Raw genomic sequence first — 144,179 nt, forward strand, 5'->3', positions numbered from 1 at the left:
CCCATCTTGCTTATCTGTCACCATTTTGCTTTACTGCTGCCATCTATTGTACTTTGTTCTTCGTGCATTACTGTCTCTATCTTGTCCTACTGTCTCCATCTCGCCCCAATGTTTCCATCATTCCCTACTGTCTCTATCTTGTCCTGCAGCTGTCTCAATCATGCCCTACTGTTCCCTTTTAGCCATACTTTTTCCATCCTGCCCTACTGACTCCATTTTGCTCTACTTTATTCACCTGGCCCTACAGTCCCCATCTTGTTTTACTATGTCGGCTATGAGTTAGGCAAAAAATGCACCCGCACACCTGGCCTCTCAATTATCCATGTACAGTGTTTGGGGTTTAGGAGGACCGCCCCTCCACAGAATCAATGAACATAAGTAACTCCAGCGCACATAGCTGCTTTAGGGATTGCTCCCGTGTTTAATGTAAATCCAACACGTACAACGTTTCGGTGGCGTGCCCCTTCGAAGCTGACGATGGGGCACGCCCCCGAAACGTTGTACGTGTCTATATAGGAATTGATGTCAGGGCTACAATGCCTCTACTGGAGCAGGGGGTAATAATAAGCTCTGTACAGAGCTGCCACCAGAGACTGTTGGACTGTTCCATATTAGTAACAAAATATTAGTGAGAAATATCTCCTGTGTTTCCTTTTATAACCCCTATATCATATTTTCTTAACCCTCCTACTTAAAGTCCATTCTTCTTCCTCTTGCTTCACTGAAGGCAGAAGACGCTCTGGAAAGTAATGGGGAGAAAAAAGGTTTGTGTGACAGCCGAGTTCAAGGCTCCTATCTAACTGTAATGACTCCAATTTCAGCAGCACAAAGCTGTCACCAAGTCCTGTGAAGCTGTAGGGACCCCTGCTCAGGGTTTCACTCTATATATGAATTCACAGTTTACAGCCAAGGTGATGGCTTTTTGGCTTCAGGTACTCCTTTGTCATCAAGCTTTTGTTTAGTCCCCTTAGTGCAAAACCAATTCACTGATATATGAAATCACTCACCCCAAATCTCATCCTAACTGGCCTTCACGCTGGGTCCCCTTAGCTCATCTCAAGGTTACACATACGTAGAAACTTTGGGGTAACAGTCAACAATATGCTTTGGCCATGTGGCAAGATGAGGTGGTATGGTACCCAAAGTCAGGCATTATATAGGGTTACTGGGGCTTAGAGAGGCATCTGACTGAGAAAGAATCTGCTGAAGGCAAAATGGGTTCAGGCTTGAAGGGTTTCTATTTCATGGGGAGCGACAGCGCAGCCAGAGTTATTTCATGGAAGGCTCTGTCATTTGTGAGCAGAAACAAACAATATTCAATCTTCGGCTCTCGCACGCCTGCAGGGAACACAGTCGAGTAGGAGTTTTGTGCTTCACCAACCGTACTGGAAGCTCTTTATCCCGCTGTGTATCGCTGTATTTACTCCCGAGATGTCATTGGAAAAAAATGTATCTGACATGGAAGGAGAAGGCTCTGCAGCTCTGCATGTTATTCTTTGCTTAACCACTGTTTTGGATGATTTGTAGGGTACAAAGGGTTCTGTTCAGGATTCTATGCTGGGTGCCTATTAATTCCCAAAAGACAGAGCTGCTTAAAAAGCATGTTTGGAATCTACCACCCCATGTACTTTGCATGCCCAAGATGTTGTATATGGCGCAACAATACAAGGATATGTTCCAGTCTAGTGGGGGGAGGAGCCACAATATTGTGTTTAATATTCATTGTGGTGAAGTTGCTAATCAAGATTCACATTGTCACTGAACCCAGTCATTGGCTCAACTTTGCTCATTAAAACCCACTATTCAGTTCTTTAGAAAACATAAGACTCCAATAAATATTTTGGGACCCTCAAAGTTAGTTCTGAAAAGCCCTCTATAATAAATGGCACCTATATGTTACTGGGGAGGTGGTGAGATCATTGCCTTTTGTTGTTAGTAGGGGCACCATATCCTAAATGTCCTTGTAGCAGAAATTGCCAGTAGAAATTGGGAACATACTGGTTATATAAAGTGCAGTGCTTGTGAGGACGGGAAGAGTTTGAGTGGCCGGGTGAAAGATTCCTGACATGGTGAATCTTGATATATAGGTTTATTTAATATTAATTGGGAAGATAGAGGGTCATGTTATCTATGTTGTATGTAGCCCTATGATTTCTGATTGTGGCCCTGACAACAACAAATGATTGAGGCACTTTCTTGGGGATCAGAACTAATTCTTTAATGGTCAGGAAGTAATCCCTCATATGTGGGTTCAGTATTAACATGGCCTTTTATATTTGTACAGAGGGTCCCCCTGCAGTCAGTAGAAAATGGTTTGATTGAAAAATATAACAGTGGTGAATACCAACACCATATCAATATTAAAAAAGTTTGAAGTTCGTTTATTGTGCCTCTTTAATTGGCAATATTCAAAACAGCATAATAAAATGTACAATATATAAATATAATAATAATAGCAATATTAACAAATTTAAAATACAAGGGGCGTCATCACTGTTACTGGCATGTTAGATTACCCCATATAACAACATTTCTTAACACAATTTTTAACTGCAAACTGTGTGCAATATAATACCAACAAACACGCTGTCAACACTTCACAGTAGTTCAAACAGCTCTATGACTATATAAAGATGGGGAGGACTAATTTGAACATCTGAGGAGAGTTGAGAATGACTTATTGGTATTATTGTGAAATAGAAAAAAAATTCTATTTCTGTTTTGTGAGGCAACTTCGTGCGACTACAGAAAACGCATCGCCGTGTGTGCTTTAGCGCAGGCGACTTTTCATAATATAGCCTATGGGAAAACACGCTGTTTCCTAATAAGGAAAAAGATATATAGGAAGGCAGGTATTTTTTTCCAGAAAAGGTGGCAACCCTATCTACAGGTTAAGCCACTTACTGCAGTTTTGGGATCAATACAAGGGTCATGGGAGGGTCTAACCAGTAATAATAAAAGAAGTGCTTCACAAAAGTAGTAGGATAGTAGACAGTGTTAGTAAGAGAAAAGATGCTATCACTTGTTGTACTTTCCTGCACTAACATGGCTGCTCAATACCTCAATCAACAAAGTTGCCTGTTGCTACTCGGAAAAAAACCCCAAAACAAACCAATATGGGGCCAGGCGATGCAGCGATTATCCAATCAGTTCTCCTTTCACTCACCGCAACAAATATGTTTCAGTGAGTGAAAAAGTAGTAAAATTGGTGCCAGAACGAGGCTTGAAACGCACTGGGATTCAGGGAAAGTTCCGGTGCCAAATAGCTGCAAAGGTGAGATGCCGATTGAAAGAGCTGCGTTCGGTTTTAATATATTTCGCCCTGTACCGCTGTCTTCTGTCTGACAGGCCTTCCTCCATTTTAATGTCCGAAACCCTTATAATGAAATCCAGGTGCCATAAATCTAACATGAGGGCTTTTGCTCCCAAATGTAACAACTGCCCCTCAAATTTCATATCTCACAGCCAGCCCCTAGATCTTTCTGTAACACTGCCCCCATCTTCAGTTTGTTCTCCGTTCCTGCTCTCCATACATGAACCGACCAATAATATCGTACAATAACCTGTATGTAACAGGGTGCTGCTAAGTGTGTCTTTCAATATTTACTGGAGGTCAGTATCTAGTGAGTTGCTGTGTTTTTGTGTCAATATGAAATGTGGAGCTGCTGTGTTATGTTATTCTATTACTGGTTGCTGTGTGTGTAAGTGTATATTATGGGCTGCTGTGTTGTTTGATGCAAGGACATTAATTCTATTCTCCCAGGTCACATGACAGATTTCTGTGCTCCTAATTTCAGTGAGAGCTGGCATCACAAGTATAGCTCATGGGTGACCGAGAGAATGCATCATATGGATCCCGGGCCCAGGCAATCATCCCCCAGAAGATGAACCTTCTACTCCGAGGGCTCCTTCTTTTCCTCATTGGTGTCTTCCTGGCTCTAGTGTTGAACTTGCTGCAGGTGCAGAGGAATGTCACCCTCTTTCCCCCAGATGTGCTCTCCAGTCTCTTCTCTTCAGCTTGGTGGGTGCCACTGTGTTGTGGCACAGCTGCAGGTACATGATCCCTTCCTTATGTGCTGTCACTGTGTAAGTCTGTCATCTGCAGAAAGTCTTGTGCTTCTCCCCCCACAGGGGCCATTGGACTCTTCTACCCCTGTATTGACAGGCACCTTTGTGAGCCACACAAGTTTAAGAGGGAATGGTCAAGCGTTGTGCGGTGTGTGGCAGTGTTTGTGGGCATAAATCATGCCAGCGCAGTATCATTATAATGTTCCATAGCTTGCCACTAAAACTACTGTTTGGTTACTGGAAACACTGTTTCTATTGTGTAGGTTCCAAGCAACTGGAGACACTGTTTCTATTGTGTAGGTTCCAAGCAACCACCATTATCCATGAAAGCACAGGAAGCGCAGACTTGGAAGCAGCAGTGTATTTGATGCCTGTAATTTCTGATGCTTATGCCAGTACTTCTATGCTTCCTGGTTCTGTTCAAAGCCACCCACCCCAGTAGGGGTTGGATTTAAATGACCTCTAGCAATGGGACACTTTTCAATCATTCTGATCAGTAATGGGAGGAGTCACATAAAGCTGCAGCTAAAAGTAGTTGGCAGCATGGCAGCAGAATCATTCCCAGTTAACGTAGTGTTTAGTCATTCATGGCCAAAACATTTGGTCGGTTCTTCTTGACTTTGAGACAGAAAGTGGACTTTGCCAACAACATGCAGCTCTCTCTTACCCTGGCACTCTTTCTGTTGGCCTCTGGTGGACATTTGATCGGTCTCGGAGTGGTCTAGGACTTGGAATATCTTTCTTTGCTACGCTTGTCTCTCAGCTTCTGGTGTATAATGGAGTGTATGAGTAAGTACTGCACACCCTCCTGTTGGTACACAATGGCCTTTTGCCCCAGTCCACCCCCATCCCCATCCCATGGCATGTATGAATGAGGACTGTATCTCTGCAGTGCACATGGGTACATTTTCCCTACTGCTGTAATTTCTCTGTGTAATGGAGAGTATATCGACTCCCCACTTGTTGCTTGAGGTTTGACTGTTTTTTCTTGTGAACAGATACACAGCCCCAGATTTCCTTTATGTCCGTTCTTGGCTTCCGTGCATATTCTTTGCTGGGGGAATCACTATGGGAAATATTGGCCGACAGCTAGAAATGGTACGTACCAGTTTCATTCTGGGGTGCTTAATCCTGGGTCACCAGATCTTGGTGTTACAGAACATTCTGCTCTATGCTGTGGTGGTGGGGTGGAGGGTTGCTAAATGTAGTTTAGATGCTAATGGTTATTGTATTATTTGTCAGGTTGTGGAGATTTTACATTCTTTGTTGTATGCCGGATATGAAGGTCTACACTGTGCTGCATTGAAGTGCTTGTTGAGCGCTTGCATGTTGCTTGTTATGTTAACATGTGATTTGGCAAGCTTATTGAGTCGATGCTGAATTGAGGTTGCAACTTGCATGCATTGTGAAGGTTTTCTTTGTGTCACACTCATTCTGTCCCTAATCTTTCTACTCTTCTCTATTTTAGTATGAGCGAAAAGCCCTTGTAGAGAAATCTCCCCGGGACTGATGCCAGGTGTCAAAAGCAAGACTCTGGGACACTTAAGTGTTTGTGGGCAGAAGTTTACTATTGCTGCTCCTTTGGTTAACTGAGAGAAGCACTCACTTGGATTAGTTTGAGCTCTGTGGCTCTGAATTCCTTTGGATGAAATGTGACTTCAGTTCAAGTGATAATGTGCATTTAATTGCAATTGCCCCATGGGTGGATGTGCTGTTGGACATGAATACATCAACCTTTCCAGGGCTTGAATTTGTACAGCCAAGCAGGCTGCTGGGAGTGTGAATGTCCAGCACATAAGCAGAATGTGTACAGGGGCCTATTCTCAAGAGGTGTCATATCCAGGCTAGGGAGGATTACTGGACATCGATTATTTAGGGACAGATGGGCACACCATGCTGAGGGGGTATTTGTGAATACAGGGAGCATTCAAAGCAACAGGATATAGACACAATACAAGTTGCCTTTAGAAATAGATATCATTTAAACATTGGGCACCCTGAGTGGGTATAGCTGCCAGTCAGGCAGGACATTCTGTGTGAGTGTAGAAGCCGTTGAGCAGAGCATACACTGTTTGGGGTATAAGGAGAGTGAGGCAGGGCCCGCTGTGTCGCTACAGGTGACGGGCAGGGTATAGGTGTGGGTACAGGTGCCAATCAGCAGGGCACACTGTGGCTACAGATGCCAGATAAGACCTGTCATATGTAAATGAAACGTGTGAGTGTTTCCTTGGCTTCTCAAGTGAAAGACAAGAAGCCCCCCCCCCCCCCCGGTTCTACATAGAGCAATAAATCTGCTTCATTTTGGGAACAAGTTAAGGTTTTTATTCATCCTTTTGGCAAATTCCTAACTGCATTTGGCCTCTCTGTATCACTTGCAATATATGCGCTTTACATAATTCCCTGTGTGTGGGAGCAAAATAATCAAACATTTGTTCTTTAAATAATAATATAAAGAGGGTTGGTTCCTAGATCTGTGTCACTGTGACAGAATGCTCTGTTATAAATATAGCTAGAATCTCAGCCATAAAGCAGGACAGTGTTGCTTTTTATAATGGATATCAGATAGGATCTGTGTCACTGTGAGAGAATTCTCAGTTATAAAGATATCTAGAATCTCAGCCGCAAAGCAGAACCAGACTGCTGTTAACAATGGGTATCAGATTCTGTGCCACTGTAATGCTCTGTTATAAAGATAGCTAAAATCTGTATCATAAAGCAGGGCAGAACTACTGCTTACAATGGGTATCAGAGAGGACCACACTCCTTAAAGGGAGTCTGTCAGGATTTTTATGGTGTAGTTTTCATTTCTAAATTACACTGTTTACACTTCAAATAATTCACTCTGCAATATAAAATGTAATTCCTGAATCAGCAAGTGTATTTTTTAAAGTTGTAATATTGGTGTGTAGGCAGCCATCTCAGGTCATTTTGCCTGGTGCTGTGCTTTCAGAAAGAGCCATCACCTTAGGATGGAACTGCTTTCTGGCAGGCTGTTGTTTCTCCTACTCAATGTAACTGCATGTGTCGCAGTGGGACATGGATTTTACTATTGAGTGCTGTTCTTAGATCCAACAGGGAGCTGTTATCGTTTGTTAGGGAACTGCTATATGGTTACCTTCCCATTGTTCTGTTGTAAGGCGGTTGGGGGGAGGGAGGGGTGAATTCACTCCAACTTGCAGTAAAGAGTAACTGAAGTTTATCAGAGCAGAAGTCACATGACTGGGGCAGCTGGAAAACTGACAATATGTCTGCCGCCATGTCAGAATTCAAAATTAAATGAAAAAAAAAATCTGTTTGCTTTCTTGAGAAATTGATTTCAGTGTAAACTTCTACTATTAACTGATGCATTTTGGAAAAAAAATATTTTGCATGACAGTATCCCTTTAAGTAACTAAGTTGGACCCTTGTTAGGCAGTAGATGCGATTGGTCTACGGCACACCTATGTTCCAATTACACTGCAATGGTGGTGTTGGTTATTCGTTGACCAGGCTTGGTCCCTTAGTAACTGTAGAATACATATATGCAACCGCACACACTCCATATTTTGCAGCTTACTGCAAAATATTGAGTGTGTACCTTGTTAGGGAGACCATTTTGCTGAATCTGTCATGCTGTAAACAAAGCAATGTATCTTATGGAGCTCATAGCCAGCATTTGCACCTCCCCATGCCGTGACCGTGAGGTATCAAGACGTGCAGGCAGACGGCAGTGAATCGTTATCATTCTGGGCAGCGGTGCAGTTGGATGCCAATGGAAATCCATGTGCGCAGTCTGATTCTCTTGCTGTGGGACTGGTGTGTAATCATCTCCCCCCATCCAGCTCCCTGGCAACCCCCCCGGGCCTTGCTTGGAGCCTGAGCAGAACTGTCCACTCTAATTTTTGGAGATGGAGATTTCCTGCTGTATCCAATTTCGCCCTGGTTATGTGATTGGTGGGGATATTGCACCATTGAGTATGAATACGAAAGATGTTTCCCTGAATGCGGCCAGACGCTTCCCATGGTGGGGAGAGTTAGGTGTGACACATGAACATGCATGTGCAGCTTCCCCATATCAGTAATCATCCCCAACATCTTGTTTAACCAGCCAGTTGCACCTCATTGATCCTTTTAAACTTGTCTCTTACTGGGCAGTAGACCTCCAAATATTAGAATGGCTTTAACCTGGTCTCATAAGGGGCAGCTTCAATAGCACCCCTAATATCAGAATGGCCTTAACTTATGCCCATATGGAGAGACGTTTGTAGCACCCCAAATATCAAAATAGCCTTTAAAGATAAGTAAACCTTTAAAAATAAGTGAATGTAAAATTAACGAGGGTGCTATTATAAGCACTTTCGCAATGTACATTAATTTTTTTTTTTTTTTTTTAATTCCAAGATATAAAAGGATTCATGTACTGTTCTTCTGGTTAGGAAAACAAAAATTAGAATCCTTTCTCAAAAGGTCTGCTGCGTCTGCACCCAACAGTCGGATCGCGTCGGATCAACGCTGCGACACCATGCGACAATTCTATCTCTTGCCTTATTTTTGTCGCATGCGACAATTGGCATGCGTTTTGTCGCAGCGTGTCGGATCACGACAAAATCGATGGTGGTGTCCTACCCTTAGACTAAGAATGGATCACTGTGCACAAGTGGCCACTGAGCCCAGACATACAGGTAAAGGGCCACTAACTGGTTGCACTGTGCTGCGCCCAAGTTCTGGGAATTGCTTCATGATCTCCTACATGCATAGAATTGCCATGTTATGCACATTTAGGGGGCTGCTAGGGTGTTTCACATACACCCACAGGTGAGGAAGGCATAGTAGATTTGAAATATTTACTGTTTTGCGATCAACAAGCAATTGGGATTAATCACGTACTGATATGTGACCACTAATTTTTTTCTAATGTTGGTTCTGTACATTACCACAATGAATTTTAAATGAAACAACTCAGATGAGGTTGAACTGCAGACTTTCAGCTTTAATTCAGTGGGTTGAACAGAAAGACTGCATAAAAATGTGAGGAACTAACGCCTTTTTTTAACACAATAACTTAATTTGGCTCAAAAGTAATTAGATACAGTAAATTGAAAAATTGAAGATAAAATGTTAATGTCTAATACTTGGTTGAAAACCCTTTGCTGGCAATGACAGCCTGAAGTCTTGAACTCATGGACATCACCAGATTCTGGGTTTCCTCCTTTTTAATGCTCTGCCAGACCTTTACTGCAGTGGCTTTCAGTTGCTGTTTGTTTGTGGGCCTTTCTGTCTGAAGTTTAGTCTTCAACAAGTGAAATGCTGCTCAGTTGGGTTCGGATCAGGTGACTGACTTGGCCATTCAAGAATATTTCACTTCATTGCTTTAATAAACTCCTGGGTTGCTTTGGCTGTATTTTTTGGGTCATTATGAAACATCTCCCAATCAATTTGACTGTATTTAGCTGGATTTGAGCAGACAGTGTCTCTGAACACCTCAGAATTCATTTGGCTGCTTCTGTCCTGTGTCACATCATGGATAAACACTAGTGTCCCAGTGCCACTGGCAGCCATGCACGCCCAAGCCATCACACTGCCTCCGCCATGTTTTATAGAGATGTGGTATGCTTTGGATCATGAGCTGTTCCACGCCTTCTCCATACTTTTTTCTTTCCATCATTCTGGTAGAGGTTGATCTTGGTTTCATCTGTCCAAAGAATGTTTTCCCAGAACTGTGCTGGCTTTTTTTTTTTTTTTTTGTTTAAAGCAAGTCCAATCTAGCCTTTCTATTCTTGATGCTTATGAGTGGCTTGCACCTTGCAGTGCACCCTCTGTATTTGCTTTCATACAGTCTTCTCTTTATGGTAGACTTCAATATCGATACACCTACCTTGCACTTTGGCAAAAATAATATAAATGCAAGTTGTACACTAAATGGCAGTGTTTTGGGAATTTCCTTAAATGAGAAGGATCTAGGGGTCTTTGTAGATAACACGTTGTCTAATTCTGAGCAGTGTCATTCTGTGGCTACTAAAGCAAATAAAGTTCTGTCTTGCATAAAAAAGGGCATTAACTCAAGGGATGAAAACATAATTATGCCTCTTTCCTGGCCATCCCCTGGCAGCATAACAATTTGGGTTTTATCCCTGTACTGGTCGGACACAGAAGGGTTAACAAGCAACCTTACAAATACCCACCCCCTTCCCGCCCTCACCAGTCTTTTTTCCTTCTGTCCTGGCCGGACCAGGGATTTGTATGCTCTACCCACTTGGTTCTTCGGGACCAGATTCCAGGCGCAGTTTTTCATGCACTTTCTCCGCCTGAAGCCCCTCCGTTGTGATCGCCATAGCGCCTTGTCAGGAGTGGGTCCCTATACAGCCGGGGGAGGTTGCGTCCGTAATGGCGCAAGGAAGCATATACGTCATCAAATGGCGCCTTATTTTGCCTCCGAACGGGTGCAGTTTTGCCTTTGCACCCGCATTGACGCATCTGTGATGGATCCAGCTGCCGAGAAAGCTGCTACTTCGAAGGCTTCACGGTGGGTTTAGAGCTTCTGAGTGTTTTTGCGTCGAAAAAAGTGCATTACTAATTGGGTGTTTGTCACTCTAGGCTTACTTCACCTGTTGAAGATACTGCCAGGAAAAGTCAAAGATCTCAGGATAAGGACATTAGAGCCTGTAAAGCCTGCAAAAAGCCTACATTACCGGGCAAGAGATTATGTGGTGACTGTATTGCAGAGATTTTAGAAGGTGACGCTGATATTCCACCTGCTCAGAAGCGTATACCTGCTCAAGAGATTCCTTCAACTTCTAAGGATGCTTCTCAGTCAGATTTATTAGCCTGGATTAAACAGGTAGTAGCCTTAGGAATTCAAGAGGCAAAGGGTGCTGAAAGTCAGATACCTGCTGACCCGCATTCTAATCAGATTGAGGTGATTAACTCAGACTCTTCTTCTTCAGATGAGGAGGAAGAGAATTCATTTTTTGATATGAAATTTGTTCCAGACCTTATTAAGGCAGTGAGACACACATTAGTCCTTGAGGAGCAGGACCAGACAGACACAGGTGTGTTTTTTGCCAGGAAGAGAAAACATGTCTTCCCAGTGTATAAGGAGGTGCAAGATGTCATTTCTGCAGAATGGCAAAGGATGTCTAGAAAAGTTCCGGTAGAGGCGAAGATGGAGAAGCTATATCCCTTTCCCCCAGAATCTCAGGAAATTTGGAGCAATCCTCCAACAGTTGATGCTCCAGTAGCTAGATTGTCCAGAAAGACTGCACTACCAATAGACGATGTTTCCGCCCTGAAACAGCCAATGGAGAGAAGGATGGAAACAGAATTAAAAAAGTTATACATGATGACTGGAGCCATGTTGAGACCGGCAGTATCATTAGTTTCAGTGGTCAAGGCCCTATCAATGTGGATAGAGGATTTAGTGCAGAGGACCAGAGAAGGGGAGCCTCGTGAGAAGATTTTGGCAGCTCTGGAGGATCTGAGACTTGCAACATCTTTTTGCCTGGGGGCCGCTGGCGATTTAACAAGATTGTCTGCGAGATCTATGGCCTCATCAGTAGTGGCTCGTAGAGCCCTTTGGCTTAAATACTGGTTTGCAGACACTGCCTCAAAGAATGCATTATGCAGGCTACCATTTGAGGGCAAGATGTTATTTGGCAAAGCTTTGGAGGATATAATATCCAAATCATCTGGAGGAAAGAGCACATTCCTTCTACAGACTCCAAGGAGATTTAAAGATCCCCCAAAACGTCAATCAGACAGGTATTTTTCAAGGAAGAAGGACGACTTTAAAGCTTATAGGCCTGGTAGGGAGACTTTTAGGTCATCATCTTGGAAGACAGGGCAGTCTGGTTTTTTTCAAGGTGGAAAGGCCAAGGCCCCAAGATCTCCCAAGTCCCAGCAGAAGTCACAATGACGGGAGGCCTGTCCAGCTTCCAAGAGTAGGAGCAAGGCTTCTTCAATTTCAGGAAGTCTGGGCGAGACATTTTCAGGACTCCTGGGTTCTGTCCATTGTGAGAAGGGGTTACCGGCTGGAATTCATACAAAAGCCAATCCCTCACAATTTTGTTGTTACCCCTTGGCCACGATCTGTGGCGAGCAGGGAAATTATGAAGCAATACATTTCCGACTTACTTCTCAAGGGGGCAGCAGTAGAGGTTCCGTTAGAAGAGAGGGGAAGAGGATTTTATTCCCCTCTGTTTCTGGTAGAGAAGGCTTCAGGCGAGATGAGGCCCATTTTGGATTTAAGGAAGCTGAACAAGGGACTAAAGATCCAAAGCTTCAAAATGGAGACGATTCAGACTATAAAGGCAGCCATACACAGGGGAGACTGGCTTTGTACAATCGATTTGAAGGACGCCTATTTGCATGTGCCGGTGGCCTTAGAACATCAAAGGTTTCTTCGTTTTGCAATAGGTTGTCATCATCTACAGTTCACTTGCCTGCCCTTCGGGCTGGCCACATCTCCCAGAACATTTACCAAGGTGTTGGTGCTGGTTATTGCAAAGCTTCGAGAAGAGGGTCTAGAATTATATCACTATCTAGACGACCTCTTATTAGTGGCAAGACAAAAAGACATCTTAATACAGCACAGAGACAAGGTCAAAGCAACTCTCCAAGAGTTCGGATGGATTCTCAACGAGGCCAAAAGTCAGTTGAGTCCAGTCCAAAGATTAACATACTTAGGAGCTTCTATAGACACAGTCTTAGGAATGATATCTCTTCCTCAGGCAAGAATCTCCAAGGTCAGGGAGATGACTTTGACCATGCTGGAACTAGACTATCTATCTGCCAGACAATTAATGAAATATTTGAGCTCCCTGCCATCAACAATAGGACTGGTCAAATGGGCAAGATGGCAGATGCGCCCAATCCAGCGTGTATTCTTGGACCAATGGAAGCATCAAGAGTTGAACTGGAATCAGACAATATGGTTGCCTTGGAAGCTGAAGCATCATCTGCAGTGGTGGGCAACTCTGTTCAACCTAAGGAGAGGAATGCCTCTGCAGGAGCTGGAATATGTAGAGCTGTTCACCGATGCGTCAGGTCAAGGATGGGGAGCCCACATAGCAGATCTGTCAGTCCAAGGGACTTGGGCCAGGGAGCTGTCCTATCTTCCATCAAATATCCTCGAGCTGAGGGCAGTGGCATGTGCACTTCAGGCTTTCAGGAAAGAGCTACAAGGTCACTCTGTCAGAGTCCGCTCGGACAATGTGGCAGCAGTCACATATATAAAGAGACAGGGAGGCACAGGGAGCCTCAGTATGATGACAGAATTACTTCCGATCATGGAGTTTGCTCAAAATCATTTACTACACATCACTGCTCTTCATATACCGGGAGTAATGAATGTACAGACAGATCTCCTCAGCAGGAGGCGGATCGACGGTGGAGAGTGGAGTCTTCACCCAGAAGTATTCACTATGATCATAACCAGGTGGGGATGCCCGAAGGTAGACCTGATGGCTACAGCCTTGAACAGGAAAGTGAGGAACTTCTTCTCCAGGTTCCCTTGTCCCCAGTCGACAGCGGTGGATGCGCTAGTCCAGGATTGGACAGGTCTATGTGCATATGTCTTTCCCCCCTTTCCATTGATATTCAGAGTTCTACAGAAGATCTTTTTCACCAGGATGGAAGCAGTGGTGGTACTTCCAGACTGGCCACGTCGCCCGTGGTATCCATTGTTGAGGAGGATGGCGGCAGACAATCCCTTTCGCCTACCAGAACGGGAGGATCTTCTGTCTCAGGGGTCTCTGTGGTATCCGAACCCTGCCAGGTTGAACCTGATGGCTTGGAAGCTGAGAGGGGAAGGTTAAGACAACAAGGCTGTTCTGAGGCTGTGATTAACACATTGTTGAGGTCAAGGAAGGCAAATACGTCTCACCGGTATTACATGATCTGGGAAGTGTTTCAGGCATGGACAAGTGAGAATTTTGTGGATTTGTGGAACCCATCAGTGCCAAACATTCTTGAGTTCCTACAGTCAGGCCTAGAGAAGGGTCTGAGCCTGAGTACACTCAGAGTACAATTGTCAGCATTATCGGCGATTCTGGGAAGAAGATGGATAGTGGAACCCTTGGTTTCCAGATTCTTTCAAGCAGCAATCAGGATTGTTCCACCACTTAAGCCACTCACTCCGGTTTGGGACTTGCCTTTAGTCCTGAATGCTCTTGTGGATAGCCCTTTTGAACCTCTTGAACAGGCCACACTATGGAATGCCACCCTGAAAACTGTCCTATTAGTAGCTCTGACATCAGCCAGGAGAGCATGTGAGCTACAAGCTTTATCATCTAAGCCTCCTTATACTATCTTCAAAGCGGATTCAGTGGTCCTTAGACCAATATTACAATTCCTGCCTAAGGTAGTCTCTTCTCTGCACATGAATGAGCCGATTGTTTTACCAGCCTTCATTCCGGAGGTTGGGACACAAGAGGAATCGAGATGGAGAGCTCTAGATGTGCATGCCTGTCTACGGATGTACCTCCAAAGGACTGAGGGCATCAGGAAGACTGATAGGCTGTTTATAGTCCCAGCAGGGGCTAGGAAGGGAGAGGCAGCCAAAACTGCAACATTGAGGAGATGGATAGTGATGGCAATACAGAAAGCCTATAAAGAACAGGGTAAGCCGGTGCCTGAGGGGATCAAAGCACATTCCACAAGGGCCGTTGCATCGTCATGGGCAGCAGAAGCAGGAGCACAACCTGAGTCAATTTGCAGGGCTGCAACATGGGCTACTCCAAACACATTTATTAAACATTACAAATTAGATATTAGATCTGCGTCTTTGGCGCAGTTTAGACGTTCAGTACTGCAGGCCGCAGCTGTAAACTAATTAAATTCTGTTATCAAGCATCATTCAGTTGCCCTCCCATTTAATTGCTAGGGTACTAACCCAAATTGTTATGCTGCTAGGGGATGGCCAGGAAAAGAGAAAATTAATTAATACTTACCGAGATTTTCTTTTCCTGGCCATACCCCCTGGCAGCATGCCCAACCTTTTCATTGTCCGTCCAGTACATCAGGTAAAGACTGGTGAGGGCGGGAAGGGGGTGGGTATTTGTAAGGTTGCTTGTTATCCCTTCTGTGTCCGACCAGTACAGGGATAAAACCCAAATTGTTATGCTGCCAGGGGGTATGGCCAGGAAAAGAAAATCTCGGTAAGTATTAATTAATTTTCTCTTTTATAGGTCCCTGGTGAGGCCTCATCTGGAGTATGCAGTGCAGTTTTGGACTCCAGTCCTTAAGAGGGATATAAATGAGCTGGAGAGAGTGCAGAGACATGCAACTAAATTGGTTAGAGGGACGGAAGACTTAAATTATGAGGGTAGACTGTCAAGGTTGGGGTTGTTTTCTCTGGAAAAAAAGGCGCTTGCGAGGGGATTACACTTTACAAGTACATTAGAGGACATTATAGACAAATAGCAGGGGACCTTTTTACCCAAAAAGAGGATCACCATACCAGAGGCCATCCCTTTAGACTAGAAGAAAAGAACTTTCATTTGAAGCAACGTAGGGGGTTCTTCACAGTCAGGACAGTGAGGTTGTGGAATGCACTGCCGGGTGATGTTGTGATGGCTGATTCAGTTAATGCCTTTAAAGGTAAGCTGACACCAAAAAAACTTCTTTTAAAAAAAATGATTCTTCATTTGAAGTTACCTATATGTCATGCTGACTGTTTTCTCCTTAAAGCTTTCTTTCACTTAATAAACCCAGTTCTGCATCCGACTGTGGCCGACTGTGGCAGCCAGACTCCTGCTTCCTGTCAGAATGTGAGCTCGATGATGTCACAAAGGGGGCGGAGCTTCCTCCTCCTCTCCGCTATATCTCTCTGGCGTCTGTGAACCACGTGTGCTTTAGTAACTGATTTGCTAAGTACTGTAACTTGGTCATCATTTATATAGTTTCTTTATTATTATATAATGAAGTATAAATGCATATTCATTCTCTTTCTCACAGTGTCACACTGTTTCGGTGACTTGCGGCTGCTGCTGCGGAACTGTTATGTCCTCCTCCTCCTGGGGCTTCTCCGATCCAGCCGGCAAGACTGTGGCAGTAGCTGAGGCCAAACACAGGCCCCTGTCCTGGAGTCGGAAGGGCTCTCCTCCTGACGGGCGAGTGTTGGCGCAGAGAAGATGCGCACGGAACTAGCACGTCTCTTAGCGCCGAAGACAGTCTGCTCGCGGGCCTTGATACATCACGCGGTGCACTGGGTGGAGGGCGGATAGATTTGGTGACGTCATTTGCGCGCTGATGTAACAGCTGGTATGAGAAGAGAAGTCCCACATCTGTAGTTCGCACACTATTTCCATCTCGGGCTGTTTGCTGTCCTTATCATTTGAACACAGTATTCTTAGATCCTCTACCCAGTGCACCGCGGGATGTATCAAGGCCCAGCGAGCAGACTGTCTTCGGCGCTAAGAGACGTGCTAGTTCCGTGCGCATCTTCTCTGCGCCAACACTCGCCCGTCAGGAGGAGAGCCCTTCCGACTCCAGGACAGGGGCCTGTGTTTGGCCTCAGCTGCTGCCACAGTCTTGCCGGCTGGATCGGAGAAGCCCCAGGAGGAGGAGGACATAACAGTTCCGCAGCGGCAGCCGCAAGTCACCGAAACAGTGTGACACTGTGAGAAAGAGAACGAATATGCATTTATACTTCATTATATAATAATAAAGAAACTATATAAATGATGACCAAGTTACAGTACTTAGCAAATCAGTTACTAAAGCACACGTGGTTCACAGACGCCAGAGAGATATAGCGGAGAGGAGGGGGAAGCTCCGCCCCCTTTGTGACATCATCGAGCTCACATTCTGACAGGAAGCAGGAGTCTGGCTGCCACAGTCGGCCACAGTCGGATGCAGAACTGGGTGTATTAAGTGAAAGAAAGCTTTAAGGAGAAAACAGTCAGCATGACATAGGTAACTTCAAATGAAGAATCATTTTTTTAAAAGAAGTTTTTTTGGTGTCAGCTTCCCTTTAAGAATGGCTTGGATTGTTTTTTGGACAGACATAATATCAAAGGCTATTGTGATACTAAGCTCTATAGTTAGTATAGGTATGGGTATATAGAATTTAATCAAAAGTAGAGAGGGGTGTGTGCATGGATGCTGGGTTTTCATTTGGAGGGGTCGAACTTGATGGACTTTGTCTTTTTTAAACCCAATTTGACTATGTAACTATGGAGAATGTTGTTCACTTGTTTGGCTGTTGTGAAGGGGTTTCTCTTCAACATGTAAATGATTCTGCGATTATCCACCACTGTTGTCTTCTGTGAACGTCCAGGTCTTTTTGCGTTGCTGAGTTCCCCAGTGCTTTCTTTCTTTCTCGGGATGTACCAAACTGTAGATTATGCCACGCCTAATTTTGTAGCGATTTCTCTGATGTTTTTGTAGCTTAAGGATGGCTTGTTTTACCTCAATGGAGAGCTCCTGTTCACAGCAAAATCTTCCACATACAAGCACCCCCCTCAAATCAACTCCAGGGCTTTTATCTCCTTCATTGATAATGACATAACAAAGGAATTGCCCGCAAATGCCCATGAAATAGCCTTGGAGTCAATTGTCCAATTATTTTTGAGCACCTGAAATGAGCCCCTCACATTTTTATGCAATCTTTTTGTTCAACTCAATCAGAAAAGGAACCAGAGGGGGACGGGCCCTGGCGCAGGACGCGCAGCTGGGCCCTGGTGCAGGACGCGCAGCCGGGCCCCCCCGCCCCCCTCCGTAAACCCGGAACTGGCCGGGAATATGTGGCGCGTGGACTGCCGGGGGGCCCTGAGGGGGTGCGGGCCCTGGCCCGCTCGCACCCCCTGCTCCCCCGGTAGTTCTGCCCCTGAACCCACTGAATTAAAGCTGAAAGTCTGCAGTTCAACTGCATCTGAGTTTTCATTTAAATGATCTCAAAAAAGGGAAAGTTGTGCTCACCACTAATTTTTAAAAACATGAGGCGAGGGTGCAATGAGGCTGTGACCACAAAATACATATAGACAAATACAAGAGTCCTCTGCACTCAACCCATTATCAATATATTTAAGACAGAGACATTTTGTGCATACTGCTACTGAAAAATGCCTTACCCTTTACACAAAACAGGGATTGTTTGTCCATATATTGCAATATATTTAAATATATATATATATATATATATATATATATATACCTTTCCTTAATCTTACCGCTGCCCTACCTCACTCCATAAGCACCCCCTATTTCTGCCCTTTTCTACTGTGTCCCCATTCAAGTGTTAGTAGGTAGGTGGGCATGAGAAGCTGTGGGGTATAGATTCTCAGTGTACTGCTGTTAATATAGATTAATAGCTGGTGTTGCGTCCCCCATGTATGTGCACAGGTTGCAATAATGAAGATGAATTTAGACAAGGAGCAGCGTCCTGGACTGCGCCTTCAGCCATAATTCTCTGCTAATCACTGCTAATTGAATATTCACTATTTGCCTTTATTAGCCTAGGTTAACTCTGTCACTGCTGGATATTCAGCATTGCAGCTGCAGCCCACACTGAGGCTGATGAGGATCTCTGGGGACTGGATACGGCTGTGAAAGTGGGTTGGGTTGAGTCACTTAGCAGGGGGCCTCCCTGTTGTTATCACTTATGAACCTCTCTAACCATGTGGTATTATTCTTACATTTTAGTCCTATAACACCATCATATCATGCATAGGGTTGCCACCTTTTTTAAAATGCTTTACCGGCTGGTGGGGGACGGGGACACAAAGGGGCGGGCCGTGACATCAAAATGGGCGGGCTGTGATGTCAAAAGGGGCGGGCCGCGCCACAGATGCCAGAAGAAGCAAAAGAAAAGGTAAGTTCCAGGGGATTGGGGGCAGGCCGAGGGCTCCTTATAATCGTATTACAAATTTACCCACAGCTACATTGCCGGTAAATTTGTAATACCGGCCCCGGCCTTGGAAGGTATTTTACCGGCTAGGCCGGTAAAATACCAGCCGGGTGGCAACCCTAATCATGCAGCACTCTTAACAGTTTACATACTCTCATTAGTCCCTCCCCAGAGGAACACATTTTGGAGAAACTCCAAATTATTCACACAATGTGATATCATTTCTACCAAATATCCCCTTGCACCTCATTCAGCCTTCTGTTCCACAGCACTACTGCCCCTTTCATCCCATAATTCCTGGACAGTCTCGGTGAGATGAAAAGAACCTTTTCAGTTTTGGTCAAATTTGTTGGGACACACATCTCCTGTCAGCAATGCTGTGTGTAAATGTTTCAGCAGGGGAAACATGGGGATATTATACAGTTACATTATGTGTATATATGATATGGGGGTTACACCCCGCCCCAGTGATGCAGCAAAGTCCAAAGCACTGCGGCACACTGACAAGATGAATGTGTTTATATTCGTGGCATTTATTGGCTCCAATTCAAGACAAGTAGACCAGTGATGCGCAGCAGTCAGTGTTGTAGATGAAAGAGAAATATCTGCACTCCATGCACTAATAAGATGTGTTGTGATGTCGGGGGGGGGGGGAGCAAATGAGACAAATGAATGGGGCAATAGCCTAGCCAAGTGAAATCAGTAGCCTTGAGCAAACGAAATGAGGCTGCCGTGTTACCCGTACCTGCTGGTAGTATTAGTGTCCTTGATAAAGATCAGAGCCTGTAGGTATGCTTCCTGTTGGGGAAATCTCTTTGATGGGGGCAAGTGATGTGTAAGGAATTGCCCTTAGAAGAGACCGGCCAGAGCTTACATTTAATGGGCTGACAAAATGAATCACACCAGCCAGGGGCATCTATCATTTCTAAAAGGGGCCACAAATGATCTGTGAAACGCTATATATTGATTACTCGTGTACTACAAGTGTCTGCTTTAATGTTCAGTCGGTGCAGAGAAGCGGCAGGGACAGATGGCACCTTAACTCTCCTTTGATAGATTTTAATGGTGAAATATTGATTTCTATCTAGCCAAGGCCTGACGCCGAGCAAAGTCATTTGTTGGCTACTACCGGACACACAGTCTGCAGCTTGTAATCAATCTTCTCTGGCAAATCAGGTGGAAGTTTAACGGAGGCACCTTGAATCCAAAAGAGACCGTGCAGTCCCCAGAAACAGGGAGAGATTGTGGAGCAGGAAGGGGAGGTACAAGACTAGATAACAGTAGAGATGTGAAGGATAGATAACAGGCTAGAGGAGGAAGCACGGAGGTAGATAACAGGAGGAGTCACAGGGGGACATTACAGGAGAGATAACAGGAGTGGAAAAAGCACAGGGGGAGATAACAGGAGAGAGGACGAGGCACAGGGGGAGATAACGGGAGAGAGGACCGAGGCACAGGCAGAGTTAACGGAAGAGAGGACGAGGCACAGGCAGAGATAACAGGTAGAGGAGGAGTAGGTGCCAAAGGATGAGATAATAGGAGAGAGGAGGAGGAGGCACAAGGGGAGATAACGGGAGAGGAGGAGGAGGCACAAGGGGAGATAACGGGAGAGGAGGAGGAGGCACAAGGGGAGATAACGGGAGAGGAGGAGGAGGCACAAGGGGAGATAACGGGAGAGGAGGAGGAGGCACAAGGGGAGATAACGGGAGAGGAGGAAGAGGCACAAGGGGAGATAACGGGAGAGGAGGAGGAGGCACAAGGGGAGATAACAGGAGAGGAGGAGGAGGCACAAGGGGAGATAACAGCAAGAGGATAGGAGGCGGCACGGGGAGATAAGGAGAAGAGGAGGCACAGGGTGAGATAACGGGAGGGAAGAAGAGGCACAGGGGGAGATAACGGGAGGGAAGAAGAGGCACAGGGGGAGATAACAGGATAGAGGAGGGCACAGTGGGAGCTAATAGGAGAGAGGAGGCGGCACATGGCGAGATAACGAGAGAAGAGGAGGCACATATGAGATAACAGGAGAGAAGAAGTGGCACAGGTAGAGATTACAGGAGAGAGGAGGAGGCGCGGGGGGAGGGTAAACAGGAAAGAGGAGCCACAGTAGATAACAGGTAGGAGGATTCATGGGGGAGATAACAGGGAAGAGGAGGAGGCACAGGGAGAGCTAGGGTAGAGGAAGAGGCACAGGGTGAGATTAAAGGAGAGAGAGGTAGCATAGGGGTAGATAACAGGAAAGAGGATGAGGCACAGGGGGAGATAACAGAAAAGAAGAGAGGCACAGGAGAGCCATTGGGGTTTAGGAAGCACAGGTGAAGGTAACAGGGCCAAGGAGGAGGTGTGGTGAACACAGAAGGAGATAACAGGAGAGAGGAGGAGCGACAGGGGCGATAACAAGAGAGAGGAGGAGGCACAAGGGAAATAACAAGAGAGGGGAGGATTTCATGGGGGAGATAACAGGGTAGAGGAGGAGGCACACACGGTGGATTTTCATGTTAAAATGCAAACTGTCAGATTTTTGCTGAAGTCTGACACGTGCCTGCACCTGGCCTGACGCAAGATAAGAGGGCTTATTGCCAAGTAGGTGCTGATTAGGTGAGAATCACACCTTAGGAAGTCTATGCAGGACTCCTCAACCTGCCTCTCCCTGTTGTAGCTGTATGCCCTGTATATGGTTGGTGCAGAAGGGGACCCAGAGTAAAATTTAGATTTCTACACTTTTGAGCTTTCATTGTTCATCTGAGCTTTGACTGAATGTGGCTAAGCATAGTTTCTTGTGTTTCTTCTTCTTACCTCTGTTACCAGTGGGAATTGGGACTACACTTGTATTAGAAACCCCAAGTACTTCAGTGGCCACACTTTTTTTTATGCATGGGTGTAGATTGTAGCATTGTACAGAAGGGGGTGCTAGAACTCCATGCATAGGCTATGTCAGCCCTGGAACATGGAAGAGACAGCTCTAGATCGGGGCCAGGCAATGCACCTTGGTTTGTACCACTGGAGAGGTTCTACTTATGCTGGATTCCTGTAGCTGTTAGTATAGCACCCTGCAATGCAAGACGAAATCACAGCACCATGCAAATCGTGTATAATCTTAAAAAGCCTTTATTGGATTTTCTGGCTTAGATCTCTTAACGAACCGTATAGCACCCTGCATCAAAGCTGGGATTGTTGCTTATATTTGCAGTTTTGGGGTTCCATATCTTCTCTTGCATTGTAGTGTTTAATGCAAGCCGATGTTTGACTGGCACACTATTTGTTCTTATGGCGCTTTGGAGTGTGCCCAGTGCCCTGTTCCTGGGGTGGGATAAGATGTTTATCCCTGGGCTGCTCCAGTATAGAATATAGGGCTGTTACAGTGCACGGGGAACAAGCATTATCTCTCTGTCAGATTCCCTTCCAAGGTTACCCCTGCACCTTTACCTGTGAGTGTTGCACTACAGCAGGCCTCGCTTCTCATAGTCAACTCCCAACTGAGACATCACTAGTGAAAAGACAAGGAAACTGGTACCTGTGCATATTAGTTCTATAAGGGGCACTGCTGCCGTGAAGTGAGTTGAGAAAGCTTCAGACGGCAGCAGCCTACAAGTTAGTAGGAGTGGCAAAAAGTTGCCCCAGGGCAATTAAAGAGCCTTAATTCACATTTTTAATTCAGAATTTCTGCACTATTGTTGTGCCGCCCCCTCCCCTTCATATATTTCAGCATAAGAAAACAAGACCCTGAGGGGCAGCAGCAACCAGTAGACACCTAACCCCAAAATGCCCCAGAGTTCTGTTAACCCTTTTATATACGTACTTTCCATAAAGGGTCCTAATAGCATGCAATGAGCTTTGTTACTAGTGAGTCATTTATTTGTAAATATGCCATGTGCAAGGGTTATAGACAAATACAAGAGGTCCTCTGCATGTAACCATTATCAATATATTTAAGACATTGAGACATTTTGTGCCTTAAGCTACTAAAAATGCCCTCCCCTTTAAATAAAACAGGGATTGTTTGTCCATATATTGTAATACAGTAGAACCCCCATTTTACATTTTTCAGGGGACCCGGAAAATATTATGTAAAATCGAGGAAAATGTAAAATCAGGGAAATGTGTTAAAGTAACTTTTTCTTCAAGTACTGAAAGGATATAAGCACACTATGAGGGGCATGGGCAAGGCCTCTCTGACAGTCACATACACAACCTTAAGCAATAAGTGATTGATGCTGGACTGTATAAGGGGCAGACTTATTGCAATTGACCATTTACAGGCAGAACCATGGCAAACAAAACATTTGGTTAGTATTTTAAACCTCTTTATTTCACAAACAATAACACTGAGAGAAGATAAAAAGCAGTTTTTGGGTACATCAGGACACAATTTTGATGTAAACATTACATTACTTAAAATCAAGGAAATGCACCCAGGGTCGGTCAGGCCGGCTCAGACTCTTGTGGGCCTTGCCAACCTAGATCCGCACCCATATTAGCTTCTTAATGCCGCAAAAACCATATACGAACGCGCCGCGCACCATTGCATGCGCGCACACACGCAGCGCACCGGCGCATGCACACATTTGTGTGCATGCGCCGGTGTGCCGCGTGTGTGCGCGCATGCACACAAATGTGGCGCACCAGCACATGCAGAGGGGGGCCCCCCAGTCTGACCCTGAATGCACCCATGAAATTCATTATAAATTGGTGGGACCAAAAATAAAAAATGTAAAATGTGGGAAAACTTAAAATCAGGGTACTTAAAATTGAGGTTTCACTATATATTTAAGCTGGCTAACTACGTCAAAGTCATCCCTGGTATGGGCAGTCCCAGTCTTACACTCAACTTGCATCTGATACAGTACATTAAGAATTCTATTGCTTCATTATACATTTTACACAGGGACTAAGTTTTACCTGCAACTTACTTGTTGCTTTCAAGGTTGAAACTCCCAAACATGGTTGCCCTTTTATTGGCCACCAGTGGAATCACCTGACTATAGCTGTAAAGGGTGGGAGCTACAATATGGAGCTGGCCACTAGTGATATGTGGGTCTGGTTTTTTCCAACCCAAACCCGGGTCCCTCAGGCAGCGCGCCTGCATCTGACTTCCGTGTTCCTTTTATAGACCCACGCCGCCCCCGGATGATGTCACAAAAGGGGCGGGGTGAGCAGGTGCGTGGCTATAAAGCCAGAAAATGGTATCCGGCATTTGAAGGTGGCGAAGAGGAGTGCGAGGTTGGCCTGAACCCGCATGACCCGCGGTACCCGAGGTATCGGGCCGGCCCACACATCACTACTGCCAATGCCTGTATAAACAAATCCCCGAAGAGGAGCAGCATCCAGCAGGCACCTACGCCCAAAACGCCCCTAAGTTCTGCTAACCCTTTGTTATCGTCCCCAAAGAGGACACTAGCAGGAGCACTACAAAGCAGTGATCCTAAAAGCAGTCACACACAAGGGTCTGAATAGCATGCAATGAGCTTTGGGTTAGTGAGTCATTTATTTGTAAAGTATGCCCTGTGCAAGGTTTCTGCTAGTGAGCGTTCTCCTAATGAGTAATAGTACATCTGTAGTATGAGTGTGGGTTTTAGTAACAAGTAAAGGTACTCCCACATAGGAGGTTTATCCTAGTAAGTAAGGATACATCCACTTGTGAGTGGGTGATACCAATGAGTGACTGTACAACCACATGCCAGGTTTATGCCCGTGTGCAATGAAAATGATGTTTGGTGAATATAGCAGTAGCTCGCTGTTACCATGGCACAGTAAATGTTCACTAATAGATTGTAAGCTCTTTGGGACAGGGACCTCATTCCAGATGTGTAGTACCTTACACATAGACTTATTGTCACTGTCTAATTTCCAATAAATACCCTCTGTTTGTGTTTGTGCCTCGGCCTGCTTGCACTTGTGGTGCTAAATAAATACATACATAATCACAAGCACTAATTACACTGATTGACCAGAATATGGAGGGGGCAAGGGGCCCCTGCACGGCTGCAGTGAATGTGCTGTGGGACTGATTCAGAGATGAAGTCGGTGCGTTCCCCATGCAGTCCCTGACACATGGCAGAAAACATCGCTTTGTTTATGTGCAGAAATTAGACGTTTAATTAGCGGGAGTTGCTGCGCCGGGGCCGCCACACGCCAATTTGCTCACTCGCAACTCCCTGATGCGATTGTGGGAAACACTAGCTGTGTTGATTTTTCTGATGTGCGTCTCGCAGTCGCCGCAGAGCGCCCATTAATGATGATTTATTGCTGTACGTTCTAGTACTTTCATTCCCATCTACCTTGCTACATTGTCTAATAGGGACATGGGGAGATACAATGCACCTCACTGATAACTGGGGTAACCCCTGGTCTTCCAGCTCTGGACCACACTGAATGCTATGCATATACAGTAGGTTCTGTTATTATTGTGTCACCCACAGACTTAATCCCAAATTGAGTATAAAGATGCTGTCACTTTATGGACAAGGCTGCTCTAGAAAGGTGAATGATTTTACAGAGTTGCACTAAGTGACTTTAAGTCCTAGGATGCAACAGTTAATACATATTGCATTATCAGGCAAAGGAAATATCGTCATGATGGCAACCTCAACCTCCAATCAATAGGCCTTCAGTTCTGTTTTGCCCCAGCTATGTTGGCAACACTGGAGGGGCTCACCATGTTGTCACATATCTGATTGCCGTCCAATGAGAAGTAGCGTAGTCTTGTTACAGGCACTAAGGCTGGCTGTTCATGGAAGGATCCTCTTGTTTGGAGAAATCACAATTGAGCAGATCTTTCCCTGATATGCCCACCTTGAGGTGGCTGATATAAGGCTTTCCCTGTTGTTTGGCCATAAGGCCAAATGATGGATTATCTGGCAATTTTTGGCCAAATATTGGTTGGACTGCCTGATACGTGGCCAGATAAGCTGCCGCGAGTCTGAATGTGTATCTTATATCTGCCTGTTGGCCATCTTTATAACAAAATGTAGCAGTGTGTATAGCCGGGCACACATGGTAGGATCTGCTTGCATGGCACGGGTGCAAAATAGCTGTCGAGGTTGGAAAAAAAGACTCATGTCCATCAATTTCAACCCATTCGAAGAACTTAATTAAGGTAGAATGCGACACTGCCAAGGTCAGAGACTTATAGTTTTATTCAGATTAATAGCTGTCCGACATCCAAAATATATGTCCAACATATAAAGTAGTACAGAAAATGATAGGCTGCTCAGCTAAAATGAACTCAGATGCTTTAAAATGGCAACCAAAACCTGAAAGATGTGAAAGAAAATTGAAAACTACCATTCGAATGGATAGAAGAATAGCCAAAATGGCAAAGACTCAGCCAATGATCAGCTCCAGGAAGATCAAAGAAGGTCTAAAGTTACCTGTGATACTGTTACAATTAGAAGACGCCTATGTGAAACCAAGCTATCGGCAAGAAGCCCCCGCAAAGTCCTATTGTTGAGCAAAAAATGTGCTGAAGAGGTTACAATTTGCCAAAGAACACATTGACTGGCCTAAAGAGCAAAGGCGCAACATTTTGTGGACTGATGAAAGCAAGATTGTTCTTTTTGGGTCTAGGGGCCACAGACAGTTTGTCAGACGACCCCCAAACACTGAATTCAAGCCACAGTACAATGTAAAGACAGTGAAGCATGTTGGCATAAGCATCATGATATGGGGATGTTTCTCATACTATGGTGTTGGGTCTATTTATCACATACCAGGGACCCTGGGTCAGTTTCAACATATCAAAATATTGAAGACGTCATGTTGCTTTATGGAGAACAGGAAATGCCCTTGAAGTGGGTGTAGCAACAAGACAACGCCAGTAAAGAGCGACATCTTGGTTCCAGACCAACAAGATTGATGTTATGGAGTGGCCTTAATCCAATAGAAAACTTGTGAGGTGACATCAAAAATGCTGTTTCTGAGGAAAAACCAAGAAAATGCAAAAGAATTTCGGAATGTAACAGGTGGCAGAAGTTGGTTGATTCCATACAACACAGATGTGCATCAGTTCTGAGAAACACTGCTTATATATAACTAAATATTAGTTCAGTGATTCAAGGGAAAGCAAAATCTGGAAAATTGTTCAGTTTATAGAGTGAATGTTTTAGTTTGTAAAGAAGAATGCAGACACTGCTATTTTCTGGAACAGCCTGATATTCCTTTTTTTCACTTTCTGTAAAGGAATAACGCAAATTAGATTTTTTTCCTATGTTTTGATTTAGAATAGAATGTCAAATGAGGAGCATCATGAACACTTAAGTAAGAAGAAGTGGCAGAGTGTGTGGGTGGAGTGCTAAGTGTAGTGGCACCGTGGCGTAATGTGGAAGAGGGAGTCCTCAGTCGGGTGGCATAGTGGGGTACAGAGAAGTGAGAGAGAGAGAGAATGCTCCCGGGCGAATCTGCATACAAAGAATTTTATTCTTTCTCAGTATCTTGGCTGACTATTAGGAAGGAATGACACAACAGATAGGTGGAATTGCTTATGTGTGAGTGGCTTACTAGGAAGTGGTGGCTGTACTAGTATAAAGGTAGCCATACACCAAACAAGCAAACGGTTCCCCCGACAGGCCCACCCTAGGGCCAAACAATCACATTACAGTGAAGGGGTTATGAAAAGTCAAAGCGAGAACCCAGGGCTACAATCAGGGGGGATTGCTGTCCCAGGCCCGAGGGAATTTGAGTTGAAAGAGGGGCCCGACCCGAAGCACCAAAAAGACCCTAAGCAGGGAAGCCATGAAAGGAGCCGAATGCCTTAGAAGAAAACCAAAGAAACTGTCATCGCAAACAAAGAAGAAGATACTAAAGTACCCAAATACCACTGGAGCCTGGCCACCAATGTTTAACTTTTGTGAGAGGCCCCTGACAACCAATTTGTAGAAGGGACCCTTTTTTTTAGCATTTATGTTTTATGGATGGGTCTGGGTCAGGATATGTGGTAGGCAGGGCCCAAAGGACCCAAACAAAATTGTCATACAGGGCCCCATGATGTCTGATGGTGGCCCTGTGAGGACAGCATCAATGAACTGATGTGGTCCTCGATCTGACCGCAAAATCAAACCTGCCCAATCAAGAGCTGGCCAATTTTTGCCTAGATATGGATCAGGGAAGCCTGTCAGAGAGCCCCATACATGTGTAAGGCACCCTAAAAAGATACTGACGCCAGAAAATAACCTTATTTGCCTGATACTTTTACATTACCTTTCTTACCCCCATGTTCCTCTATGAGGGGGCTGCCATAGTGGTGCAGCAGGAGTCCCTTAGCATTAGAAACTCCAACTGACTGGTTAAGAAGGGACAGTCAGATTGGCAAAACAGTCAGGTTCAGGTAACAATTACTTACAAAAGCAGGTCTCTCGGCAAAAAACAAAAAACATGACCTATAGGTAACTTTTAATGTAAATTAATATTTTGTAAGGAAAATTTTTAGTATTAAAATCACTAAAGGTGGCGATATACGTAATAATAACGATCTTTTTTTGGAAAAGATCAAGAAAGATTGTTCGTTTCAATACACACGTGTAGAGCAGAATTGACAGATATACAGGTAGATAATACAGGTAGAAACAATAGAATTCTACCTGTATCTGATGATTCAGCACTAACAGTGGGCGATGTTTGGGTCCCTTCAAAGGCACCTGATCAAATTTTTCCATCCAGCCCAATCGACGAGCCGACTGATATTCAAGTCTTCTGCCGATATCGGTCTGCTTTTTTCACACCATACACGCACCAAATATTGTATGAAAATTTGTTTTGTATGATATGAAGGGATGAAGGGGGAGGGCCCTGGCGCGGGATGCGCAACCGTGCCCCCCCTCCCCCTCCGCACACCCGGAACCACCCGCAATCAGCCCGGAACCGCCTGGAATTCGTGGCGCGAAGGCAGTATACTTATTCACTGGTTAATATCACTGTGCCAGTATGGGCTGGAGGACACATACACACAGCTGCGGGTACACTTTTTTTTACTGTTTCTATTGTTTTATTGGCACCTGTTGCACTCTGCACCCTTAATACCAACCAAGTTGCATCTCTTGCAGTCCATTCCCAATGTGTGACCTGGCAAATACTTTCTTGAAGCCAGAACATGTAGGTTATCACTTGTCCTTTATATGTGCAACAGCCCCACATGGAGATTCCCACCTCATATCCAGCTTCCCACGTGCCCCATGGAACAGATCCTTATATACAGCTTCCCACCCCCCCATGGGACAGACCCTTATATTCAGCTTCCCACCTGCCCCATAGGTCAGAATCTTGTATTCAGGGTGCGACACTGGGAAAAAACCCAGACCTTCTTCCTAGAGCTGCTGCTCTCTCTCATGGCTGCACCATGGGACAGACCCTTATACAGCTTTCTACTTGCTCCACAGGACAGACACTTATATCCAGATTCTCATCTGCCCCATGGACAGAAACTTATCTTTAGCTTCCCACCTGCTCCATGGGACAGACCCTTGTATCCAGCTTCCCACCTGCCCCATGGGACAGATACTTAAATGCAGCTTCCTACCTTCCCCATGGACAAAAACTTATATCCATATAAAGTGTAGCACAGTTAGCTTCTGAGAAGCCCCATTGGCAAGTTATAGTGACCCAACCATCCCCATATATGGCTCCTGTTTATATTGTAGCTGAGAAAGGACTCTGCAATGTGATTTGCTACGTGGCATGTTCCATGGTCAAGTATAAATGTTCTTGGGGTCGCATATATTATCCAATGAGCTTTGAATCTGTTCAGAGCAATCCGTGCCAGAGTCCAGAATCATGTCAGAAAGTTAAAAATGGACAGTTGATGTGATTTGAACCATCCAAAAGGACTATTGAGTAGGGTGCCAAAGGGAGATCCATGTTACCAATGGCTGCCATATTTGTACTACATGTCTTCCAGTATAAGTGCTGATATCCTCACAGGCATTGCAGATAACACTGACTTGGGGACTGAAAGCCAATCCATGTACAAATGGCACCCAACTGGCACCCTAATGAGAGGAAAACATATAATCTATGACCCCATCACATTAGCTGTGAGTAGCAGGCTACTAGGGATTACTGGTGAATTTTATTGGTTGTAAGATGGCTCACTGCAGTTTGATGTTGAGTTTTGCCAATCGGTATGACAATTCTCTTACTGCTGCCTGTTCCTTCATGCAATCTTAATTAGGCTTCAAATAAACAAAGGAACTTGCATATAGAGTTTGGTATTTTTCCATGACTTATATTGTTACATTTGTGTACATGAGCCTTTTGCTGGGACTCTGGGGGATTAGCTGTGTCATTATCTTTGCCAGGCTCTATAATGTTCCATGGCAGTTGTCTCCAGTCTGCAGCTAAGAAAAGGTGTGAAGCCTCCACTACAAAGTTTTGCTTGTGGTTTTGGAGTCACCCAGAGAGCGCATTTGGATTTGGAGATGACACTGTATTTGAGTAATGATACATTTTTAGGCTTATTTAAAAAAAGCTGCAACATGTGTGAGGCATCTGTGAAAGTGTCAGGGTGTGTGACAGTTTTGCCTGTTGCCTGTGATGACTTTGACATAGTTGGTCAGCTTAAATATATTGCAATATATGGACAAACAATCCTTGTTTTGTTTAAAGGGTAAGGCATTTTTTAGTAGCTGTATGCACAAAATAGTTGTAATGTCATAAATATATTGATAATGGGTTTAGTGCATAGGACCTCTTGTATTTGTCTATATGTATTTTGTGGTCTCAGCCTCATTGCACCCCTGCGTAATGGTTTAAAAATTAGCGGTGAGCACAACTTTCCCTTGTTTGTTATAGTTATACAGGAGCAGTGGCCAGCTCCATGTTGTAGCTCCCACCCTTTCCAGCTATAGTCAGGTGATCCCAGTGGTGGGAAGTAAGTTGCAGGTAAAACTTATTCCCTGTGTAAAATGTATAATGAAGCAATAGAATTCTTAATGAATCAGATGAAAATTAAGCGTAGGACTAGCCAGATATGGAATGACTTTGACGTAGTTGGCCAGCTTAAATATATTGCAATATATGGAAAAACAATCCCTGTTTTGTTTAAAGGGTAAGGCATTTTTTAGTAGCTGCATGCACAAAATGTCTCAATGTCTTAAATATATTGATAATGGGTTGAGTGCAGAGGTCTCCTCTATTTGTCTATGTGAATTTTGTGATCACTTCCTCATTGCACCCTCGCTTAATGGTTTAAAAATAAGCGGTGAGCACAACTTTCCCTTGTTTGTTACAGTTTGCCTCTCCCCATAATCCAGAGAACCATCATATTGCCATGACTTTCTGGTCAGACACAACCAGACCTCTTCACTTGCCAGAGGAACCCGATCTGCATTCTCAAGAGCTCTGGTTCTCAGGCTGTGGGGCAGACTCCCATAGAACTGGGGGGTTAAGTTAGTGTCCAGCATTTTTAGAAGAGTGATCATCAACTAAGGGCACCAGGACTATCCCAAAAGGGTTGCTGTAGCATCTGTCCAGTGTTTTTTTTGCAGACCTTAATCTACTGTAGCCCCTGGTAAGTCCAAGGACAGATTGTCCAGTCATGCTCTTAGGTGACTGTGAAACTCCCTTATAATACAGAGGGGATAAGAAAATAAACCCACTTTGTTCTACCCTTGGTTGGGTGCCACAAGCCCTGATCTCAATCCAGAGATTCATGAGGGTTAATAATTTTATAGGTAGCTGTATGCACTTGGTCTGTATGGACATAATGTGAGGAGGGTGCAAGGGATACTGTGAAGAAATAAAGTGCCAGTTGTCTGTGTGCAGTCTGGAAGTACAGTGCAATTCGCCATCTTGAAAAAGAGTTCATGCCCATCCATGTCATGCTGTGACTCTGTGTTTTGTTGAGTGACTGATGGGCAGAGATGGAGCCCGATTGTTTCTTTCCAGCCCCTGCTGTGATAAAGATGAGGCATTGCCACAAGGAGGATGAATATTTTTCATGGTTTAATAGGCTGTAATAGAGAATACTGAGAATCCCTAGCCCCTTTGTTTCTGGGCCAGTACACTTATTTCTGCAATAACACAGTCCAATCCTGTGTCAATTATGTTTCAGGGTAATTACATGCTGACTTCTTGTGGCACAGGAGAGTCACTGAGTGTAAATATGAGACTGGTACTGTCAACACAATATTGGGCACAATCATGCTCTCTGCTGTTTGGGCACATCGGTGTCCTTTGCTGACTGGGCAGACAGGAGTGAGAGTAACTTCAAGGGCAGAACTCATCTACTATATAATCATGGGTGCAATCTAATGGAACAATTGCCCCAGGAGACAGTAAAAGAGTATTCCTTGTGTAGCGCCAGAGGGCTCTTATTGAAGTTACACTAAGATTAATATGATGGTGGGTGGGAGGTGGCGGTGGGATATATGGGCCCTTGTTGTTCCTTGGGTAAATGATATACCGTATATACTCGAGTATAAGCCGAGTTTTTCAGCCCCCAAAATATGCTGAAAAACTCTACCTCGTCTTATACTCGGTTTAAGCACAAAAACGGTCGCCGGCGTCCAAGAGTAGTCGTCTGCATCCAAGAATGGTCTCCAAGAATATTCGCCGCCGTCCAAGAATGGTTGCCGGCATCCAAAAACAAGACAACGGCACCTCCAATGGGAGCAGAAACCCTCAATTTTTTGATTGAAACTTACCAGAAGCTGCTGCATTTCTCACCCTAGGCTTATACTCTAGTCAATAAGCATTCCCAGTTTTTGGAGATAAAATTAGGTACCTCGGCTTATACTCGGGACGGCTTATACTCAAGTATATACGGTATAGAAAAGAACTATAGCAATAACTGACAGAAGGATGGGTGCAGCTCACAAACACAAAGCAGATGAGATCAGGATACAGGTGAGTGAATGCTCAGACTAACTTTGCCCTTGAATGAATGAATGAAATGGGCCCAGTTGTGTAAGGAATTTCTATGTGACGAGAAAAGAACAAGTTTTGGACCTGGTGTGTGCAGAGTTTGGGACAGATGCTCCTTTATATATGGGCTCCTTGTACATTTCCTTGGCACAAGGTGGGAGTATGGCTGTATGGGGCATAGAATAGATAAAATAATAATAATGGGTTATTTATTGGAAATTTCATTACCAGTCATAAAATGGGTTTTCACTTATAGGAAACACTGAAATCTGAGGCTAAAATCTGGTCTTGGAAGTAAATTTACTATGAGTTTTACACCACTGTTGAACACTTAGTATACTTCCTTCCAAAGCCCCTTTTTCCTTCTGTACCTAAATTGCCCCAATTTTATACGGTGGCACCCAGTACAGCTCTCTTTGCTAGCGGGCTTCCACACCCGACTCCAAAGCCATGACTAACCCACATGTAAAGCTGAATTTAATAAAACACATTAATCCGTTCAATCTGGAACATTTACAGGAAATTAAAGGACCTGGTAAGTGAGCGCTTTGTACCTTACAACCCAAAGTGACTTTATCCTTATCCTGCTATCAGCACCCTGCAATATTCCCTAATTAGCCCCGAATACCAAATGATGGCTTGTAGGCAGCCCAATGGGAAACACGCCCGGATTAGCAGTCCCTCTTTGACAGTAACTTTCAGAATGTGTCTAACCCGGCCCAGTAAGCCTTATGCATGATTAGCAATTAGCCTGGCATTTCCACATTGCTGGCACTGCATTCGATATCAGTACATGGGCCTGGCTCTGCTTGGGACTTGCTCTGTGCTGCCAAGGTGTTGCTCCTAGCTGGTTATAGCCCTGGTTGTGACTGTGATAAGATAAAATGGCACACCCAAGACAGCATTACCCATACTCGTTCTACCCCTACATCTCTATTACAGCCAATAATAAGTTAACAGACCCCAGCAATGCAAGCGCAAGAAAAACAGGAGCAGAGAGCAATGTGGGTAGGGCACACCAATTATGTCTTTGCGTAACTGGGGTATTGGTAAAAGAGCATGACAGAATCTGTAATCATGTGGGTGCTGATAAGTCACATACTGTATAGCAAGAAGGATGGTGTTTCCCAATGGCTAATATGTCAGTCCATCATTTTAGCAGTTGGGAGTAGACTGCTGTAGACAATAATATAATGGGCTGCACCATGAAGCACTCCGTGTAGTACAGTCTTGCTATAAGAGCCTGATTGGGTCTTCGTATGGCACATTACCAGTTTTAACCATCTGTGGTTGAGCCTGATTTACATGGCACAGAACTAGACTAAATTGTGGCTTAGTATGACACAGAACCAAGCCTAACCTCAACAGCTGAGCTTGGTCGGTGCTTAGTATGGCACAGATCCAGGCTTAACCCTCCAAACCTATATATATAGATAGATAGATAGATAGATAGATAGATAGATATATGCGTTCCCCACTGTAGGTGGATGGAGTAAATACAGAACTATTGCAAGAAAGCCAGTCAGTATGGTATATAGATGTAGCACACTAGTGGGTGGGCCTGAGAAGTGTATGAGTAGTGTGACTTGCTGGCATTGTACCCCAGATATCTTTAAGCTGTGGGCAACCCCCTGCAAGTCACATGCAGGTGTAGTATGTAGTGTAGTGTGTAGTGTAGTATATGGTGAGTCAAGTGTAAGAGGTAAGGGGGTGCAGCATATAGTGATTCTGGTAACTACTCCATATACAAGCAGAAGGGAAGTGCACTATAAGAGGTGAGTACAGTATATAGTGATTGCATACATACAGTAGGTGAGTATGGTACATGGTTGGCTCGGAGAACAATATGGGAATGGACTAAACAAGCGACTCTCGTGCCTCAGGCTTCTGCCACGGTGTCATGTTTGACAAATTAGCAGCGGTATAAAAGCAATGGCTGCAAAGACACGAGTTGTAAAAATCAACTCTTGTTAATGAGGAATAGAATGTAATTTGTTTGTCTATAACACAATTCTACAAATGAGGCCAAAAGTCTCCCCAGTTCTGTGTGATTAAAATGAGATAATTTATCAAAGGGAATTTTCCTGATCATTGTGTGAGTTGCACATAAATCCTTTGCCAATAATATATCTTTCTGCTCATGTAATGCTTTTGTGCACTCTAACAGAAAATGACTTTTATCCTTCCCGCAATTAGAAAGATATTCCCTGCCTGCTGAGTAACACAAACGCGCAGCAATCCTCTTTAGATAAACAAAGTTTATGAATGCGCCATTCCTGCCAATGAAGCTCATTGAAAATCCAATTTTATTCCCTAATATTTACACTTCCTGGGTGCAGTGAAATTGGCGCATTGGCATCTTATTTGCTTCTGCAGATAAAAAGTCTCAAATTGCTTGCTGCCCTTAATGACACTTTCCTACCCCTCAAGTTCCTTTGGCCTCAGTAAAAACATAGTGGGGAGACGAGGGAGTTTTGAGGGGTAGAAGAGCTGAGTGCCTGGCGCCTTGTGCCCTGAAGTTGTGTCTCATCCTCAGCGCTACCCAGCACTCTCAGACGAGAAGACACGTTTTGTTTCCATTTGTTCCGACTCATTAATTATACAACACATATACATTGTGCTGCTAATCTAACAAAGTACATTGCACAAAGGTGTTTTATGCAGAGAACATGCATTGTGCAGAGGCAAACTCTGGAGACCCAGCGAGCAGAAGGATAGGTGCAGATAGCTGCAGTGGCACATTCTGGCACAGCTGGTGCAGTCACCGAGCTCCTTGGCACACACGTGCTGGGGAGGGAGAAACACTGGCAGAAGAAGAAATACTAGAGCATGAGACCCAGGCTAATGAGGAGCCAAGTAACGAGAAAGTAATTAACTGGCTGCCGCTGACACACAAACGCACACGTTGTCTAAGTATTTATGAGGTTGGCACCAAGGTCTGACAGTACAAATAGAGCAACTATTGTCTGTAGGTGTGTACAAAAAACTTCATTCTAAAGCACCCTATCCATATAAAGCTCACAGTTATCCCTGTCAATTTATCTTCTAGTCATGGGAACCTGTGAGCATTCCAACGGCATCCAACTAAATCAGAACCTCCTTATTGGTCCTTAATTTGGGATCCTGGGCCCTAGTGGGGTAAGTGGGTTTTGTACTGCCCATGCACACAAGTGGTTTCATTATGCTGCAAAATAAAATGCAGGTTTCTTTTAAGATGTTTTCATTATAATTTCTGTTTTTGTTTGTAGTTTTTATGTATATGGGGAAATCTACACAGGAAACTAATCCCTCATAGGGCAACACTAGTGCACTGACAATGCATCTTTCTCCCTCACACACCACAATCACGCCACCCCCATATGTGCAAGAAATGTGACTTTATGTGGCTGCACAACAGCCAGGAACACTCTGCTGTTAGGTTATGAAGTTTGCTTCCCAACCTTATCAAGTGCCTTTCTACCTACAGACACTGCTTTTTTTCCTTTGTTGATTTGGGTTTTACTCACAATATGAAGAGACTACACTTTACAAAGAAGGGAGTTTTTGTATTGTTGCACTTATGGAAAGTTACTGATATAGAGTGTTGTTCTACACTACGAGTGGTTTTATACTATGATGTGGTTCTAAGTTATGAAGAAGGTTGTTTCTACATTATAAAGAATGAGGTTCTACTTTATGAAGAAAGAGGTTCTATATAATGAAGTGTGGTTCTTAAAATGAATAATGAAGTTAGAAAGGCATGCACCTTTGCAACTATGAAAACCTGCTCCATAACTCCCTCTGGTGCTCTCCAGGCAAAGCAAGAGCGTTCTGTGCTTTGGAATTTGTGCTTTGTTCGCAGCATTATATTTCTTGTATGGGTTCCTTATAGGAGAGAAATAATTAAATGGGTTCTGGATCTTGTCCTGAGCAATTCCCTCATTCCATTGTCCAGTGGCAGCTGTCTTTGTAGAATCTGCTCCAGTTACCAGTGGTGCTTCACCCATGGTTGCTTTTGTGTACAAACCCAGGATATTGCCCCACACTGTCTCTACTCTGAATCATAGAGGTGCTGCACTCATGGCTAACTTTGTGTACAAACCTGGAATATAGAGTCATTGCTTGTTTGCTTAAAAAGCTGAAACAGAAAAAAAAAGCCTGGGCCCTGGGGCTGGACTCCCTCTCGGTTCCACTTAACCCTGCAAGGGGACGTTTCACGCCTCAGAGGGCAGAGGGGCACAGTGTATGGAAATCCTGCCTCGCTGGCACACGCCGGCAGTTTAGATTTTGTTTATGGAGGCAAATCAGTCGGCTTATTTTTTGGCCGAGGACATGTAATTGTTCATGTGAGCCGAGGAAAGCAGAGAGCAGCCTGCGAGCGGCTCAATATCCTATTTATTTTATTTGTAAGAGGAATTGAAAGGCTGAAAGGAGGGAGTAATTGACTTACTGGGATGACAGTTAAACCTACTAAATTTAATCTTATCCACTCAAGTCCAACATATCTTGCTTACAAATTATCACCCTGCAGCAGGCGCCTGCTCCCCGCTCCTAATCCAAATGGAAATGAAGATCCTGTTATTGTATTATCTGACTTTCCTATCAGCATTAATCCAGCTTTACTCGTTTAATGATGCCACTTGTGGCACGAGAGGAGTCTATGAGCGGCTTCCATTAAAATGCAAATGTGCCCCACTGAGGAAAGAAGTGACACAAAAGTGCAGGAGATTCTGCTGCTGCGGCAGCTCCAGTGTTGACTGATACCGGCATAATAACTGATCTGAGTCTGATTACTATTCCAACAGCGCCTTTCAGTTGAATCCGAGCAGCTTCACCGAAAATGCTCCGACACGGCTCCGCTCATTTCTGAAGAGATTTCTCTCTTTTTGTTGTCAGGAAATGAACAAATACTTATCAATGTACAGAGCCCGGTATCTGGCATCTCCGGGGCCCGGCTTTCTTGCATGATATTGTTCGCTGTGTGTGTGACACAGGAAATGAAACATTCTCCGATTCCATTCAAATCCCCCAGCTGCTTTCCCAAATCCGCTGTTCCCATTGTGCCACAGGAAGATCTGGTGTCAGGGTGCAAATATCCCCCCCCCCCGAGTCCCCTTGATTGATGCGTCAGCAGATCTGGGTCCCCTTACCTGCAGGGCACTGGCTTATTAATAACTCAGACTCTTCCCTTGCAAATACAATGGTGTTCTCCACTTTCCTTGCCATAACCCAAAGATTTTAGCCCATATCCACTGGAGTTCTTTACACAGTAGTGATGTGCAGATCAGGAAAAACCCAACCCACACCAGACCCTTACCCACAAAATGTTGCCTTTGTAGAGCCTCACCCAATCTGTGCCCGCTTATTCCAGCTCCATAAACTACTTCTGCATGTGCTTCTGGTTCCAAGAAATTAATCTCCAGGAGCAGATGAGGTGTACCATTCTTACCCATAACCAGCCTGAACCCACAATATTCCTTATCCATAGGTCCTATGGGTTTCGGGTTAACCCATACATCACTGTTATGCAGAATGCTGGGGCATTGGGTGTTTTAGTTTTTTTTCTTTGTGTTTAGGAATACTTTGTAAATAGTGACATTTGTATGGAATCATTGGTTGAAAGAATTGTAGCACCAGAGCAGGACAGGATTAAACCCAGAACCATTTTACCATTTATCTGCCCCAACTGAGTGCAACTGGCCATTAACAGGTGATTTATTCTGGGCAGAGTCATGTTCCATGTTGGTACCATTTAGCTAATGACAGATCGTATCTATGGACCAGTGACAAGCTGAGACTAACAGGATAAACTGATGCCCATGTGACGTCTCTGGCTGTCAGCGGATCTTCAGTATGGGGAGACACCATCAATAACCTCCCAATTCTTTCTTAGATTTATCTTCCAAGCAAAAAAAGATCAAACAATGACATGGGCAATGTGAAGCCCATTATGGGAATATAACACAGATCAACTGCAAACCCACCGTGAGGCCCAATTAACATGCCATGCCTAATGAATCTCACATGCTTTTTGTGTGACCTGAGGATTCCCTTCAACCCTCTTGTTACAGACTGGGCAGCACAGGTGGAAATGTGGCAAATGTCCTGGCAGCCAAAAATAAAAGACTTCATGTCACATTGGTCACTGTATTGGGCTCTATCCGTAAACCCTTTATAGTGGGGGCACATAAAACTACAGTTGTTTCATGTGGCTTTAAGGGGATGAGTGGCATAGACTGACAAGATGGAGTCAATAGCACAAGATACAGACGGCAAGGCAAGATTGTGACAGTAGGGCAAAGACGGAGACAGTAGCACAAGATGGAGGCAGTAGGTGAAATTGAGGTCAGTAGGATAAGATGGAAACCATAGCAGATGATGGAGACATTATAGTAAAATCAAGACAATATGGCAAGATGGAAACAGTAGGACAAGATGGAGAGAGCATGGCAGGATGGAAACAGAAGAGCAAGATGGATACAGTAGGATAAAATGAAAACCAATGCACAAGATGAAAACCATGTCGTACTTTCAGGATAGGATGGAGACAATAGGGCAGATTGAAGTCAGTAGGATAAGATGGAAACCATACCTCTAGATTGAGACATTAGGGTAGAATGTGGACAGTAGGACAAGATGGAGACAGGGTTAGAATATGACAGTAGGACAAGATGGAGACAGCAGGGCAGGATAGAGACTAAACGGATGCACAGCATCAGTACCAAGCAGAACTGCATACAATGTAGAGGAGTGAGAAAAGGAAGCAGGGGTGCCCAAAAAGTAGATCGGAATCTACCAGTAGACCTTTAGCTGGTGATCAGTAGATCTCAAGACACTGTCAACTAAATTACCCTCCTGTTTCACGCATTCAGATATTTATTACGGTTTATTTATTAAGGTTACATAACAAATAGTCCTTTGTTAAATATAGCAATATACATTTGCTCATAAATCAATAAAATATTTAAGTAATATTTTCAATGGAACAGAATGCCAACAATACTTTTATTAGGGATGCACCGAATCCACTATTATGGATTCGGCCGAACCTCCGAATCCTTTGCGAAAGATTCAGCCGAATACCAAACCGAATCCAACCCCTAATTTGCATATGCAAATTAGGGGTGGGAAGGGGAAAACATTTTTTAATTTTTTTGTTTTGTGACAAAAAGTCACATGATTTCTCTCCCCGTCCCTATGCAAATGCATATGCAAATTAGGATTCAGATTCAGTTCAGCTGAACTGATTCGGCCGAATCCTGCTGTAAAAGGCTGAATCCCAAACCGAATCCTGGATTCGGTGCATCACTAACTTTTATGGATGTAGATCATAATGGACTACATCACAAAAAGTAGACCCCTCATTAGTAAACTATGGGCGCTCCTGCAGTACAACATTGAGCAGACATACAGTCAATTGCCACCAGTGTTGGCAGCCAGAGGTTTAATTTGGCAGATGCTCATGAAATGAACGAAGAAAGAGGATGTTTGTTGGAGAGTCTGGATGGTGACACTGCGGCAATGACAAATCATCCCAGTCCGAGTCCATTTCCCTAACTGGAAACAGCTGAAATCTGGTGCAGCCCATATGTGATAGGATGAGATATCCCACAATCAGAGCCCTTTCTGGTGCCCCTGGGACAATCCATCTCTCATCACCACCTCCAATTGGCAGCCTGGGATAGAGAGCAGAGGACTCCAAGTATCCTTCCCAAATCCCTGGAATGTGCACCAAGTCAGCAAAGCCAGCAGTACCCCCAGAGGTACATTCTTCTCTTCAGGAGCATGTGGGGGCACAAAGACTGTGCCTGGCCCATCCTGTAAGAAGAAAGACAATGTTTGAACCATTCCCCCCCCCCCCCGAGCTCAGGCTGCACCTTGTCTGTAAGAATATTATAAATAAGCCAGTGTTCCCCCAGCTGTGTGAGAATTGAATGGCTGGGGAGCAAGATCCGGTGGGCAGGAGCGAGTGACAGCAGGGTTAATGGGGGAACACACAATTTCCTCCTATAATCAGATCACATTACAGCAAATTACACAGCAAAGAGCTTGAGTTTTATTGGCATTAAAAGAGTCCCAGGAGAGTGTGAGCGATTGTGTTCTGGGTCTGTTCTCACTTTTCGCTCTCACTTTCATCCTCTCCAGCCCACTCCCCCCCCTCTCCATGTGATATGATTAATGCTGCCCAGATAGAGGGCCCAGGGTACAGGCAAGATTTATTGGACATTGTGTTTGTGCATCAGAACTGGAAAGAATCAGTTTGTTGTTGCGAGGGGAATGTTTTGCATTAAAGGATTAGTAGGACCTGTAGGTGCCGGCAGGCGGGTGGAAAAGGCTGACAGGACGGAGCAACTCTACTTGTTTACAACAGCTCCATCTTTGTGGGCACCTGAGTCGTGGCACTTTATTCTAGGCCCAATGTTGTGATCAGAAGGATTTCACAATTGGCACCTGCTGGTGGAGTTTGGGCATATGGCCCACTGTGTAGTATAACAAGGGGCAACTAGTTACACTCAAGGATACAGGAAGTTTCCAGAATAAGACAAAGAAAGGTTAATATATCTCTCCAGTAACAGACTATCAACTACACTAAGGTGACGAGGGGTTGCTAATGGCCTCCTGTTGTGCCACCCTGTGCTAGCTAGTGGCCTCCAGCTGGGGGGCAGTACCAAACAATAGGTGCAATCCCACCCCCACTCATCACTGTGCTAATGATTTCCAATTGGAAAAGGAAACACTTGACTGATTTGCCCAAAAGATTGGAGAAGTCAGGACAGCTGGGGTCACCCAGATAAGGTACATGTCTCTCTGGGACTGATGTAGGGCCCAAACCCCTGCCTCATTTTCATTCACTTGGCAGCCTGAGAGCTGACAGACAATGGGCACTTTCTGCTACACTGAGCAGGCAGATGAAGGAGGTCTTGGATACAATCTGTACCACATGAGCCTTTATATCAATTACAGGCCTCATCTAATTAGTCTGCCCCTGTGAGCTTGTGAATATGGGAGGGTCTGGCCAGATTAGGCACAAATGCAAACACTGGACATCAAGCCAAATGACCGCCCCAGGGGACCCTTTAACCTGTACATCAGTGGGTCTTTTATAAGAGACCTGTCAGACAGGGTTTTGGGGCCCTAAAGTATACCTATCTCATGCTTTGTGGCCCTTGTCAAACCTGTGACCTTCAGTTCAATGCAGCCCAGCTATTTCAGTTTGCTTCTTATAGTGCCCCTTTATTTCCCAGGTAACTTGATGCAAGGATTTACACATAGTGAGAAACGAATACTCCCAGAATCCCATCCAAGGTGGTGCTTTTACTTCATGTAGCCCTTTATCGAATACAAGTTTGACCATAGAGCTTGAGAGTAAGCAGTTACAGAGTGTACCCAGTTCTGGGCGCTGCTCCCAGTCCATCTTTGCTTTGTTTTTGAATGACATTTCTGTTTCAGAATGTTACAGTTTTTGTAAATGTTAAGCAAGGTAGGCTGGGTGCTTTGTGCCAGTCAGAAAGAAAGGACATTAGGCTCCTCTTCTCTCTTTTGTTTGTAAGTCAGCTGGGATCTCTGCATGCAGCTCGGCTCATACAATCGTGCCAAAACCTTAGATCTACAAGGGGCCCAGCAAAGGTCCGTCTGACTTAGGGCTCTTATACGATTTTTGTGTTTTTCAAATGCATACTAAGAACAAAAAATGCATACAGTTGTGTTCAGAATAATAGCAGTGTATTTAAAAAAATGAATAAAGCTCATAATACACACAAATGCATTGTGAACACTGCACATTCTATTCCAAATCAAATCATGAAGAAAAATGTTTCAAATTTGTTTTATTCCTTTACAAAAAGCGAAGAAAATGGAATATTAGGCTGTTCCAAAAAAATAGCAGTGTCTGCATTCTTCTTTACAAACTCAAGCAGTGTTTCTGAGAACTTCTGCACATCTGTGTTGCATGGAGTCCACCAACTTCTGGCATCTGTTACATTTCACAATTCTTCTGCATTTCTTTGTTTTGCCTCAGAAACAGCATTTTTCTATTGGTTTAAGACAATCTTAACATCAATCTTGTTGGTCTGGAACTAAAGCTGGCTATACATGAAGAGATCCTCTCATCTGTCGACATTGCCAAACAAGCAGATTTTTCCCCGATATATCCACCAACGGCAGGGTTGACCAATCGGATTACAATGAGGAGCATTGGGCTCCGACAGGTCGTCGGCTGAAAAATCTATATTGTGGCCAGATATTGACTGGGAAGACCCGCCGGAAGCCCCTATACACTGCCGATAAATTGCCGAATTGGTCTAAATATATCTGTCGTGTATGGCCACCTTTAGATGTTGCATATTTACTGGTGTGTTTGGGGTTGTTGTCTTGTAAAAACATCCATTTCAAGGGCATTTCCTCTTCGGCATAAGGCAACATGACCTCTTCAAGTATTTTGATGTATTGAAACTGATCCATGATCCCTGGTATGTGATAAATAGGCCCAACACCATAGTATGAGAAACGCCCCTATATCATGATGCTTGTGCCTCCATGTTTCACTGTCTTCACACTGTACTGTGACTTGAATTCAGTGTTTGGGGGTCGTCTGACAAACTGTCTGAGGCCCCTAGACCCAAAAAGAACAATCTTGCTTTCATCAGTCCACAAAATGTTGCACCATTTCTCTTGGGCCAGTCAGTGTGTTCTTGTAACCTCTTCAGCACGTCTTTTTTTTAACAATGGTAGTTTGTGGAGGCTTCTTGCCAATAGCTTGGCTCTTCACATAGGTGTCTTCTGATTGTAACAGTATCACAGGTAACTTTAGACCTTCATTGATCCTCCTGGAGCTGATCATTGGCTGAGTCTTTGCCATTTTGGTTATTCTTCTATCCATACATATTGTAATTTTCAGTTTTCTTTCATTTTAGCTAAGCAACCTATCATTCTCTGTTCTTCTGAACAATGTCTGGAAAGACCCATTTTACTCAGATTTTCAGAGAGAAATCCACTATAACCAGCATGCACAACATCTGCTGCCTTCCTTCCTTAAATAAGGGCTGTCATTGACACCTGTTTTTTCACAGAATAAATGACCTCACTAAATGAACTCCACACTGCTATTATTTGGAACAAGCAATTATTATTTGGAACAAGCCTCAATTAATGATTTAATTTCACAGAATCAGCAGCATGCATGTCATGACTGTTGGGTCTGTATGTTTTCTATTACCTTACTACACCTACTAGTAAATTGTTTGCCATGTAGAAATATAATTTCTACCAAAAACGGTGATTGATAAAGTTAGCGATATCAGACTGCTGTTATTCTGAACACAACTGTATATTGCGTTTAAATGCATTGTTTTGTAAATGTAACTAAGCATTCAAAACAGAACCCTCTATTCTAGTATTAGCTGAACTTGCATCAATCATAAAAAATGCAGTATGCTGAGTCTAAACAAACGCAATGAAATGTAAATGTAGTAAAACGCAACTCAGAACGCTCATGAGTACAGCCAGGCAGAATATAATTGGAATCAGGAAGCAAATGTGTTTATTTGCACTCAAACCTGTGTTTAAACTCATGTCAAATGCAGAAGAAAATCTCCAGTATGTAAGAGCTCTAATGGGCTAATGCAGCAGCACTGAGCACTATTCACCAGTAGGATCAGTTATCTGGAAACCCGTCATCCAGAAAGTTCAAAATTTCGGGAAAGCCATCTGCCATAGGCTCCATTTTAGTGAAATTGTAATTGATCCCAGCTCAGATATAATTAATCCTTATTGGAAACAAACCCGTCATATTAGATTTATTTAATGTTTAAATGATTTTTAGCAGATCTAAGGTATGGAGATCCAAATTATGGAAAGATCCTTTATCCGTAAAAAAACCCTTGTCACAAGCATTCTGTATAACCGGTACCATACCTGTACATCTAAATAATCAATTAGCTGGCGTACACTGATTTCAGACTGATGAATAGAAATTCATTGAAATCCATTTAGCACCTTGTTAAGGGATTTGTCAAAGGATCAGGCTTCTAGTCTAAACCTATGCTGTATGGCTGTGACGTACATTTCAGCTTATGAATAACTGCATGTACACCAGTGACTTCCATGTGGATCTATGTTTTAGCCTTTCATTTTAATGGGGTGAAGTAGTGCCCACCGATATTTTGGAATGATACAGCACATACAGTATACCTGTATATGGTTACCGCCTCACCCCTTTAAGGTCTCTTAAACACGGGGCATTTTTTAATGTGTTTTTCTGCATTTAACGAATGTTTAAACACAGGTTTTAGCACAAATAAATACATTCGCTAATTGATGACATTATATTCTGCCTGTTTTTACACACACGTTCTCAGATGCATTTTACTCCATTTGCGTTTCAGTGCATTTGTTTAGATGCAGCATGTTGTATTTTCTTGTGCATGAAACTCATTCAGCTATCGGTATAACAGAAGGTTGCGTTTAGAACGGGAAAAAAACAGACTTAGTTGTGTAAAAAATACAGCGGTTAAACTAAATATATGCTTTTAAGGGTCACTCCACACAAGCAGATTTGCGGAAATTAATTGCCCTAGCGACAAATCACCTCTTCTTCAGGGTGACAGTTCTCCCCGAACTGCCTTCCCCCTGCCCTTCGCCGGCTAAAATGAAAATCACCTGCGGCAATGCACACGTGGCGCTTCGTTTTCCAAAGTCGCCCATAGTTTCCTCATGAGACAACTTCGGGTGACTTCGGAAAACAAATCGCCTCTTGTGCATTGCCGCAGGCAGATTCAGGGTGATTGTCGCCCCGCAGAAGAGGCAATTTGTCGCTAGGGCGACTAATCTCCCCGAATCTGCTCACGTGGACTGACCCTTATACTCTCAGTGTGCATTTAAAAAAGCAGAATGTCGCCCCTGTGTAAGAGCCCTAACACCATCCGCATGTTAAATCCACATCCTTCATGTCTAGTTAGCAGTTAATTTAGATACATGCTGCTTTGTTGCACATTGCTATTTACACAGCGATACTGAAATCCGCACAGGCTGCAGCAAGCATGTCCATGAAGTAGGGGCTAGGAGTGAATGCCCAATAACAAGTGTTCCAACAAGCCCCGTAGAACTTGTGTCACATGCCAGACAGATGTAGAAAAGGCAGAACCCTATGTGCAGCCCCTGAGGCCTAGGGCTGAGAAACCCTTAGCACATTCCAACTGATGGTAGGGAAGCAGTTCCATTTAGATGTGTCCGTGAGATAGGGGAGTGATTCCTGGGCTAATCTACACATAATAGTGGCAATATGCCCCCCAGGAGGAAATGAAAGGGGGAATTAGGACACAGCGAGGATCAATGTGATGGCAAAGCGATAGGCTGGGACACAGTGTATTTATCTCTTTCAGCAGTTGAATGTGCTTATGCCCAGCCACACAATTACAAGTTGTGCAGACGGCGCAATACGGAGAGAAAAGCCGGCCCCCAGGGAGCGCAAGTGCCTCACAATGCGTAATTATCTTTTTTTTTTATTAAGGACTGATTGCATTGAAATGAGAGCGGTCTTAGCCCCTGCTACTTCCTCTGCGCGCCCCGAGATAGTGCTCCTCTTATAGTCCCAGTTAATTACATTCCCTGTAATTAGAATTTGACTAAAATACTACACTTTTGCTCTTATTATGTCTTTGGAAATATGAAATTAAAGGAAGAATGGAGCCTAAAACTGCACTTTGCAGAAGAAGTGAACTGTCAGCGAATTGTAGCCAAATGAATTATTTCAGCTTGATAAACCTTTTCATGTGTGTGACTCCCGTTAGAGAAAAGCCAATTAATAATGTCAAACATGCTTTGGCTCTGGGACCTGTGCTCCCTAATGAGGCTGTTTACTGCAGAGCTGTGGCGCAGCTATAATCGCACCCACCCTGTCACATCGCCACTTATCTGCGCCCCAGCGCTAATTCCTACTTTGTCACCAACATCTTCCCACTGACTGGGCAAGCGCATGGCACTGTCGCCCAGGAGATGAATCATTTATTTAGCGGCACAGGTGGATCCCTAGTGGTCTGTGGCACCGCACTCCATATTGCATGTGTGATCTGTAGAGTGGAATAGGGCAGGCTGGGAGTTGTAGTAACACCAAAAAAGGGGGGATACAGGCATCTATAAAGTAACTTTATGCCCTTATCCTTATCAAGTAAATAGAAATTCATATTAAATTATCTGACCATGGACAGTGGTATCCTGAGACAATTTGCAGTTGGACAAATATGAAGTTTATCTCTGACTCTACTCTTTTAGGAAGGTTTCCATTGGATGATGGAACATTTTTGCTGGCAATTACTCTATTCAGCCACAACAGCATTAGTGAGGTTGGGGATCAGGCCTGGCTCACAGTAGGGGTTCCAGTTCATCCCCAGGGGTTCATTTGGGTTGGGCTCAGGGTTCTGTGCAGTCAGGTTTTTCCCATCACAGCAAACACATTATGTATACAGTAGACCTGAAACAGGAAAGGGCCTTCTTCAAACTGTTCCACTTAGCAAGAAGCACAGATTTGCCATTGCACCCTTGTGTACTAGAACCAGGGGCTTAAACTCCCAAACCATGGAAACAGCCCCATCTAATTATTCCTCCTCCAACAAACGTTACCGTTGACATTATACATTCAGGCACATAGTGTTCCCCTGGCATCTGCCCATCCCTGACTTTTCCATTAGACTGCCAGAAGGTGAGATTCCATTTATCCAAGCTATGCAAAGGGAAGAAGCACACCAATTCACACAGGCTTAAGCCTTCTTGTTAATTGCAGACATTGTGGCACTAGGTTTCGTGGGACCAACCCCTTCCTCAGGTTCAAATACAGAGAATGGGGTTGGTCCCTGAAAGCTTGTGCCACAATGTCTGCAATAAACAAGATGAAGGCTTAAGCCTGTGTGAATTTGTGTTCTTCTTCCCTTTGCTTGGATACTATTGGACTTGGAGGCAGTCTGGGAATTGAATGCGCCCTGCATGCAAGTAAGTGGTGTGCAGCAGTGAATTTTTATTCTTTGCTGGAGATGCCATTTATCCCTCCAGAGGGTGTTCCAGAGACCAGTGGTGGTGCCCTTTATACCCCTCCAGTAGAAGCATGGTATTGCACATGGTTATATTAGTTTTGTTTGCCATTGCCTCCAGCGACCCTATGAATAAGTCTCCTGGTGATATTACTTCTGGATCACAACAGTGAGTGTTTAGATACTTTTAGCCATGTAGGGTAGATAGAGGGAGAAACAGGTGAATGGATTTGTAGATAGTGATGAGCGAAATTATTCTCCAGCCTTGGATTTGCAGCGAAATTCCGAATTCTGCCATGTGCAAATTTTTTCATGAAACTGCAGCGAAAAATCGCTGCGGAAAGATTTGCAGAGAAAAAAACTCCCGTTGACTTAAATGCATTAGGATAAAAATAGTCGCCATAAAGAAAAAACACCTACTTACTGTGATACATTTTGAGTTAGAAAAATTGTAGCGCATGTAAAAAAAGGTTGGGTTTAGTTGAACATAGAAATTGGCTTTTAATGCCCAAAAGCAGGACCTCTTTTCTCCAGGACCTGTAAGAAAACTTTTAATCTCAGATACCCTAACAATTCTGGGCCTGGTAAAATGGTACTGCCTGCACTGCCTGAATAGTTCTGCCCTCACAGTTACACCCAGCGTTTAAACTGCAGTGATCAGGTCAAATCCAAGAAGGCTGCGATAGGATACAGATCAGGATAATGTAGTAACAAGTAGAACGGTTTGCTTTCCCAGAGAATAGCAAGTTATTGTTGTGCAGTAGAAATGGTGCGTGGCATGGGGATGTGAAGCTCTAAATGAGCGTGGAGGGATTGGGTGGCTTAATAGGACAATGAAGACAAATGTCAGTTTTACACTAATCTCACAAATGTGGCTTTTTTTGCGAATGTCAGAGTGGTTTCAAAACAGCCGAGCAGTGAGGAGTAGAATGTACAGAATGAATCATTAGAGCTCCCACAATGGATATTCCTTTACTGCATCTGACCTTTAGCAACAAAAATAGTTCCTTTGCCAAACCTTTTGCTTTTATTAAGATGTGATGTATTGCGGCAATGAAACGCACCCGTATGTGGGAAACATTATGAATTATAAAGCTCATGATTAATGCAAATCAATGTCCTCACTTAATATTGGCCTTAAAATGCATGGCTGGAAGTTTAATATTGAACGGCAATAAAATATGTTCTTTCCTGCTGAATAAATCATAAAAGCACAGCAAGTTTAGTGTGCTGGGATGTGCCTGAAGGGTTCAGTCTGGTGGGGTGCTCCTGTAGGATTCAGTCTGGTGGGGTGCGCCTGTTGGATTCAGTCTGGTGGGGTGCGCCTGTAGGATTCAGTCTGGTGGGGTGCGCCTGTAGGATTTAGTCTGGTGGGGTGCGCCTGTAGGATTCAGTCTGGTGGGATGCGCCTGTAGGATTCAGTCTGACTGGGTGCACCTGTAGGATTCAGTCTGGTGGGGTGCACCTGTAGGATTCAGTCTGGTGGGGTGCTCCTGTAGGATTCAGTCTGGTGGGGTGCGCCTGTAGGATTCAGTCTGGTGTGGTGCGCCTGTAGGATTCAGTCTGGTGGGGTGCGCCTGTAGGATTCAGTCTGGTGGGGTGCGCCTGTAGGATTCAGTCTGGTGGGGTGCGCCTGTAGGATTCAGTCTGGTGGGATGCGCCTGTAGGATTCAGTCTGACTGGGTGCACCTGTAGGATTCAGTCTGGTGGGGTGCGCCTGTAGGATTCAGTCTGACTTGGTGCACCTGTAGGATTCAGTCTGACTGGGTGCGTCTGTAGGATTCAGTCTGGTGGGGTGCGCCTGTAGGATTCAATCTGGTGTGGTGCACCTGTAGGATTCAGTCTGATGGGGTGAGCCTGTAGGATTCAGTCTGATGGGGTGCGCCTGTAGGATTCAGTCTGGTGGGGTGCGCCTGTAGGATTCAGTCTGATGGGGTGCGCCTGTAGGATTCAGTCTGGTGGGGTGCGCCTGTAGAATTCAGTCTGGTGGGGTGCATCTGTAGGATTCAGTCTGGTGGGGTGTGCCTGTAGGATTCAATCTGGTGTGGTGCACCTGTAGGATTCAGTCTGGTGGGGTGCGCCTGTAGGATTCAGTCTGGTGGGGTGCGCCTGTAGGATTCAGTCTGGTGGGGTGCGCCTGTAGGATTCAGTCTGGTGGGGTGCGCCTGTAGGATTCAGTCTGACAGGGTGCGTCTGTAGGATTCAGTCTGGTGGGGTGCGCCTGTAGGATTCAATCTGGTGGGGTGTGCCTGTAGACTTCAGTCTGATGGGGTGGCCCTGTAGGATTCATCATCATTAAGGGGTACACACCCCATAGTGATCTGCACTTGATCCCCTTGTTTATCATAAATGGCCCCTTCTGAAGTCACTGGGGTCAATGCCTAGGGGGGGGAAATATTCTTGTTAGGGGATGCAGGAAGTTTAAGATACCTCCCCCCATACCAGCAAATTATATGTTATTTTACCTGCTGTTCAGAGCTACTAACAGCCCCCATACTCCTGAGCCCCTAAACAGACATTTGTCCTGTGACCCCTCTGCCAAGTGATGTGCTTTACTTTCCTTAATGAAGTCTAACTCCACCCATACAGCTTATTAAAGTACATTGAGACCTAACAGGTACAGATTATAGAACAATGCTCAATTTTATGTGACAGGGAAATGAAGGCTTTGTGGCCAATGTAAATAACAAGACAATAGATCTGGTTAGATGCCAGAGGCCTGGAACAAAACATTCTGATCTCTCCAATGGGCACTGGATGAGGAGGGGAGAAAATCAACCTGCATGCATGGGTGGAAAGAGCACAAGTGTATTGGGGTGCTGATATGGTGAGAACACTGATATGAGAACATTTCTGGGACAGACACATAACAGAACTTGCATCTGACTATCCACTTTGGACATAATGGGAAGCCATGTAGGATTTGTTGGCTGTGGAGGTACTGGCACGTTTATTTGTCCTTACAAAGTTACTAGATGGGGGTCATTTCCTATCATTTCCAACATCTGGGATCTCTGACCTATAGGAAAGCTGGGATCGTTGACCTATGGGAAAGCTGGGATCGTTGACCTATAGGAAAGCTGGGATCGTTGACCTATAGGAAAGCTGGGATCGTTGACCTATAGGAAAGCTGGGATCTTGCCCCAGTAGCTCCCTATCTTTGTCATATTGTTTTGACAGTCAGCCTTGCACTGCTCCATGCTTCTGGTGCTTAATGGCTTGGCAGTGAGACAAAATATCAGGCTGAGGTCACATCTACAGCTCCAATATGAAAGCGGTAAGATTCTATAAAATCCCTGTACCAATCAGCAGTACAAGATTAAACAGGAGAAACCTCTACATGTGGTTCAGAGATTCCAGACACTCTGTTTAGAAGCAAAATACAGAAAGAGAGAGAGAGAGAGAGAGAGAGAGAGAGAGAGAGAGAGAGAGAGAGAGAGAGAGAGAGAGAGAGAGAGAGAGAGAGAGAGAGAGAGAGAGAGAGAGAGAGAGAGAGAGAGAGAGAGAGACCCAGTAGGTTATAGGTATCATCTGGGTTGCTCATTTTATTTTCTATTCATCATTTCATAAAAATTAATCTGGCCTGCATGAATGTTTCTTCAAAGAAATAAAATAGCAACAGACAGAGGGTTCAAGAGGGTTCAAGAGGGTTCATAAGCCTAGGCCCCTTCGCTCATAATAAAGTTCCAAAAGATGTGAGAAAACTCATTTTTATCATGTAACTATAGTTTTAATGATCATTCAGGGCAACAAATAATGATCCACTGCAGGTTCCTTTCAGCCTAAGCCCCTACTCCCATCCACTGCTTTGAACCCCCAAGAGGGAGGAAGCCTCTGTCTTTTAGAACCTATGGCAGGTTTCATTCAGAAATAATCTGCAGAGAAGCAAAATGCATCTCCACTATGCACTATGGTCAATCTTTTATATAATAGCAGTGTTAGTCTCCCTGCACATGGGTCAGTGTTTAACTTATAACACAAAGCTCAGCGGTTAGGCCTCCCATCATTTTAAAACAGAAAACAGGAATGTGATGCAAATGGCATAGACTCCACCTACTTTTATAGCCACACTCAATAGATATAATTTTGTACCTGCGCTGCTGTAATCAACATAAAATCATACAGTGAAGAGGCAAGATGAGAACCTTGCCGCAGTAGTACTTTTTGCACTAACAATCGTGGCCCCACTTGACCCACTCAGATGCCAAAGCTTAAGCGTGGAGTGAGGGCAACAGTCCCAGAAATGTCTCTGGTAGCATGAAATGGCACAGTGACATGTACCATAAAATTTCCCTGTAACTCACACTTATATTGCACAGCTACTCCCAGCTTCAAATTGCATAGTGACTCCCAGCATGACATTGACATAGTAAAAACCACCATCAAATTACTCCCAACATCAATTGGAACAGTGACTTCCAGCATCAAATCTGGGATGCTTTTGAGAAATCCAGGCAGGATGACAGGCAGCCCTATTTTAAATCCAGCATTGCAAAAAGCGTTTGTAGCAGGATCTTCTCACTTTCTGGGTCCTGAAAATTCACATAAATTTAAGGACATTGTCATTTTAAAAAAACAACACTGTGGCAACTCCCATTGATAAATCAGTGTCAAGCATGGTTTTTCTGTGCTGGAAGGTAGTAATCTGCTCTATCACATGTTTAGGGGCAGACTGTTTAAAAACAATGATGCCAAATCAAGAGGTCTGTGGAGATCGTAGGTTGAAAGCCATAACAAATCTCTTGGAGGGCCACTTCTGGTCCATAGGCCTCCAGTTGGATAACCACGATGTGGATGCATCTAATATGCTCCGTGCTGTGTTTCTAATCTAGACAGGGTGCTCTGAGAAATGCAGTTAATGCTCCATCTACTGGGCAAGAGGGAGCATTACATTCCCCTGGGGCCATAGACTGCAGCTTTAGTATGACAGATAAGTGATGGACGGTGCACTCTTTATTATAGTATATAATTATTACCGTTGATTTGTATAGTACTGTTCGTCATTCACATTTATCTCTACCCCTTTGAGCTCCCTATAATATTCCCATCAGGCTCTGCTCCAGTGAGCTTACATGCTAAATTCCCTATCACATTTTCATCAGCCCTTAACCCAGTGAGCTTACAATCTGAGGTCCCTGTAACATTCCCATCACTCTCTGCCCCAGTGAACATACAAGCTAAGGTCTTAATCACACTCCTATCAGTCTTTGTCCCACTGGAGCTACGGTCCCTACCTTAACAATCAGGCCATAACTTGCCTTTATAATTTTTGAGTGAGAATGTAGGAGAGATGTTTGACACATATGTAGGGGAGGCATGACATATATATAAGGGTTCATTTGATGCAAATATGTAGTAAATGAATGTGACACATATATGGCTATAAATATATATATATATATATATATAAAACAACACAAGGTAACAGCACTATCCTTCAGTTATATGAACGTTTGTGGTGCACAGTCTAAGAGGGACTTGCTGAATCTCTCCTCCTCGTTATATATAGAATAGCACGAATGAGGCAGCACTCACATTTTGCAAAAAGTGTGTATTAAGTGAAAACATTCAGATTAAAAACAGACTACGTTTCGGGCATGCAACGTGCCCTTTGTCAAACCACAAATCGTGTATCATACAGGTGTACAAAGTCACAGGAAGTGACCTCAATGTTTCATGTATGGTTATTATCTATACAAATTACCATATAGTTAGAAGCCAACTATACCTTACAGCAGATTGGTTTCTTTATGCAAATGCTGGATATAATTCTAAGATGTAATTATTTTACTTTTAGGGATGATCTCTTTTTACAGCAGCGTGGGACCGCAATGGGGTCCAACGTCGCCACGTCATACGCCAATGCCTTCATGGCTAGATTGGAGGAACTTTAAATCTATCGTTATATGGACTAGTCCAGCCACTGTGTGGCTTGGTTAAAGTACATTGACGATATCTTCATTGTGTGGCGGGTCGACGTTGAGTCTCTCTCTAGGTTCCACGTGTGGCTGAATGGAATTCATCCCTCTATTTCTTTCACACTCTCATATGATATACAGCAAATACAGTTTTTGGACGTCATGGTTTGTAAAAAGCAGGAAGGGGGAGTTGATACAACATTGTATGTGAAGCCAACAGACCGTAATCAACTCCTTCATTATAAACGCTATCACCCATGTTAAGAAATCCATCCCGGTGAGCCAACTAATTAGAGTAAATAGAATAGTTAGTAATCCGAATGAAAGACTTGCAGCAGAATCTTATGCGCCAAAAATTTTGTGAAAGGGGACAGAAACAGTTATTTGTGAAGCTAGAGGTAGGATTGACCATGCAAGAACTAGGAGGAAAGACAATAGGAGGATTCCTTTTGTCACGTGTTACAATAGACAAAGCCAACAGATCAATAATACGCTACGCTGTCACTGGCATATCCTCCAAATCGCATATCCCCATATAGAGGAGTTTGTTGCCCCACCGCTTTTGTCCTATAGGAAAAACTATTGGAGCAAAAGTGTAAAGAAAAAAACGAAAAGTGTAGATAAGTTTTTAGGTAACTCAAGGCTCTGTTCTTGGCCCCCTGCTGTTCTCGCTCTATACAACTTCACTAGGAAAACTCATTCAGTCATTTGGACTTCAGTATCACCTTTATGCTGATGACACCCAACTCTACTTGTCTACTCCTGATCTTTCTAATTCTGTCCTTTCCCAAGTCACAGACTGTCTCTCTGCTGTCTCCTCCTGGATGTCACAGCGCCACCTGAAACTGAACCTTTCTAAAACAGAACTCATTATATTTCCTCCAAGATCTTCCCCTGTCCCTCAGATATCACTCACCGTAAACAACACCACCTTTCATTCCACCACACAGGCATGCTGCCTAGGAGTCATCTTAGACTCTCATCTGTCTTTTTCACCACACATTCAAACACTTGCAAAATCTTGCCGTATTCAACTGCGCAACATTGCTCGAATACAACCCTATCTCAGTTCAGAATCAACTAAAACACTGATTCAGTCTCTCATCATCTCCCGCCTTGATTACTGCAACTTACTCCTCACAGGTATTCCAACAAGTCAACTTTCACAACTCCAATCTGTTCTAAACGCGGCCGCTAGACTCATTCATCTAGCTCGCCGCTCAACATCAGCTGCTCCCATATGTATGTCCCTTCACTGGCTCCCAATCTCTTCTAGAATCAAATTCAAATTACTTACACTCACATTCAAAGCCCTTAATAATGAAACCCCTCCCTATATTTCATCTCTAATCTCCAAATACACTCCTTCACGAAACCTACGCTCTGCTTCTGATCTTCGCCTCACTTCTCCTCTGGTCACTTCTGCCCATTCTCGTCTACAAGACTTCTCTCGGGCTTCTGCTTTTCTCTGGAACTCTCTGCCACAAGCTGTCAGACTTTCTCCTTCCTTCCAAACTTTCAAGCGCTCCTTAAAGACCCATCTGTTTAAAGAGGCTTATTCAATGTACCTTAATTAATCATTGCTGTATCACAAATGACAAAGTGTTTATACAATCCTAATGTCTCAATTTTACCCTAACCTTTAGTTTGTAAACTCTAATCTCTAGGTCCTTCTAACCCTATTGTACTCTGTAATCCTTGTCTGTTATCCACCATTTATTCCCTGTTTGCTATAACTGCAGTAAAGCACTGCATATCTTGACAGCGCTATATAAATAAATGATGATGATGATGAGGTAAGAGGGCTGTGGGAATGGGATCATGTCAAAGATGTAATAAGTGCCCCTTTGTACTTAAGGGGAAAGACTTTGTTCATCCCGGGTATGTTGCACACCTAAGGAGTTACTTCACGTGTGTTTCAAAGTATGTGGTTTATGCTTTGGTTTGTCCTTGTGGTCTCATCTATGTAGCTGAGACCACACAGATGATTAAGTCACGTATTTCCCAACATAGGTCCTCCATAAACTTAGGTAACATGATCCAGCCAGTATCAAGACATTTTTTGGAGAAGGGGCATAGTGCTGATCAACTTAGATTTATGGTGTTAGAAATGGCCCCTCCATACAAGAATGGAGGAGATCGAGAACTTCGTTTGAAACAGAGGGAAGTATGGTGGATACACAAGCTTAATTCTCTGCAACCAAAAGGGTTGAATAGGGATTATGATTTATACCTCTTTTTGTAAATACTTGATATGATGTTCCATATTGCTAGATGTAATTGTTTGTTGATATGTAATATATAATGCTAAAAAACTGAAGAGAATATGGAGGGAAATAGAAATTGTTTCCTTTAAAGCATAAGTAACATGTATAGACTACAATGTGTATGTTGATTTGTATAGATAATAACCATACATGAAACATTGATGTCACTTCCTGTGAATCCCCCTTAAAACATGTGACCTTGTATGATTTTTGGCTTGACAAAGGGCACGTTGCATGCAGAAACGTAGCCTGTTTTACACATTTTTTGCAAAATGTGAGTGCTGCCTCATTCGTGCTATTCTATAAATATATATATATATATATATATATATATATATATATATATATATATATATATATATATATATATATATATGTAGAATTTATCGGCACTCACCATTCACATAGTCATTTGCTTGGTGCTAACCAAAATCAATTGTAGCAGTCCACGAAAGCACTCGAAGCAGTTGTCATCAAGCGTGTATTAACAAATTTTTATTGGTGCATGTGTGTATGTATATATATATATATATATATATATATATATATATATATATGTGTGAGCTCTCATGCTGATCTGAAGGCTGTGGAGAGTCAGATGTACCCTGCCTACGGTTGCCACCTCTTACCAGGGAAAATACTGGCTGGCTCGAAAATGGGGCTGGGCGATGATGCAAGGGGAGGGGGCGGGATCAGTAGGGATGAGACCATGATGTAAAAAGGGATAGAACTGTGACATGGATGCTGCAGATATGGCAAAGACTGAGTGGGTATGAAGGATAAGAGTGGTGTTGGGGGTTAGAGGGGGGAGTGGGAGAAGACAGATTGGTGTGGAATTGGTGCAGGCTGTGTGTGGAACCACTGGTCCCGGCTTTGGCTGGTATTTTTTTGGCTAGACCCATGAAGTACCAGCCAGATTGCAACCCCAACCCTGCCTGCTCTGTGGTGGTGGAAATCATTCTAAGCTATGATAAATTTGTAGTTCATTCCCCAGTTTAAAAGTTGGGATATGAAAAAAACCTTGTTTATGAAATACAAGGTGATATTTCTGGGAAAATGCCAAAAGCATTTGATACAGTGTCACATTTCTAAACTAAGGTCGCTGGTTGTATGGGAATATGAAACTGGCCACAGGATCGGGTACAGAGGATGGTGGTTAATGGTACATTCTCTACTTGGAAGAAGGTTCTCAATGGGGTCCCTCAGGGCTCAGTATTGGATCCACTTTTAGTTACTTGTTAATTAATGATTTAAGGGAGGGCGTTCTAATCGAGTATGAGTTTCATCCAAGATATTGAGAAGTTGGCAGTCTGGGTGGCTAAGCGGTAGATAAGATTCAATGTAGATAAATGAAAGGTCATGAAGCGCAGGTGTAAAAATACCCTATATGGGACTGCATTAGGAAAATGATGGAGGAGGACCTTGTAGATAATAAACTTGGCTGTAATAAGCAATGCCAGTCAACAGCTGGAAGGGAAAACTTTACAGCGCACTGATCTTGCTCCATCTAGAATATGCCCATGAGCGTCCACAAATAGGGGCAAGGGGGGGCACTTGCCCCCCCCTGGACTTGTACTGCAGTGCTTGTACTCCAGTTTCCATCCCCGGCAGGGCCGCTTATTTAATTCAGGTCCGTGGTCCAGTGCAGGGCTTCACTGAATCGAGGCGAGGGTGAGTCAATGTGCTCATCTACTTGTCCCTTTTCCTGTTGTGGGTTCTGGCCTGGGCCTGGGGATATTTATACATGGAAATGCCCCTTGCCATCCTGCTGTGGGTTCTGGGGTATATATACATGGACTTGCCCCTTGCTATACTGCTGTGGGTTCTGGGGGGTATTTATACATGGAATTGCCCCATCCTGCTGTGGCTTCTGGGGGGTTGGGAGCTATGTAACAACTGTGGCAACCCCCCCCCACACACAAAAATCATTGGAGGGCAGGAGGGCACACAGCAGCCCCTACTTGACCCATCCCGCCACCTGCTTATGACTGCCACCTTCTGGCTGATTGTTCCAGTGTTGGTAAGAGCACTTTCCCCCAATATGTATCTGTAGGACACCCTTCCATTTAGACTGTAAGCTCTACAGGGCAGGGACCTTCATCCTTTAGTCTCCTTGACACTAAGCACTTTATCTGTATTGTAACTATAATATATATTTATGTGTATTGTATTTTTCTACTTATATATACTTGGTATTAACTATTGCAATGGCCCCCTATTTGTTCTACTAATCTATTGTTCTGCTGTTCAGTGCTTTGCCCTCAAGGAGCACTATAAAAATAAAAAATATACATATATACAAATATGCATACATATACAGTGTAAACAACCTCAACATGGCCAGTCTTTCATTATAACTGATATTTTCCATAACCTTTACCAGCAGTGGTGGAACTATAGCGGAAGTAGACTCTGCAGTTGTGAACAGGGAGGCCCAGACCTCCTATGTCTGTTGTGCGTGGGCAAATGGCGCACAGGGAGTGTCAAATGACTGTGGGATCAACCCCTGCATTCCAATTGGACCTAACCCATATGGAAAATTTCAAAAAAGTCACCATATCTTTTTTTGCTGCCATTTCAAAATCATTACAGACGACTGGCCCTTGTTGCTGTGTCCATGAGATGATGGTTGGCTGTAACTTTATATTTTTTGTGCAGCAGTAGATTGGCAATACTCCCACCCCAGGATTGAGGTAAGTCCTTATTTACAGTGAACTTTTTATTATAATGGTACTAAAGGGCTTAGATATCCTTGTTTTTTCTAAAATTGTCACGTACAGGAATGGAAAGTGTTCACAAACTCATCTGTAAATTGGCGAATGCGATCATCTCAGCACTTCCCATGACTAATTGGAAACCCCAGGGCCCTTTATCTTCTGGACATCCTATTCCTCACTTTTTATGCATTTTGCTTAAACCACAGATTCTGGCAAAAAAAATGATGTTCAGATCCCATTATCAAATATACGCGCCATAAACACTTCAGAATAAGAATATCAGATTCTAACGCTGAGCGCAGCAGAGAATCTTTAGTTCTTCAAGAATTATGTGTCTCCTGGGGGCCGAGATGGATGTCTTTGCTGTGTGTATGATGGAGAAATTGTTTTCTACACTTCCATTCAGTAATGGCAAGTTAGAATATTATCTGTAACTGTAAGGGAATCTCCACAGGGACCATTTATTTTGTCTGTGGCTCACAAATAGTCCATTATGTCTGGACTTGGTCTTCCAACTGACCAAATGGATCACTTACCAACATCATATCCAAGGCATCTGGCAGGGCCATGGTGCTGACCAGTCTTCGTACTACCCTTCCCCCTACACCTGAAAGATGTGTTGTCCCTCCCCTTATAACTGAGAGATCTACCAGTTCCCAATGAGTCTGTCAAGGTCTGTTCCCCATGGTACTGACCAACCAAATCACCCTGTATTGTCCCTCGCTGAGAGATCTACCTGATCCAATGGTTCTTGCAGGTTCTGCTGCCCGAATTGTGTTGTACAAAGTGACACTCAATGACTGTCCAACAGGAAGGAGTGATAATGAGATGTTACAGGCACATTAGAGCTTATAATGGAAAATATTATTAAGAGTTATCCTTTTTCTAAGAGAGGTGTGTGTCTCCAAATTAAGTTTGGAAGACCCAGATTTAGATCCAGGTTATCAGGTTCAAATCTTTGACTTACACAAATGCATGTGTATACCCCCCCACACACACACACAGACACAAGCAAACATACACCCTACATATACAGGCATATGCATTGGTACAGATACACAAATATATAAACACTAACACACACAGATACATATATGTACAATGTGCACACCCTGAGGCCCCGTGACATGTATCATTGATTTCAATGACTGGCATTTATACCACCATATAACCCAAACATACTATTTATTATGTTCATTAAATTCCCTTCTGTTAATTCCTCTGTTTGTTGGATATGAGCTATTACCCTTTTGTGCTGCAGTGTATGTTGCTGGTCTGGAAGTAACCTAGTGCCCTTGTTATCATGTCTCTTATGGTGCAGCTGTTGGACAGACATGGCCATACCAGGCCGATTACACTGTCCGCCCCACTGACCTTCTAGTCACAGCCGGTCCTAGTTCATTCTTATGCTGTGAATCCCTTTGGGTCTCCTTGGTGTAAGAGACTTTATACTTATTTCCTGAAGGGATTAGGGGGGAACTGAGGCAAGAGAAACTCCCGTCCGCTTTGTACAACCTGGAGACCTTTCCCCCCTCCGTGTTTGAGAGATTAAGGCATCTGTTCAGCCCCTCTCAATGCACTAATCCCCCTACGTTGATTCAATGCGAAATAAACATTTCCCGGTCTCTTCTTCAGTCCTACAAACACAATAAAGCAGAGTTTAAACTTTACTCAGGGTTTAGCCAGTGGCTTAGACCATGTCAGAAAAGCGCTGTCTGATTCGAAGCCTTCCCACTGGGGAATGTGGGCCACACTCCCCAGGATGTAATAGGACATTTGCAATGTTTTGTGCAGCACTCTGATATTATTGCGATTCGGTAACATCCAATGGTCTTTTAGTGGCAAGTCTCCAAAAATGACAGTTACTAATCCCTCACTAAATGAAAGATTTTTTCAGCACAGAGCTGTTTGCTGAAGTGCTGGGGGCTTTGAAGTAACCGAGACTCCTCCATTATCCAGCTAAAGCCATGAGAATCTGACATAATATCACGGCTCCTGTTCTCTAACTAGGCCTGTCATACATGGAGCTGCAAAAAAAAGACTTCCCCCCCAAATAACAGGGCATATAGAGATCCACTGGCAGATATTTATGGCAATATAGGCTTTTCAATCAGTACATACAACTGGTCATATTTTTCTATATGACAGGATATGAACGACTCATGCCAAGGATTACAGGGACAACATGAAAGATTCCGGGACCCATAAGAAAAGTAGGGCCCTAACGACCAAGTCGACTTTGTGGGGAAATTCACATGTCAATAATAATGGGACTACACCTGTTCTCTTAATGCTCCTGAGTCTCCCTGGGAGCTCATCTGTTCCTTTCTGCTCCTGGGCCTATCTGGGGAACTAAGTTGTTCCCTTACTACTCCTGGACCTTTCAGTGGGCCTTACCTGTTCCCTTACTACTCCTGGACCTTTCAGTGGGCCTTACCTGTTCCCTTACTACTCCTGGACCTTTCTGTGGGCCTTACCTGTTCCATTACTGCTCCTGGGATAACGTATTCCCTTACTGCAGTTCTCTGAGGGACTCACCTGTTTCCTTATTGCTCCTGTGGGGCACATCCGTTCCTTACTGCTCCTCAGGCCCGGATTTGTGGAAAGGCCACCAAGGCCCGGGCCTAGGGCGGCAGGATTTTAGGGGGCAGCATGCTGCCCAACCACACCCACATTGGTTCAGAAACACTGGGGATACTCTGGAGATACAATCATTTTTTAAATTTCCTGTGTGCCAATCCTCATTGCTCCGGTCCCGATGATGAAAATTTGCATGAATAAAGGGGAGGGGACAGGGTGATGAATGGCAATGGGCCTAGGTGAGTCTGCTATGGAAATCCGGCCCTGCTGCTCCTGGACCTCTCTGAATGTTTAATCTGTCCTCTTACTGTTTACTTTCTGAGGGCATAATCTTTGCGTTACTGCTCCCATTATTTCCATCCTGGGGCCCTCTGTGCAATCACTTGACTTCCAACCAAGCAAATGCTAGTTTAGAAATTCAGGTGCTATGTATCCTGGGCTCTGTCTCTGCAGACTTGTATTGGGCTTTTTCTTTCTGTTAGTTAGAACCCCCACCTACAGATTGGGTTCCTCTTTCTATAAAGCTGGTGATGCCATTAAAAGTCTATACTGTGGCTGGGAGAATGCTGGAGTGTAAATAGAAATGCGGAAAGAGGATGGGGTTAATAAGTGATAGTGGCTGAGAATTTGTTAGTGGGCGGTGGTTCATTAGCTTTCCTCATGTTTGTACAGGTATTATCTCAACATGGATTAATGAATTTATTAAAATATGGTGGCACTAACACTGAGTAGGGCAATTTATTTTATGTTAAACACACAGAATGCAATCCACCCCAAACAATATCATTATTTGGATTATTCGATAGAAGTTCTAATCAGAACATTTGCATTTTCTGGGTTTCTTTCAGTTGTTTTGTCTCTTGCACTTGGTTTGATTAGAGATGCACTGAAGGCCAGAACTTTATGCAGGACTGGAACCAGATCCAAGTCCTTAGGGCAGAGACACACCGCCAGATTCGGGGAGATTAGGGGGAATGAGGACCGTCTAGGTAGGAATGGATTTAGGCCAGGCCCCCCTTCCCCCATAATGTGCCCGTGTTTAGCATCCCCCAACCCTTCCCAGCTAGCCCCTCAGGTAGAACAAAGGAAGGGGCTAGCCACGGCGGGAAAAAAGTGGGCGGGTTGGGGGAGGAAGCAGAGGAGGAGCGTGGGGCAGGTCAGTGTTTTAAGGTGATGCTGTGGTGATTTTTGCTCATACTTACTTGTTTTTTGTTTCCCACCCTCCCTCCCTAGGTAAGGTGGATTCGGTCGAGAACAAGGTGCTCCAGGGTTGTTACAACCGATCGCCTATTTGGGGGTCAGGAAGGAATTTTTCTCTTAGCACTAAATTGGCTGAAAAGTGCTAGAGTTTTCGCCTTCCTCTGGAGTACCATTATCTGTGGTGGTCAAGGCATCAGTGCGGCTCTAGGTCTACGAAGTGGTTATAGTGCAGGCCTACCTTTGGTGAGTCACGAGTGTGCATCAGACTGGGACTGCACGGTCTTCTCTGATGCATGCAAGTGACTGGGTTAGCGCCATTATGCACAACGAGGGAGCAGGGGGATGGGCAAAAAGGCGGTCACTGAGTGCGCCCGGCCCCGTGATCCCTGCTTCAGGTTTTTTGGAAACTTTTTGGGCAGGAGCCCACGTTTGGAGAATGAGAGCCGCAGCTGGGGTCAGGGTGTACCTAAACTTTGATTTTAACTGTTAAATAAAGCTTGTGACCTCCACAGATTTTTGCCATAACATGTCTCTGTGTTTTTTATTGAATGTAAAGGTGCAGATTGGGGGGATAGGGGGTTCCTTGGCCTAGTCGCCTGGTGACAAATCTCCTCTTCTTCAGGGTGACTAATCTCCCTGAGTTGTCTTCCCTGCTTTCTCGCTGGCAAGAATGTAAATCGCCGACAGGGCAACTTTGGGCGACTTCAGAAAAGGAAGCACTCCGAGTGCCATCCCGTCTGCCATTTTCATTCTAGCCGTGGGAAGGCAGTTCAGGGAGATTAGTCGCCCCAAAGAAGAGGAGATTTGTCGTCCGTCGACTAATCTCCCTGAATCTGTCTTGTGTCTCTGCCCTTAATATAATGGGACTTTTTTTCCTTTTTGTAATATGTCACCTGAGGAAGAAACCTCCAGAAAGCTTTGTCATTTTCTATATAGATAGCCGTTAAACAGATCCGGTTTATGTTACTCCTGATTTGTTTCTGTGAGTGCAAAAATAGCTTTTATTCCTTTCATGTGACCTCAAACCTCTGAACAACTATTCATAACAATTCTTTGTTCATAAATCATGGAATTTATATTATTTTTCTAAAATTTCAAAAAACAAGTAGGGTGTAGATTCAGTTCTGTTAGGCGGAATCTAATAAAACTAGACTTGGGCCATCCCTAGTTTTTATTTTTAGTTTCAACCCATTTTCTGCTTAAAACACAGTGGTACAGCAACTGCAGGAAAAATGTTCTGCTATTCCCTAAACAGTAATCTAGATCCTGGCCCATCTTTGTTTTTATCTGTTATTGGATTCACTTAAAGTGAACCAGGCCCTTCCTTTCAGCTATCTAATGTATCTGCCAGTACAGCGAGAATCCCGCATCTTCCTTTTTCTCACTGTGAAGCTGGCCACAGATGTTGAGATTTTTTAAAGATAAGATCCTGATCGTGAGACCACGATCTTCTCAGAACTAAAAAAGACCAATTTGCCAGGAAAACAAAGGGGAGCTGCCTACTTGGCCCTGCAAACATAGATAGATTGCACTGGGACCGACAAAGATTTTTTGACCTGGCCGTTCAATTTCCTGACAGATGTCAGCCGAAAAATCGTAAGATGTACGATCGTTCGAATCCCACTAACCGCACAATAAAGGATCGGTCGGGCTTCCCTAAAATCGGTCGTTCGGCAAGAAGAATCGTCGCATCTATGGGGAGCTTAACAGTCCATTTCCTTCCTTAACATGAAACCTTCTTTTCTCTAATCTGATTGGCTCCCTCATGTCTGCTGGCAGGATTTAGAGCATCAGAGAGTTTATTTTATGTCCCATTAAATATATTTAAAGATAGATAAATAGATAGATAGATAGATAGATAGATAGATAGATCATATCTTCCTTAACTGCCTCTTCTCTCGTGTAACCAATCCCAGTTTGGCCTTCCATTCCCTTTATCAGCTTAGTTGCTTTTCTCTGTACTTCTATATCATTAATACTCCATTTAAGTACAGGAGTCCAAAACTGTACTGCGTATTCTAGACACCGCATTGCCAGTGGTTTGTAAAGTGGAAGAATGACCCTTTTCCTTTGTGAATCTATACCCCTTTAAAGCAGGTTCTAGTTATTGTCACAGTATAACCACAAATACAGTGGAGCTGAACCCCGTTGATCCAGTGTAACTAGGTGTGACTCTTGCCATTGACAGAGCCATTTGCACTAGAACTGAACCCAGTGTTCCGGTGATACAGTGTAACTAGAAGTTTATCATGCTGCTGACAGCTTTAGGTACAGTAAAACCAAAACCAACGTTCTGGAATCTACTGGACTGGAGCAGCTTATGAACTTGTCCTGCTTGGAGCTGCAGAAGAAGAGATAAGGTGGAATATTCCTATTTCCTTGTCACATGCGAGTGAATGTTATCACAGAGAATGATGGTGTGTAAAATATACGGTGTACGACAATCCCCAAACTCTGAGACGAGCACAGACGATTCTCGCTGGAGATTCCATTTATTTCTCTGCTTTTTTTGTGCTGCAAAATCGTTGGCCTGATGACATGAATTAGTAACACAGTCTCTGGCGCATGTGAATAAATCAGAACAATATAAGCGAGAGAGGAATAAAGGCCAAACCCATGAGACCAGGAGTGATTAAATTATAATAACACTGGATTAATTAATCTATAATATTTGCACTTTATATGAGAGAAAGAAATGAGCCCTCAACATAAAGGTTATAGACTCCTGAGGTCTGCGTCTTAATAAAGAGAAAAGCCCAATGCAGCCATGGAGATACCGCTCACCCGCCCCCCACCACTACAAAACTGGACTAATTATCAGCAACAACAAATAATCACACAGATAAAAGGAACAATTAACATTTTCATATTTGCTGAGTTGTGTCTCTTGTAGATAAGTGCCTGAGTCTCACTAACTGCACAAGAGACTTAATAATGTGAGTTGAACGGAACAATTAGAATACGTGTTAATACTGCTAGCTAACAACACTGCAAGTATCTCTCTTTGTATTACTCTCAGGGTATCGCATACCCACACATTCATCTGCGTTATACACAGAGCAAGGGGCATTTCTGTATTATATACAGAGCAGTGGATGTATAAAACACAGAGCAGAGGGGTCTATTATAATGTCCTGTAATGTCACAAACCTGATCCAAATCCAGATGACAGTTTGTGGGTCTGTTTGCAAACTGAGATAAACAAGGGGCATCTGGCCAACCTCAAAATACATGGAGCAAATCTACCTGGAAGAATGTCCCAACCTCCCCCAAGCAGTCACTGCTACAATAAAAATAACATGCTGGAATTAAAACCTATACAAAGGGGATTTCTTTTATATGTATATTTATTTTGTTCTGCCCCTTCACTTGACTTTTACCTTCAGTACCCTATGCTGACACCCTGCCTTATGCTGGTGCATGTGAAAACATGAAATGATCTTTGGTTCTCGTTGTCATTTTTGCAGTGAAGGGCCCAGTCATAACCAGAAAGTGATTTTGTCTGCTCCGTGGAGTCAGATTGCAGCTCAGAAATGCCATAGAATTATCAATATGGTCCCTGACTGACTCCAAAGAATGTTTATTCATGTACCAGCACATTCCATTCCCAGTCTGGAATATCAGTGGCAGTTGGTGGTGCTGGCACATACGTCCTGGGTACCATTCTGCCATCTTATTTGGCTAATACCTTGTGTCTTGCTCTTTATCTTTTTTTTATCAACCCCCTGACACACATTTTCCCATACTGTTAATTTTCATGGGTGTGGGGCACAGAGAGCAGGTCCCCCCCATGCCCTAATTCTAACAGATATCGTCTCACGTATTTACCCTGTAGGCCAATGACTTTGGTTGCTTTAAGGTTCACTATTGACTCTGGGAACAGTTCACTGGAAAACAGGTTGTGTGATAATGCTGGGACACTTTTTAGCATGAAGGATCCATATGCTCAGTTGTATCTCATTAAGGTGTCAAAGCAAATAACTCTTTGTAGTTGTTCCCTGTGACACCAAAAGAGACGATCCCATGGTCTAAGGCAGTGCTGTCCATCTGGTGGCCCATGACATCCCCTTGCGTGGCCCCTCACATGAAAGTTTGCCTGCTGTGACTGCTTCCCTTGTGTAAGCTTTAAAAGGTTACAGTACAGTACTGAGATTAACTTGCCCTGCATTGCGTAAATCTCAAATTCAGATAAAGCTTCTGCATTGTTCACACCTGTAACCCCTCTTAGAATGGTCCTGATAGGTCTCCTGCTGCATTCTGCTTTCCCTGTATCCCCTGTGTGTGCTACTCTGCCTGCCCTATGCTCCCTGTGTGTGCCATACTTTGTCTGCCCTACCCCCATGTGTTCCATGCTTTGCCCGCCCTATGCTCCCTGTGTGTGCCATACTCTGCCTAACCTATACTCCTTGTTTGACATGCTTGCCTCCCCTATGCTCCCTGTGTGTGGCAAACTCTGTCTGTATGTGAACCAAACTCTGCCTGCCCTATGCTCCCGGTGTGTTCCAGACTCTGTCTGCCCTATGCTGCCTTTGTGTACCATACTCTGCCTGCCCTATGCTTCCTGTGTGTGCCAAACTCTGCCTGTGTGTGAACCATACTCTGCCTGCCATATTCTCTCCATGTGTGCCAAACTCTGCCTGCCCTATGCTCCTGTGTGTGCCAAACTCTGCCTGCTCTACGCTGCCTGTGTGTGCCATACTCTGCCTGCCCTATGCTCCTGTGTGTGCCAAACTCTGCCTGCTCTACACTGCCTGTGTGTGCCATACTCTGCCTGCCCTATGCTCCCTGTGTGTGCCACACTCAGAGGAGAGTGCCTGTTGGATGTGAGCCTGGAAGTATTTGTTCTGGAGGGGTTATTAGCATTTGGAAATTTTTGTTAGTGTGCCCTTAAGGTATTTAATAATGTGCTTGGAGTACTGTGTTATCCACAGGGGAGGATGAGGCATATGGATTTAAGGGTATATTTTAATATGACTTACATTTTCACATATGAGTGATATCCCTGCAGTGAGCACCAACCATTTGTTTTTTTTGGTGTGCTACCACTATTAATGTGCAAATGGTCTTAAAAGTTCTTGTGGTAACATGGGTGTGGTTTAAAGTGGGAGTGGTTTAAAAACAGGGAGTTCTCATTACTGGCTTCCTTTATCGGCCCTCCACCACCTAGTTCAGAAAAATTCAGGCCTTTGGACATTGGAGAGCAGTAGTCTAAGGTTTGTGCTCCAATGCTATCAGACTGGAAGTGTTTTTTCTTAATCCATTTAAAAACACAAAATTACATTTTCTTATATAGAGACTTTCATTTGAGTGAGTTTTCTGTCAGCTCTGCTGTATTCGGTCATCTTTGATCAGCTTTCTAACAAAGCCCAGCCCAGTCTATTGTGTTTAGTAGATCGTTAGATATTACATAGTTGTCACTTGACTTTCAAATAAGAATCTCATGCTGTTTTGAATGGTTGCTGAATGGTGCAGCCTGGGTTTCGTGTGACTGTACTGGGGCTGTAGATAAAACTTGGGATATTTTGGCTGCCACTGCTGCCATCTGGCCAAAAAAAATGGTGGCTGCCTGTTATACTAATCTGACTGATGTACACTAAGAGCAGGGTTCCCCAACCTTTTTTACCCGAGAGCCACAATCAACTGTAAAAAGAGATGGGGAGCAACGCAAGCATGAAAAAAGTTCCTGGGGTACCAAATAAGGGCTGTGATTGGCTATTTGGTAGCCCCTGTGTGGACTGACAGCCTACAAGAGGCTCTACTTGAAAGTACAACTAGTTTATATGCAACCAAAACTTGCCTTCAAGCCTGGAATTCAAAAATAAGCAACTCTTTGGAGGCCACTAAGAACATCCAAGGAGTCAGTGAGCAACATGTTGCTCACGAGCTACTGGTTGGGGATCACTGACTTAGAGGGATGTTTTGTCTGTATGTGGTTTGCACTGGTTAGCAGTAGTGGGTAAAATGTGCCATAGTCTTAAATAACAAGGAGATTGCTTAGCTTCTTCTTCATGTGTGCTAGTGACTTATCCAAGTGAGTGTAGCCCCATTGTTTTAGGGCAGAACTCCACGGTGCGCCAAGGTGCGACCAGTCACCATGCGATGACACGCATGAGACGTGACGGATGTCCAGAAGAAAAAAGAAGTGAATGAGAAATCGCAGGTAAAAACTACTTATAACCGACAACGTTGCACGCTACGTCTTTATCTGACAGTCGGATAAATGTAGTACATCCCAATGTTATCAATAGGGAAAAAAGATAGAAATATATAGGAAGGCCGGTATTTTTTTCCAGAAAATATGGCAACCATAACAGAAACGCATATTTACATAATCACACATAGGTGCAAGTGTACAAACACATAAAGGCAGATGCACACACACATACAAACACACAGACACCCCCCCATAAAACCACACACATCACTCACAGGGCTTTTAGACAGGATAACGGGAGATTTCTCAGTCTGGATAAGAAATCAATGTAAACAAATGGCTGGAAAGCTCCGGGGGACCCATGTAAGGTCCCCTGACACCACTCACACCTCATTTCCCTGTGACACTTTCAGTGAATCAGACTTGTCCTCTCTGCCCTCCCAGTAACCAAATCTGCCCCCCACCCCACCACCTGAGCAGCTAATCCGTCTCTCCCTGACAGCTCTGACGGTGCCAGTTCATTTCATTAGTAATCAATTAGCTTGTTACTATTGGAGGTAATTACCTTTTTATAGAGAAGAGAGAGCAGCTGGTGAGAGCAATAAACCAGGCATTAATAAAACGTTCCTCCTCAGATCCCTAACCCTAACGCCTGACAGAATTACTGCTTCTTTCCACATCCCCAGGGGCCGTATTCTTCACTTTATTATTATCATTGCCCAGAATATTGTTTTGTGCACAGAATTGGAAGCCAGCAAATGCAGTCATGATACCCCCTCCCTCGCTTGTTGGGTCCCTGTCCGGCCACTTACAGGAGGGGAATTATGTACAGATACACTGACCTTGCCTTTAGTCCCCCATGGAGAGCTCCATGAAGTATTGTACTCCTGTTTCCCCACCGTTTGAAGGGCTTTGTAGGCAGTAGCTGCCAGAGAGAAAGTAATTACAAACATACTGCCTTCTGCTGTTGTTAGACTACAGCTCCCAGAATCCTCTGAAAGCTGAAATGTAGTTTAGTAACAGCTGGAGAACTCCAGGCTGGATTGTATGCAATGGGCCCCTATGCTGATAATTGGCCCTAAGCACAGCAACACTAGAGACTGCCCTGACATTCTTCTCTGTGCCCTACACAGTGCCCTCTGGGGCCCAAATATATTTTTAAAAAAAATATTTATGCTAAAATAACCCCAAGAGTTAGATGGAGGCAACTGTCCCAATCTCTGTGATGCTTTGTGTCAGGTGTGCCATGGGGCCCTCACATTCATTCTGCAGAGGACCCTCTGTAAGGCTGTGCCCCTCCCCCATTTATAGTTCCCATGTTTGTGTATTTAATTCCAATTGAAAGAGGCACAGTGGCAACCCCAAGCCATGCCTTTGTTTCCTCATCTGCATCTTTGTGTCTGGATTTCTTTCCTATCTATGAACCCTTTTGCATCCCCCGAATTCCAGGGTTGGAACATTGTCCAACATTATTTCTCCTTGTCTTTAAGCAAGCAGGAATTTGGGAGCCTTGGGCACCAGCACAAAGCAAATGATTTTCCAGAGGATCAATAAGGGAGCGTGTGGCGCTGGAGCGATAAGCAGCCGACCCGAGCCTTTTGTACAGAATAATTACATCTGCCTGCTAAATAAAAACAAGAATTGCACCAAAAATCAAACCTGCATCTTTAAAAGCGCAGCAAGAAACAGCGGTATACCATGTATTTATAGAAGTAAAAACGGGGTTTATCAGGAAGGATGAAACTGACATTAAAAAAAGGACAACACTGATGGAAATAAATTGTAGAATTTTATTGGTTTGAGACGTGTGTTTTACCCCCCTTCTGGCAATGGGCTTCGTGTGTGTAAATCCAGCCTGGATAGAGAGCGATTTGGTACATTAGCTCTTCAGGAAACAGCAGAGTCTGTAATGAGATGATGAGCCGCTGTCTTGTTCCCCATTTATCATCCTGTTTGCTCCAATAAGGCCTCTTTTATGTGCTCCTGCTGTCACCTGCACCGCCAATAAATCACCAGCTCCCATACTGCCCTGGGAGGGGGTCACAGGCCAGAGTCATTATTGACAAATTAGGGACTCTTGTTAGTCATTTTATTCCCCTCCTTCCTTTTCTAGGGCCAGGCTGGCTAGCTCATTTGCATATCAATGGATCTGGGAGATAATTAATAATTAGGCACTTAACCCCTAGACACAAAGGGATGGGGGGGGGGGAGTGTGCGCCTGGAAGGGGCGGCTGCAGAATGAAATAGAAAAGAAGTCATTGCATGGATTTTAAATTCTATTGTATCTGGATAATATATTTATCTGGTGGGGGCACCATTGCCTGGTGTTTGTATCAAGGCCAGAGCTGCCACATTGTTCCACTCTGCACAGCAGACAATATTTACAGTGTAACCAGTGTTAATGTGGCTGATCTGATTACGTATTGATTGGTGCACAGACCTGGGAGCTCATGAAGTGACCCTCGCGCTGATTTTACCTTCAAGTGGGATTTAGTCCGATTACAAAGAGGCTGGCTACAAAGGAAACCATGAATTAGCCAGCATTTCCAGTGTCCTGTAGAGGGCGGAGGAATCTAGGGGCCCCAGGGGTCTCGCTTAGATGGGAAATCTGCTTTGAAACGATTACTTGGAAGTGACAGATCTCTCCCCACCATATGCACTGAGATTTACGTCTTCTTGGCCAGGCCTCGATACACAAACCATTAACTTGCAGCAGGACAAATCCTCTTTATTAGCATTACATTCAATTACACGTGTGGCCCAGGGGCAGCCAATAGAGCAGCATTCGCCAAGTACAATCGCAAAAAGGGAAACAGTTATTAATGCCTGGAGCCTCTCTAAACATCACAACAGGCACCAGATGGGAGGAAAAACCCATCGTCGCTCCCATCGTCGCCCCCGCTTGGAATGAATTCACAGGGACACCAGAGAATTGTATTTTATAGAAAAGTTGGGGATAATTCTCTTCCCACTATAGCATGGGAATTCATCAAAGGTTGAGATTTATACACAAAGCAGACTATAGAAGTGACCGATAGATCGGTACCCAGACCCACCACCGACAGGCTTAGCTGTAACACCAATGGTCCAGCTTGGTTGGATTATCCTTTTATATTCGAAATCGGGTGGATTTCCAGCACAAACTGATTTCATTCTTAGGCAAATCAAACCCCATAGCAAACAAGTCCTGATATTTTTTACCCAGAATTGTTTCTTTTATGCCTTAGATGAAGGGACCAAAATTAATACAGGGGGCAAAGTACATAAAACAGCCATTTTATTCCACAAGTTCATCCTTTAGGCTAGGGCCAGACAGGCCTGAAATCTGCCTGCTGAAATCTGCAGGCCAATTCCAGACTTCAACCAATAGCCGAACACACTAGGCCGATTTCAGCGAAGAAACACAAAACTTTGTATTTTGAGCCAAAATCTGCCAAGTGCCTTTGCGCTGGAGCACACGAGGCTTATTTATCAGAGCATGGGTGTTTTCTTGCTCCCACTTTAGTTTTGCTCTAAAAAGAACTCAAAGGAAACCCAGTATGTTACACCTGTTTAGAGGCCATAGGATAAGCACTCAGGGGATGGAGGCCTGGACCACAGGATCTTCTGTATGCAAATCCCCCCTCCCTACCACTATCCTAGCAGAAAACTTACAGTGCGATCAAGCAGGTAGGATTGGAAGGGGGGATGGTAGGAGTTGGTGTGGACGCCGGGCCCCTCCGACGATTTTTTTGAGGTGGAGGGGACAACGATATGTAGTTATACAACTGTATCTTAGCAAATAGTAAATAGATGAAGGGCTAGAGACAATTCCTTACCATTATATCACTCTGTCTGGGGGGGGGGCTGTGGCCGAGGGGCCATTTGAACCAAAATGTCCAAGCGTTTTCTTCTCTGTCCTGAAAAAAACGTTATTGTGATAGAATTTGGGAACTTGGATACACAGAAGTAAATAGGAGGTAGCAAAACTCCCAGATTTTAACATTATTAATAAAATAAAATTGCAGGATTAATAGAAACTCCCCACACAGAACAGGTATTACTTATGGGCAGTTACTGGGCACAACGTGTCTGTAGCCAGGGACAGACCCAGTGTTGGTGTGTATGGGTTATTGCGTTTGTTGGGGGAATATTAAAGCAATTAGGCCAGTACACAAATACATCGCTTGCAGTCAATCTGTGCATTGGTTACTAATATGAACCAGGGTTTCAGCCGATGTGGATTTTTATCTTAATTATTAGATAAATTTGCATTCCCTATTTAATTCAATTTGCATGCAGGAGCTCAGTCTTATTAAAGTTAATAGTACACGTGTCAAGTGCAGGCGGCAGAAGATTTTATCACATGAAATGCGTGAATTTGCCTCCTATTCCATAAAGGGAAGCGTGTGACTCCAATAAGCAATGATTAGACAAACACAGATTCATCTCTCTCTCTCCCTCCCTCTCTGCATTTGTGAATAGTGAGTATCACTCGGCAGTCACAGCACAACATTACAAAACCAAAAGGAATCATATTGGGAAACACACCACATCTAGAATGGAATCATATTTTCAATTCAGACATCATGACCTGCATCTAAAGGAATTGTTTTCAGCGCCACCTTCTACACAATAACAGCCAATGAATGTATCCTACTGAGGGCATGTAATTCCTCAAACTGCTTTCAGTATCAAACCCCCCTCCCCCCACACCAAACCAAACAAGAATAAAGGCAAGGAAATAAGAAAGAAAAGAAGAACCTATGGATTGGGGGAGCTACAGCAATAAATTCATCTTCCCAAGGTCAAAAAGACATAGGACACGTCAAGGAGGTAGAATCACGTGCCAAAGGTTACATGGTTATGGGATCACCTGTTAGGGTAACAAGGAGATAGAACACCTTTCTTGAAGTTACAAGGAAAGAAAACCGCCTGTTTGAACACAAGATCACAATGACTTGGTACCACCTGCACAAAGCTACAAGGAGACAGAACAACCTGTCCAAAATCAGAATCACCTGCCCGAGGCAGCAGGGCAAAATAATTCCCTAAACAAGGTTATAAGATGATAAAATCAGCTTCCCAAGTTTGCAAGGGGATAGAATCATCTTCCTGGGGTCATATAACATATAACCACTTACTCAGGGTAATGAGGAGATAGAGTTGGGCTCACCCTACATAGGTCATATGGTTGTAGAATTCCCTGCTCAGGTCTCCTGTCTCAAGTAACATGGATTTAACTTAACACAGGGGTAGAACAGAAGTATGAACCATGAAGTCCATGCTGTCCTCATCCCGAGAGGATTTTGAAACCTTCCCAGTCAACATTGAATCTGCATTATTTTGGCCAGATATTGGTGGGGCTGGCCATCTGAGGGAGCCATTCACAGCTAATTAGCTGCCGGCTCAGTCCATTGGCAGATTTCATCTGCCTGTGTATGGATACCTTAACTGTGCTGATGTAATTTAGCACATATTATGGTAAACCAGATGCAGCAGTTCTCACCCAATGCCACAGGCAGATATAGTACCCTAACCAAGGTCACACATCCAACTCAAGGTCATAGGCAGACAGTGCACGTTCCAGACTTCTCAGTCCCAAGAAGAGCAGGTTTCAGGCTGACTGTGATAAAACCACCAATTACACCAACAAAATACATAATAGTTAACCCTGAGTCAGAGATCACATAATTTGATTCTAATGATATGCTTGAACAGAACGGCCAAGTTGAAGAATAATTTCTAGGTAGGCTACTAATGTTTTTGTGCAAGGCCAGGATGGTCCCCCAGATAATTCGTAGGGCTGTATATCTCCATATCAGTATCACAAACTGCTGAGCAGAGCAGGCGTCAGAACTGACAAGTGGATAATAGCTTCACGCGCAAACAGCAGGGGAGTCAGGAGCCCCACATCTGAGATAATGTGAATATAAGTCATTATTCAGGCTTAGCCATGATACCCAGTAAACAGCCAAGAAGAGTAACAATAGTGTCATTTTTATTACTCTTCTCCTGCAGTCCTAGTGTGAAACTTTAAGACAGGGATCTGAGAGAAGTTACGCTCAGCAGTGAAAAATGCACTGACGCCCAGGCATGAGGCTGGTGCAAGAGCTTTAAGGGTCCCCCCATTTTCCTTGTATCATAGATTCTGCCCATTGCACCCTATAAATGGTGTTTATTGATACTTTATTATTTGGGAAATTAATAAATGGATAGGGATCATTTACAAAGCAGTGCAATGTGAACTTTTTGTTTCATTTTTACCCTCAATGCAACTTTCATTCCCAGAAAAACACATTAAATATTACAGAAATGGGAGGAAAAAAACATTTATTTGTGAAACACCTGGGTACATTTTCCTCTGTTATAATATATAGCTGCCCTTCTCTGGAATCTGTCCAGTTAGTGCTATTTCCCATGAGCATCTGCTCTGTGCAGTCATCGGGGTCTGATACGTTTTATTAATGCAAGAAATCTGCAACATTCCTGAAAGCACCAGTGTCCAGCATCCTGTGATCTCCCAATATTAATTGTAGGAACCCTGGCCCCTGTGCTTTACCATGGATGAGTCTTGTTTGAATAAATGAGATTATCTGAGACATATTAGTCACAGATCGTACCAAGCATATTAATCCCCACACTGGTCCTGACCTTTCTCCTCCCCAAAATCACTTTGTTTCCAAGTCATCTCAGATCGATGAGAATTTGCAGAAAATGATGGGTTTTGTGTGAGAAGAACAGACAATTCCAGAAGTCATGTGATGGTCCAAGAGAGATTCTCTCACACAGTAGAACCATTGGCTGTTGGAGCAGATTGTGTTGATCCCAGAGTTCTGTGCATGGCTGATCATTCAGTTATGACGCTTGGGGCCACTTTTGGCTGCAGAACATTCCCAATAGAAAAATCAGGAGGAAGAATTTACTTCTTTACATGCCAAGACTTCCAGCTCAGACCCAAATTCAGTACAGAAGGAAAGATGGATCCTTACTAAAGATTTGCTAAGAAGTACATTTCCCATTCATGGCTGTGACAGAATTGTGTGTCAGACAGCAGAGCAATATCAGAATTCTCAGTGTTTGTTTAATGGATGATAAATAGTAGAGGGTCTAAGAGTCTATGAAGAAAGAAAAGCAATACAATTCATCCTCACAGGGAATCAGTATTTTGGTTGCCGGGGTCAGTGGCACGTGCAATAATACAACATTTTAAATTACAATTCAAACTTGCAGAGGGGCTGAGATGGATTTTAGAAGCACCATGTTTGCATATTTGTAGACTAATTGTTTTAAAGGGCGCTGTTCACCTTAAAACTAAAAGAATAGTAACAGCAAACGAAAGAAAGTGTTTTAAAGTAAAGAAAATATAATGTGCAGTTGCCCTGCATGGATGCAGCTCTTCAGCTCATGAATGTAATAAAAGTCAGTAACGGAAAAACTATTCGCAATGCGAAAAGTTATGCCTTTGCACAAACAAATTTTGCTTTGCGTGAATTTAACATAGCTTTTGCACACCTGGAAACTGTTTAGCGACCACTTCCGACAGACCGTTTGCGAATCTTATAGTTTGCGCCAGTGTGCCATAAATGTAATAAACCTTCTTACTGAAAAAGTCGTTATGTTTGCTCCAAAAGATTACGACACCTTCAAGCACTTCTTACGAGTGCGCAATTAAAATTAGCAATGTGCAATTAAAATTCGCAATTCAATAACAGTTTAAGGAACGATATTACTATTACATTGCGAGATGTGGATTTTTATTCTTATTGGTGCGAATTGTTTTGCCCTTTGCGACTTTTATTACATTCTCCGATTTCTTTTTTTTGGTCTTACTGTTCCTTTAACAGGAACATGATGTAGAGAGTGATATTCTCAGACAAATGCAATTATTTTTCGTTTTTTATTATTTGTGTTTTTTGAGTTATTTAGCTTTTTGTTCAGCAGCAATTTGGTGGCTAGGATGTAAATTACCATAGCAACCATGCATTAATTTGAATAAGAGACAGGAGAGGACCTGACTACAAATATGAGTCATACAAAAGTAGCAATAACAATACATTTGTAGCCTTACAGAGTATTTTATACATGACCCCCAATTGAAAGCTGCAAGAGTCAGTAGAAGAAGACAAATAATTCAAAAACTATAAAAAATAAAAAAAATAAAAGCCAATTGAAAAGGTGCTTAGAATTAGCCATTCTATAGTGAACTGCCCCTTTAAACACCTTTATATTACAAGCTATAACATATTAAAGGCAAAAAGGAAGGCAAATAAGTGTATATATATAAAAAGTAAATCATTAAACAAGTTAAAAGTTGCTTAAAGTAGGTAAGTGCGTTATTTATTCTAAAGCAGAAATCCATTCTTAAAGGGATACTGTTGCAGGAAAACATGCTTTTTTTTTCAAAAGCAATCATTTAATAGTGCCGATCCAGCAGAATTCTGTGCTGAAATCTGTTTTTCAAAAGAGCAAACAGTTTTTTTTATATTTTGATATTTGTTATGGGGCTAGTCATATTGTCTGTTTCTCAGGTGCCCACAATCATGTGGCTTGTGCTATGATAAACTTCAGTCACTCTTTACTGCTGCACTGCAAGTTGGAGTGATATCAACCCCCTCACTTTCCTCCCCAGCAACCTAACAATGGAACAATGGGAAAGTAACAATCAAACAGCTCCCTGACACAAGATTATAGCTCCTTGATAGATATGAGAATAGCACTCCATGTCCCACTGCGACTCCTTCAGTTACATTGAGTAGGGGAAACAATAGCCTGCCTTAAAGCAGTTCCATCCTGAAATGGCTGCCTACACACCAATATTACAAGTAAAAAAAATACACTCAGAAATAAAATCTTATATGGCAGAGTGAATTATTTAAAAAGTATAACAATGTAAATTAAAAATTAAAACTATACCATAAAACCATGACAGTTTCCCTTTAAGTCAGTATTTTGTATATGTATTGCGATTGAAAGCAGTGTTTGTCTGTCCCTTTCTAATCTCTGCTCTGATGGCAGGGTTATAACTACAGAAGAAGCAGACCCTGCAGCTGCAGGGGGGCCCATGATGTATAGCAGGCGCCATGAAACCCTAATTAAAGAGCAATTTAAATTGCTTTTGCTTTCATTGGTAGAACAGGTCAACCTCTGGGGCCCTAAAATAAATTTGCTGTGGGGTCCAGTAGCTTCTAGTTATGCCCCTTCCTGATGGCTTAGACTTTTGAAATACAAGGCAGCTGATTAACAGACCTGTCTTTGCTGGGGAACTTAGAATTTTGCAACTTTGTTTAAAAAGTAACTAGGCAAATGCTTTCAATAGAATTTTTTTGTTGTTGCAAATAACGTTAAAAGTACTAGAATTACATTTTCTTTTTTTAGGTAAAACTTTAATTTGGGGTTGACTTGCCCTTTATATTGATCTATGTACCCCACCTTCCGGGATCTTTCCCTGCCTCCTTGTCTGATTGATTTGTTTAGTGAGCAGCAAAGAGGGAAGCAGCAATTCTCTAGTCTTTTCATTTAGTAAATAGCACTTTCTTAGCTCCATTACCTGGATCCACTACCCTGACGTGTTTGTGTAATCCCATGGGATTCAATTCCCACTCACCCTATTCCAGTCTAAATAAGAATTTCATGCAGCCATTGCTCAGGCACAGGAGCTGTCCAGAGTACCAATATGTATCCCATTACAGGAGATTCCACGGACACAACTCATGGGATCTGTAAGACACAATACCAAAGACTCCATTGTTTTACCCAATGAGAAGGAGAATAAAGCTGGTCTAAAGCCCCTTCTGTATATATGGCCTATGATTTTACAGAAATTGCATGTCATATTAGCAGTGACCTGCAGCTAATGGCCTTGTCATCACTTAAGTACAGTTCATCAAGTGTTTGAGGGCTGTCTAAAGAAACTACTAAAGAAACTACTAAAGAACCTAAAGAAACTACTCTTCAAAATATTTATGTACATCAAAACTTACCTTGAGCGTGTGTTTTTCGCTGATAGGTCTTCTTTTGTAAGTAATTGTTTCTTAAAGTTCACAAACTTTACTGTTTTGCCAACCTCTCACCAACAGAATACTGCAGAAATATTGTAGAAATCCAAAAAGGTCTTTTAAATGAATGGTGCAGTGATCATCTACATCATAACCCCGCCCCTTACAGCAAAGGCATCATTTTAATAGTGGTTGGTAAGTTTCCAGTACAAATCGCTATTATACAACGCTATGGCAATCGTTCGATCGTAACGAGGGCGAAAATTCACCAGCGAAGGAGATAAACTCTAGCGGTACTTCGCTCCTTAACGCCTAGTGAATTTGCGTTCTGGCAAATGGACGTAACTACGCAAATTCACTAAGATGCAGATTTTACTGAACGTTACCTCTTGCGCCAAGAGTCCCAAAAAACGCTAGCGTCTTTTCCTTTTTAAGGGTGATAGGCTGAAAAATAGCGTGAAATCTTTATGGGGTAACCGGCTTCCCCCCTACATTTTCCTAACATATGGCACATAAACTATACACTGGGCTCATGTTTAGGGCAATACAACAACTTATTTTTTTAATGTTATTAAGGTTTCCCGGGCTTGTGTATTATAATGAGGTTAGTGAATTTGCCCCATAGTGTGTAATTTCCCTAAGGGCCTTGTTCAAAGCCATGACAGTTAACATGATAGTGGATCAGCCAGTGGGAAACTGATTCTTCTGATCAATGAATGGAGCAGGTTCAGTAAAGAAATTGTTAGGGGTGATGTGCTCCAGTTAAAATGCATTAATGGGATAAGGGAGTTACAGTATAACTGGGAATTCAATGGAGACAGCAACAACTTATAATCTTTACAATTGAAATTGACTAGTACTAGTCATGATGGGAGAGGATACTGACATTGCCATTGTTATTGGGACCTTTTAAATGGAAGATTGTAGTCAATGAGCATTAGCCAAGAATGAAGGCTTTGAAGCCTAGTTGGATGAAGATAGGTAATCAGCCCAAGCAGTGTGAAGTGAGAAGCAAGGAAATTTGCTGTAGATTCGTGCCTGACGAATTTATTCGCCCATCACTAATGGCTCACAACAATGCCAGGTGTCTCCCAGGTGTCATTGGGCCCTCCTGCTCCTAACCCTTTGCCTTGTTTCATGGCCATTCCCTATTTCTGTATGAAAATAGAGAGAAAAAATAGAGGGAAGTTAGGTTTACAATATGAAAGAAAAGAGACTAGGATAATAAAGAGGTTGCATGAGGAGAGTATATGGGAATATAGTTGTCAGATCCCAAATTGTAATGCAGCTCTGCTAAGGAGACAGGGCGCCGTGGACCTAATTGGCCTGTGGCACACCCTGAAGAATATCTAATGCCTAAAGTTCAGTGCTATTCACAGGTCCAATATTGGTAGCGGTCTCTGGCACTATTCATTGCAACTAGGGTTGCCACCTGGCCTGTATTTTATCGGCCTGGCTGGTAAAAATTATGGTTGGTCCCAATGTTATTAATAGGGAAAAAAGTTAAATATATAGGAAGACTGGTATTTTTTTTTTCAGAAAAGGTGGTAACCCTAATTGCAACCCTTTGGACAATGTATTGGGTCAAAAGAATGGCTTGGTGACAGATATCTCATAGAGACTCATATGATAAAAGTGACCGATATCAATAGATGAGAAGCGAATACAGGTGTGCTTGGGCATCTTTCAGTGAGGGGATGCAGAGGAGATGAAGATAAAACACTGTGGAATCTATACATCTTTGTAGAAAAATCAGTGCAAACGTTTTTTTTTCCTTTAAGTTTTTTGGCTCCTATAATTGAACCCCTCTAAGGGAGGGTGGAGGGGGCTGAACCCAATCAAAGCTTCCCTCCATACTATCCTCTGATGATGTGAGATGGCGCTGACGGATGCCGGTGTTTCTGTAGATCCTGGCGCACCGCATGGGGTCAGCCGTGTTCTGATGAATGAGCTCAAACAGGAGGTATATAGACCCCTTGTGCCAAAATATTGGGCGCACTTAGGCGCACAGAGGCGTTTTTCCATTACATGAGATGGAAATGCCATTTAATAAGATTTTCCTGTGTTCCGTTGCTTGAAAGAATTTTAGTAGACAGTAAAAAATGACATGGATTTTCATGCACATGTGTGAGAGTGGAAAGAACCCAGGGCTTTGTGTAGCTCTCTCTCTTGCTTCCTAATATGAGCCAGATGAAGGAAGATTCTCTCGCTCTGGCCAAAGCCTGCTGAGCCCAAGAGAGAGCTTTTGCTTTTCTCTGTACCTTGGGCTGAACCCCCTAGCCCCAAAATACTAACTGGTCTTTTGACTCTTGGCCCGTGAGCGCACACCGGTGAGCATGACCCCCCCCTTCCGACAAACATAGGAGTTTAATGATCTGTCCTATTGTTCCATTATTAGCCAGCCTGAAACCCAACACCTTGGAAAGCCATGTTATCCTGAGCTCAGAACTATAGAGCGACGTGCGGATCTCAGGCCCTTTAAAGTTAGTGGAGGGAAAAACAAGACGTATTGAGTGTCCTGCTAAATTGAAAGGAAAAAAAAATCTGGATTCATTTCAGAGAGTGAGAAGGTGAAGAGAAAGGATTGTGTGAGTTTAGCATGCCAGGGAGTCGGCAGCGCAACATCTGGACGCCATTATCACAGATATCATTGTGATGCACTGCGAAAAAACATTATCAACGAGACAAGGCCTTAACCCTTCCAGCACAGTGGGGCGGCGGGACGAGCCAAACATCTTCCTATGGAAGCCATAAAAACAAACAAGGAATGCAGTCCTGCTAGTGATTATCAGCTCATCCTAAATTATTTGCTCTATGAATAAAGCACGGGCCTGGGCCGGACCTTTCAACAGCCGATATGGCTTAGATTACTCCTCGTCGGATCTAAACGGGGCAAAGATTGATTTTGTTCTACCCATATGGCTCATACATGGGTGTAACTGCCTGATCTGCTCAGTAGGAGCATGAGTCTTGCCTTCAACGTGTATATATATATATATATATATATATATATATATATATATATATATATATATATATATATATATATAAATATACTGTACCGCCCCCTGGGATCCTATGATTCACAGTGCACATAAACAAACCATACATGTTAGGTCACATGAGCTAATTAATATACAAAGTTCTGTCTTTTACCTTTATACTTCTTCCTGTTACAGTTAGAGCTGCATTATTTCTGGTCAGGTGATCTTTGAGGCAGCACAGACAATATCATAAAATGGGGGTTTAAGGGAAAATATGTAAAATGGCAATATTTACTAAAATATATATTCCAGTTTGGTAAGATTCACCCAGACTCACAGACTATCCAGTCTTCATGGTTACTGATTGACTCACTCAGACCTACTAAAGTATTTTTTTATGGCAGCTTATAATGGTGGGGAAGAGACTTAGCTGGTGGGCAAGACTAGGAAACTATAATATCAGGGAGCCAGTAAAGATTTAACACTTTCTTTTCAGAAAAAGCATGAAATGTAAAATTTGTTCTTAAATTTGCGATTCCTATAGTTTCTATGTAATAGTTGACTCAAAATCCTCACAAAGTGATCAGCAGACACGAAGAGAAGTGTAAATGCATGATACATTATTTGTTAAATACATAACTATTTGTGGAAACGGGTCTATTTATCTGCCATTACATTACATTTGCGGATTCCGATCCTTTGTTTCTGTATTGGAATATGTTCACTCGATAGTCCAGGTGCTAGATCCCTCTGCTACGTTTTAGGAATCCGAGAGACAGAAGAGTTGTGTAGTCTCCATTGTGTGTTTGGCAGTATTCACACTGTACATATTTGTGGTGTGATGATTTCAATAGGACATGGCAGAATAGACAGCAAATTTTACAATGTTTTGGGACTTTGGGAAATTAAATTTGCTTTATTTTTTGATGTTTTAAATGATTTATGAAATGATCACGAATCCCTAGAATGTTCAAATATAATGCTTCATATAACTGGAAGCAAAGAGAATATTTCCTTAATCACCTAGTGGGTACATAACATTGTCTAGTTATTAATAGCAGGATAATAAACATATACTGTATATGCAGAGCCTCCTCCTGCACATTCACAGGTTAACCTTGCTACTTAGCCTCCTCCTGCACATGCATGTGTTACTCTTGCTTCTGTAAATAGCCTCTTCCTGCACATGCACATTATTCTTGCTTCTGTACATAGCCTCCTCCTGCACATGCATGTGTTACTCTTGCTACTGTACATAGCCTCCTCCTGCACATGCATGTGTTACTCTTGCTACTGTACATAGCCTCCTCCTGCACATGCATGTGTTACTCTTGCTACTGTACATAGCCTACTCCTGCACATGCACTCCTGTTACTCCTGCTACATAGCCTCCTCTTGCACATGCATGTGTAACTCTTGCTACATAGCCTCTTCTGGCACATGCACGTGTTACTCTTGCTACTGTACATAGGCTCTTCTAGCACATGCATGTTACTCTTTCCACATTGCATCCTCCTGCACATGCATGTTTTTAGCTTGCCATGTTTTATTCTTGTTACAGAGTTATTTCTGCATATCTGTGTTGTATTCTTGATACTGATTTTCCTTCTGCACATTCATATGTTACTCTTGGTACAGAATCTCATACACATGCATGTGTTACCAATGCACCCCTAGGCCATCCACAAACCATACCACTCAATTCACAAAATTCCTCCCTCCTTGGACCTCTTCCTCTGCACACTTGGGCGCATGGGCACCCTTTCACTCCGTAGCTCTTCGTCTTCTCAAAATCTCCTGCGTGTCCAAGACTTGAGATTCAAGATGTGGCTGGACAGCATGCCATCCCTTATTTTTTGTTTCCCTAGGCCGGGACCTTTGTGGATTTTTATCCTGTCCAATATATGTGTATCAAGGTGGTTCTGCAGCAACCATAACATGTAGAAATCAGAAACCAGACAGCAGATGTTTGTTATTCGGAACCCAGATTTGTTTGATGGTATATTTCTAATTTCACAAACTGTTCCGTGGAGAGCTGCTCAAAATGTATTTCATCCATTGTTGAATTCAGACATGTGGCCATTATTGGTCATGGGGTAGTAGTTGTCCCTCCAAATTTAGCGTTTTCTGCCAGTTTCTGGGTGTAGCACCACACAATAAATCCCTAAACATGTTGCATCCCACACATGATGTCACAGACAGAGTAGCACATATTTACTTGAATTAAGTATTTAGTGGTGTTACTCTGCCCAACACAGGGATGAATTTAAAGGGGTTGTTCACCTATTTTCAGTTCAGTTGGTTTCAGACAGTTCCCCAGAAATAAAGACTTTTCCCATTCACTTATTATTTGTGACTGTTTTTCTAATATTGAAGTGTAAAGTTTCATTTTTCACCTTCTAAAGCAGCTCTGGGAGGGGGGTCACCGACTCTTTGACTGTTCTAAATTGATACAGAGCTGAATCCCTGAGTTTCATTAAAGGCAGCCGCTAGAATTGATACAATAGTTACTAATATTCCAGTGCTGAGAAATGTATCGAGTAATTGTATCAATTAAATGTAGTAAATTGTAACAGTTCAGATGCTCCTGGAACACTGAGCTGCCAGACTGAAACACCAGGGACGGGAACATTAAACTTCAATTTTGGAAAAACGATAAAAAATGGAGAGCAATTGAAAAAAGTCTTTATTTCTGGTGAACAATCTCAAAATGACTGATTTGAAAAAAGTGTTTGGAAGGTGAACAACGCCTTTAACTGTAATGCCATTGTAGGACAATTTTTTATGCTAGTATCACGTGGCCCCAAATTTTGCCTCATCCTATCAGTGTAAACATCATTCAACAACAGCTACCCAAAACAAAATCTATCTTTTATTAAATGCAGTCTGCTGCCCCCCAGATGTCTGCCCTTCAGCAGGTCTGTACAGCTTTTTCACAAGCACAGGCTCCACATTCTATAGGCCAGAGACTGTGGGCCAGATTTGGGTGGAAATGGCAGGCACCGCTTACTATTGGTTATCCCCACAGACAGAGCCAGATCAGCTGACGTTTGTGAATGAAACATTGTATGAAATGTAAATCTGTTAATAAAGCATGAAATGTGCAGTGACTGCCTGTAACCCAACTCTCGGCCTGGGACTTGTGTCTGCGTTATGGGCACAATATGCAACTTATTAACGGCTAGTGCCCAAGTGACTTCTCTATTACTTAACCACTGCGCTGCCAACATGTCTACACCCGAGCTTTCCAGACATGGAATTGGATGATTGGGAAATGCTTGCTCCCTCCCCTGGGGGCACTTTGGGTTAGGAACAGCCCAGAAAGAGGCATTGCTGGAAGAAAGCACAAAATAAATCCAGAACACTTCACTGAATTGGGATTGGGATGCTCAGGAATAAAAGGCAAAGTTCAGAATATAATTATTTGCAGATCTGCATTCTATTTCTGAAGTTACCCAGCAGCCCCTCCAGGAGAGCATCTCACAGTGTAGCCTTTGTATCCAACATGTTTATTATGTATCACTTGGGGGTGCTCTGGAACCTGGCAGGGAAATATTCTGGGTAATGACCATTTACTCTTATCCTCATCTCCCATCATCCCCTGCAGGCTGACTGCTCACCTCCCATAGATATAGATATTGATCTATAATCATACCCAGAAAGCTCAATATACATCTCCCTTCATTCTTTTGCCGGCTTACTGCTCATCTTATACCATCCACTGCAGGCTCACTCCCATCATCCCTAGCAGGCTCACTGCTAATCTCCCACCATCCTCTGCTGGTTCACTGGTAATCTCCCATCAGCCTTTGACATTTTACTGCTAATATCCCACCACCCACTTTAGTGCAGAGACACACTCTCAGATTCGGGGAGATTTAGTCATAAATCGCCTCTTCTTCTGGGCGACTTATCTCCCCGAACTGCCTCCCGCCAGCTAGAATCTAAATTGCCGATGGGATGGCACTCGGAACTCTTTCTTTAACGAAGTTTCCTCATGAGGCAACTTCGGGCGACTTTGGAAAACAAAGCGCACCCCTAAATTTACATTCTAGCCAGCGGGAGTCAGTTCGGGAGATTAGCCACCCTGAAGAAGAGGAGATTTATCGCTGGGCGAATAATCTCCCTTAATCTGAGCATGTGTCTCAACCCTTAGGCTTTCCACTAGAGAGCAGAGCAAGAGTAACCCTTCCAACACTTTCCCCTTTTCTCTGCCTCTATATATTAGGCACCTATCTAGTGTTACCAATTCTTAATTCTGTAGATGAAATGAGAGCATAGCAGGCAGTAACCCTTCTAACACTTTCCCTTATTTTTCTCCCTAAACATAAGGCACCTATCTAGTGCTTCAAAAAACCAAAAAATTATCCCATAACCTGGTAATACAATGAAAAGCTAGATTGTATTCAATGATCATGTTAAAAAGGCATACGGACCACCTGGTATTCCGCCTTACGCATTTCATACCCTCTGGTACTTAATCATAGGCAATAATACCCATTCAAGCAACAGAATTTAAACCCAATGAGGGCCCTCCCTTATACATTTAAAACCAGTCAGAAATTGCTAGATATCACTCAAGTGTCAGAGTGAATTATACAATTACATTGTTAAGGTTCCTATCTAGTTCCACCAATCTTTATTTATGTAGGTAAAATGAGAAGAGTGCAGTCAAAAACCCTTCCAACACTTTTCTCTTGTCTTTGTCTATATATATTAGGCACCTATTTAGTGCTACCATTTATTTCCATAGGTAAAATAAGAGAGGAACAGGCAGTAACTCTCCTTTCTAGATAAAGAGATATAAATAGGTAGATATGAGGGAGTGCTGACTGTGAGCAGGACAGATAACTTCATTAGCTGCAGAAGCTTCCGACTCCTCCTGACATCTGATAGAGACACATTCCATAAACCCAAGCAGAGGAATTTTAATCAGGAAAATGCTTGATACTGGAGTCTGAGGAACATACAGGGGACCCTAGATTCTTGGATTCCTCATCAATGATGAAATTCATGTATGGTTTAAATTGTGTTTTGTTTACTCAAATTACCATGTTTTCTCCCATAATGCAGCACCTTTTCCCAGAATTCCATTTGGATTTCTGCTCACTATACTATCTTATGTAGAGTGGAGATTGTATTATTTCCCAGTGTTAATAATGGCATTAGGGTGCAAGTTGTTTGCCACCTATAGTGGAACTTTTGCACCCCTATGTGCACGTGCGTATAATATATGAGTGCAGGCTCAGCATAAGCAGAAGGATCATATATAACCGTTTAGTGACTGTTAATGTGTTCTGCTTATGACAACCAATGTCTGGGTCAATATGCTCTATGGAAGTGTAAATATGCCATTCTTTTGTGCAAATCCCAACTTCTTCCTATACAATCCCTACACTGTATGTGTCAGTATTTGCCCAGCCATGAGCTTCCCCAGCTTTCTGTGGTAGAATGAGTGCTGCTCTGGATCACAGTCACTGGTACCAAACCTATTGATATAGAGCCTCGAAATAACACAGTGGGAAGTGAATGCTGCTAGGACCAAGGCATTATCTCCTTTTCTTTTCTGTCCCAGTGCTGGCTCAGCATTGACTTTATTTGTATTTATCAGCTGCAAATGGCCCAGTCATCTATCTGGGAAAGAAATTGGTCAGGGGCATAAATACAGTGGAAGCATACCATGCAGCTGCAGAGGGGCTCAGGGGGTATAGGGGCTCCATGAGGCCCTAATTTATGTACAATTTAAATAAATATTGGTAAAACAAGTCAAACTTTAAACAATTTAAAGGCCTGAAAAATTATTTGCTGTGGGGCCCAGTGATATCTAGTTACACCACTGAATTTGTTGAGGTGATGGATTCATCAAGTTCATCTTGCTATTGGCCAAGTACTACTTTTGCATTTACCTTTCATTATCTATGATAAAGGAATATTTGTTGGAGCAATTGTATTTTGTAGAACAATTCTGTTTTGTTCAAGTGTCAATTGGATCACAGATATTGTTCTGTTCACCTTCTCAGCATATAATCTCTCCTGCATGATACCTGCCCTGCTCCAGCCCTTTAATTATATGTATGTGGGACACACAGCTTAGTCAGGTGCAATTTATTCTTTATAGTCCAAAGTCTCATTTTCAGCAAAGCTGCATAATAGTAATTATCCCATGTGCTGCCTCACTGTCCCAGTCTGGTATTTGTCTAAAGATTTTGCTTTGTCATTGTCTGCGTCTATTATGGATTCCTAAGAAGAACCTACTGGATCTTTTTACTGCAAATGTAACTGGAAATGTACATTCAGTTTCTTCCTTTTGACGTATTATGGGAAACCAATGCTTTTCCAATTGATCAGCCAATTTCATGAAATAGAAACATTGTGGATTAGAGAACACAAATGTCCTTCTCTCATTGAAGTTTATTTCCATGTGCTGTACTTAGTATATTGTGACACTCATTCTCCCCTGAGTAAGTGCAAGCTGTGGAACATGGATGCTCTTCTGAGTAGGTGCAGGGAATGGGAGACACTGAGGAATTGGAGATACTAAATAAGTCTCCTTTGTGACAGGCAAACTACATGGAGGTGGGATTGTCACTGAGTGCTGCTTAGTACATATGTGCTCATCGCCATGTCTTCATTCAGGTGATTGGTGATTTTAATTAACGCTGTTTCCCCAGTAATTGCTTCTGTCTGGAATATTAAATTACTTTTTTTTAATTTGCTAAAGATTTGCTCCATAGGGATAAACTATAATAATTGCAGGCGATGCACAAACATTCCATAAAATCAGATTATTCTGTAGCAACAAGATCTCTGTCTGAGGCTGTGGGTTCATTTACTCTAGATGCCCCTTACCCACCATGCCAACTCTCTCAGCTCCCAATTTCCTTGTAACGTCATCTAATAGGATAAAAATCTCTCACACGGTATAGTCCGAAATGGTAGTGCTGCAACTCCCATCATCCTTGGCCAGCCCGTGCTTATTTCTAGAGTCCAGTTAGGGTGAAATTTGGGGTGAATGCTTATTAGAGCCCTGGGTACCCCTGGAACTAGAGCAGGGTGACTGCTACTCCAATGTTTCTATATATCTGTTACCTTTTATGAGATAAGGAGGCCCAGGCTTAAAGCCAGTTAGAGTGAGATTTAGGGTGAATGCTTATTTGTGCCCTGGGTACCCCTGGAGCTATAGCAGGGTGAATGTTACCCCAATGTTTCTATATATATGTAACCTTGTTATGAGCTAAGGGGTTTATACACATGGGATGGACAAACATGTATGATTTTGAGGTCTCATATTTGGCTCCACTTCTAGTTCAACCCATCATCTACAAATATTCGCTTTTATTTTTTTAAGTGTGTGCATTGTGCAGCAATCTAAAAAGACAGTAAATCCAATGACTTCTTCTTACCCTTCAAGCTTGCACCTTTGCCTCCCATTAGATTGTCAGCTCTGTAGACTCTCTGTCTCCTGCACAGACTATAAATGTAGCAGTGGCCTCTTGCTATTGGGCAGCCTTTGCCTGGCACACAGGGCTGGTCTGGGTGGTGGTGCCGCTGGGCCCATCAGCGACAGTGAAACTGTATATAGTGTTTTACAGAGTGAGTACAATATAAAGCAGAGGACGGGGAGGAGGGAAGCACAGTGGTTACTCCCTGAACTCTAGCTGAACTGGCTCCCTTGCCAAACTGCCGGCAGAGCAGCATTAGATGAAACATTAAGGGCTGAATGGGAGACGCTGACATGGAGCAGACAGCAAGACATGATATCTTATTTTCCTGAGCCTTCCTGACACAAATTGAGCTGCACTTATTATTCGCTGCTGCTATAAACTTGCCCTTGGAATCGAGCAGTCGCTCTGCAGATGTTCCAGCATTAACCCTTCGACTGCTGACCCCTCCGCACAGCCTTCTGGAGGCAACAGTTTCATTCAGTGGCCTCTCTGGTGAGCAGGCCTGGGCTGGCAATCTGTGGATTCTGGCAAATAGTCACTATTTATTGGCTGGTGGGGACTGTTTGGGTTTCTGTGTACTTGAAATACCAGGGCCGGTTTTGAATTTCAGTCCGGACCTATTGGTAAGGGCCCTCCAGTATCACAGCTCTTCCCAGATGTCATGGCCTGTCACTGTCATGCTGTATTACACCTTATCCATTCACTATGCATCTGAAGCTGTAAACCTTGCAGCATGTGTACAACCTTAGTACTAATGGACCCTGGGGTAATTGAGGAAAAGTGGCCTAAAGCATGGTTTCCTTGTGGAACCCTGAATAAACTGTAGAACAGGCAAGATGGCTTCCCAAGGAAAAGAACAAACAACAGCTCTTGTATTTGTTGCAGACAATATGGCTTCCCTGTACCACTAGAAAGGGAAAGGTTTCCAGTCTGACTTCTCAAACACATTTCACACATATTCAGTAATTTGGGCACAAGTAGTTCTTCTGAAGAGATGCTGCTTTATTGCTGGAACTTTAGATAGATATTTTCTGACAGTAAATAGTATATTACCCAACACAGCGACTTTATAGAATCATTTCCTAAAATATTTTTCATGGTGACATGGGCACAGACTGGCTGCAAGTCCCTCATAATGGTGCCCCTTGTAGAATATTACTATCCCTGAACCTATCCATGTTTTCTAGGTAGCCTCTGGCTGCTTTGCTGACTACCCTAATCCTTTCTGTCACTCCTAGAGTGAGCTATTACATAAGCTAGCCCTCACATTAGCTAGTCCTACCTTACAGATCTTCTTCTTCTACTGAGGCCTCATTCTTAATCCTATCTGTCATTTTTAGAGTGAGCTATTACAAGAGTTATCCCTCACAATAACTAGTCTTACTTTATAGATCTTCTTCTGGAGCCTTCTGGTTAATCCTATCTGTCATTTCTAAACTGAGCTAGAACAGGAGTTTACATAAGCAAGTCATCCATGTTCTCTATTGAGGCATCCTGCTTCAGTCTCTTTAGCACAATTCTCCTTCTCACACAGGTGGAGCCTAAAGTGACCGAACATTGAGATTACCTCCCTTTTATGGACTATGGAACTCACTTGATACCCCTGACCAATAGGAAACTTTCAGCATTCCCCGGAACACTCTAACCAATGTGACTATGGGGATTTTCATTCATCATCATTATATTAGATACCCTAACCAACTGAAACCTCAATCTATATCTGAACAAAAGTTTAAGCCTCTTGGGTAGACAAAAAGCTTAATTTTCGTTGCAGAGAGCTGCACAGCTTCTTGTGACTTGTAGTAAGTGGTTAGGATGGGATTGTAAGTTGTCATACTCTGCAACTCCCTAGTGCTTTCTGTTACTCTTATCTGCACCCATAATAACTTATACCCTCATACTGCATTGTCTGAGTAGTGGAAATATCTGATAGATGATTCCTGCCCATATATATGTGTAGGTCATTATTTGGTTTAATGTTTGCACAGTGGGTGACAGTGACAAGAGGTATTTACACACACAGGTACATTGTTCACACAAATACACTGAATTTTTGTCATTTTGCATCTGGTTGATTTCTGGCCCATCAGCATATTAATGGCTCAGAGCCAAAGAGATACACTATGAACTGGAACAAATGTTAAAGCTGCGAGGATCAGCTCATTCCACTGAAAGCTCTGCATGGCACTTTATTTCAGGGCCTCCAGGGTCTCCATTGTTTCAAATACAGGGGTGGTCTAATTCTCTATGTGAAAAAAAAACACAGAGCATGGAATAAAACTACCAAGACGTTCCCCTTGTTTCTTTCTGTATATAATAGTTACCTATCAAGTGTTACCAATCCCTATTTCTGTAGGGAAAATGAAACCAGAGCAGGCAGTAACCATTCAAACACTTTCACTTGTCTGTGCCCCTATATATTAGGTACCTGTCTAGTGCTAGCAATCCACAGGCAGTAACCCTTCTAATGTTTCCATTTGTTACTTGTGCAATACCAACCATCTTGCTATAAGTGGGACATTCACAATTTTCTAGCCTCATCTCGTGGCCCTGGATTTTAGTTTTAATGTCCTGCTTCTTCATATTGGTCCTTTAGCTGCTTTTCAGCCTCCGTCTTTGTTTAGCAGTTCTGGAGTGCTCTCCAAAACATTTAATCACTGTCTCTCAGAAGGAATGAGAGCATGCCGAGAAGAGCCAAACAAAGACTTTGGCTCTTTCTGGCACAAGGGGGAAAGTTATTTTTTAAAGAAAAACCCTTGTGAAGCCCTGTGACTCCCTGTGTGATGTACCAACAGATCCACATGGTGCAAATCAAATCTACATCATTTTCATTAAAGTGGCTAAAGCACATATACAAATATTAAGTCTAAGTAAACAATATAATTGTTACCTAACCTCTACCTGGTGATACAATAAATGGGCAGTACAATGTTGCACACAGATACCCAGACCTGCCAACATTATTTATTTGGAAGCGAATGAGCTGATTATTAATTATAATTGTAATCATTGTGGAGACAATACTGATTAGTCCCATAATGCAATGGGATATTGATGTGAATAGGAAGGCAAGCCTACCACCCCCACGAGTAACATTCTGTGGCTTCTGTGCTACAGTGAGAGCAATAAACTTGCCTTTTTATTAAACAGATCTTAGCATGGGGTTTATACCATTTAGGGCACAGTAGTATAGTAACAAACAGATCCACTTGATACTGCCCAGTGCCAATTGATAACAGATTTAACCCAAACCACAAAGTGAATCCAGGAAGAAATATATACCCAATAGCCTGGGATCAAACACCCACAGCAAACAGCAGGTTGAACTCCATGTTATGCAATAGCAGAGCCACCCTATAATGAGAACTGGCACCCTCAGGTGCCCAGCAGTGCACAATCAACCCAGCACAGTGAGAATGAAAAATAAATTGCAGAGTTGGGAGGGAACCGCCATCTATAAACATTCCAGAAGGACTGAAGCAGTTGTCAATAGTAATTATTCCATATTAATTAATGCACTCCGACTATCCCTTACAGTATCTGTATATTTAGTAGGGTTGCACGAATCCAGGATTCGGTTCGGGATTCGGCCATTTTTTAGCAAGATGTGGCGAATCCTTCTGCCCGGCCAAACACAATCTGAATCCTAATTTCCATATGAAAATTATTCAGCCATATCTTTCGCGAAGGATTCGGGGGGTTCGGCCGAATCCAAAATAATGGATTCGGTGCATCCCTAATATTTATATGTAAATGTAGGGTGGGAGCTGCCAGCAGCCCCTTAAGTGGAAAATATAATGCAAGTCCTGCACAGAAATAAACCATTCCATTTCAGGCCAAGTAAAGTCAACAAAAGACCATGTAAGGTGCATATAATTAGCAATTTAGCAGATCTTACACGATAGAGGGATTTTGCTGAGCATTATGATTCCCACTAGACCAGAGACTGTTGGGGCTCAGTCTTTCCCTTTTCTGAAGGTGTCTCAGTTCGGATTCATCTGATATCGCCCAGCCGTTAGTGGACATAAGGTCGCCAAACGAGCGGATCTTATAGTGTATGGCCACCTTAAACTAATTCCCTTTCCCAGAACTCAGCATCCAGTTTGCTCTCTGACAGCAAACAAGGTGACTTCAATGCAATGGAAATGCATACCTCCCAACTGTCCCTTTTTCGGAGGGACAGTCCCTCTTTTGACAGCTCAACCCGCAGTCCCTCATTTGTACTGGAAAGTCCCTATTTTCTCTGCACTGAACAGCCAGAAAAAGAAACAAAGTTTCTCACTTAATTGGCTTTTGGCAGAGAGCAAAGAACAGCTAACAGGTGCAAATAAGATACTTTGTAACAATTTTGAGACACAAAAAAACAGTTTAGATAAGGAGAAATATTTTCAAACTTTCATAACCTGCCAAATTATGTAAAATGAACATGGTAATTAGGGGGTGTGGCCACAGAAAGAGACGTGGTCAACAACCTTCGCTGTTCTATGTGCGAAAAAAATTTTTGTCCCTCTTTTTACTTCCAAAATGTTGGGAGGTACGGGAAATGATGTGACACAAGTAAAGGGGTTAAGAGCTTACGACTTTGGGGGGAGTGTGTGTATGTGTGTGTGTGTGTGTGGGGGTAGTATTGTCTCTTTGTGTCTAGTTATTTGTCTTCTGATCCACTAAATTCAACTTTTCCTTGTCTCCCTTCTGCCCTGTCCATGGGCTGCCTCGCTCTAAATAATGGCAGTTTAATGAGAATTCTGTGCCAGGCACAGTTATATATGGGAAGAAAATAAAAGACTCATGTGCTTATGGGGAGCATAAAGCATCAGAATTACTCTGGTACCACAAATTATACCCAGAATATTTATATCCACTGTCTTTTCTTGCCAGAAACCTATAGGCTGCTGCCAGATGCATTATTAAAAATAAACATTGACATTTTTCCAGGTTCAAGAAAATATTTAATAAAAATGTACATATTTTATGGTCAGTGGGTGTGTTAGACAGATGGGTCTAGGGTTCCTGTAAAATGAGATCTTATACCTCCAACAAACAGCACACAGTCTAATAAGATCTTTGGAGTCAGAAATGGCCATTCTCAAGCCAAAACCCCAGGAATCCTCTGGGTGGGGCACAGAGGAAATCACAGACCCCACCCACATCCAATTCCAGAGACCTATGGGGTAGGAACAAGCAGGATCCCAACTCCTTGGCCAATATTCAGTGCCCCCAGCACAGCGTAAGGTTCCTCTGAGGGTGAAGAGTCACAGGGGAAGGGGGTAACGCACATGTGGCCCAGTTTGTCTCTTAGGGAGACTGACTGATGGCTCCTTGTCTGGATTTCTGCACCTGAATCCCTCTGTCAGCCCAGTGCCACATTCCTGCCATTCCAGAGGAGAGTAGCCAGTGCAGGGTGCAGGTGGCCAGAGAGTCCAGGGTGGGGGGTCTAATTTCATGGTCCAGCGCCAGATGGTAAGGAGTGGAATCTATCAGGGGAGGACCAGATGGGTCAGACTGAGTACAATATGAACTCCAAGGGCCAGTTCTTGGAGCAGGAGGGAAGCCCTTGGTACTGTGTGTAATGGCCCTAATGGCACAGTGTGATTTTCAATACTGTGCCTCCCCTTAAAGGAGAACTACAGCTTAACTAAAGAAGTAGCTAGAAATGTTGTACATTATGTTTTGGGATTCTGTACCAGCCCAAGGCAGCCACATCCCTTTAGCAGGGAAGATCTTTGATCAAAATGCCCCAGTAGCTCCCCATCTTCTATTATTATTAAGACCCAGTGCTGCTGTCACTTACTGAGCTTAGGGAACCGACTCACAATATACAGTACACATAGAATATAAATGTCACAATATAAGACTGATTAGCAATTAATACAGATAATTACTACATGGCAGCACAGAAACCAGTGCAATTAGCATCAGAATTTAATAATCAGCCCTGTAGCTTTAACTTATATTACAGACAAACATCATTTTCTGCTTGATAATTTGTAGATCCCTAAGCTTAGCTTCTCAACAGCTGCTCAGAGCCCACTGAGCATGTGAGTGTCACTGACACTTTCCAAAATGGGAAAATATTTTCTTTGCAGATTAAGTAGGATGTGGCATCTTCCTGGTATGTCAGTAAATGCAATTGAATTAATGCTGAGGGGTTATTGTGCAGTACAATCTATGGCGCTGTGTTTCCTGAATATAATATGCTGGAACACAAACCAAACTTGGGAGGTATTTACCTGTCTGCTTTAGTATATTTAACATTTTTACCAAAGATGAATTTTATGTTTTTTTCTGTCACTTAATTCAGTGGCATAACCAGATATTCCTGCCCCAAAAAACAGACCCTGACAGTCTTTTATCAATATTGTTACACCCCTAGGGGCAGAATTTTGTAACATCTTCACTTTAAATTGGGCCCCTCTATCCTGATTTGCCTCAGACCCCCTCTCTCTGTAGCCCTGGAGAGGGTGGGAGTGTGTAGTACATTTGTGTTGATGAGCTGAGAGCTTGGTTGGGATTATTCTCTTGTTCTTTGACTGGAGGCAGGCCCAGACTGGCAATCCGTGGGTTCTGGCAAATGCCAGAGGGGCTGCTATAAGATGCCATAGAAAGTCAGTATTTAGTGGGCTGGTGGGGCCTTTTTGGGCCTCTGTGTACCTGAAATGCCAGGGCCTACTTTAATTCTCAGTCCGGACCTGAGTGGAGGTCACTCAGGGATAAGGTCTCTGCATGTGAAAACATCACTGGGTGATAGAGAAGATCCTACCTGTGCCAGGTGTTTGAGTTATTACTAGGACACCAGTATATGCCAACTGGGTGGGACTAGCAGAACTGGAACAGATCAGGACACAGTGTTTCATCCTATTTACAAGGGAGAGAGAGAGCTGTGGGGTTGTGCTAATTAAGGTCTGTCCTGTTATTACTGGGCAGTCGTGCTTGGCACCCACTGATTCCATTCATTATAGAGGAGCTAGAAAATAATGCAATGGGCCTGTGACAGGCACCTAACCAGAAGGACAGAAACCTCCACCCCCCTTGTGGAACTTTGATATATGGGAAGGATTTTACTGTCCTGAGATAATTTGGTCTCACATTCCTCTCTGCTACTTGTCTTGTGCACTTCTTCTTTGTCAGACATAAACGCCAATTGTTTCTTTCTCCTTTCTCCTTTGTATGTAAAACAGGTCCACATGTTCTAGAGCAATCTTCCAGTGTTCTAGATCAATCTGTACCCACCGATCTGGTATAAGAGCATGTGTGTTTTGGAGTCATGTTCATATGTAAGTGTATGTGTCCTCAAGCCATTTGTATCTACAGTATATCTGCCTGTGGTGTAGAGACATCTATATCTGCCCCATGTTCTAGAGACATCTATACCTCTTTGTATTCTAGTGCCATCTATAACCACAGATCTGGTATGGAAATGCCTGTGTTCTAGAGTCATTGATATCTGCAGCTACTGTGCAAGTAAATTCAATGGGTCTGCCTGGTACAGGCTTCTATTATTATTATATTATCAGAGTTTATTATGCAGAACCAGCTGGATATGTTGTTGTGTCTGTGAGTCTGGAAATAACTGGACACCTAGAACCTTCCTTCTCACCAGCCCTTATCCCCCTACTCTAGCTGCATTGTCAGGCTTTGCCCTCAGCCTGGGCCCGGAATGAGAATATCAGTATGGAATAATATGCAGATCCCTGGTACAGGTGATTAATGTTCTGCAGCCAATCTCTCTGCTGTCAGACTGTGCCGAGGGAAAGTGGGTCAGCGCAGAATAACTCTATCAGTGCCAGAGTGCTGGTGCCAGTATCTTCCATACATGTTCCCTTCAAACTCAAACAAATTCTAAAATGGGAAAGTACAAATCAGCCACTCATTATAATTAGGAAGTGCTTGATTGACAGGCGCTCCCTATAAAGACATGAGCTGCAAAGGGAGATGACTCCTGGCAGCAGTTCAGCCTTTTGGGCTGAGTCACTTTGGGAGGGGCAGGGCCGCAGGCAGGTGCTGATGGGATTTTGTGCTAAAAGCATTTATAAACAAAGCAGAAGAATGGGGATTAAACAGAAGTAGGATTTTGTAGCACTAAATAGGTACCCAATATATAGGGTTTTTTATGTTATTATATTGAAAACTTTACAACAGAATATGAACATAATTTAGACTAACATCGCAATTACATTACACTCATACAGGTCCACCCCCCAGTCCATTGGCCAAATATCCCGTTAGATAGAACAACAGTGGGACAAAGACTTATGAAGAATCTATATGCCTTTGCCGTGGATTCAATGTCTCAATGAAGAGACAGAACTATTTACAGCCAGTGGGTGCTCCTGGTGGCCTGAAGTAAAATCCAATGAGTTGAGTTTGGTATATCTGGAAAACTCCCAGTCCCACGTACGAACAAAGTCTAACCACAAAGTTAAAACTCCTAGAAAGCCTGGTAGGAGCACAATGGTACCTGGGCAATGCCCCATTGGCAGTGAACCAAATTGAGGACAAAAAATACGAGCCAACTGCAAGCAACATAAGGGTGCCAAATGTGTGCTCTGCAATCATGGTACTGGAATGTAAAGCTTGGTCAGGGACAGAGACAAGAGGAAAGTGTTGAAAGGGTTACTGCCTGCTCTGCTCTAATTTCTCCAAGAGCTTTAGAAATAGGGATTGGGAGCAATGGGAAGATGCTTACTGCTATATATAGAATCTCTACCATAAAGCAAGACAGAGTTTGCTGTGTCATTGCCATAATGGACAGACATGTCATGTGAGTACCAGTAAGTACATTATACTTTGTAAGTGCACAAAGTTTCTAACAATATTAGAAGTAAAACAAATATTTATCTGACACTACTTTACACAGAACTACAGTCTATTACTGTATATGCTCTCCCTCAGAATAAGAGCCAATAAACCTTCCTCACCTGCTCTTCAAAATGTAGTTTACTATTCCTTTTTACTGTATTTCTTGTTGACTTTCAATTTCCCAGAAATGGCAGATAAAATGGGCAAGTTTAAGGGTCTGGCCACACAGGCAGATTCACAGAGATTAGTCACCAGGAGACGAATCTCCTCTTCTTTGCGGCGACTAATCCCCCCCCCCCGATCTGCCTTCCGCCGGCTAAAATGAAAATTGCCTGGGGGCAGGCACTCGGAGTGCTTCGTTTTCCAAAGTCGCCCGTAGTTGCCTCACAAGGAAACTTCGGGCGACTTTGGTAAACTAAGCGTTTTTGCCTCACAAGGAAACTTCGCGCGACTTTGGAAAACGAAACGCTCCGAGTGCCTGCCCCCAGGTGATTTTAATTTTAGACGGCAGGGGAAGGCAGATCGGGGAGATTAGTCGCCGCGAAGAAGAGGCGATTTGTCGTCTGTCGACTAATCTCCCCGAATCAGCCCGTGTCGCCCGTAATTGCCTCACAAGTAAACTTCGTGCGACTTTGGTAAACTAAGCGCTCCGAGAGCCTGCCCCAATCGTTTTTGCCTCACAAGGAACTTTGCGCGACTTCTGAAAACGAAACGCTCCGAGTGCCTGCCCCCAGGTGATTTTCATTTTAGCTGGCAGGGGAAAGGCAGGGGAAGGCAGATCGGACAGATTAGTCGCCGTGAAGAAGAAGTGATTTGTAGCCTGTCGACTAATCTCCCTGAATCTGCCCGTGTGGCCTGACCCTTAATGTTTATAAATACTTTATGTATTTCTTGTTTTAAGTAGACATATTGTATCTACTTTCATAAGTTCATTGTGTTGTAGCCTTCATTTAAAGTCAGCAAAACTGCAGCGTTCATTGAGAAATGTACGATGTAGTTTTGCTGGCTTTAAATTGAAAAAGCCTTATTGTAATAAAGGAAGGGGAAAGTCAATTCTAACTCTTGTGCATTCTTGGCAGATCAGATTCAGTCTATGGGGCTACCATGTTCCAAGAGCCAGAGATGAGTATATTGATGGGACTGGTTTTAAAATTGTTTATTGCCTTTGCAGCAGTGTCATATGACAAGAATGTGTTTTCTGCACATAGCAGTCACTGCATGTTCCACCTAGTGGCAGAACACAGAATTGGTGGATAAAAATATTTTTTCTATTTAACTTAATTTATTTATTTTTAAGTTTATTGATAAAAATAATTACAAAAAACAAAGAAAACTCAAAATGATATAATAAAAAAAGAAAAATAATCAGTTTACACAAAAGTGATAGTGTCCCTTTAAGTTCCTTCCCTTACTGTCTCCATCTTACCCTACTATCTCCATCTTACCCTACTGTCTCCATCTTACCCTACTGTCTCCATCTTACCCTACTGTCTCCATCTTACCCTACTGTCTCCATCTTACCATACGGTCTCCATCTTGCCTTACTGTCTCCGCCTTGCCTTACTGTCTCTATCTTGCTGTACTGACACCATCTTATCCTACTGTCTCCATCTTGCCTTACTGTCTCTATCTTGCCTTACTGACACTATCTTGCCCTACTGTCTCCATCTTACCCTACTTTTTCAATCTTGCCTTACTGTCTCCATCTTGCCTTCTGTCACTATCATGCCCTACTGAAATCATCTAGCCCTACTGTCTCCATCTTACCCTAATGTTACCATCTTGCCTTCTGTCACTATCATGCCCTACTGAAATCATCTAGCCCTACTGTCTCCATCTTACCCTAATGTTACCATCTTGCCTTACTGTCTTTATCTTGCCATAGTAACACCATCTTACCCTACTGTCTCCGTCTTGCCTTACTGTCTCTATCTTGCCGTACTGATACCATGTTATCCTACTGTCTCCATCTTGCCTTACTATCTCTATCTTGTCTTACTGACACCATCTTGCCCTACTGTCTCCATCTTACCCTACTATTTCCATCTTGCTTTACTGTCTCCATCTTGCCTTCTGTTTCTAACATTCCCTACTGACATCATCTTGCCCTACTGTCCCCATCTTACCCTAATGTTACCATTTTGCCTTACTGTCTCTATCTTGCCCTACTGACACCATCTTGCCCTTTTGTCTTCATTTTACCCTATTGTTCCCATATTGCCATACTGACACCATTGTGTCCTTTATTCTCCATTGTGCATGTTTGAATTGCCAAACTGTTACTGCTAAAGATGTCTGCTGGCAGGTTTTTCCCTGTATTTACATCTATGCATGATAAAGAGCTTTGATCTGTAGGATATGTATTTTGCTACTGAGGCAGAGAATCAGGACTAACCTGCTAACATAACTTGAGAGTTGGGAGACAAGTAGTTAATGTTTCTGTGGCTGACAGAGCAGTGGTGGGGTAGCTTTGTGAGATGCACAGCCATAACCAGGGCCCTATATTTGTGTGCTAGTTTGATGCCGTGTATGGGTAACTGTAGAGCAGATTCAGATGTGACAGATTGAGAAATTGCTGCCTATTAACTTATTAAATGTTTTGGCAGGCTCTGACTTGAGCGATGATTGGAGTAATTTATGATCCTGATCTCCAAATTATGTTAGAAAAGCAGAGAGATGATATTGAGGGAACAGATAATGGACAAGTTTGCAAACAATTATACCCTTAATGTACTTTCTAATTACATCTGACTGCGAGGCCATTTCTCGACAAACCAGAGGCTTTCATGGGGTCCGAGGGCCTCATTTATCAAAAAAAATAAATTTTATATTTCCCTGCTTTCATTTTCAGTTCCCTTTTTTCTCTTAAACTCTTGGTGCATTTATTGGGCTGAAATTTGGTACAGTCTAAACTTTTATGTGCTAATGCTGCTCTGCTTTTACTGCATGATACCAGCACCAGCTAGGACAGTTCTTGCAGAGAGTAAAGGTGGCCATACACAGGGAGATCCCTGGCAATGTCGCCAAACAAGCGTATCTCTCCCGATATGCCCACTTTGAAGTGGATGATATCGGGCTGATCCGATCGTGGGCCCTAGGGCCCAACGAATGGATCAGAATGGAGGCCAAATAGGCGATCGGATCGCGGGACTGCATCAACAAAAAGATGCTGCCGCGATCCGATGGTATTTTTCACCCTGCCCGATCTGCATATGGCCGACTTTCGATTGGGAAAGCCTGTCGGAGGGCTCCACACACGGGTCGATAAGCTGCAAACTTGGTCTGTCGGCAGCTGGCCACTACAAAAAAAACAATAATATGCAACATGCGTGGGTTCCGCGCATGCGTGTCACGTGCTGAGGTTCACGGTAGTTGGAACCCGGTGGGCCCCCAAACCTACAGTCCGACCCTGCGGGGTCCACAATCTTTTTTTTTTTTATCCGTGAGCCACATTCAGATAGTTGGGGAGCAACACAAGCATGAAAATGTTCCTGGGTGGTGCAAAATAAGGGCTGAAGTTGGCCATTTGCTAGCCCCTATGTGGACTGGCAGCCTACATGAGCCCCTGCTTAGCAGTACATCTGATTTTTTTGCAACGAAAACTTGCCTCCAAACCAAGAATTCAAAAATAAACAACTGCTTTGCAACATCCAAGGGGTTGGTGAGCAACATGTTGATTATGAGCTACTGGCTGGGGATCACTGATATAGATGGTCATGTGAGATTTGTCCTTGAAGGTCAATGTAGGAAGCTGAAGATCAGCGTTAAGCTGGCCATATACTTGAAGATCTACTCTTTGGTGAGGTTGCTTAACGAGTGAATCTTTCCCCAATATGGAAACCTTGAGGCAGGAGATATATAACAAAGGAGATATAGGCAGTCAGAGCAAGGGCGGCATCAACAAGCCAAAGTTGTCCTTGCTGGAAGCCCATACACTCAGGGTTGGACTGGCCCGACGGGCCCAGACCCTCATGCGCAGCGCATCTGCGCATGCGTGCCGAGTGCTACTAACTAACAAGTTAGCCTGCTCCTTTTCACCTCTACTGGCATACTTATTTCTACCCTAGCTTTTGGAACTTTGCCCTCTTCTCAGAGTCCCATTCACAAAGACCCTGTGCTTGAACCCCCCAGCTTCTCACTTGGGTCCTGTCTCTCTCTCTTAACTGAAAGTATGATATGAAAAAGTCATCCATCTCCAGTGATCTTTATTATGTTGCTCCAACACATGTGACTTACTGCCTTCTCTGTTTGCTGTAGGTGTATAAGAGCTGAAGCACCTGTGTAACACTATGACTCAGGGGAGAAGTTTTGGGCCTGTCAGCAGCTCTGGGCATGGATGAGAGTCGGAGTTCTGTAGGACAAGTTCTAGGGAGTCGATTGTCTGCCAGGAACAAGTTAGTTCAGGTAAAGATACATCAGCACTTGTTTGCCTAGAGAAACATTCTTGTCACGTAAAAATCCCACTATTAATCAAAAATCACATTACAGCCGGTGGAACGAAGCCTCCCTTTCTGCTCTGTGCTAATAATATGTCCCAGATAAGATAAAATTGGTAATTGTACGTTGCCTTGTCAGGGATGTGGCTCTAAAGAGGAGCAGCATTCTGGCTCCTGGCAGCCTATTGCCTCTGCTAATAGATTTCATTATGTACTCATTTCTGCCCCATCCCACTCATACACAAAAGGGACTCATTATGTACAACTAAGGGCAAGCACCATTTAGCTCCATCAGTGTTCATTATACCCGCAGGTTTCAGGGGTGTGAAAACTTTTTGAAAAGAATATGTAATTAATGGACTGGACCCAGGATAGCAGGGAAGTTGGAGGTCCCAATCTGAATAGAAAACATGTGCGGTATAAAAACAGTTGGAGGGTCACCGGCTGCACACCCCTGATTTAGGAATAGTTACACATTATAATACAGCCTTTGTACAGTATGTCTATCTTTTTCCACCAATAGGTCCCTGTGATAATCTGTGCCTGGGGTGAATCCCCTAGAACTGGCCCTGTAAATATGGATAGCAAGGGCAGATGCTCATATTTGCCCCATGGCCATTAAATGTGGCAAAGCAAAGGGGCAGTTTGTTGGGGGTATTGGTTCTCGAGTTTTTCGCTGAGGGACAGCAGCACAGAGAGGATTTTTCTTCCCCAGTATAATTACATCACACAGTGGCAATTAGAGTGCAAGTCATCAGCTCATTAAGTGATTAGCAGCAGTTACTAATTAGAACAGTGGGAAGCGATTTGGCCAATTAAAGAGTGACAGGATCCTGGAATTCTCATTTCTGGGAAGTTTTGGGTGCAACTTCAGAACATGAAAGATTCTTGGCTCCAATAATGATGTCTTTTTCCTATATCCCAGCGTATCCCTTTTTCAGAAGCTGCAGTTGGGTCCTAACAGAACTAGCACAAGTGGAGTCAACTCTCTGTCAGACTCACTGGGTGTCACTGGCCCAAGAAAGCTTCACAAAAAACAATCCTAGAACAAGGATACAAGCATCACGAGAAGTCGAGAACAGAACTTTGGCTCCTCTCCCGCTATGTGGTTCTATTTCAGATAAATTCCCCCCAGGCTATCAGTAATTCCAGTCCTGGACAGTGGGTGACAAATCAATGTGTTTGCCATCATGTCTGCCAAAGAATTACTGTTCCTATTGCACCCAGATATATGACTTGTCTTTATGTGCAGTGGTAACTGTCACAGGGTGCTGCACAGGTGTAATTATAAAGCATTTTGACTCCCCTTATTACTCGCATACATAACGAGGAGAGTTATATGGAGCAGTTAGAGCAGGGATCCCCAACCTTTTTCACCCATGAGCAACATTCAGATTTAAAAAGAGTTGGGGAGCAACACAAGCAGGGAAACCGTTCCTGGGCGGTGCCAAATAAGGGCTGTGATTGGCTATTGGTAGCCCCTATGTGGACTCTTCATCTACAGGAGGCTTTATTTGACAGTACACCTGGTTTTTATGCAACCAAAACTTGCCACCAAGTCTGGAATTAAAAAATAATCACCTGCTTTGAGGCCACTGAGAGCAACATCCAAGGGGTTGGAGAGCAACATGTTGCTCACGAGCTACTGGTTGGGGATCACTGAGTTAGAGGGAGACTTATATGAAGCAGTAGGAGGAGTTTTAGTAGAGAGGGTTATATAAAGAGCAGAGGAAGAGTTATAGAGATGGTTACTGTCAAGCGTGTCTCAGAGACTGCTCAGCCCTGATGCCGCTCCCCCCCTCCTGCTCCGCGGTTCTAACTTGTAGCGTTGGAGCAGGTCGAGGAGGGGCCACATCGCTAGTGCAGTGAGCACTATTGCACTCGCTGCACTAGAAGAGCCAAATTCCTGTTTTAAAAAATGGAAATTAGGCTCTTAAATTTACCAGAGGCAGCTTTTTGTAACCCCTGGTAACTGGGCGCTCCATGCCGCCTGAGGCAAGATTCTCACCTTACCTCATGGCGGGAGCGGCCCTGGTTACTGTATATGGAACAATAGGATGAGTTATAGGAAAGTTTATATGGGGCAGTAGGAATTATAGGGAGGGTTATATGGAACAGTAGGAGGAGTTATAGGGGGGGATAATATGGAGCTGTAGGAGGGGTTATAGGGAGGGGCAAAATAGAGCTGTAGGAGGAGTTAAAGTGAGGGGTAATTTGGAGCTGTAGGAGGAGTTATAGAAAGGTGTAATCTGGAGCTGTAGGGGGAGTTATAGGGAGGGATCATATGGAGCTGTAGGAGGAGTTATATTGAGGGGTAAAATGGAGCTGTAGGTTGAGTTATAGAGAGGTGTAATCTGGAGCTGTAGGAGGAGTTATAGGGAGTAGTAATCTGGATCTGTAGGAGGAGTTAAATGGAGGGGTAATCTGGAGCTGTAGGAGGAGTTAAAGGGAGGGGGTAATATGGAGCTGTAGGAGGAGTTATAGGGTTGGGTAATATGGAGCTGTAGGAGGAGTTAGGAAGAGATAATATGGAGCTGTAGGAGGAGTTATAGGGAGGGGTAATATGGAGCTTTAGAAGGAGTTTAGAGAGGGGGGAAATGAAACTGTAAGAGGAGTTATAGAGAGGGGTAATATGATGCTGTAGGAGGAGTTATAGAGAGGGGTAATATTGAGCTGTAGGAGGAGTTATAGAGAGGGGTAATATGGGCCTGTAGGAGGAGTTATAGAGAGGTTATTTGTAGTAGGAGAATTTATGTAGGATTATTTGGAAAAATAAAGCAAATATGGTAATTGAGTGGAGTTTACAATCATTGGGGTAATTAAATGTGGAAAGTTTTTGTCGATTTATGGGAATTTATTTGGAACAAACAGTGATTCTTTCTATTGTAACAAAACTTTGTTCTGTACTTTATGGAATTTGCTGGTAGAATTGTGGTGTATTTGCTGAAAGAGTTGCAGGCCCTTATTGCTGAGGATACAGTGCCTGAAATTAATGAGTTTATTGGCCCTAAGAATTGTCGATGTTGAATCGATGACGGCCTGGAGCATTTCTGGGTTCCCCAATGTGCTAATGAGACAGGGGCCATAAATCATGGAGTGACGGCTGTGGGGGCTCCCAATAGAAACCAGAAGCGGAGCCCATTGTGAGTGATTCTCAAGTTGTCTCTGTCAGCTTCTTCTTTCAACAAACATCTGCACTTTATCTGAGCTTCCCCCCAATCCACATTGGACTCTGCAGACTCTTCTGCCCGCGCCTTTGAAGCCCATCTGCTCCGGATCAAATCCTAAATATCTATGAAATGCAAACACACTGCGTCCAGACTCTGTGTGCGAGACACGGGGCCCATCTACACACTGAGCCCTCCAACTTGCCCTGTCCATTAGCTGATGGGCTGCTCTGTACCTTGACTGTTCTGCTGCTGAGTTAGGTCTGGACTGGCAGTCTCAATGTTTTGGCACATGCCACAGATGCACTTTTTGAACCCACAGAAATCTGTGTGCGTATTAGCATATTTGCAAAAGGAATCGGGTTAAAGGGGGAGATCACCTCTCACTTCCCTGTGAGTAAGTTTATAGAAGGAAGTTATTTAAGGCATGTTTCAGTTGGTCCTCATTAACTTTATAGTTTTGTTTTTTAAATGATTTGCCTTTGTGTGCAACATACAGTGCCTTGTAGGCATGGGGTGGGTAGACAACTCAGTTGGAGCCCCAGTTTGTATTTGCTATAACTACTCTTTCTGTTTAATCCCTCCTCTAACAATTACAGAACTACCTTGTTGCCAGGGTCAGTGTGCATAGCAACCAAGTTGCACAAATAGAACTTCCCCATTTTTGTTTGGATTCATTAACAATGCATGACCTTTAGGCTAATTTGTCCTATGTATGACATCATTGTGGCCCTATTACATCATAACTACAAAGTCCCTTGGAAATTATACTGTGCCCTTCAGGATCCTTGTGCAAAAGAAGCCCAGTAATTTAGATAAACTGTGCGGTGGGTCTGGCTATAGGACTGGGTCAACTACACACCTACAGTTGTAGAGATGTCTTGTGAGAGCATGTAAGGGCTCTTACCCACGGGCATTTGCTTATGCGTTTTTCAAACTCACGCTGAGTGCAAAAACGCATATATTGCATTTAAAGGAGAAGGAAAGTCGTTTCACACTTGCGGGTGCCAAATGTTAGGTACCCCCAAGTGAATGTATTTACTTACCTGAAACCCCAGGCCGGTGCTCCTATCACCAGAAAACTGCACCGGCCGAGGGTTATTCCAGCGAGCACGACGGAGCGTTCTCTCGTGGCTGTGCATGCACATTAGAGTGAAAAGCCAAACTTTAACTAAAAAGTTGGCTTTTTCATTCTACTGCACATGCGTCTGTCCCGGGGGTTATTCCAGTGAGCACCATGGAGCGATCCTCTTCTGGCTTCTTCTTTCTTCAAATTTACCGGGCAGACGCATGTGCAGTAGAATGAAAAAGCCAACTTTATAGTTAAAGTTTGGCTTTTCACTCTAATATGCACAGCCACGAGAGAACGCTCTGTCGTGCTTGCTGGAATAACCCCGGGCCGGTGCAGTTTTCTGCTGATAGAAGCACCGGCCGGGGGTTTCAGGTAAGTAAATACATTCACTTGAATTTTTTTCCACTACGCAACCCTCTATCTATTGATAGCTGAACGTGTGTCAAGCACAAGAAAATGCAGCATGCTGCATCTAAACAAATCTACACAAACGCAACTCAAAACGCTCATGAGTACAGCCTGGCAGAATATAATGGAATCAATTAGCGAATGTGGTTTTTCATGCCAAAAGTTGGCATTTTAATGAATAATGTCAAACGCATAAAAAATGCAGGAAAAAACGCCTGTGTGTGAGAGCCCAAAAGATGACATTCAGCTTATGTTTATATATTGCTATTAGGGGACAGTGCACAGGGCTACTGCTTATATCATGTTGCCTAAACTAAACTCACTTCCTGCTTTCCCCTCTATTCTTGCATTTCAAGACTCACATTTGGGAAACACTGGCAGAACCCAGTTAGAATGGAGGGAGCTGTAAAGAAGCAGGCACTGGGGTGCTGACTGTCAGAAACAAAAACAAAAAAGCAGTGTTATGTTTTGGGTAGCCAAGGATGAGTAGAGTATAACAGTGCTTTTTTTTTATCAGGCTCATGCAGGCATTACACAACAATAACTTTCACTTTCTCTTTTAAGCTGTTAGGAAGTATGCACAGTATAATTCTGGGCACAGTGACATCTACAACAACAATGCATCTTAAAGCAATAATATACATTATTCACATCATATAGTCCTGGGTCCATGCAGGTAGTTTTCTGATTCTCTCAGTACGCCTTATAGGTTCACTTTCTTCAGGCCCATTGCAGTTGGCATCAGGAGTAGGAAAATGTCCTTCATCAAATGGAGCTTCTCCAAAGTCATTCCTAACAGGAGCAAGATGACTTGCATTCCATATGCGTCCATCAGACACTTCATATGTGCATGGTCCTCGCTGGCGTCTCACTTCAAAAGGTTTAATAAATTTACATTGTCCTTGTTTCAGTATTCCTGGTTTCTTAATTCTGATTTATGATCCAGGCTGAAAGTGCACTTCTCTTGCACCACGTTTTCTGTCTGTATAAGCCTTGCATTTGGCTTGTTACAGTTTCACAATTTCACACTATTTTGTGGAAGTTTGATGTCTGCAACATGTAACTTAGTGCGCATCTGTCTGCCATGTAATAATTCAGCAGGAGATGATTGAGTTTTGCATGGCGCGTTGCTCTGTAGTTATGTATGAACTCTGTTGTAAATACTTTAAAAAGATTTCCCAGTAAGATTTGCTGTCTGTAGTGGTTCTTTCAGATTTCTGTTGAATCGCTCGATTTCTCCATTTGCTTGTGGGTAATACACTGAAGTTTTCCTATGTACAATATTCCTCTCTCTCAGAAATTATTCAAACCCATATGAGACAAACTGTGGTCCGTTGTCTGATATTAACTCCTTTGGATTACCTTCTCTGCTGAAGACTGTAGACAGAAATGTTATTACTGTAGCTGATGTTATATGGGAAACAAATGCAATTTCAGGCCATTTACTCTAATAGTCCATCAAGGTTATAGCAAATCTACAGACTATAGGAGCATCTGTAAAAGGACCGACAATATCAATAGCAAGTTTTTCCCATGCTGAATCAGGGAATGGTACTGGCTGAAGTGGTGGTGTATGTGTGATAGCTGTTTTATCATGATTCTGACAAGTAACACAAGAATGAATGGCAGTTACCACATCAGCATCCATTGCTGGCCACCAGTATAGTTCTCGTATTCTTTGTTTTGTATGTATAATTCTTTGATGACTCTCATGAACAAGTTGTATGAGCTTTTCTCGCAAGGTCTCTGGTACCAGTAAACGGTGAGCTCCATGGACAACATAGCCATCTACTAAGGACTTTGTGTCTAATCCTGTAGTAAGGTTGAAGATCAGGACTGAGTTTCTTCTCAGCATTTGGCCATTTGCTTTGTAAGATGTCTTATAATAGTTTTACTTGAATTGGACATGTGAGGCAAGCTTGCTTAAAATCAGCAGGTGTAACTGTAGATGATAGTAAATCAGTCATTGCTACAACTTCTATGTCCTCATCCAGTGTATCAGAAGCTTCAGGTAAAGGTAACCGTGACAAAAAATCAGCAGTAACATTTTTCAAACCTGGTTTGTATTGCATTTTGTAGTTGAAATTCAGAAGCCTTGCTGACCATCTAGTGTAGTAAAAGGGCTATGATCAGTGCATAAGGTAAATTCTCTACCCCATAGGTAGGTTCTCCATTTTTCTGTTGCCCAAACACATGCTAGAGCTTCTTTTTCAACAGTGGAATACTTACGCTCTGTCTCTGTAAGTGTTCTGGATACAAATGCAACAGTTTTCTCTGTATGATCAGCATGAATCTGTGTGAGAACTGTACCAACGCCATAGTCTGAAGCATCTGTAGTAACCATAGTGGGTAGTGCAGGATCAAATAAAGTTTCACTATTTCAAAGCTATGTTGAGCAGACTCTGACCACACCAAACTTAAAGTTCCACGTAGTAGTGCTCTAAGTGGCTCCACAACTGAAGCATAGTTGGGAATAAACTTAGAATACCATGAAGTAAGACCTAAGAAAGCTCATAAGGTCTGGAAATCAGATGGAGGAGGTGATTGTGTAACAGGGTTGACATGGTCAGGGTCAGGCAGTAATCTATCTTGTGAGATTATATGACCCAGAAATGACAGCTGAGTTTGTCTGAAGTGGCATTTGGAAAGGTTCAGTTTTAGTCCTGCAGAATCAATGCATTTCAGAACCTTTTCTAGATATTTGTCATGAAGATCCATAGTTGGAGCGTAGACAATTATATCATCCGAGTAGCATTCTACCCCAGGTATGCCATGGAGTATAGAGGACATCAGTCTTTGAAAACAACTCGGTGCTGAAGCCAGTCCATAAGGTACATGCTTGAACCGAAAAAAACCATCATGGGTGATAAATGCAGTGAGGTCTCTACTTTCCTCATGCAGTAATACTTGATGATAAGCACTCTGAAGATCCAGAGAAGAAAAGAATTTTGTAGATTACAATACTACGAATGGGCTCCGAGGGTCGCAGGACCACATCAACTAGCTGATGCGGTCCTGGATCGTACAAAAAAAATCAAACTTGACCTATAGATATCTGGACGATTTTTGGCCTGATATCGATCGGGAGGATCTTTTTTCATATCTAGCCTCACCAGTTAATTTTGCCCTAACAAATACCAAGCCCTATCGGTTCAATTCATTACAGGGTTTGGCACCTCCCAGTAACCCATCTACTTGTGCCCAGCTGCACAGCCCACCCCTTTAATTCGGAGACACTATGCATTCAAGTCTAAGATGTTCTGGGAAACCCAAATGAAGTGACTCTCTGGATATTAAGTGAATGACCCCATACGCTCTGGGACCATGGGGGTTTAGTCTGAGATCTGGAAATCCTACAGATCTGCATTTCACTCTGAGATCACTGTGGCCCGACCCAGCGTTTATCACATAATCATGTAAATAACTGGTTTAAATGGAAATCCCAATCACTCAGTCATGTTGGTGTCCAGCCCCAATTTATTACTTCCCTTTGTCACTTCCACAATCACACAGAAATATGCACTAAAACCTAAAATCACAAATATTCCCACGGCAAATCCCCATGCCGCCTGCAGGGTCCGACTGGGCCGGCGGGACACCAGGATTCTCCCCATGTATAAGAGATTAAAAGACAAAATTCCCTCTAACAATGTGTTTGGGACACCCGATGACTAGCGTATGCTTAGATTCCGATACAATCCCCCAACAACCCATACTGTAAATACACTCCAATCACAGATCTTTTGGTGAAAAGGCCGCAGCTTGTTTTATGAAATAACATTTACATTTACTTATTCTTATTTAAATCCGAAAATCATACCAGCATATAATAATACTGCATAACACTTTTACATTTTGGGTAAAAACAATAGCCGCTGAAGGCTGCACATAACATTTAACAATGTTTACAATAACTTCCCAAACACTTCTCAGTCAAAAACCCATTAACCATCCTAAGGCTAAGACTCCATCACCTGTTTCCTCACTTACGGTGCCTCCTTGCCCCCTAAGCCTCGCCCCAGGCCTATCCAACCAACCTCACTTTACCTTCCAGCCCCCTTTTTGGCTACCCAGTTGGGCAGCCCCACTATGCTACTGCTGCGACATAACCATCCACCCCCCCATCTCCATAGGGTGGGAGGGACGTTGTATCTCCTGCGCCAACTATGAGTTCCCACACTTTTCACCCCTATTTAAAGGTTAAGCCCCCTTTATTCCTACCTTTCTTCCACACTACAACTCCCACAATGCCTGTCACCACTACACCCTTTCTTTCCTCTACTCTCCCCTTAGTCATGTGCCCCTTCCGCTCCACCTATACAAGGCTCGCTATTTTGGGCTTCTAGAACCTAATAATGTAACCTCAATATAAGCAGAACAAACCCATATTTTGCTTAGTCAGCAACACCTTTGTCTGCACTCCTCTGCTGAAGTCTAGATCTGGAATACACAGATACCTGTTCTTGGGTCCTGATCCTGCTTAAAGGGATCATAGGAAAACATGTTTTTTTCAAAACGCACCAGTTAATAGTGCTACTCCAGCAGACTTCTGCACTGAAATCCATTTCTCAAAAGAGCAAACAGAGCTGTATGTTTTGTAATGTACTTATATGTTATTGATAACTCTTTATTGAAAATTGTTAAACTTACGCAATGCTTACTCTTACTGTTCATCTCAATGCAAAGTGAAAACAATTTTTACCTGTGTTATAAATAAATAAAAACATGTTTTAAAAAAAAAAGAGCAAACAGATTTTTTTATATTCAATTTTGAAATCTGACATGGGGCTAGACATTTTGTCAATTTCCCAGCTGCCTCTGGTCATGTGACTTGTGCCTGCACTTTAGGAGAGAAATGCTTTCTGGCAGGCTGCTGTTTTTCCTTCTCAATGTAACTGAAGGAGTCTCCATGGGACAGGGGTTTTTACTATTGAGTGTTCTTAGATCTACCAGGCAGCTGTTATCTTGTGTTAGGGAGCTGCTATCTGATTACCTTCCCATTGTTCTTTTGTTTGGCTGCTGGGGAGGGAAAGGGAGGGGGTGATATCACTCCAACTTGCAGTACAGCAGTAAAGAGTGATTGAAGTTTATCAGAGCACAAGTCACATGACTTGGGGCAGCTGGGAAATTGACAATATGTCTAGCCCCATGCGCTCTCTGCATTAGAGTTCCTGCCTCCCCTCCCGACTGGTAAACCGGGGAGGGGGGCGGCATTGCAGGAGCCGCCTCAGGCGGCGTTTTCCACTGAATCGGCGCTGATTGGAGTCAAATCACCGCCTGGCTAATCTGTGAAAATGTTTGCCTCTTGCAAAATGTACCAGGTGGAAAAAACTTGCACATCCCTAACCAACACTGCTCTTTACGGGATTTAAGGACTATGACTAAAATCCTAACTAGGGTTTTTTTTTTTAAATTAAAAATTACACTGTCTCCATGTTGCCCTCCCACCTTGAAGAGTGCTTTGTGAATGATAGGTGCCCAAACTTACTGCATGCTTTGCCTATGGGGGGGGTGTTGTGAGTCCTTTATTGCATTGCACTTTTGTTCCCTGTATTCACTCTTATGCACACACAGGGTTGGACTGGGCCTGCGGGACACCGGGAAAAAACCCGGTGGGCCCCCAGCTCTAGTGGGCCCCACCAGCCCAGACCTGGATTTCTTCTGTCTCAGGGCCCAGACCTGGATTTCTTCTGTCTCAGGGCCCAGACCTGGATTTCTTCTGTCTCAGGGCCCCACCTCCGAACCCTGAGGGCTACTGACACGCGTGCCAGCGCACTTCGTTTTTTGCCGCATAGAAACAAAAGTGCGTGCGGAAGTGCTCACACGGAGAGGAGGGTTACCGGAGGCCCTGAGGCAGCAGCCCTCAGGATCCGCGGGGGGCCCAGAGACAGAAGCCCCGGTGGGCCCCGGGCCCCCCAGTCCGACACTGACCGCCTGAGATGCATGGGGCAGGCTATGTACTGCACCTCTGACCCTCAAAAACCAATCACAGCTGCATAGAAGGTCAGCTTGAAAAATGACACATGCAACCAGTTGTTTAGGTGAATCCCACCTTACTTTCAGCTAATCCAGGGGAAGGTACAAATGCCCCATATGTTCCCCTTTAGCATTATCATTGCCTGACTCCCCCATTTGTTCAGCTTTTAGGGGAAACATGCAGTGGAATAAAAGCATTAAAGCCATAGTATACCACTAACTATATAAGTATCAGGGTACTACATTTAGTTTAAAAGTAGCACAGACAGTATCAGATTACTATGGTTAGTTTAGGAGCAGTATAGACAGTAAGAGTAGTACAGTTAGTCAAAGAGCAATATAGATAGCATGAGAGTACTGAAGTTATTATAAGAGCAATGAAGACAGTATCAGGGTACTATAGTTGGCATAAGACCAGTACAAACCATATCAGGGTACTACAGTTGATATAAGAGTAGTACCAACAGTATATTTTGTGTATGTTTTCCTTTCTGCTCCTGCATCTCACTCCCATTTCTTTATTCCATCCACAGAAACATGTGTATCACAGAGATTTCCCTCCCTCCATTGTCTTTCTCCCCTGCTTCGGTAGGTCCGGGCCCCGCTTGCCAGAGAATGTGCAGGGCCCAGATACCAGGAGTGAATCCCCCAGGAGAAATCAGGGGTACAATATTGTCCTGACAGCACTCTTGTTCCAGGAATGATGGATAATCCTGGGCACTTTGTACACCAGCTCTTTTTACGCACATCAACAGAGCTGGAAAATCAAAGAAATCTCAAGAAAGTTAAACATTCTCCACTAAAACGGCAAATTCTGTGAAATCTGCTATTTTAGAGTTACCCAATCGACCAGCACTCCCTGTGCCTATTACTCTGAATGGTAATATGGGTCAGACAGTTATCTTTCACAGAAAAGGCAGTTACGAATTTCAGCCTCCCAGAGAGGAGGTAAGAGAAATGATTGTATTTCACAGTCACTTGTATTGGACGAGGAGTATAGGATTCTTTATTAGAGTTTAGAATGGGGACACTGAACGGCTATGGTCAAAGGTTTTCTGGTGGGCTCCTGTCACCTCAATCCGACATTATTTGGAAGCCTGAGTACTTTTATTGCTGCAGAGACAGAGTCCATCACTGCAGCCGCTTACCAACCCTAAATTAGGGATTATTAGGGATTTTTTTTGTTTTAAATGGCAACATTACTCTACTTAACTGCTTATCGATTGCTTTGTGCCCTTATATACAAAGCTATGATGTACTTTGGCACAACAAATGTGATAATAAATAACTTTAAATACATTTTGCATTCAGTTGTCCAAATGTCACATGACAAGGAGGCAGCACATGATGGCACAGTGATCTCCCTGCATTTGATGACAAAGTGAACCCCAGTTCATAAGGATAAGGATATAGTGAACCCACCATATAATGGAATACGCAGGCTGAGAACAGCTGAGCCCTCTTCAGCTTGTGTGCCCACAGCCTAAGGACCCAGTCAAGTCAAATCTATAATTGTACAGTAATCCCTGTAATATAAGGGCACAGCAGAATCCATAATATAATGGTACAGTGTTTCCAGTGTATAATGTCACTGTGAGCCCAGCAAATAATGACATAGTGAATCCCAGTATATAAAGGAACAGTGTCCCCCAAGAATATAAAGGCACAGTGAATACCATACAAATAATGGATTTGTGATCAGTCAACATAATGGCTCACTAAGATATAATATCATTGTGACAACCAGCATTATGGGATTGTAAAATTTGCACCTGGGTAGTAACCCATAGTAACCAATCAGTGATTAGCAAAAGCAAAACAACTGATTGGTTTCCATGGGTTACTGCCTGGGCTCAAATTTGCCCAGTGTTTATAAATGAGTCCCAGTGTGTTCCAGCATGTATTAATCCTGAGATCTTTGTGTCTATCTCATATTTTTCTCCCCTAATTGGTTATATGTCTCTATGGTCACTGTCCATCTGGGCTGTTCCTTCCCTAAATGCCTGAGATCAGACTATTTATGTTCAGTCTCACTTCCTGCTCAGGAAGCCCTGACTCTTTCCTTACTGGGTCCTCCTCAGTAGAGCCCTGTATTCCTCCCATTCTCTTTCCCTACTGGTTTTTATGTTTCTGCGGTTACTTGCCCATTTGTGCTACCCATTCCCTAAGTGCCTGAGATCAGACTATTCCTGTTCTATCTTACTTTCTGCTCAGGGAAACCTGTATCCCTCCCAGTCTCTTCCCCTACAGGGTTTCTGTTGTTATTTCTTGCTCAGTTGAACCCTGTGTCCATCACAGGATTACTTAGTTAGGATCTATGAGAGTTCATTAGCAGCAAAGAGTTGTTTTATATTACACGGAACCCCAGGCTCAGCCTTTAGCACAGAAATTGTTAATTGTTGGGATTTAGAGCCATAAAAGAGGAGCCGGTGAGGGGCCCTCAGATTGTTGGTGTAAGCAGAACTGAGCTGAAAGCCCTAATTATCCCAACAAGTCTCCTGTCAGAAAGGGAAATATTATGGGAGGTGGGGGATTTCCACTGTCATTGAAGCAACCAAAATGCAGGCAACACACTGTCAATTAAAACTGGGGGAGTGACTTATGGGCCCAGCGTTTATTCACTTTTATTAACCTCTCCCTCCCCAAAACACATTCCCCATCAAATTGGCCTTTGTTTCCTCACTTGCTATTGCTCAATTTGTAAAACTTTGTACAAACAGAGGAGAAACAGGGCACAAAGTATCCTTTCCAGCAGTTACCTTCTGCACGTGGTGAAACGATCGCAAAATACCATCATGGTGCTGTCAGTGGTAAACAGAATGTAAAGAGTCACCCCACACCTGGACCTGAACATGTTGGGGACTAATATATAATGAATAATCTTAAATGATGTTGTGGTGAATAGCATACAAAGTATATTTCCAGAAAATGAGATGCCTCAAATGATACACATTTTATATATATATATATATATATATATATATATATATATATATATATATGTATATGTGTTATACTGTATACGTATGTTTTTAGTCCCGAGTGTTATCCAAAGCCTTGAGTTACTGTCATTATCTTTTACTACTCAAGTACCAACATGGGGGCCATTTGTCCCTGTGGCAGGTGCCTGGGGTCATGTTGAAAACTAAGAATATGCTGCAAGTCGCAAGGGTGGTAAGTGTGAGGCAACCTTTGTTACACACCCTGACCTTCCAGAGAGGGATAGTTATGGAGGATCAGTACCCTCCCAAACAGTGGATAAGAGAAGATAAAATTGCAAGAGCTTGTTTTGTGTGCTGGTGAATCATCTTTTATCCTCTGCATGGGATGTAAGTACAGGACTCCCTTGCACTTGACTTCCTTCCACACTACTGCTTGTGCTCCCATCCTGCATGCAGTGCTGTAACGATACTGGGCCCCACAGCAAATTAATTTTAAGGCCCCCAACATATCCAGAGGTTGGTTGTCCTTTTTAACCAATATATGGTGAAATTGCTCTTTATTTGGACCTCATGGGGCCCCCTATTCCTCCTGGGCCCCCCTGCAACCGCAGGGTCTGCTTCGTCTGTAGTTATGTCCCTGCCTGCAGGACATGTGAGGGAGGGTCATTCCAGGAGACATGCCTGCTGTATAAAATGCAACTGCAAGGATATGAATTTGAAAACTGGTGCGACTCTGTGTTCCATTTTGTGAGTACAAAGCGCTGAACCAATGTGTGGCACATGCTGACCCCTAAAAAGAGCAAAACGGCATGGCATTTAGCACTTTTTCTTGCATTATTTTCAGGGTAAATGAGCACTGCCAACTCATGACACAGTCTGTGCCAGTTGGTATCTCTGATACCTGGGGAGGGTGCTTGCAATCTGATTTTTGGGAGGTACAGTACATTATGGAAAATGAAGCGCGCAGGGGCTAGCACACATGACCAGCTCATGAAGGTTTTATTGCTGAGATGTCTGGGTTAAGTCTGGTGGTGGGGGGAGGATTTCCATATGATGATTCCACTTTTACCTTCCATCAGATTCAGGGGTATCACAGTATCTCAATTTTAATTCTAACCAATCACAGAGGAGAACCTCTCCCACAATTGGCATCAGGAGTAGTGGCCCCTGTCTTTGTTTGCATATTACCCCCTACTCTACAGTGGACGGATATTATGATGGATGTATTCTGATTGACACACCCAGCCCCTTGTATATGTTGGGGGTAGGCCAGTGCACAGCTTATAGGGAACATTGGTCAGGGATATTAATTTCCCTCAGGGGGCTGGGAAGCAAGGGGTTGATTTAAACTGTTACAGTAACTGTAGAATCACATACTAAACTCTTCTGTCACCCACAGCACAGAATATTCTTATTTGCCCTTAAACAGACCACAAAGATCAGTCCTGTTTATGACAGAGGAGCTGCACAGCGCCACTTGCTGGTGGAGAAGGGAGATACAAATCAAACAGTGTATAACCCACTAAAGTGATTCATTTTGTCTAAAACAGTTGATTTTGTGGCCCTTTACTTACTTTAGTAAAAAGGGAAATGTGTAGGGTATGTACAAACGTGTGCCACAGCTGGACTGGTGGTTCTGCTCCTGCTTGCTTATAGCACTTGCACATTAGTAGGCAGTGGGCAGCATGTTGCACAAATACGAGTCAGTCACACAGCAAAGCAGCTTTCCAAACATGGAACTTTGTCATTATTCACACATTTACACTGAGTTAGTGGGGAATAGGGTTGCCACCTGACCGGTATTTTACCGGCCCGGCTGGTAAAAATGATTGTTGATCCCAATGTTATTAATGAGGAAAAAAATAAAAAATATATATATATATAGGCCGGTATTTTTTTCCAGAAAAGGTGGCAAGCCTAGTGGTAAATGAGTTGGGTTGGAGCATGTAAGGCTATGGACACACAGGCTGTTGTCAGCTGCTGGTTTCAGACTGCGTATTTGGGCTGATCTCAGCCTTTGTGTAAACGCGCACAGGCTGGTCGGATTCAAATCAATAAAGAAGGAGCACTGAGCAGATCTGCTTCTCTCATCCTGCATAATTACTCAGTCTGAAAACGGCCTGTGTGTCCATAGCCATACAGATGCACAGAGCAGATATATGGCCCTTGGCAGTGTTGTTACGTTAATAATAAGTTGATTTCATGTCAAGGCAATATATGAGTAATGGATGGTAAGCAGTGGGCATTGGTGCATGGCTTTGAGTGGGGCAGGGGCACAACAGGCTTTATTTTCTGGACAGGGGGAGTTAAAGGGACATTGAACATAAAGCATGGAAGAAGCAGAATGAATAGGAACTTCTGCCTGGTAAATGACCAATCAGGACAATTTCACAGTCCAGTCTTAGAGGCCGTGTCCCCATGTGACCAGCAGTGTGCAAGGGTGATCACAGGGAACTGCTAACTGCCCGCAGACTTGTCCTTAAATCCGATTAAAGGACCAGTCATAACTCCCTGCAGCGGCTGAATAGAGCCCATTTCCTCTCCATTCTCTAATCTGCCCCCCCAAGTCCCCACCTCCCTGGTGCTGGCCAGGCAATAGGGAGAGCCTTAGATCAGAGCCCTGTGACCGGCCCCAGAGCTGTTTTTAAAGAAATTCCTATACAGACTGGATGGCTCAGTGGGACCCCTGGCAACTGCTGCATGTTCTATTTGCCCCCCCCCCTCAAGCCAGCCAAATGGATTAACCCCCAAGAACGCATGGCAGGCAGGGACATTATTACAACCCAAACTCAGGGATGGGTTATTTGATTTTCACTGCCCAGTATCCTCTCCCTTATTGGTACCTCCCACCCCTGGGCTAGAAGTGTCAGTCAAATACTCTGAATTTCGGTGCTTCCTTTGTAGCAAAACAATTGGTTAATGGTTTATTATAAAAAAAGGTACAAAGTTTGCTGGTCTAGTAACCCATAGCAACCAATCCGTATATACAGTTTACTGATTAGCATTTAAAAAGCTAACATCTGATTGGTGGGAGTGGATCAGGTGATACCAGTGGAGATGGAGTATCCTGGTGCTGATTCATTAGCCGTGTCTGGTGCATACGGTGTAGCTCCAAATGTCCTACTGTCTAATTACAGCAATTGCTTACAAAGTACATATGTTGCCATATCGCTGTACAATACCCTCCGGAGTGCCCTACTGCAGATGAGGCCTGACCAATGAGTATGAGTGTGAGTGCCTCTATGTGACTATACGTGTGAGTATGAAAGTACATTATATATATATATGTATATTAATATTGTACATTGTTTCGTGAAGGGCCCGAGTGGCCCAGCTCTCCTGTATGTTTTGCCTCCCAGCTGCATAACTCGATGTGTAAGTTACTAAACAATAGGGCTTTATATTATCCCCCCTCATGCAGCTGGGGCATTAGCTCTATGGATAGGGGACAAGTTACACCCAGTTATTCACAGAGTGTGGCCCCCCAAGATGGGAAACTCAGATATACATTGGTTTTAGCACCAAATCTGCAATAAACATTCGGGGAATGTTCCCGCAGCCAAAGATTTGTGGGATTTCCTTCTGCTCCAATAGGATCAATTCCAATAAATCCCTTTAATGCCCATTTCTTTCAGCTGATCCGTCACACACTGGGGGGATTCTAGTAAATTATTTGTTTGACGGGGTAGACATGACATGAGGATTGTTCTGTGCAGGGCTATTCAAGGGTTAAATCATAGGAAACACTCTGTTTAACCCCTCCCAGCCCTATAATGTACCAGTTTCCCCTGGACAAATGCTCACACTCTATTTAATCTCTTCCAGCCCTATAATGTGCGTTTTCCCTGCACAGAGGGGCACACTGTATTTAACCCCTTCCAACCCAACATTGTGTCAACTTTTGCTGCACCGAAAGTGACACTCTATTTAACCCTCTTGCAGCTCTATAATGTGCCAGCTCTGTACATGGGGCTTACATTCTCGTTAACCCTTGCAGGTCTATGATGTACCAGCTTCTCCTTCACAGAAGCTGACACGCTATTTAACCCCTTCCAGCTCTATAATGTGCAAATTCTCCCTGCATAGAGGTTTACATTACATCCAGCCCTGTTATTGATTAAGGATATACTGACATAGTTGTAGTCCAGGATTTCTTTAAAAATACATTTAAGTTGCCCTTGTTCCTAAAGACTGACAGCTTCCCTGTTACCCCACACTAGGACAATATGTGTCACAACCCCAATTTGAGACTTAGTTCTGGAAAAATGGAAGGAAGGAGTATATGGGCATGGGCCACTGGTTTTGAAATTCTGAGCTTTCAGTCAAGAAGTTCTAGGTTTCCAGAGTCCCCCGTTTGTACCACATTCCAATGACCCTCATACCTGACTCCTTGCTCATCATATCAGTGTGAGAACCCTTCTGCTAATGTACACTGGGTGGCGCAGTACCTTGCAATACAGACAGGCAGTGCTACCAGTCATTTAAAGAGGATCTAAACACAAAACAAGGGAACAAGGGAAAAACAGGTTGCTAAAAGCTGTATACTTCGACAACTAATACCAGGCTTTTGCCTGAGCTGAGAGTCAGCAACACAATTGTTAAGTGAATTCAGCAAGTTGCATAAACAGTGCAGAGACAGTTAGGAGACACTGACACTCTGGGCTTCAAAGAGACTGGTTGAGCTAAAAGCCTAGAATTGGAAATATAAAATTGCTAATGTCTCTGAAAGCAGAAAAGATAGAAAATTCATGTAAGTTGCTAAAGTGCTCAGAGAGGCATGCCCTGGGTTAGTTTCCATTTACTGGTTTTACATTTCCTCAAATAATAACAGTCGGACCACAGACCGGATCATATAAATGGCACTATGAGAACTGAATTGTTTTATTCAAAGTAGCTCTTAGTGCTGGTGAGGCCCATGGTAAAATATCATAGTGGGAGCCCAATATTTTCTTATTTAATCTGCACTGATATACAATTCCCAGCATCCCCTGGCAGCCTTTGCCTCCTCGAGCTTAAATAAGAGCAAAAGGCTCAGGTTTGGTCAGACAGGACATAATTCTTTGTGGGTGCCCCAAAAATGATAGGGCCCAGGATAGTCAACCTACTTGCACAAAATATTATTTTTACTTGTCTGAGTAGGCTCATAATCTTCTGAATCTCACTATTTGATTTGGGACAGAAATTGTCCCAAGATCTCACCCGAATCCTGTCACCAAGGTTTTCCTTCCCTATAAGACACATAAATTTATGTAAACAATGTCCTTAATTTAATTTAATTACAATAAAAGATTAAACACTCTCTGCATAATCAGACAACAAGCTAATTTCATTGGTCTGGAGACATAATTAAACTTACATTCTCCTGTACCTCGGAGTCATACTGGGCCCCCAGAGATACGCCACTTAATTACAATGGCACAAACTCTGGAGAATCATTACAGGAATAAATGCAAGATGCACCACGCATGGGAGGCATGAATTCAGAATTCTTATTGAATTTGCCGCCAGTGACTTTTCTCGCCTCCGAGATCGGAGTGTGCAACTGGGTGGCAACTTACCCAAATGTCCCAGTTTTTCTGCAGCAGGTCTGAATCATGAAATGATAAAATATTGAGATTTATATTACTGCAGAGCAGGCAGTAACCCTTCCAACTCTTTCCCCTTGTAAGGGTAAGGCCACACGAGGAGATTTGGGGAGATTTTGTCGTCTGGCGAATAAACACCTTGTCTTTTGCGTGACTATCTCCCCAAACTATTTGTATATTTGGTACCTTCGTCCTGTCTGGGATCTGTGCAACTGTCCATATATCCAGTTTGATTCCTCCATCATTCATTGCAAAACCTGGGTATACCACAGGAGATTCTGGACCAGTTGGGGTTTCAAATTCTTGAATGAGTAACACGGTATTCTTAAACTAGTTAAAAATACTCAGTTATTGTATTCTGGTGTACTCTTGGTTTCTTCCTGCACCCTGGGTGTTTGGAGTTGCCATAGTCTCACAGTACTAGAACAAGATTGATTAAAATGCCATTAATTACCAGACACTGTCATGGGCTCCAGTGGATTCTAGGAAGGTTTGGGCAGCTGCTGGATTCAGAGCTATCTTGTATAGATAAATGTACAATTAGTTCCAGGATTGTAGACTTGTTAGGGTTAAAGTTGTTGCTGCTACAGTGTGGTGGGTGTCATGTGACCATTAGTTTAACTATGTAGGTTCCAGAGCAGGCACTGGTAATGGGCTGATATCTGGTCCTCAACGAATCGAGCTCTTGTTACTGTAATTACTGTATCTAAACCACTGTATCTAAATACTCCAGAGTTCCATGCAAAATCTGCATAGCTTGGAGCCTGGGGCCCTTCCCTGGAGCCCATGCGTGGAAGTAAGGAGGAGATGTAACCCTGCTGCAGGTGGTTCAAAGTCAGATGAACTTCCTGAGAAAGGGAGATGATCAGCACAGAACGGGTTACAGGGTGGAACATGTGGTTCAGATAATGACCCTCAGAGCTAGAAAGACCTTCACCCCCCCCCCAAGCCATAATGGGTGGTCTCTATGGCTGGCAGCTGTGTGAGTGAGTGTGTGTGTAATACCCCACATGTGTGAAACACCAGCACCTCTCAGTCTCTGCACACTCATCCCCTGTACCTCTCAACATGTGCACAGTTTTTCAGTAAATCTCCTGCTGTGCACACTCACCTGTACCTCTCCATCTGTGCACACTCACCTGTCCCTCTCCATCTGTGCACACTCACCTGTACCTCTCCATCTGTGCACACTCACCTGTACCTCTCCATCTGTGCACACTCACTTGTACCTCTCTATCTGTGCACTCTCACCTGTACCTCTGCATCTGTGCACACTCACCTGTACCTCTCCATCTGTGCACACTCACCTGTACCTCTCCATCTGTGCACTCTCACCTGTACCTCTCCATCTGTGCACACTCACTTGTACCTCTCCATCTGTGCACACTCACCTGTACCTCTCCATCTGTGCACACTCACTTGTACCTCTCCATCTGTGCACACTCACCTGTACCTCTCCATCTGTGCACACTCACCTGTACCTCTCCATCTGTGCACTCTCACCTGTACCTCTCCATCTTTGCACTCTCACCTGTACCTCTCCATCTGTGCACACTCACCTGTACCTCTCCATCTGTGCACACTCACCTGTACCTCTCCATCTGTGCACACTCACCTGTACCTCTCCATCTGTGCACTCTCACCTGTACCTCTCCATCTGTGCACACTCACCTGTACCTCTCCATCTGTGCACTCTCACCTGTACCTCTCCATCTGTGCACACTCACCTGTACCTCTCCATCTGTGCACACTCACCTGTACCTCTCAACCTGTGCACACTTGCCTTCTTTAAAATTATTATTTTTAGTCGCACCTCTTGGGGAAAAAGTAATTTATGAATTAACTTGCATAATATGGATTATTGTATTTACCATTATTTATTGCCTCTCTCCAGTAATACAATGGGTGCATCTGGGTGTTTTTTTATACAGAATATATATATTTTGGGGGCTAACTGTGGGTGTTAATTAAAAGTAACTAATAATAATAACAATAATAATAATATCATAAAAGTAATAGTGTTACACTTGCACAATTATTCTATGGTACTTAAAGTAACACAAAACTATACCAATAGTGTGACAGTTCTTTTTCACCACTCTATCCCTATGGGTTTTAGAGGCGTGTTTAGCAATTGGCGAACTCTACTGGAAAAATACAGCACTCAACAATTTAATAGAGAGCGGTGGCATTTTAGTGGGGCGAAGTCTGAATACACTTTGGTAACTCTGCCCCTTACAGTAACGCAGAGATAATGTCACAATGCAACGCGCTGCCAGTCACCTAGCAACAGTGCGACAAGGAGCCGCCTCAGCAGCCGGAGTTGGAAAGAGAGGAGATATAAATACTGGGGCAGTTGTCTTTACCGGGAATGACAGGGCAGGAGATTTACAGAGCTGGTTATTAAAAAAGCAGGTTATTCTCTTCTCAAACACAAATACCGACTGAAGGAAAACAAAAGCCATTAATAATTATTGTATTGTAAAGATAACAGCTGCGAGTCCCGTGTGCGACTTCGTCGTAGCTTTTATTGCGATTTTCTCCGGTAAAATTTGCAGGATTCGTTTGGAAACTATATAAGTATAGAATTTACCGCAAAAATATTGTTTTACATATATAAATATAACATTAATAAACTGAAAAGCCTGGGAATATCGGCAGATACATCGGAGAGACTCGTAAAAGTAAAATACTGGCAGTAACAGTAACAACACCACATTGATTGTATCCTTTTTACTATTCATCGTTACACTCCATATCAGATGGAACATTCTCTCCTCAATAGTGTCGGGTTATGGCACAACCAATAGTTATTCTGATTTTATTTCTGGAGGAGATAAGAAGCGGCCGCAGCGTGTGATTGGATCAGACCCCAGCGCTGGGGCCTTAATGCGCCAATAGAAACACCGACACCGATTCACTGGGTAATTAGGAAACTGCCCCGCTACATTCTGCCCCTCTTCTGATCCATTTCACGCACACTTCTGATACAAAACAAAAAGTGTGGTACGGTGTTAGCCAATAGCAAAAATAACAAATACAAAAACAAACAAATACTAAAAAGTATTGTAGAAGTGATACCTATATTAGCTAACAATTTAAATACATTGCAAGCTTTCAGAGCACCAAGGCCCCTTCGTCAGGCAAAATACAAATGGTATTTTTGTATCTGTATTTTGTATTTGTATTTTGCCTGACGAAGGGGTCTTGGTGCTCCGAAAAATTGCAATGTATTTTTTTTTTATTGTTAGCCAATATAGGTATTACTTCTACAATACTTTTTGTATTTGTTTTTTTTTTCTTTTTTTACTTCTACTACACACACTGACACACACATACACACTGACACACACACACACACACACACACACTGACACACGTACACACACACACATAGTGAGGCTGCTGGAGAGGTGTCAGGCTCAGACAATAAATCACATCCGGGTACATCTGTAACTTCCAACTGGTATGAGAAACATTCAGCGCAAATACCACCAATCTTGCTGAGCAACGTGCCTGCCACACGCCGCTCCTCACACTCTCATTAACCCACAGACCTGGTCATTAATGACAAACTGATTATTCAATAGCCTGTAGTGCCTACAAAATCATTCTTTTTCAAAAATTGGTTTTGTTATTTTTTTTTCTCGTCTTTTCTGAGATTTTTATGGTCTGTATGGTCTCTCCCCTTAACCGTCTCCAGTGTAACCAATTCTTCATAACCGATCCCTTCCATCCCCTTTATCAGCTTAGTTGCTCTTCTCTGTACTTTCTCTATATCATTATTGTCCCATATATATTAATATATAGTGATCATATCCCCCTTAACTGCCTCTTCTCCAATTTTAACAATGCCAGCATGGGAGCCTTTCCCCATAACTGATCCCTTCCATTCAGCTTAGTCACTATTCTCTGTACTCTCTGGAGCAGGAGTGCCCATACTTTACTAATGCGAGGTCTACATTCAGGGGGTTATTTACTAAACTCAGAATGCAAAAATCATGAAAAATTATAAAATCAGATTTCTAAAAAATCACAAATTTTTTGGAATTTATTAAACCCTGAGGATGGAAAGCCCGAATTAGAAAATCTCAGACCTGTCGAGGTTGCATATAAGTCAATGGGAGAAGTCCCAATGATTTTTTGATGTGTGCTGGGTTTCAAAGTTTTCGGCAAAAAAGCATAAGAAATCTGGGGTTTCGGGTGAGAAATCCAAAAAAATCATGAAAAACAGAATTTTGCCCACAAAGCAAATTTTTGGGAAAATGTAACAAATAAGCTTAAAGTGGATTTTATCAGAAAATGTTGAGATAAAATTGGACTTTGATAAATAACCCCCTTATTGATGTTGTCCCATTATGATCAACATTAATAAAACCATTGTTAGCATTCTGTTCCATGGAAAAAGTTACTTAAATACTCATTAATGGGAAAATGTATATTGCTATATTTAACAAATAATAATAATAATTTCTTATGTAACCTTAACATAATAATTATCTGAATGAAAAGCATGAAATAGGAGGGTGATTTAAACAAGCTGTTTGTGGACAGTGACTTGAGATCTACTGACCCCCAGCTAAAGGTCTATTGGTAGATCCCAATCTAACTTTTGGGCAACCCTGCTCTGGAGCTTTCTCCAGGAATGCTAGGGATGTCCTGCCTCTAGCTCAAAACTAGCACAGCTTCACTTGGCTGGAGCAGAACTAATTTCTGATACCTTGTTTATGGAGTCAGAACTAGCAATGTAGATAACAGAAAGGGTCACACAGAAGCTGTTGTCAGTAGATATGGCATTAACAAATTAAACTATGGATGCTCCAAATCCCCTTCTTCGGAATACTGCTGAATGTAGAATCCTTTGTGAAAGATTTGACAGACCCAAATTTGCATATGTAAACATGGCACTGAAGGGTTAAAAAAAATGTTCCTTGTTTGTGTGACAAAAAGTCCTACCATTTTAAGGATTCCGATTGGCCAGGTACATGGATTTGGCCAAATCCTTCCGAAAAAGGCAGAATCTTGGCCAAATCCCGAGGCAAACCCTGGATTCAGTGTATCACTACATTAAACCCAGTGAGGACGAGGAATGAATGGATACTGGGGAGTTGTTTAAAATAATATTTTCTTTCATCAGGCAAATTCATATCTTTGGGAGGATTTTCCTTTTAGGTGTTGCTTTTAGGATTCCCTTGGCAGTATTTACCAGCCCTCCAGCCACAGGGCACTGCAGCTTCCAACCCCAAACCCTCCTTCCCACAAACACAGGAGAAATGTGTGATTGCCTCTGGATTTATTAGCAAATAAGTTACGGGGCAGTTGGGTCCGGGCACAACACACTCTTTATTCAGGTTACACAACTCCAACAGCAGAAAATCTTTGGCTTGAAAGGGCAGTTCAGCACCTCCATTTGTGGGGTGCCCAGAAACTGGTTCTACAGTTAAAGGGGAACCGTCAAAAAACCTGGAATCGATAAGGGGGAACACTGGGGTCCATACAGCAAAAGGTATATTTGTAGGGTCCATACTCTGAGGGAGTTCATTGTATCCATATTATTGGGTGTCTCATGGTCACCACAAAGAGTGCAGGAGATTTCCCTGTTATTGGGTAGATTTCCCCAAAGTCTATTCTGCACAAGTGCAATTAGTACTGGCACCAGACTGGGCTGTCCCATTTACTCACCCTCCTGCCCAATAGCAGAATGGCAGCTTCACAGTCACTTGGCAGAGTTTCCCCTTTGCTCACTATCCTGCACAGTAGTAGTAGAACATTAGCACAGTCACTGGGGGGTGCTGCCCCCTCACTCACTCTCCTCCTTCTCCTGCACAGTTGTAGTGGAGTGGTTGTACAGTCCCTGAGCCATGAGATGTAGAGCTAGCCCATTCTTCATGCCTGATGCCTTTTTGATCTTGGCCCTTTTGTTCTGGAACCAGATCTTTATTTGGGATTCATTGAGACTCAGCTCTTGGGCCAAGGTCTGTCTCCTCTGCTCTGTGATGTAGCGATTGGCCTGGAACTCAGCCTTCAGTCTCTGGAGCTGCTCAGCAGTGAAGGCTGTTCGGGGTCTCTTGTCCTCCTTTTCGCTCTTCTGCTTCTTCAGCTTGCGGGTCCTGGGGCCTGGGAAGGGGGTACATGGTGGTTAATGTCTGGGACACAGATATTCATCATTTTTTGCACTGTGGCTCCTTGGCTGTTGTTAAATAACAGAGGACACCACTCACTATGGAGCTAAAGTAGGGATGACAGGAGCCCAACATCATCAGCTGGATTGCAACAGTTTGATGACCCTCTGAACCTGTTGGTCAACTCCTAAGAAAAGGCAAAGCAAATATCCCTGTGTCCTACCAGACAATTTACTTCTCTCCCTTTCTACAAGTCTCCCAACTTCTCTCTCCTTCTTACCAGTCTCCCTGTTTCTTGCCCCTTCCTATCAGTTTCCCTACTTCTTGGCCTTCCTAGCAGACACAGTCTCTGTACTTCTCTCCGCCTCCTAGCAGTCTCCCTACTTCTCTCCCCTTCACAACATTTTCCCTACTTTTCTTTCTTTTTACTCTAGTAGTCTTCTTACTCATCTCCATATTTCTCAGCCCTTCTAGCACTCTCGTTACTTATCCCCCCTTTTTAGCAGTCTCCCTACTTTTCTCCCTCCTAGCAGCCTCCCTACTGTCTTCCCTTCCTAACAGTCTGTCTATGGAGATTTTCATTCATCCAAGTCATGATATCAAGTATCTAAGAGATTTAAGTCTAAAGTCTTTTTGAGTTTTCTTGAAAACGTTTCACCACTCATTCGAGTGCATTATTCAGTTCGGCAGTCTCTGTACTTCTACCCTTTGCTAGCAGTTTACCTGCATCTCATGCTCCCTTTGTACCTGTCTCCCTACTTCTCACCCTTCCCTGTGTCTTACCAGACAATTGAATTCTCCCCTTCTGCCAGCCTCCCCGCTTCCCCCCTCCTCCCCTTCTGCTTCCTGCTTCTCTTTCTTTCTTTCTGTCTGTTTTCCTGTTTGTCTCTCTGCCTCTCACCTTTTTACCAGTCTCCTGCTCCTGTGTTGAAATACTTTGTTTTGGCTGCTTTATAAGTAGAGATAGTTGTATTAATGTTTATAGAGGGGTTTGCCAGTCAGCAGCCCCCCCCCCTAAGATTAAGATATAAATCTGCCAATGTGTCATTTCTGGCTGCATCTAAAGCTTCCTCCTTCTCCTCCCCCTCCTCCCCCTTAGCATCATTGTTATTATTGTCATGTCCAGTTGGGTCTCTCAATATTTGTAATTCACAGATTTACAGTGGAATAAAAGAATACATTTTGCCCTAAACTGACCTTCCAGTGCAGGGCGACAGCACAGAGCAGCTGCCTGTTATATTCAAAGGCTCTATCTTTCTACAGAAGAACCTCCAATTCGATCCCATTCCTGGGCAATATCCCACAATGAGGGGCATTGGAGCCCTTTGGCCTCAGTCATTATTCTGTGTCTCTGTATATACAGCCCACTTCTGCCTGTGTATTAGTGAGGGCCATTATGTTCCTGGGCTTTTCCTTATTATTCTTTTTATCCAATGTACCAGGCTAATGTACTGGTCTCAGCCATTACACCCCCAGGGCAGACAGCAAATCTGCGGGCACTTGGGCCCTAGTTTTTCCTGCCTACAGGACGTGCATTTACCAATGTCTGCGCTAAATTTACAGCTAATAATAGTATATAATCTGTGCCCGACTATGTGTGTGTCTCTGTGCATGTGTGTCTGTGCGTATTGTTTGCGTTCTTCTTCTCTCTCTTCCTGCATTTCCTGTGCGTATCGGTGTATTTCTCTGTATGTTGTTGTCAATGTATTTTATATTAATGTTCTATAATTACTTATATTATATTTACCATGACCTGGATGAATGAAAATCTTCATAGTCATATTTTAATAAGAATTTACTTTTACATTAAATATAGAAAATACACCTCCTTTCTGTGTTTCGAATAAAAACTTCATATTTACAGAGTTGGTGCCAATCATTCCTATCGGCCCCTAATATTTTATCATTATTATTATAACTAGAACAACAACACTGTGAGCGATAATTATATAGCTAGCTGCAAAATAATGACGCTGATATTGATAATTATAATTAAAATGCCTGTTCCCCCCCACTCATCCCATTCCAACTCCCAGTGCCCAGCAGCCAGGGATGAGGTAGAAAAATGGTTCCTGCTAATTAAGTACTAGGGAAATATTTATAATCCTATTCATTCCCCCACAGTAAAACCCTGTTTTCCCAGGCCGAACTGGCTGTACATACAGATATTTATATATTCAAGATAAATGTCTATCTTTATATATCTAGATGCAGAGAGAGAGATTTAGATACACACACAGGATATTTATATATTAGAGACAAATGTTTGTTTCTGTCTGTTTGTCTATAGATCTAGATACACAGAGAGATATACAGACGGGATAGTCTCATTATAGTCTGAACTTCTCTCTGTTTATATTCCTAAGGCTCAAGGAACCGAATCGTTATTTTAATTTCTAAATTGTGTTTCTCCAACGAAATATTAAATTGATAACAACGATAATATCTCATTACACCGACCGAACTCGTTGCATAAATCTATAGAAATCGCCCAAACGTCAAACGCAACTCATTTCAGCTAATTTACCAAATTGCGTCCCAGAAATTCTACCGAAACTCCCAATGAATAAATACAAATCTCTCCCTACACCTCTCGTTCTGAAAATGTACTGCATATTGAGATATATTGAATTCCACCCAAAACACCTGCCTTCAGTAAAAATCTGCATAGTCTCTAATTTCTTCCCATTCGTTCAATTCTTAATACATTGGGCCAAACCTGCCTCGCAGTCTGGGCGATTCAGTACGATTTGGATTTCTGTTTCTGAACTATAGAAATATTTCTGTATTTACTCAGGCCCTCGACTCCATATTATTAAGCAAAATGAGAAAGTTCAGCTCTAATTTTCCATGGGATTCTGCACCATTTGAGTTTCTGTTTCTAATTGTACATTTTTGTATATTTTCAAGCGCTCGGTTCTGTGCAATTCTAAAGCAAAAATCAGATATTTCGGCTCAAATTTTACTTTTACATATAAATCTATCGATCTATTTATTTCTATATCGATGCATCTCTGTCTATAGAGATTTAAATGTAGAGCTGGGTCTGTATGTAATTGTACAGACGTATCGATGTCACTATTTCCAATTAATATGAATTAAATTAAGATAGAATTCGTTTTTTTAATTAAATATCTTCTCAATGTCTTCCCTAATGCCGCTAATAATCTCTAATAACTGTAACGCAACCTGTTTGTGGAATATTTTTGTGCAATTCATAAAAAACGGATTTAGATTTCTGCAGCCAAACAAACACATAAATGTGTCTGTATTTTTGCTGGGGACTCAAGTTGCAAAGAAACGAGGATTTTTTTCCACGTATTTCACTAATTATAATTCTTACTACTATTACTGGTTTCTTTTATTCGATTATTATAATTTATTGTCATTATTATTAGTAGTAGTAGTTGTAGTAGTATTATTTTTATTATTATTATTATTCCTCTCATTTTCAAATTGTCGTTCAGAATTTATTCTCTTATCCAAAGGGTCTAACAGTTCCCTACGGCTACGAATAATGGAATATCTGAATGAATTGAAATTTAGACGATATGTTACATGAATTTTCCCCTTTGACCCTATCCCCTTATGTTCAGTATATAAAACACTGAGGGCAAAAAAAATCAAGCACCATTCTCTAAAAATAAAAATACACCAAACCCAATTGTCTTTGGATCTTATTTTGATCTCACCGGTCGATACATGAAATGGGACTATAGAAATATTAATGCTACATTATTGACAATATGAGGAGAAACAGACAGAATCGGCCGATACGAATTGATAAGGAATTATTTTCGGTTTATGTTTTGTGTAAAGGAAAGAGAGTGAAACTGAATACATTTCCTTCCTTTTTCTGATTTAATATGAACCAAAATTTGCTAAATTCCGAATAAACCCTGGATTTGTACAAAGCCCCCCTGGTATCAGATCAGTGGGCACAGATCATTGTTAATCTCCCAGGTTTGTGCAATTTGGAATAAATATCTTCTGTCCTGGGACACCAGCCCCATATCTGCCTTTCTGCCCCTCATATCCACAAGCCGTGTAAACAGAACACAAATAGCAGGAGGAGCTTTTTAAATACTTGTGAATAATAATATTATTAATGATAGTAACAAAAGGCCCAATATCCCCAGTTATTATTCTCTGTCACCCCCCAGAGCACTCACTCGGCCTCTCCAGTCACCCAAAGCCCCAATCACTGCCCCCAGGCCTGGAATATTGTAGTAGCAGAGAAAGGAGAAGCAGACAAATGTGGGGCCAGTAAAGGGCACAGTGGGTGCAGCATTGGGGCACAGCAGGGGGTGGATGATTTGGGGCTCACTCACCAGAGGAAGGCCGGTCGGAGTAGCGAGTGCAGTAGACCCAGGCAGGCCACACTATGGAGTCGTTTTTGCGCGCAGGGGTCACAGCGTTGCCCACCAGGAGCAGAGCCGGGTTGGAGTCGCTGCCCTTGGAACTGTCAGATGGGGTGTCAGAGTCCGGGCTGGGAGAAGGGTTTCCCGGGCGGCTGTGCAGAGGACTGGAGCTGTCCCTCCCGGGCGTCTCTTTCCTGCAGCCAAAGTCCGGCCGGAGAATGTTGTCTATGAAGAAGTTAGTGGTCCGGTGAGTGGGGGGCGCAGGGTGCAGAGGGGGCGGGGAGGCCCCTGGATCTGGCTCACTTGGGGCCCCGGGGCTTTGCTCAGTCTGTTCCTCCATGTTATTGCCCTCCAGCCCCGGGACCACCTTCTCTGGGGGCCCTGCACTGCTTGGGGCTGCAGCAGCAACGTAAGTAGCCCCCAAACCTCAAGTAAGCCGCTGGTACCCTCCAAGCAACACCCCCAAATACTAGACAAGATTAACACCCCAAACTTCTAGCCTACAGGCTACAAGCCGCCAACCAAAGCCTCAAATCTCTAGTCTAGACCCCACCAAACAGCACCCAAACCCCTGAGCTTGCAGCTCTCCAGGGCACCCGGCACAGAGACCCAGTCCCAGACTGGGACCGGCACCACTATAAACCCAAATCTCCCACAAGCCAAAGCAGAGAGCAAGGCTTACATTAAACTGCCGAATCAATCCCTAACAGCCAGACAGACACTAACACCCAACTGGCAGCATCCCACAACTAACTGCCAGCAGGACCCCAGTGACTTTCTCCAGTCAAAAAGTCCTGAGCACCTACTGTCCACCCAGCTCCTGGGTACCCCTTGATCTTAGTATTGGGTTCTGTGCCCCCCAGATCTTTCAATAGCAGCTCCAGGGCCCTGTGCCCCTCAAACTATTTTTGCAGCTCTATGGTCCTGTGAACCCCAGATATTTCTGTAGTTCCAGAGTCCTGTGCGCCCCTATATCTCTTGGCAGCTCCACCAATCTGTGTATCCAGATGTCCTAGCGGTCCCAGGGAAGCGCAATACCCGGGCTGTGCCTCTCCCTCTCTGACTCTCCCCTCTCACTTCTTCTCACTTTCTTGCCTACAGCCGGAAGCACGTGAGGCATCTGCATGTCTGCAGCCAATAGCAAGCCTGGGATGTGCAGCTGTGCCAGGGGGTGACCAATAGGAAGGCAGCTATAATAATAATAACAATAATCATAATGATAATAATAATAACACGTTTTCCCCAAAACAATAATAATAATAATAATAATAATAATAATAATAATAATAATAATAATAATAAGTAGTAGTAGTAGTAGTAGTATTGTTGTTATTGTTATTAATATTATTATTGTTATTATCATTATTATTATGATTATTACTATGATGATTATTATTATTAGTATTATTATTAATAATAATAATAATAACAATGCATATAGCAGTGAAGCCATTGCAGGTTCAGGGAGAGCTGTTCAGGATTAGAGAATAATTAGTACCTGGAGTCCCATTGAGTTGCGGAGCCCAGAAGTTGACAGTGTATGTTGTTTTTTTGTGTTAGGAAGTTATGTCCCTGTGTATAAAGGGCAGGACTGAGGGGGCATTAGGACGTTATTATGCTGTGTGTTAGGGGAAAGATTATTGGGTCGGTGTATTAGGAAATCAATATACTGTGTTTAAAGGGAAGGATTAAGAAGTGCGTTAGGAAATGATAATACTCTGTATAAGGGGAATGATTAAAGGATGGGTTAGGAAGCTTTGATACTGTGAATAAGTGTAAGGAAGGAGGGGTGTATTAGGCCATTATACTGAGTATAAGGAAGGGATTAAGAAGGACGTTATTATATTGTATATAAGATTAATATTTCGGGGGAAGAATCGATTCTATGTATCTCTTTATTAATCACAATTTACTGAACTCTGATCAGAGCAGTGTTATACAGGGAACTAAAGTGGAAGCTCATGCCCAAACATATATAATGCATGCGTGTAGGTGTATATACGCTTCTGCAATGAAAAATACCTCTTATTAATTACTTCATACAATGCCTTCTTTTTTTTTTAAATTGTGGGGCACCCACAATGCATTGCGAGTAAATGTCCTTTAAAGCCCAATGGTAATTGCACGTCTAATAGATTCGCCTGTGTCCCAACCTGCGCTGCTTCCAGGTTCTTAGAAACCGGCAGTTAAAATATGGTTTAAATTAAATGCTGAAATATTGTCCTTTAGTGAATGGGATCCGTTGTATCTCCTGTTCATTCCCCCGGCTCACCCTTTTATTATATTATATGAAGGAAATGAAGATTGATACATTGTATCTCCTGTTGTCCTGCCTCACCCTGTTATATTGTATAAGGGAAATTACTGGGTGGAAGTGAAACATTATGTTACTTCCTATTTCGGTATCATTGGAAGAAAACTTTTAAAAATGATTTTCCATTGGCAGTGTAGACATCTGTGTGTGCCTAATATTTGCCCTGTGAATTGTATTTTATATTTGTATGTACTGTATATATTTATTGTTATTGGGGCTTCAAAAGTTGTAAACACAGACAGAAGTACAGTTATTATAAATGGAACAGTGGGAATAAATTGGTAAGGGCTGGACTGAGGTCTCGGCCCCAAATAGCTTACAGTCTATGTTTAACAATATGCTGTGTGGTCTGTAGAATTTTTGTGTTTAAAAGAACCCAGCTTAGATGGGCCCATTATCCAGAATGTTCAGAATTATGGGAAGACCGGCTCTCATATACTCTATTTGATCAAATAATTCACATCTTTAAAAATAATTTCCTTTTTTGCTCTGCAATAATAAAACAGTACCTTGTACTCAATCCCAGCTAAAACATAATTAATCCTTATGGGAGGTAAAATAATACTTTTGGTTTTAATTAACGCTTAAATTAAGCATTGTGGATAACAGGTCCCATACCTGAATCTTTTATCATTTGCTCCTTTAGGGAAAATGCTTAGGCACCACCAGTAATTGGTTTAGCTTGTGGCGATTTCAATGTTATACTATGGAAAGTCTTTTTTGGGAAATTTGTCACCAGCCATAGAGCAGATTATCTACAGGAGACAAATCTCCCCCTGTGCCATGGCTCTTAATCAGTATCTTGTTGCTGTTTTGTATAAGTGCAATGGCTCGTGCTGCTCACTTCCTACTTTCTCTTTTATTCTGCATGGATAAGAATTGGGGTTTCCATATGAAATAACAATATTGAAGCTTCTGATTTCTTTATACAAGCAGCCTCTGATCCACAGTAAGTGAGGGACACAAAATTCCTTCCCATAATCAGGGAGGAGTTAGGAGCACTGCCGTCTGTCGCTGCCAAGCTGGGGATGGTGGGGTTTATTAGCAGACTGCACATTCACTGCCAGGCTGCTGAATCAAAGGGCAGATTAATGACTGATTTAAAAATAAATACATAAACAAATATATATATATATATATATTTATATATTATATATAATTATATATATATATTTTTTTTTTTGAAATTTTTTTTATTTTTTTTTACTCACACTGAAATTCTGCATCTGTTCTGCACTAGCTCCTGATATCAAATTTATTTGCTATGTAGCCCTATTTCACACCGAATGGTCCCCCCCCCCCATGGCTACACAGCAGTGTATTTATATAAAGTATAGCAGTGGTGCTGAAGCAGTTTTACCAGTGTAGAGTAACAGTGATTACATTCATTCTTGGTGTTACTTATCCTTTAAATAATATGTTTTTCCTGTTTGTTCTGTATAACAGATTTGTCAAGAGATGCAGAGAGTCTAAATGCAGAGAAAATTCCATAGAGGGAAGTTCTGGATACACAGAGGAAAGTTCTGAATACACACAGAGAGAAGTTCTGGATTCACACAGGGAAGTTCTGGATACACACAGAGGAAAGTTCTGAATACAGACAGAGGAAAATTCTGAATACACACAGGGAAGTTCTGGATACACACAGAGGGAAGTTCTGGATACAGACAGAGGGAATTCTGGATACACACAGAGGGAAGTTTTGGATACACACGGGGAAGTTCTGTATACACACAGAGGGAAGTTCTCGATACACACCGAGGGAAGTTCTGGATACACACAGAGGGAAGTTCTGGATACACACAGGGAAGTTCTGGATACACACAGAGGAAAGTTCTGAATACAGACAGAGGAAAATTCTGAATACACACAGGCAAGTTCTGGATACACACAGAGGGAAGTTCTGGATACAGACAGAGGGAAGTTCTGGATACACACAGAGGGAAGTTTTGGATACACACGGGGAAGTTCTGGATACACACAGAGGGAAGTTCTGTATACACACAGAGGGAAGTTCTGGATACACACAGGGAAGTTCTGTATACACACAGAGGGAAGTTCTGGATACACACAGGGAAGTTCTGGATATACAGAGGCTCTGGCAGGCTTGCTAGGTAATGGATACCAAGGTCTGACTGTAGGAGGAACCAGTACAACCAAGTGATTCATATATTTCATGTGAGAGGAGGACATGGGATTGGTGGTGCCACCCTCTGTGCCAATCACAGCTCTTATGCTATTTTTTACTGTTATTTATAGCATGTACTGTATTTATAAAGCACTAACATATTCCTCAGAGCCGTCCAATAGAATGGCACAGTTAAATGGGCACCCTCTGGCCTTATAGATTATTGGCATTGGCAGCTCAGAAGCCCCAAGAGGGGTAAAGCAGGGTCTTGGAATTGCTCTGCTCCAGAACAGAGCGTAGATATGGGATGGGAGATGAGATACAGGCTGTTTGTGTCTGATTGGAGGGACAATTTAGTAGGGGAGGCAGCTGAGTGGTTGATATACCCCCAAGCTCATTGGTGCTTTGTATGGAACAGATATAATGACATTGCTCATGTATTAGCTCACTTACTTTCCCTATACCCATTTGCCCTTATAACTGCCTGTATCAGCTTCCTAAATACTCACCTGTACCAATCTGCTCCTCTCTGATCACTTGCCTAATTAGTCATCTGTACCCAGCTGCTCAAATGCCCTTTTGTGCCCAACTTACTCAATACCCTCAGCTACTTACATGTTACAGTACTACCATCTTAAAGGGTTTGTTTACCTTTAAAGTAACCTTTAGTATGATGTACAGAGGGATATTCTGAGACAACTTGCAAATGTTTTTAATTTTTTAGTATTTGTGGTTTTTGAGTTATTTTGCTTTTAATTCAGCAGCTCTTCAGTTTTCAGTTTCAGCAGTGTGGCTGGATAAGAGACTGGAGTATGAACAAGAGAGGCCTGACTAGAAAGAGGAGTAATACAATTAGCAATAACAATAAATGTGTAGCCTTACAGAGTATTTGTTTTGTAGATGGTGTCACATACCCCCATTTGAAAGCTGGAAAGAGGCAAAAGATCAAGGCAAACAACTTAAAAAACTATAAAATATAAATAATGAAGAAGAACTGTAACATTGCTAGGAACTGGACATTAAGGGGCAGATTTATCAAGGGTCGAATTTCGAAGTGACAAATAGTTTGAAATTCGACCATCGAATGGCTTTACTTCGACTTAGAATAATGAAGTCGAAGTTTTTTTCACTGAATTTGACCGTTTTGCGGTAGAAGTAAAATCGTTCAATCGAACGATGAAATCCTTCGAATCTAACGATTTGAAGTATTTCATCCATCGATCAAACGAACGATTTTTCTTCGACTTCAAAAAACGTAGAAAAATGCTCTAAAAGGTCCCCATAGGCTAACATAGCACTTCGGTAGCTTTAATTTGGCGAAGTATTGAAGTTGAAGTTTTTTTTTAAAGAGACAGTACTTAGATTATCGAATGGTGGAATATTCGAACAATTTTCAATCGAAGTCATAGTATCCTATTTGATGGTTAAAGTATCCAAAAAAATTACTTCAAATTTTGATTTTTTTTTACTTCTCTATATCGGGGGTAATCTGAACATTCGGCCCTATGGCCGAACAATCAGATTACAATGAGAACGCAATGGGCTCCCGCGGGATCGGTCGGGACAAGATCAAACCTGTCCGATCGACCAAACGACCGATCTCCGCCGGACGATAAATGTCGGGACTCTCCACACACGGTCAGAAAATCGATTCGTACGATAGGATCTCTGCGTCTATGGCCACCTTAACTAACAATTCAGCTGTCTAACTAACTTAGTCTAACTAACATGATTAAATACCCACCTCAATACAGGGGGGCTTCTGCAATAAAGTAAGATGAGAATTTTGCCTCAGATGTTTCTTTACCAGGGGCAGAACAAAGTTTCCCCTTTTGACTGTTACAAACTGGGTGTAAAGCTCCTAACACTGTCTGGGAGTATTAACCCCATTCTGACAAGGCCAGGACTCAGCACAGAACTGAGCTCAGAAAATACGACTTGATCAGAATCTTAATTACAGCTTTATGGCTAATGATCTGCAGCTTAATAGCCACTATCAATAACCTGCACTGGTGCTTCGGAAGCCAATGGCAGTTAGTGCTGTGTCCTTGGAAATGCGCTGAATTGTGGGTGATACAATGGACTGGATATAACTTACCTCTATAAAAGGCTAAAGCCATAAAGGGGGTAGGAGTTACTACTGCCTCCAGGACTCACTGATATTCCTAAACTCCTTTCCCTGCTAGGTCAATGGGTTGGACTTAGGAAGACTTTAGGAAGACTGGAAACCAAGTGTTCTGCCACTCCTTTAGGCTGCCAGTCCACATAGTGACTACCAAATGGTCAATCACAGCCATTATTTGGCACCCCAAGTAACCTTTTCATTGTTTGTGTTTCTTCCCAACTCTGTTTACCTGTGAATGTGTCTCATGAGTAGACAAGGTTGGGGGACCCCTGGTGTAGCGTCTAAGTCCCTCAAGTGGTCAGAGCATATAACTGCAGCAACAAAGCAGCTTCTGGGTAGCAAGGTAAGTAGGCCTGGACTGGCAATCTGTGGGTTCTGGCAAATGCAGGGGCTGCAGTAAGATTCAATAGACTGTCACTAGTAATAGGGCTGGTAAGGGCTGTTTGGGCCTCTGTGTACCTGAAATGCCAGGGTCTATTTTAAATTCCAGTCCGGATCAATGCCCCACACCATAAGTTGCAAGCAGGGTCAAGCCCTTGCGTTTTTATTAACCTTTCTGCTTAATAAAAACACAAGGGCTTGACCCTGCTTGCACCTGCCTTCGAGTTACAGTGAATTTTTCCTTGTATTGTACTAGGAGGGTGCCGATCCCTCCATCACCGTGCACCAGGCACCCATTTGAATACATTATGAGTATCTGACTAGAATCCTCTGTGCATCCCTAGCCCCCTGCTCCCAATAATATTACAATTAGGCTGATGCCACATGAAATACACAGGCTAAAAAATCATACCATACGCAGGTATTAGCCTCCTCTCCTGTCTGCACCCTGAATCATTGTTATGGCCTGGGTGCAAACATGAGAGTTTGTATTCTCACGCTGAAATCAGCCATTTGTGTTTGCATCCAGCCAGGTCTGGACTGGGAGTCAAAATAGGCCCTGCCATTTCAAGTACATATAGGCCCAAGCAGCCCACTAAATAGTGACTTTCTATGGCATCATACAGCAGTCCCTCTGGCATTTGCCAGAACCCACAGATTGTCAGTCCGGGCCTGATCCAGGCCAATACAATGATTCAGGGGGCAGGCAGGCAAGAAGGCTAATGCCCTTTGTAGGCTATGATTTTTTGTATGTGTATTTCAGGAGGCAAATGTACAGTCCTGTGATTGGCCGGAGGTAAAACAAATTCACTGTACAGCAAAGACAAATGACACGAGTTCAGATAATCATAGTTACTATTTATAGTCAGAGAAGTGCTGCTGCCATCTACTGGCCAAAAGCGGCCAGTGGCACAGTAAGAGATACTCTGCTGCCATCTAGTGGCCAGAATCTGATCATCTGACATGGAGTGAGACACCCTCCTGCAATTTACTGGCTACATACTGGAACTTTGATTGAGAGATCATGTACTGCCCCCTGCTGACCATGATATGTTGTTCATATTGACAAATACTCTGCTGTCGCCTTCATCTTAGAAACTGTTTCTCTACTCTGCTGCCATCTATTGGGCGGAAGCCAGATGGGCAGAAGCTGCAACTGTCCCTTAGGGTGATGACAGATGGTGAAATTTCTCGCTCATGGTTATATCTGCAATACATTGGGCAACAAAATGAAGTGCTGTATATGTTTTCCCACAGGCAATTTACTTTTTTGAGAAGATTTTTCGCCTGCAGTAGCGAAGATTTAACCGTGAGCCACACATCTCCACACATAACCCTAAGGGCAGCGATTGCCACTTTTTCTGTAAAAAATACTGGCCTTCCTATATATTTATCTTTTTTCTCTATTAATAACATTGGGATAAGCCATAATTTTTACCGGCCAGGTGGCGACCCTAAGTGACACACTGGATGTTTTGTCACCAATGATTAATTTCCGCTACAATGGGTGACCAAATGTCCCTTCTCTCTCTCCATTGGCTCACATGCTAATCGTTGCTGGGGAAACATACACACAAGTAGGAGTAAACTTCATGAAACTTTACGCCATAAATGTTTCCCGAGCAGAGATTTGCATGTAAACCAGTGCCGAGGGAACACGGGGAGACAAAACATCCGCTTGTCATTTCTCTAAGCTTGATCCAACCCGCACAGGGACAGATTTACCTTCTTGACCCTTAGGCCCACTTGATGTGCTGCCCCCCCCCCAATCTCCCGGAATCAAATCACTGAGCCGCAAAACTTGAACAATATTGGGGGTGTACAGAGCCGCCAGCATGAAGTGCTGCCCTCACAATCAGCAGCCAATACTAACATCTCTTTAGAACATTACTGCATATCCACTGTCCACAGACCAGTTACAGTATTTAATATTAATTTACCATTTACTGGCATAGGATTGTTGTTCAAGTTCAGTGACACCTTTTTTATTTGGATGCAGTGATGATATTGAATCATCCTTCCGAGTCCTACCCGAAGGCATGGGCTCCATTGCCCAAGTGTCCCAGGCACTGCCTGCGGCCAGCTTGAGCGGGTGGGCCCCCCTTTGCAGAAGCTAGTGAGGGCCCACCATCCCCACCCCCCCGAAGGGGTTTGGGGTAGTTTGGACTCCCCTTAGCCGAAGCTAGGGGGAGTCCTGTCTACCCTGGGTTCTGACGAAGCTTCCCCCAGGGCATGTCATGGCCTAGGGTCCAGCCAAAGGGACTAGGACACCTACCAGGGTGCTCAAACCGGGCACAAAAAAGGTGCTGGAGAGTGCAGTGCAATGCCATTGACATTGTCTTGTTAGGACTCCGGCTGGCGGCCGGCAAAAAGAAGGAAGAGTTAAGGAGTAGTGGAGAGAAGATTTCCCCCCATAGCCAAGCAGCCGGGGATATGGGAAGTGAAGCAAGATTAAGTGTGGGCGTGTATTATGCAAGACCCAAAAAAAGTGGATCAAGCACTTCTCCATATATGATCACTGCGGATCACTTTGGTCAAGCTTCCACTTCATCGGTCAAACCAGAGGATCAAGCGTATCTGACTACACATGACCTTAGTGGCCCAAAGACCAAGTGTTTCCACTTCCCCACATAGGATCATAAGAAGGTACTACACTTGTGCAGTGATGTGTACTTTGTATGATAATCACCAACTTTGCCTGTAATGCTGTGGTTATTGCAGATGTTCGAGTGCCTGCATGCCGCCTTAAACATCTTGCCGCCCATCTTGACTTTCCCCAAATCTGGGCCTGAACCCGTGCAGAATAATCACTGGATTAGAGGATATAATTCATACATTTGGGTTATGTAAATAATATAATGTACAGTTTGTGTTTGTTGTACAGCACAGTGTGGTGGTTCATTCTGGGTAAGATCCGAGTGATTCTGGTAAAGAAACTGAGAGGTGAGTGACAGGGAGCCTGCAAGGGACTGATTGGGGTCAATAAGGTGGGTGAGTGGGAAGGGGATAAGTGAATGATAAGGAGGTCAGTGATTGGACAGAGGTGGAAAAAAACAAATGTAAAAAAGTAATTGGGAGGTGTGGTCCAGTGGGTCGTAATATGTCCATGCTGGACATGGGATGCTGGCATGGGGAGGCTCATTCACAGGTGGCAGTTAATAGTCAGAGATCATAGGGTTAAAATTAAGTCCACACAAGATACTTGCCTTAAGCTGGCCATAGATGCAAGGATAAAGCTTTACCAATCTTTCTTTCTGTTGGCTAACAATAATTTCTCTGCATGTATCTGATGTCAATGGATGACTGTGGCTACTATTTGTCGGACATAATGTGGTGTTTATACAAATAGCCTATAGATGTCACTGTGCTCAAACATACTGTGCATACTTCCTGACAGCTTAAAAGTGAAAGTTACTGTTGTATAATGGCTGCATGAGAGCCTGCTAATAAAAACACTGTTATACTCTACTCATCCTCGGCTACCCAAAACATAAAAAATGGCGACAAAAATGGCGACAAAAATGGCTCTTCTACCTCTGCAGCAGCCTGCACATTTTCTTCAAAAACCTGGTGAGCATACCATACCTTTTACTGCTTGGATTCGTATGTTTGAAAATTACATTATTTCTGCTGACAAGGGACACTCCATTAACCTGATGCTTGATACAGGTTCAGCTGTTTCTATACTACCAAAGGATATTTTCTTGAAATACTTTGCAAAAGATCCGCTTGTTGCACCTGCCCTGAAACTGGTCAGTTACTTAAAGAATCCAATCCCTGTGCTTGGTTGCTTGCCAGTGACTGTACAATCTGAATCAAATACTGCAAAATGTGACTTTTACATTGTGAATAAGGGTACTGCTATACTTGGAAGGGATCTCTTTGCTGCATAAAACCTACAATTAGTTGATGGTCTCATTACTACAGAACCAGTGCCTACCACACAGCCAGTGTCTAACATTTCACCACAAAGCAACACTTCACCGGGTTGTGCAAAGAACTAGTAAGAAGCAGAGGAGTGAGTGGCAGTAGCTTGAGGGGGAGACTAGTAAGGGGCAGAGGAGTGAACAGCAGAGGAGCAAGGAGCAGATGAGTGAGGAGGAAAGTGAGGGAAAGAATGAGGGGCAGATAAGTGAGGGGCAAAGCCCTGAGAGCAGAGGAGTTAGGAAAAGAGGAATGGTGAGGAGAAGAGTAAAGAGCAGAGGATTGAGGGGAAGAGAAATAAGAGCAGTGGAGTGAGGAGGAGAAGAGTAAGAGACAGATAAATGGGGAGCAAAGAAGTGAGGAACAGAGGAGAAGAAGAGTAAGGGGCAGATGATTGGGGAGTAGGGGGGTGAGGAACAGAGGATTATTAAGCAGACAAGTGGGGGACAGAGTATTAGGGAGCAGAGGAGTGAGGGACAGAGGATTGGGGAGCAGAGGAGTGGAGAGCAGAGGAGTGAGGGACAGAGGAGTGAGGGACAGAGGAGTGGGGAGCAGAGGAGTGAGGGGCAGAGGAGTGAGGGACAGAGGAGTGGGGAGCAGAGGAGTGAGGGGCAGAGGAGTGAAAGACAGAGGAGTGAGGGAAGGAGGGATGGCCCCCTCCCATAGCCATTAGATGGAGACAGTGCCAAATGATATTCAGGTTATATAGTGGAAATTAGAAGGCCTAATGGGAATTTTCCTAGACTGTGACTCACAAGGGCCTGGGGCCACCAAGAGATGCTCTTGGTACTGTGCCATGCAGACCAACAGTGTATAAAATTGACTTCCAGCAGTGGTAGAACCAACTACACTACAACTATTCGTATTTGTTCACAACTATGACATCACACATATATAAAGTATAACGGCTCCCCTTCTTCTTTCTCTCTCATCTGTACCGACAGTTCAACACCCACTTCCTGTCCAATTAGATGTTTTGGTCTGGAGAATAATGTGAGGGGTTGTATTTGTTTTCTTTCTTTGTCTGTTAAGTGACTATTACAGAAACTACATAGAACTTTGGCATCAAGAGGAGAACTGAACCTCTGCATTATTCCTTTTTTGTCTCAGAAGTTAGACCTATAGGTAACACATTGGGATAAATGAAGCCGATTCATTCCATGATCTAAAATGCAAGAAAAAATCTCTGCCCCTTTTAATACAGCTCAAGACTTTATTTGCCCTTGATGCTGCTGACTGACATTGCTTGCTACAGCCAAGGATTGAACAAAACAGAAGGAGTGCTCAGTAGTCTTCAGGTCCAAGAATAAACCTTCTCTTCTAAGGACAGAAACAACCTCCAATACTGGTCTTGGATGGGTCTCTATAATATCTGTTGGTTCATATGTTGGTTCTGTTTAAACATATATTGGCTCTGTTGGTCTAGATGTTTCTGTTGGTTTAATATAGACCCTG

At 43.2% G+C, this 144,179-nt stretch overlaps 1 protein-coding gene, 1 long non-coding RNA gene and 1 pseudogene across 2 annotated transcripts; 2 read left to right on the top strand and 1 right to left on the bottom strand.

Annotated features, from left to right (window-relative positions):
* The first annotated feature begins 3,280 nt into the window (after positions 1 to 3,280).
* Positions 3,281 to 114,135, top strand: LOC121393102. Its single transcript, XR_005964540.1, has 3 exons — positions 3,281 to 3,612; positions 3,798 to 4,053; positions 113,376 to 114,135. It is a non-coding gene; the product is annotated as an uncharacterized LOC121393102 (long non-coding RNA).
* LOC108702874 lies at positions 4,062 to 6,961 on the top strand (annotated as a pseudogene).
* A 12,285-nt stretch (positions 114,136 to 126,420) lies between the features above and the next one.
* Positions 126,421 to 132,902, bottom strand: en1.S (engrailed homeobox 1 S homeolog). The gene is made up of 2 exons (XM_018238634.2): positions 131,823 to 132,902; positions 126,421 to 127,486 (listed from the first exon to the last, which is right to left on the bottom strand). The coding sequence occupies exons 1-2, from the start codon at positions 132,190 to 132,192 to the stop codon at positions 127,170 to 127,172; spliced, it is 687 nt and encodes a 228-aa protein (XP_018094123.1). The 5' UTR covers positions 132,193 to 132,902; the 3' UTR covers positions 126,421 to 127,169.
* Positions 132,903 to 144,179: the final 11,277 nt, after the last annotated feature.

The sequence above is a fragment of the Xenopus laevis genome, chromosome 9_10S (genome assembly GCF_017654675.1).
Source record: "Xenopus laevis strain J_2021 chromosome 9_10S, Xenopus_laevis_v10.1, whole genome shotgun sequence".
Classification (NCBI taxonomy): domain Eukaryota; kingdom Metazoa; phylum Chordata; class Amphibia; order Anura; family Pipidae; genus Xenopus; species Xenopus laevis.

Excerpts from the sequence above, each read along its gene's own strand:
- en1.S (XM_018238634.2), bottom strand. The coding sequence starts at position 132,192 with ATGGAGGAACAGACTGAGCAAAGCCCCGGGGCCCCAAGTGAGCCAGAT. Across the intron at positions 127,487-131,822 it reads CTCCGACCGGCCTTCCTCTG|GCCCCAGGACCCGCAAGCTG; the intron begins GTGAGTGAGCCC and ends CCCCCTTCCCAG.